The sequence below is a fragment of the Eulemur rufifrons genome, chromosome 29 (genome assembly GCF_041146395.1).
Source record: "Eulemur rufifrons isolate Redbay chromosome 29, OSU_ERuf_1, whole genome shotgun sequence".
In the NCBI taxonomy this organism is placed as follows: domain Eukaryota; kingdom Metazoa; phylum Chordata; class Mammalia; order Primates; family Lemuridae; genus Eulemur; species Eulemur rufifrons.
In genome coordinates, this window is record NC_091011.1 from 94,787,214 (window position 1) to 94,911,786 (window position 124,573).

The 124,573-nt window shown below is 55.5% G+C and overlaps 5 protein-coding genes across 9 annotated transcripts; 4 read left to right on the plus strand and 1 right to left on the minus strand.

Moving 5' to 3' along the window:
- Positions 1–930: 930 nt before the first annotated feature.
- On the plus strand, positions 931–52,523 carry LOC138377192 (SCO-spondin-like). Its single transcript, XM_069461956.1, is given in 104 exon segments — positions 931–980; positions 1,130–1,312; positions 1,721–1,803; positions 1,999–2,182; positions 2,422–2,662; positions 2,752–2,851; positions 3,516–3,674; positions 3,764–3,843; positions 4,239–4,391; positions 4,674–4,845; positions 4,963–5,203; positions 5,449–5,593; positions 6,706–6,823; positions 7,254–7,429; positions 7,513–7,740; positions 7,917–8,082; positions 8,258–8,492; positions 9,124–9,313; positions 9,447–9,541; positions 9,764–10,020; positions 10,369–10,503; positions 11,228–11,424; positions 11,511–11,638; positions 11,725–11,834; positions 12,156–12,305; positions 12,437–12,530; positions 12,621–12,790; positions 13,011–13,246; positions 13,418–13,637; positions 14,116–14,352; positions 14,760–14,813; positions 14,816–14,887; positions 14,988–15,079; positions 15,160–15,391; positions 15,517–15,669; positions 15,782–15,922; positions 16,017–16,199; positions 16,345–16,495; positions 16,966–17,122; positions 17,207–17,261; positions 18,141–18,242; positions 18,507–18,716; positions 18,807–18,934; positions 19,670–19,826; positions 19,909–20,043; positions 20,437–20,536; positions 21,298–21,371; positions 22,689–22,865; positions 24,809–24,979; positions 25,064–25,228; positions 25,958–26,137; positions 26,250–26,372; positions 26,499–26,628; positions 26,716–26,841; positions 27,010–27,101; positions 27,944–28,117; positions 28,449–28,613; positions 29,245–29,497; positions 30,265–30,311; positions 30,480–30,650; positions 31,070–31,201; positions 31,407–31,552; positions 32,798–32,892; positions 33,513–33,565; positions 33,746–33,952; positions 34,096–34,266; positions 34,384–34,463; positions 35,559–35,728; positions 36,255–36,301; positions 36,408–36,599; positions 36,715–36,885; positions 37,149–37,349; positions 37,697–37,793; positions 37,880–38,079; positions 38,385–38,551; positions 39,625–39,785; positions 40,010–40,233; positions 40,811–40,852; positions 40,993–41,148; positions 41,673–41,882; positions 42,099–42,266; positions 43,002–43,130; positions 43,233–43,479; positions 43,734–43,886; positions 43,961–44,010; positions 44,195–44,539; positions 44,865–45,032; positions 45,840–45,970; positions 46,223–46,347; positions 46,567–46,613; positions 46,870–47,148; positions 47,388–47,546; positions 47,710–47,826; positions 48,218–48,356; positions 48,500–48,702; positions 48,856–48,983; positions 49,058–49,200; positions 49,325–49,371; positions 50,072–50,289; positions 50,567–50,662; positions 50,817–50,877; positions 51,152–51,282; positions 52,142–52,292; positions 52,501–52,523. Coding segments are annotated over 104 exon segments (15,483 nt in total).
- A 4,276-nt stretch (positions 52,524–56,799) lies between these two features.
- On the plus strand, positions 56,800–82,050 carry ZNF862 (zinc finger protein 862). Its single transcript, XM_069462052.1, has 8 exons — positions 56,800–56,864; positions 62,915–63,026; positions 64,413–64,517; positions 66,072–66,769; positions 68,219–68,396; positions 74,745–74,849; positions 75,227–77,341; positions 78,924–82,050. The coding sequence occupies exons 1-8, from the start codon at positions 56,841–56,843 to the stop codon at positions 79,097–79,099; spliced, it is 3,513 nt and encodes a 1,170-aa protein (XP_069318153.1). The 5' UTR covers positions 56,800–56,840; the 3' UTR covers positions 79,100–82,050.
- A 1,637-nt stretch (positions 82,051–83,687) lies between these two features.
- ATP6V0E2 (ATPase H+ transporting V0 subunit e2) lies at positions 83,688–89,106 on the plus strand. Its single transcript, XM_069462096.1, has 4 exons — positions 83,688–83,854; positions 85,259–85,306; positions 87,897–88,013; positions 88,447–89,106. The coding sequence occupies exons 1-3, from the start codon at positions 83,751–83,753 to the stop codon at positions 87,988–87,990; spliced, it is 246 nt and encodes an 81-aa protein (XP_069318197.1). The 5' UTR covers positions 83,688–83,750; the 3' UTR covers positions 87,991–88,013; positions 88,447–89,106.
- Positions 89,107–97,106: 8,000 nt separating this feature from the next.
- LRRC61 (leucine rich repeat containing 61) lies at positions 97,107–107,811 on the plus strand. 3 transcript variants are annotated; one of them, XM_069461621.1, is made up of 4 exons: positions 97,107–97,361; positions 99,553–99,723; positions 104,717–104,800; positions 106,364–107,811. In XM_069461621.1, exon 4 carries the CDS (start codon positions 106,531–106,533, stop codon positions 107,308–107,310), a length of 780 nt encoding a protein of 259 aa, XP_069317722.1. In that variant the 5' UTR covers positions 97,107–97,361; positions 99,553–99,723; positions 104,717–104,800; positions 106,364–106,530; the 3' UTR covers positions 107,311–107,811. The 3 variants fall into 3 exon arrangements, with proteins under 3 accessions (XP_069317722.1, XP_069317720.1, XP_069317723.1); XM_069461619.1 differs by lacking the exon at positions 104,717–104,800; XM_069461622.1 differs by lacking the exons at positions 97,107–97,361; positions 99,553–99,723; positions 104,717–104,800 and adding an exon at positions 105,762–105,965.
- Positions 107,812–107,962: 151 nt separating this feature from the next.
- RARRES2 (retinoic acid receptor responder 2) lies at positions 107,963–111,149 on the minus strand. Of its 3 annotated transcripts, none has more exons than XM_069461429.1 (6): positions 111,071–111,149; positions 109,996–110,193; positions 109,687–109,791; positions 108,654–108,749; positions 108,267–108,394; positions 107,963–108,071 (listed from the first exon to the last, which is right to left on the minus strand). In XM_069461429.1, the coding sequence occupies exons 2-5, from the start codon at positions 110,167–110,169 to the stop codon at positions 108,278–108,280; spliced, it is 492 nt and encodes a 163-aa protein (XP_069317530.1). In that variant the 5' UTR covers positions 110,170–110,193; positions 111,071–111,149; the 3' UTR covers positions 107,963–108,071; positions 108,267–108,277. The 3 variants fall into 3 exon arrangements, with proteins under 3 accessions (XP_069317530.1, XP_069317529.1, XP_069317528.1); XM_069461428.1 differs by lacking the exon at positions 111,071–111,149 and adding an exon at positions 110,389–110,493 and having other exon boundaries at positions 108,663–108,749; XM_069461427.1 differs by lacking the exon at positions 111,071–111,149 and adding an exon at positions 110,389–110,472.
- Positions 111,150–124,573: the final 13,424 nt, after the last annotated feature.

The following is a 124,573-nucleotide window of genomic DNA, read 5'->3' on the forward strand; positions in this document are numbered from 1 at the left end:
CCAACCGGACTCTCCATCAGGCTCAGCTCTGCCCCAGAGCTGGGGGAGCTCCCCAAAACCAGGCACTCCTTCCAGAGGCTTCCTCTCATTCTTCAGCCCAGGCTCCCTGGTTCTGGGCCCCGGAGACCCTTATAGAAGAGACAGGGTGTGCCCAACCAGCCACACATAATCACCCCCAGTAACAGGCTGGACCCCACGCTGTGCACCTGTCTCCACACACTCAACTCAGCCACCCTGGAAACCTGGCCTCTGCTCACCAGCCTCTCTCCTGTGCCTGGCGGGAGAGGGGCTGAGGAGGCAGAAGAACCGGGCTGGGAGACCGCACCAGTCGTTTAGCCAAGGAACTCTTAACCTTTTGGTGGGGTCATACTCCCTTGAGACTCTAGTAAAAGTTAAGGAACTGTCCTCAGAAAAATGTGCACACGTACAATTTCAAAGAATTCACAGAGTCCCTGAGTCCCATTTCTGCATCCCTGGGAAGTCCCTGAAGTTTTTACTGGTAAGAACACTGAAGCCCAGAAAGGGAGGGTGGCTTGCTTAGAGTCCCAACTTAATTTGTGGTCGTGCCTGTGTGTTGAAATAACAGAGGCTCAGAATGTCCGGCTGTGGTCCCCCGTTACACACACACACACACACACACACACACACCCCACATGTACACACACTAGGAAGGATGGGAAGAGGACCGTTGCCCAGGAGAGGTGGCCTCCCAGGCAATGGGAGGTCCAATCCGGTTGTGGGCAGCTGGTGCCCCTGGGCATGAGGCTGGGATAAAGCCTCCCCGGCCCCAAGGACTGGCCGCAGGGCTGCGGCAGAGGCAGTGCGGGCTGGGGAGGGCAGCGCTGGCTTCCTTGCCCATCGGCCGCAGCATTGCCTCCCCAAGCCTGAGCCTCACGTTCACCCAAAGGTGCCCTGGGGGTGGAAAGCACCATGCTGCTTCCCGCCCTCCTCTTTGGGGTGGCATGGGCACTGAGTAATGGGTGAGCAGCCCACCCTGGGACCAACCCCACTGAGGTCCCTCTTCTCCTTCCTAACTTCAGTAACCTCACCTGGGAGTGGGGTTCCTGGATGGGGCTACTTGGTGACAGAGGGGATGGTGGCAGCAACCGTGGTTCCCCATTGTGAGCAGGCGGTGGTGTGAGCGGACGGAGACCATCCAAGTGGAAGAGGAAGTAGCCCCTCGTCGGGAGGACCTGGTGCCCTGTGCCAGCCTCTACCATTACAGCCGCCTGGGCTGGCGGCTGGACCTGCCCAGGAGTGGCCGCATGGGGCTCACCAGGTCCCCAGCACCCGGGCTCTGTCCCATCTACAAGTGAGTGAGGGTCAGAGCCTGGGCTGTCTGCCAGGAAGGAAAGGAGGGACAGGCTGGACACCCTCAGAGTCGGGAGGACTGGGAGCAGGCCTGGCAGAAGCAGGCGTTGGGAAGTAGGTCCTGGGTGGGCTCGGAGATTAGGGTGGGTGGTGAGTGGGTGCTACGCTGGGTATGGCAGGGGGAGGCCCAGAGGCTGCTCCCTCTGCCCCCATTCCCTGTCTGCCTTCCCAACACCATTCTCACTTTGCACGTGGGAAAATTAAGGCCAGGAAGAAGAAATTACATGATGAATCCCCTCAGAGAGCGATAGATCAGACCGAATGTTCCAGGCCCTTCCCCGTGATAGGAATGAACTGAGCACTAACATCTTTCCCCCCTCCCCCGCTTCCACCTGCTTGGTGGGTGCAGACCCCCAGAAACCCGGCCTGCCACGTGGAACCGGACAGTGAGGGCCTGCTGCCCAGGCTGGGGCGGCACCCACTGCACCGAGGGTAAGCGCCTGAGTGGGTGTGGGGTAGTGGTGCCTCCTGCCAGCCCTGGGCGGGGCAGGTTAGCCCAGATCTCCATTTGGGGGAGGCAGCAGGCTCCCTGGGGAGGGAACTGGGCCAGGCTGAGAGCTGAGAGCTGCAGGCTGCCCCCATGCCCACTGCCTGGGCCTGCCCCATTCTCTCCTCCACCCACCACAGCCCTCGACGACAACAGTCCTGAAGGCCACTGCTTTGCCACATGGCAGTGCCAGCCAGGGGCAGACTCAGTTAACGCTTCGGCAGGAAGCCTGGAAGACTGCTGTGCCCGGCCCTGGGGACGCAGCTGGTGGGACGGCAGCTCCCAGGCCTGCCTCAGCTGCTCCAGCCCACACCTGCCAGGTGGGTTGGTAGCCCCCAGCCTGCCAAGTGGTCACAGTCCTGGCCAACACCCCTCCCCAGGCACTCCCACAGAGAGTTCCTGAGCTCTGGGCCTTTCTGCAGGGCCCATGCCCGCTCCCGGCCCACCGCAGTGACCATGCCCTGTCCTCCTGCCTCCCGCTCTGCCGGGAGCCCTGTGTCCTCACTCCTGGCCCTCTGTCCATGCTCAGAGGGTCACAGTTGGTGTGTCTCTTGCCTAGTCAGCGCCTCCTCTCCAGCCCTCCTGCAGCCCCTGGCAGGAGCTGTGGGCCAACTCTGGAGCCAGCACCAACGTCCTTCTGCCACCTGCGCCACCTGGTCCGGCTTCCACTACCGCACCTTTGACGGACGCCACTACCACTTCCTGGGCCACTGCACCTACCTGCTGGCGGGCACTGCTGACTCCAGCTGGGCTGTCCACCTCCGGCCTGGGGACCACTGTCCCCAGCCTGGACATTGTCAGCTGGTAAGAGAGGGAGACAGGGACCGCCACAGGAAGGAGGCTGGACACAGGACAGCCGCTGATGCCCTTTCCACTGTGTGTCTCTCCCCAAGGTACGGGTGACAATGGGACCCGAGGAGGTGCTGATTCAGGGTGGAAACGTCTCTGTGAAGGGGCAGCAGGTTCCTGAAGGGGAGCCGCGGCTGCTCCACGGTGAGGACAGTGGGAGCAACAAACTGCCCAGGGCCCCTGTGCCCCTCTGGGAAGTATGCGTGTCCCCAGGGCGGGGGTCAGAAGAGCAGCAGGGGCAGTTTGGGACTGAGCCCACTGCTGCCTCCACACGCCCCCTCCCCCGGTGCTACTGGGAGGCATTTGCAAATGCAGAGCCAACCCAGGAGCCAGGAGGACACAGGCCTGGTCCCTGACCCTCTGCAACCTGCCCCCTCCTACCGCCTCCGGGTATGACCTCAGGCATCTCCCTCTGCTTAACTTTCCTGAGCCTCAGTTTCCCCACCTGCCTCATGGAGGGTGGTGAGGAAGTGCTTTGGTGCTAAGCCATGGGATGCTCTCCTACTGGACCCTTTGTCCCAGCTGGGCTTCCCACGTGCATGTGTGCATGTGTGTATGTGTGTGTGTGCACGTGTGCTGTGTAGTTTTCACTCTCAAGAAAGCGTCCACAGCCTTCGTGAGCATCGCAAAGAGGGCTGTGATGAAAAACAATTGAACTACTTTAAAGTGTATACTTTCGGGATCAAGTGCAGAGCTCTGTAGAATTGAGAATTCCTTCTCTCCTGCACTCCTCCCTGGGCACTTTGAACCCAGCTGTGGCAGTGGAAGTATGGCCACAGGTGGCCAAGTGACCCCCTTCCCCACCCAGGGCTAAGCCTGCAGTGGCTGGGGGACTGGCTGGTGCTGTCGGGCGGCCTGGGGGTCGTGGTGCGGCTGGACAGGGCTGGTTCCATCTCCGTCTCTGTGGACCACGAGCTCTGGGGACAGACTCAAGGCCTCTGTGGGCTCTACAATGGCCGGCCCGAAGGTGAGTAAGGTGTGGCTTGGTTGCTGGTGTAGGAGGGAAGGGGGGACGGGAGCCTCCAGCCCCGGCATCCTCACCTCTGCCTTCCTCAGATGACTTTGTGGAGCCTGGCGGGGGGCTGGCCGTGTTAGCTGCCACCTTTGGGAACTCCTGGAGGCTTCCTGACTCAGAGGTGAGGCTGGTGCCCGGAGTCCCTCCCTCCCCTGCCTGCCCACTCCCGGCTTCTCAGCCCGGCCCCAGCTCCTGCACATCCAAGCCCTTGTCCTGGCTCCATCACCATCCTGCTCCTAGGATGGAGCCTGGCCCTCTCTCAGACCCTCAGGGGCAGAGGGCAAGGCCTCAGGGGCCCTGAGCAGCGTTGGAGAACCAGTTAGTCATCTGGGCCTCAGCTCCTCCGCCTCCCCACCTGGGCTGCCACCCTGCCACTGTCCACAGCCCCAGGGTGTGAGCTGGTAGACATAATTATGAGGCCTTGACGCAGCTGTGAGAGTGGTGGTGATTTTCCTGGTGTCCTGGTTCTTGCCCCTCACCATGTCCCCAACCTGGCCTGACTCTGTTTGTCCCTAGCCTGGGTGTCTGGATGCAGTGGAGGTGGGCCAGGGCTGTGAGGGCCCCCTGGGAAACACAGAGGCGGGCGTGGAACCTGGCCAGCTGCGAGGTGAAGCCCAGGACGTGTGCCATCAGCTGCTGGGCAGTCCATTCCTGCAGTGCCATGCCCAGGTATGGGCGGGGGCGAAGGTGGTGTCCAGCACCCAAGGGGGCTTAGAGGGGTGCTAGAGAGCTGTCACCAGGGGGTCTTGCCCGGCCACTAGGTTGCGTGGGGCCCTAGGTCAAACCATGCCCTCCCTGTGCTTGGCTGTGTCTCTGGGGAACGAGAGGCTGCTCTGCGGCCCTTCCAGACCGCATTCCATGTGGCTGCAAACCAGGGCGTGACGGAAGCAAGGGGCCAGGCGTGCTGGCGAGGAGAGGCTTTGTTGCTGAGGGGCTGTCCTTTCCCGACAGGTTCCCCCTGCCGAGTACCACGAGGCCTGCCTCTTTGCCTACTGCAGGGGGGCCGCGGCGGGCAGCGGGCGAGAGGGGCGGCGGGAGGCCGTGTGTGCCACCTTTGCCAGCTACGCCCAGGCCTGTGCCAGGCGGCGCGTCCACGTGAGCTGGAGGAAGCCTGGCTTCTGCGGTACTGCTTGGGCTCCCACCCTACCAAACTGACTGAGGATGGCCACAGGGCTCCCTGCGGGCTCTTCAGGGTCTGGCGGGAGCCACAGCCACTCATGGGCCACTCCTCTGCCCACAGAGCGCCCGTGCCCCGGCGGCCAGCTCTACTCCGACTGTGCCTCCCCCTGCCCGCCCAGCTGCCAGGCGGTGGGCCCGGGAGAGGAGGGGTCCTGCGGGGAGGAGTGTGTGAGCGGCTGTGAGTGCCCGCGAGGCCTCTTCTGGGACGGTGCCCTCTGTGTGCCTGCCGCCCGCTGCCCCTGCTACCACCGGCGCCAGCGCTATGCCCCGGGCGACACTGTGCGCCAGCTGTGTAACCCATGGTGGGTCCTCACTGGGGTTGGCGGCTGTGTGGTGCCTGCTGCTCTCCTCAGCCTGCCTCCCCCACATCTCCAGCCTGCTCAGGGCCTTCCTCACGCTGGCCTGGGGCCGCTCCTGGCATGACCGATGGCCCTGCTTGAAGACCTTGCCTGCTGACCTCTACCCCTTCCAGTGTGGAGGTGCTGGGGAGGGAAGGAACCAGGGTGTTGAGGGGTCATCTCCAGCTCTGCCCCCCATATGCCCACAGTGTATGCCGGGACGGCCACTGGCACTGCACACAGGCCCCGTGCCCAGCTGAGTGTGCGGTGGGGGGGGACGGGCACTACGTCACCTTCGACGGGCGGAGCTTCTCCTTCCGCGGTGGCCGAGGGTGCCGCTACAGCCTGGTGCAGGTGGGCAGAGGACCAGCTCCCGGAGGGGGCTCTTGCCTGAGCAGAGGCCATTCTAGGGGATGTTGCGGGGGTGGGGGGGCGGTACAAGGAAATCACTAAATAAGTAAGAGAAACACACGGTCCTCCCAGGAAAAGCCCAGAGAACGAACACTGGAGGGGTGGTGCCTGCCGCGGGCCCAAAGCCTCCTCTCTAGGTTCTCACCTCCTCCCAAGTTCCCCTGAAAGTCCTGCTGTTGTGGTCCCCAGCCAGGGCCACACACCCAAACCCATCCTCAGTCCTCTCCGACATAGGGGACCGGCTGGGCTTGTCACAGGCTACTCCATGCAGAACAGCCCCAGGGGAGACAAGAGGCCTTCCTCCCCACCCTCCCTTCCCCGCACAGTTCGGTCGCTTTCCGGGTTCGGGTGCAGCCACGTTCCTTCCCACGCATCTAGGGGCCCTTCCGTGATCCCTCCGTCTCACGACTGGACTGTTTCCACTGGACTGTTTCCACCCCAGAGTAGAAATGGGGTAACAAAATTGGGGGAGTATAGAGTCTTCAGAGAGGCTGAAGGCCTGTCCATCGGGAGGAAGAGGACAGCTGTCTCCCCGCAACACGCACAGCCAAAGACGCACACACACACAGGCCACCCACCAGCACACAGACACACACATGCACCCCTGTTCACACTTACATAGAGACACAAACAGGCATGCACACACGGCATGCACTCATCCGTGCTAAATCTATGTGCACATAGATTTAGCACGGATGTTTACATGAACACATGTAGATGAATGTACATACCCGTGGGGAGGAAGGGGGGCATCATCTCACCTCAACATGCAGACATGCACATGCACACTCAAACATACACAAACACATGCCTTCACATACACACATGCACATATGTGGCCATGCACACATGCACACAGACATCTGCACACGCTAACCCTTGACGAGAGTTAAGCCCCTTACCTCACAGAGAGGCTGGCAGGCTGGAAGGTGGTCGGCTCAGGTGCTGGGTGGAGCTGCCTCCAGGTGTGTGCTGAGGGTGCAGTGCAGAGAAGGTCCCCAGAGACCTCGCAGAGAGCCTGAGGTCCGCCCGCCCCCCACACCCGTGTGCCCCAGGACTATGTGAAGGGGCGGCTGCTGATCCAGCTGGAGCACGGGGCCTGCGACACTGGGAGCTGCCTGCACGCCATCTCTGTCTCCCTGGGGGACACCCACGTCCAGCTCAGGGACTCAGGTAGCCTCAGCTCTGCCTCCTCGGGGCACCCGGCCGGCTTCCTTTCACCACTGCCCCCACACTGCCCTGTGGCGCTGGAGCCCTGGAGTAAACTACAAGTAGTTAGGAGAGTCTGAAAGGCCTCAAGGCATGGCCAGACCAGGCAGGTCCTCTCGGGGACTGTCCCTCCAACTCTCTACCCCGGTCTGCTCCTGGCTGTCTGCCCAGCTCTGTCTGCCTCTGGCCACAATGGGAAAGGAACAGGCAAAAATGTGTGCTGAGGGTGGTCTTTGGGCCTGGGGGAGAGGGCCCAGGCGGGAGAGGTGACCTCTGGGACCCACTCCAGTTGTCCCTGGCTGCCCACCCTGACAGGGGCTCTCCGACCCAAGGTTCTTCCCTTTTTGCGGCCCCCTCCACGTGCTCCCCGTCCCCATCAGGCCCCCCATTCCAGGAGCTGTGTTGGCCAACGGGCAGGACGTGAGCTTGCCCTGGAACGGCCCTGGGGGCCTCAGAGTCTTCCGAGCCTCCTCTACCTTCCTGCTACTGCGCTGGCCTGGGGCCCAGGTCCTCTGGGGAGTGTCGGACCCTGCTGCCTATATCACCCTGGACCCCCGTCATGCCCACCAGGTATGCCAGGGTGGCGGTGAGCGGCTGGGCAAGGCCATGGTGGGACTGGACTGGACCGTCTCACGTGGACTCCTGCTGCCCAGGTGCAGGGTCTGTGTGGCACCTTCACCTGGAACCAGCAGGACGACTTCTTGACACCGGCTGGGGACGTGGAGACCAGCATTGCTGCCTTTGCCAGCAAGTTCCAGGTGGCAGGCGAGGGAAGGTGCCCCGCGGGGGACAGCGCTCTGCTCTCCCCCTGCAGCACCCACTCCCAGCGCCACACTTTCGCAGAGGCAGCCTGTGCCATCCTGCATGGCCCGGCCTTCCAGGTAGCCGGGTGGGCTCCTCCCACATCTGTGAGATGGGCAACACCTGCCCTGCCCTCCGCCTGGGCTCTTAGAAGGTTCAAGGGAGACCAGCCAAACCCAGGGAGGTGGCAGTGGGGACTGGGGGGATGGAAACCCTGTGGAGGAGGAGCTGACCCATTTCCTCCTCTGCTCCCAAGGAGTGCCACGGGCTGGTGGACAGGGAGCCGTTCCAACTGCGCTGCTTGGCAGCTGTGTGTGGCTGTGCCCCTGGCAGGGACTGCCTGTGCCCGGTGCTCTCTGCCTATGCACGCCACTGTGCCCAGGAGGGCGCCCCGCCTACTTGGAGGAACCAGACCCTCTGCCGTGAGGCTCCTCCCCCTTCCAGGAGTGGCTGGGGGCAGGGCTGCACCTCTGACCTTGGCAGATTGCTGGGCTTTTCCCCCTGCAGAGGCCCAGGGGGTGCTGGGGGTGCGATTCAGAGGGGGTGGGCAGAGCTGGCCGTGGCAATGCCCCTGACCTACATGTGTCTGGTGCCCAGCTGTCCTGTGTCCTGGTGGCCAGGAGTACCAGGAGTGTGCCCCAGCGTGCGGTCGACACTGTGGGGAGCTGGAGGACTGTGGGGAGCTGGGCAGCTGTGTGGCTGGTTGTACCTGCCCCCCAGGGCTGCTGTGGGACCCCGAGGGCCAGTGTGTGCCCCCCAGCTTGTGCTTCTGCCAGCTCGGAGCCCGTCGCTATGCCCCAGGCAGTGCCACCATGAAGGACTGCAACCGCTGGTGAGGGCGGCGAGAGGAAGAACGTGGGGGTGAAGATGTAGAGCTCGAGAGAGAATGGGTGGGCTGTGTGGCCTTGTGGGTCGCATGTTGGTATGACAGCGGGCTGGTAACTTCCCTTCAGTCGCAGAGCACTTGAGGGTCTATAAGGCACTTTCACATACACCATCTAATTTAATTTTACTTTCTTATAATGATCTAATAAAGTGAGAAGTGGAAGAATTGTTCCCGTTTTGCAGATGAGGAAACTGAGGCTCAGATAGCCTAAATGGCTTGCAGAGTCATGGGCTTGGCTTGTGAATGAGAAGTAGAAGTGGCTTGGGTCGTGCAGGCAGGGCCAGGATCCAGCACGGGTGATCCTGTGTCCCACCCCGGAGCCTGGAGAACGGTGCCACTGGAGCTGGGGCAGGAAAGGGTGACAGTGTCTATCCCAGGCGTGTCAGGGTGCTGCAGACAGCCCAGCCCCCTGCGCTGGTGACTGGCTGTTGGGAGTCGAGATGCTCAGGTCTCCCAGCGTCAGGGCTGGGTCTTCACACCTGGGCCCCCGGAGTCTGGGCTCCTGAGACTCTCACTAGGTCAGGCCAGGGCCCTGGAGGCCTGAACCTGGCTCTTCCTCCCTCCCAACCTGCTGCAGTGTCTGCCAGGAAAGGGGCCTCTGGAATTGCACGGCCCGCCGCTGTCCCCCACACCGGGCATTCTGCCCCCGGGAGCTTGTCTATGCCCCTGGTGCCTGCCTCCTCACCTGTGACAGCCCCCAGGCCAGCCACTCCTGCCCCACGGGCAGCGCTGATGGCTGTGTCTGTCCACCGGGCACGGTGCTGCTGGTGAGTCCAGGAAGGGGCAGCAGTCTGACCTCCCGTAGGTCAGGGCACTGCCCAGCTCCCCTCACTGTGCACAGTGCGGGTGGGGTCACTGGGCAGCCCTCCACGGTGCGCTTTGTCCCTGCCCTCTGCCCAGGGTGAGCACTGTGTGCCTCCTGATCTGTGTCCCTGCCGTCACAGTGGGCAGTGGTACCCACCCAACGCCACCATCCAGGAAGACTGCAACATCTGGTACGTCCAGCCACTGTGACCTTGTGGGCCCTGGCTCTCCAAACGTCACCCTTCCCTCCGCCAGAAGAGGTTGGGGTGGTAGGTGGGGTGGGGCGTCCAGACTGCCTGGGGATGGTAACCTGCAGGATCCCTCCACAATACCAGCCCGTCTGTAGTTGCCTGGAACCCGGACCAGCTGCGTCCCTGTCCTCAGTGACTCTGTTTCCCCCACCTCACCCACAGCGTGTGCCAGGGCCGGAAGTGGCACTGCACAGGCCAGCAGTGCAGTGGGTGGTGCCAGGTGTCAGGCGCCCCCCACTATGTGACGTTTGATGGACTGGCCTTCACCTTCCCCGGGGCCTGCGAGTATCTGCTGGTGCGAGAGGCCAGCGGCCGGTTCACAGTCTCTGCCCAGAACCTGCCCTGCGGGGCCAGCGGTCTCACCTGCACCAAGGCGCTGGCCGTGCGTCTGGAGAGCACTGCTGTGCACATGCTCAGAGGTGGCTGGGACATTGAAAGGGTGACATTGCCAGGGAGGGGCACACCAGCATGGCATCCCTGCTCCACGGGGTGCCTGGGGCCTGGGGTTCCCATGCCTGCCCATTGCGGGACAGCTCCTCCATGGCTCGGCTGCCCTCAGCGCCCGGGGCTGGCGCCTTTCCTCTTGTTTGGGAATCATAATTCCAGAAGGCTCCAAGAAATTAAGGCCCAGAGTAGTTTAATGACGTGCCCAAGGTCACATGGGTGGAGAGGCAAAGAAAGGATTAGAGGGGAGGCCAGAGAGCCTCTCGGGGGCCTGGGGGGCCCCTTCTTCCGGGCTGGGCTTGAATGCCTCTCTTCCTCTACAGGCCGGGCCGTGACAGTGAACGGGGTGAGTGTGACACCACCCAAGGTCTACACGGGTCCCGGGCTGAGCCTGCACCGTGCCGGCCTCTTCCTGCTGCTCACCACCCGCCTGGGCCTCACCCTGCTCTGGGACGGAGGTCAGCCCTGCCCTCCGCCGTGTGACCCATGCCTCCCTTAGCACAGGGCTGGACTCCCCCAGGCTCTCCTCCCGCTGCCAGACCTTCCCCTGCCACCCCCGCAGGGCACAGTTCCAGTCTGACAGCCAGGCCAGGACCCCGACTCTGACCTCACCCGCTTCCTGCCTCAGCCAGCACACACACCCCTGCCTCCCGGCCCGTGCAAGCGGTCGGAGTTTCCAAATTAGGTTTTCATAATTATGTTTTTCTTCATTATGAAAGCAATACTTCCGCACCAAGGAAACATTCAGAAAATGCCAAGTTTTAGAAACAAGAAATGAAAATAAATCTCCTGACACCCCACCACCCAAACACAAGCAGTTGGCACGTTAGAAATGTAACCGTTACTGAGAAATTGAGGGAAACCAAAGTGACACTCACGTGGACTCGGCTCAGCGCCGCCGGGCTCTGGTGCCGGCAGGTCCCGCAGGCCATCCTGGAGTCTGGCTTCCTGTCCAGAACGTGACCTGCCCCCAGCCTGGCATTAGCAAAATGGACTCCAAGTTCTCCTCCCACTTTGCCCCCCAAATGTAGGTGTCCTCACTTACCACCACCAACCGTCCCCCACAGAAGAGGGTGGTGGTAGCTCACAGCGCGAGAGACAGGCCAGTTGTTCCCTGCCCTTGGTCTTCCCCGGGGCCAGAAGAGGGCCAACGTGGTCATTTGTTCACAATGCTGCTGCCAGGCACGCGGGTCCTGGTGCAGCTGTCCCCCCAGTTCCGCGGCCGTGTGGCTGGGCTGTGTGGAGACTTTGATGGAGACGCCAGTAACGACCTGCGGAGCCGCCAGGGAGTCCTGGAGCCCACGGCTGAGCTGGCCGCCCACTCCTGGCGCCTCAGTCCCCTCTGTCCCGAGCCAGGGGACCTGCCGCACCCCTGCACCGTGAGCATGGGCAGGAAAGGGGGAAGGGCGGTGGGGTTCAGAGGCCAGGGCTGGTCCAAGATGCTGGAGCCGCCCTGTGCCTACAGGTGAACGCCCACCGGGCTGGCTGGGCTCGGGCCCACTGTGGGGTGCTGCTGCAGCCACTCTTTGCCCCGTGCCACGCGGAGGTGCCCCCGCAGCAGCACTACAAGCGGTGTGTGTACGATGCCTGCGGGTAAGCAGCGGCAGGCCTGGGGCGGGTGGGAATGGGGGTGCCACGGGTGGGGCGGGGGTGCTGGGGCTGAACGCTCCCTCCCACAGCTGCGATTCAGGGGGTGACTGTGAGTGCCTCTGCTCAGCCATTGCCACCTATGCAGACGAGTGTGCCCGGCGCGGGCACCATGTGCGCTGGCGCAGCCAGGAGCTCTGCCGTGAGTATGCCCCACTCTCAGCTCCTGTGCCCAGTCCTGCCATGTGCAGGACACTTGTGCTGTACGAAGAGCCAGCCATTTGCTCATTCGAGGGCAACCGTGTACTGCAAGCTTCCTGCTGCCAGACGCTCCTCTAGACGAGCCAGACATGCAAGAATGGCTGCCATGTAGAGCTGACACAGTACAAATGGCCCTGGGTGTGCTCTCGGCAAAAGTCTATGCCAGGCACCCCTCTGCCCTCTTTGGGTGTCACCTGAGCCATCTCGCCTGGTACTGTTGCCCTGGTGCCTCGGTGACCTGATCCTCTCTCCTCTCTCCCAGCCCTGCAGTGTGAAGGGGGACAGGTGTATGAGGCCTGTGGCCCCACGTGTCCCCCCACCTGCCATGACCACCGTCCCGAGCCCAGGTGGCACTGCCAGGCTGTGGCCTGCGTGGAGGGCTGCTTCTGCCCCGAGGGGACTCTGCTGCACGGTGTGTGGAGTCAGAAGGGGCAGAGGGGAGGGGGCAGTGCGATTGGGGAGGGGGCCACGGGTCATGGTGACAGGGCTGGGCCAGTGGCCACCGTGCCCTTTTGCTCTGAGCCCTGGGCTCTGTGACCTCAGGAGGAGCCTGCGTGGAGCCGGCTGCCTGCCCCTGCGAGTGGGAGGGCAGCTTCTTCCCGCCGGGGGCCGTGCTGCAGAAGGACTGCGGGAACTGGTGAGTGGCGGCCTGGCCTTAGGAGGGGCCCGTGGGAGGAGCCCCGGGCCAAGCCCAGCCTGGACTGAGCCCAGCACACCGTGTGCTCAGCACGTGCCAGGAAAGTCAGTGGCACTGTGGGGGTGACGGTGCCCGCTGCGAGGACCTGGTGCCCGGCTGTGCAGAGGGAGAGGCCCCGTGCCATGGGAACAGACACTGTGTACCACTCTCGTGGCTTTGTGACAACCAGGATGACTGTGGTGATGGCTCAGACGAGGACGGTGAGTCTGTGCCTATGCGTGGCAGTGACAGTAATGGGTTAGTCCTTGTACGTGTCACTGAGCTTTCTGGGGCTGAGGTCATTGTCCCCTGGAGTGTCTTCCTTAGCTGCTGCTCCCATTGCCAGCGACTGTGACTTTGGTGAAGGTGGGACGGGTGAGGCATCCGGTCCTCCTGGGACCCTCCGGCAGTACGCTGAGCCTGCCTGCTCCCCCATGCCAGGCTGTGCCGCCCCAGGCTGTGGGGAGGGGCAGGTGTCCTGCAGCTCTGGCCTCTGCCTGGCGCCGGCCCTGCTCTGTGATGGCAAGGACGACTGCGGAGATGGCTCTGATGAGCAGGGCTGCCCGTGCCCCCAGGGCTCGCTGGCCTGTGCCGACGGGAGCTGCCTGCCCCCAGCCCTGCTCTGCGATGGGCACCCTGATTGTCCAGACGCTGCTGACGAGGAGTCCTGCCTGGGTGCGTTGTCCCTGCCCTGGACTCCTGCCCCCAGGCACCCCCTCCCACAAGGCCCCTGTCCTCGTGAGCCCCACTCCTTCGCCAGGTTCCCGCTGTGAAGTCAGCACCTGTGAGCATGTGGGTGGAGTCGGGGGCAGTGCCCTGCGACCAGCTCCTCCTTTCTGGCAGCAGAGCAGGTGAGCTGCATCCCTGGGGAGGCATCCTGCATCGAGGGCACCTGCGTGGGAGCCATCCGGCTGTGTGACGGAGTTTGGGACTGCCCGGATGGAGCTGATGAGGGGCCTGGACACTGCCCCCTCCCCTCTCTGCCCACACCACCTACTGACACCTTGCCTGGCCCCTCCACTGGCTCCCTGGACACTACACCAGGTCACCTGGCCAGCACCAGCCCAGGTGAGTGTCCTGGAGGAAATGGGTGGAGAAAGCTGGTGGGGACGTCCCGGGAGGGGGTGGGGAGGTCCTGGGAGGGGGTGGGGAGAGCGTCTGAGGGAGGCGTGGGCGGTGCTCAGGGTGGGAAGGAGCAGGCATGGGGCAGACAAGGAGAGATGCCCCTGAATGCCAAATGCCGTGGGGGGCGTTTGAGGGCAATTGAAGAGTCCAAACCTTATTTCCTGGCGTTCAAGGCCTCCCTCTGAGCTGAGGGGAGTCTTCTGGAAATTCTCGGTTCAAGAGAGAGCTTTTGGAAAACCAATAGAGCTGCAAAATGCAGGAGGGACTGGACTTGGGGCGGGGCAGAAACGGGGTACAGCCCAGCCCAGGAAAGGACCTGAGGGCCTGGAGATGGGGGGGGAGCCGGTGAGGAGATGGCAGGGCAAAGCCGCCTGGGGGCCCGCTCAGCCCGCCAAGGGTCTAGCGCGGGCGCCCTCCGCAGCGCCGCCCTGCGGCCCCTTGGAGTTTGCGTGCGGCAGCGGCGAGTGCACCCCGCGGGGCTGGCGCTGCGACCAGGAGGAGGACTGCGCCGACGGCAGCGACGAGCGCGGCTGCGGCGGGCCCTGCGCGCCGCCCCGCGCGCCCTGCGCCAGCGGCCCGCACTGCGTGTCCCCCGGACAGCTGTGCGACGGCGTGCCCCAGTGCCCCGACGGCTCGGACGAGGGCCCCGACGCCTGTGGTGAGAGTCCCGCACCCGCACCCGCGCGCCCCGCCGGCCAAACAGACCGGACCCATCTCCCCGCACGCAGCGCCGCACGTCCCGCGCTTGCCCTCTGCGGACCAGCTGTGCGAGCAGCTAGAGTGACTTGGGACCGGGGCCTCAGAGTCTGAGCGACTTTTATGCTCCGGTGATCTTGTCATGAAACTTTTTTGAAAACTTTCTGCCCTCCCACCCAGGCCCAGCGGAGAGAGGAAAGGGGCTTTTGTCTTTGCCCAGAGATTTCTTCGAGCCAGGCATGGTCCCATGTTGGCCCTGCCTCCTACCTGCCTTCCCTCCACTGCCTTTGGCACCCCTGCCAGCCCCTTTGCAGGGAGGGGGTGGGAGGGGACAGGCGCACAGCAGGACACTTCTTTCGGTGGCCATAGGCTCCACCCAGCCACCAGCTTGCCATAGGCTCGCTCCCTGCGGTTTGCTCCCTGGCGGTGCCTGCACCCTGAGTGGCTCTGCGACAGGATCCCCGACTGTCCCCATAGCCAGGATGAGCTGGACAGTGGTGAAATACTTTGTTCCCCTGAGGGAGGCCATGCTAGCGTGGGCCAGGAAGGTGGCTGTCATGCCCTGCTAACTGTGTTTTCTCTCCTCTTCTCCCTCAGAAGGGCTGCCAGCTCCAGGAGGCCCCAACAGGACAGGGGCTCCCTGCCCGGAATACACCTGCCCCAATGGCGTCTGCATTGGCTTCCAGCTGGTGAGAGTGGGAATGGGTGGTGGAGGCAGAGCCACTGTGCACCCAGCACGACAGGAGCCCTGATCCCAGCCCCTCCCCAGGTGTGCAACGGGAAGCCTGACTGCGAAGGGCCGGGGGAGGCCGGGCCCTCCCCTGAAGAGCAGGGCTGTGGGGCCTGGGGCCCCTGGAGCCCGTGGGGGCCGTGCAGCCACACCTGTGGGCCTGGGGTGCAGGCCCGGAGCCGCCGCTGCTCCCCGCCTGGCCTCCTGGTGCTGCAGCACTGCCCGGGCCCTGAGCACCAGTCTCAGGCCTGCTTTAGCGTGGCCTGCCCAGGTGAGGCCTGGGGCTGGGAGGGGCGGAGGGGGGGCAGGGCCTGGAGAAAGGAGGGGAGAGAAGGGCCCTGGGCCTCAGCCCTACCCCACGGTCCCCACCGCCCATCCTGTCCTTCTGCCTCACAGTGGACGGAGAGTGGAGCTCCTGGTCTCCCTGGTCTCCGTGCTCAGAGCCGTGCAGGGGCACCATGATGCGGCAGAGGCAGTGCCACCCACCCCAGAACGGGGGCCGGACCTGCGCCGCACTGCCCGGGGGCCCACACAGCTCCCGCCAGACCAGTGAGTGGAAGGGAGGGGGCCACGGTGGAGGTGGGGGGCCGCCTGGGGAGGCTTGTTTCTGCTGCGATCCACCCTCCCCAACCTCTGGCCTTCGGTCCTGGCTTTCTGTCAGAGCCCTGCCCTCAGGACAGCTGCCCCAACGCCACCTGCTCCGGGGGGCTGGTGTTCTGGTCCTGTGCCCCCTGTCCTCTGACCTGCGATGACATCTCTGGCCAGGTCACGTGCCCACCTGACCGGCCCTGTAGCAGCCCAGGTAAAGGGACTCAGGGCCCAGGGTCCGGCTCTGGGCTGTGGGTTTGTGGAGGCCGAGCTCCCTGCATGGAAGCCTCACCCTGGGCCTGCCCTAGGCTGCTGGTGCCCAGAAGGGCAGGTGCTTGGCATGGAGGGGAGGTGTGTGTGGCCCCGGCAGTGCCCCTGCCTGGTGGACGGTGCCCGCTACTGGCCTGGGCAGCACATCAAGGCTGACTGCCAGCTCTGCACCTGCCAAGACGGGCGGCCCCGGCGCTGCCGGCCCAACCCAGACTGCGCTGGTGAGGCCCCACCCTAGGCCCTTCCCTCGGGGGCCCCGGTCCCTTCCCCAGATCACTAGCCAGGCACCCACCCCCTCTTCCTGGCCCCAGCTCTAGGCAGACCCCACCTGAGGACCCCAGCCCCTGACTCTTGGCCCTCCCTCAGTGGACTGTGGCTGGTCCTCCTGGGCCCCCTGGGCCGAGTGCCTGGGCCCCTGTGGGAGCCAGAGCATCCAGTGGTCCTTCCGGAGCCCCAACAACCCCCGGCCCTCTGGCCGAGGTCGCCAGTGCCGTGGCATCCACCGCAAGGCCCGCAGGTATTTTGCACCCACCCCGGGGCCCTCGCCCCAGCCCCCACTCAGGAGGCTTCCTGTGTGTCCCTTCCTATGATAGGGGGACCTCAAATTAGGAACCCTGCCCCAGTCTAAACCCCAGGACTTGGCCTTCTCCTACTTCGGTTTCATGCCTTCTAGGTCCAGAGTGGGTAGGCAGAGCCCACAGATGCAGCTTGACAAATCCAGGGGCAGGAATGGGTCCTCTGATTTGGCCCCTTGTGCCTCTGGAGGTCCCTGGGGTGGAGCTCACCAGCGGAGGTATCTGCCTGCCCGGTCCCCCGGGCTGCGGTGCTGGCACAAGTTGCTTCCCTGCCCCTCTTCCGGGCCAGGTACAATTTCTCAGCTGCAAGGTGGGGTGTGGCGACCAAACATCCCAGTTTGCCCAGACTTCCCCAGTTTTCCAGGCAAACCAGGAGGGCTGGTCACCCTGGGTGAGTCCCCTTCCTCCCCAGGTGCCTGACGGAGCCCTGTGAGGGCTGTGAGCACCAGGGCAGGGTCCACCGCATCGGGGAGCGCTGGCGCGGGGGCCCCTGCAGGGTGTGCCAGTGTCTGCACAACCGCACCACCGCACACTGTTCCCCCTACTGCCCGCTGGGCCGCTGCCCCCAGGTGAGAGCCTGGAGGGGGCGCTGTGAGGAGGCTGACGGGGTGGGTCGGAGGTAGGCAGGTGGCCTGACCTTTGGGTCCCCACAGGGTTGGGTCCTGGTGGAGGGAACAGGAGAATCGTGTTGCCGCTGTGTCCTGCCTGGTGAGTGGGCCGGGGGATGGCAGAGGAGCCACGAGGGGAGGAGGATCGGTGGGGACCCTGAGGGGAGCCAGGCAGCTGGATACCCCAGCCTCAGGGCAGTGGGCAGCCGGAGTCCTGGATGCGGGGAAGGCAGGGGCGCTGTGGTGGGAGCGCTTGTCTCTGCCCTCCCTCTCTGCCGGCCTCCCCTGTCCTTTTGAGGCTCCCTGCCTCCCCCGCCCCTCGCCTCGCCCCCCACCTGTGCTATCCTTGAGGGCGCTCTCCTTCCTGCTGGGCCAGATCTGGTTGCTCTCCTGTCCCCCTGTGTTCCTGAAAAAGTTGGACGTTTTCAAGAGCATCTTTACCTTAAAATGAATTACAAATGAAACAGGAAAATCCATAGGCTTATAAACTGATGCATTTATGGGTCCAGCTTTCTTATCCTAAAAGTGCATCCACAGGTTACTGAGGTTAAGACAGAGCCAGCATATACAGTAGTACATGTTGCTCACTGCACAAGTTGGCTGGTGAGTGGGGGCTAGACACCAGCCCATAGGGCTGCTCCTATCCGGAGGCAGCCCCTTTTTAATGTCCACAAAGGTGCCCTATTAGTGATAGCATCCCTGGGTTAGGAACTGCAGCTGCTCGGTGCTGGGCCTAAAGCAGCTTTGGACTGGCGGTTTTATTCTATGTTCGCTAAAGTCAGCGGAAGTGAAAGCCCCCAATATACACCAAGGGAAGGAGGAGGGACCTTTCTCAGCTGGGGGGTTTTCCTGTGGTTCCTGGGAAGTCATGGAGAGAAAGTGCTCCAAGAAGTGGGGAGAGGCCTGAGAGCGGGGCCAACTACTCTTGTGAGCCTCTCTCAGTGTCACCTTCCTGACCTGGAGTCTCCCCTCCCAGGAGAGGACCAGACAGTCCACCCCATGGCCACTCCCGCCCCAGCTCCAGCCCCCAGTTCCCAGGTCGGACCCCCTCTGGTCAGCTACATTCTGCCTCCGCCGGGAGGTAAGGGCCACGTGCTGTCGCAGTGCTGAGGGGCTGCACCCTGCCCAGGGGTGGCCAGACCTGGGGAAAACGGGACCTCGGGGAGCTACCCCCTGCTTCGCACACAGAGGATCGTTATCCCGAGGATCTCCCGGACCAGCCTTCTGCCCCATTGTCCTATCTTTGGACACCTGTGTGAGCCCTTCAAATCCCCCAGCTCCCCTTGTGGCTCCTGCCACCCTCTGTCCTCCCCCAATCCAGCTCCTCTCTCTCGTCTGCACACAGACCCCTGCTATTCTCCCGTGGGGCTGGCCCGACTGCCACAGGGGAGCCTGCGAGCATCGTCCCAGCAGCTGCAGCACCCCACCTGGGCTGCCCTCCCGGGGGCCCCCACCGAGGGGCCAGGCCCTCAGGGGTGGAGCCCTGGAGAGGGTGCTTACGCCGAGTGGCAGCCCTACCTGCAGCTGGACCTGCTGCGGCCCCAGAACCTCACCGGTCAGTGCAGAGGCTGGGGGAGGGCAGAGACAGGGGGAGGGGAGTAGCCCTTCAGCTCTGACCTCTGCTCTTGCCCTGGCCCCGCCCCAGGCATCATAGTGCAGGCGGCTGGTTCCTCCAACGCTTTTGTCACCAGCTTCTTGCTCCGGCTCAGTAGTGATGGTGTCCACTGGCATGACTACCACGACATCTTTCCTGGCATCTTGTCCCTGCCCAAGGTACCACCCTCCCAAGGCCCTGGGCCAGTGACCCACCTTACCCCTTTGTGGGCCCCAGAGTCTTTGTCGCCAAGGGCCTTTCAGCCTCTCTGAGGGACACTGCCTGCATTAGATGCTTGTTGAACACCTGAGAAGTAGCAGGGACTGTGCTCTGTGGAGCAGAGGCTTGGGTGCCACTGTCAAGTGGACGCTGGAAGCCATCCGAGTGGCTCAGACTCAGGGCAGGTAGTGGAGCCCTCCAGCAGCCTGGGGGTGGGGGAAGTGGGGGGGAGACAGCAAGTTCAGTGAGGGCCTCGGGGAGCCCAGGCCCACGCAGGGCCGTGTGCAGAGCAGCCTGGGCACAGCCCTCCCCTCTTGGGGTTTGCATCACCCCGGGGAGACGGGCCCCAGGAAGCAGCAGGAGTCAGCCCACACCACGTGTTCACTCTTAACCGCGTAAGGAGCACGCACTATGTGCCAGGTGCTGTGCCAGGCCCTGGAGACACAGTGGTGAGCATGACCTGGCCCCTGCCCCCAGGGCACTGCCAGCTCAGGAGGAGGAGCTTAGGCCAGGACCAGACCCACAGCCTTGAGAGGCCCAGATGGCCACTGCTGGGGGGCCTGCGCTCTGGAGGAGGCAGGGTCCATGCCGAGAAGGTGGGGGTGAGGGAGGGATGATGAAGGGCACTGGAAGGTCACATGGCGGGGAGCCTGAGCAGGAGGTGGGGCTCCGTCAGCAGCACCCTCTGCCGGCAGCTTTTCCTCGACACCTGGGGCGACCCGGCCCCCGGGGTATGGACATTCGGCCAGATGGTGCAGGCAAGGTACATTAGAGTGTGGCCCCGAGATGTCCACCGCGGAGAGGGTGGCCACAGCGTCTTCTTGCGGGTGGAGCTGCTGGGCTGTGAGCCAGGTACATATGGCTGGGCAGGAGTGGGCGGGGCGGGTGAGGGGGCATGACACGTCAGCAGCCCTGAGCCATGTGCCTCCCACAGTGCCCCCGTCCATGCCACCGTGCCCTGGGGCCGGGCACCGCTGTGCCAGTGGTGAGTGTGCCCTGAGAGGGGGCCCGTGCGACGGCGCTGCAGACTGCAGGGACGGCTCAGATGAGGAGGGCTGCGTGCCCAGGTGCAGTGGGGCCTCCTGCCCAGCTCTTAGAGGGGCAGCCACAGAGGAGGGACCCTGCACTGCCTTCACACCCACCCCCCGGTGCCCACAGACCCTGTGTGCTGAGGAGCTCCTGCTGGGCGCCTTCAGAGCCCTTTCGGCCCGGGATTCTAGGGTGCTGTGCCTTTTTCATAGCGTCTGGCTCAGGGGTTCTCGCAGTGTAGCCCCTCGACCTGCAGCAGCAGCAGCACCTGGACCTTGTTTGAAATGCGGATTCTTGGGCCCTCCCCCGACTTTGGGGGGGGGGGACATCACTTCTGCCAGCCTCAGCAGGCAGCGTCCTTCCCAAGTGCCCCACCAGACAAGCCCCCAGGCCCTGACCCCTGCCTGGATGCAGGGCTCTCAAGCTGGGGGAGCCCCTGGAACCCCTGTGCCTATTTTTCTTTCCAGAGTCCATTCTACAGCCCAAACCCCAGTCTTCTTCTCCACCCAGCCCAGGGAGGTGAGTGGGCAGCTGTGGGCTCAGAGGGTGGGGACAGGGAGCCCCTGCTCCTGTGCCTGCGTCTCCCCGCTGTGCATGTTCAGCCGCGTTTCCCCGACGTGTGTTCCCTGGTGCTGCCTCAGTCAGGCCTGCAGCTCGGGGGCCTTCTGGGGGCAGACGGAGGTGGACAGAAGCACAGGGCAGAGCGCTGGCCTGGAGGAGTGTGGGGACCAGAGAGGCCCTTGCCCCTGGCAGGGAGGTGATGCCCACAGGGCAGCTGCCAGAGCATCCATGCTCAGAGCCAGAAGAGCACTGTGCCCGGGTTCCCAGGGGCTCCCTGGACGAGGCTAGAAGGATGGGGGTTGGGTGTCTATCACGAGGAAGAGAGGGCAGGCCACTGCCCCCCGGGAACAGCTTGGTCAGGAGCCCAGAGGGTGTGCATGTGTGTGCCCGTGTGTGCCCGCGTGTGCATGTGTGCACGTGTGTGCTCATGTTGGGGCAGAGACAGGGGAGTTTGGGGGGCAAGAGCCGAAGTGAGTGGCCCGGGTGGGCCAGTGAGAGCAGGGTCCCTGAGCCCCTTGAGGGCGGTGGGCAGGCACCTGGGGGTGGCAGCCCACCGCACATGCAGAGGAGGCAGCACCATCCTCAGCTCTGCCCTGGGCTGTGGGGGAGGCAGAGGGAAGGTGAGTGGGGGGCAGTGGGACTGTGGGCGCCCCAGCTGAACCCTCAATGGGAATGGGAGGCTGGTGCCTGGACAGGAGCTGCCCTCAGAGCCAGGGCTGCGCGGGGTGCTGAGCCCTCTCCCTCCGCAGGCTCTGGTGGGGACTGAACACGGGCACCCCGTGCAGGAGTCACCCGCACCCCCCACAGGTATGTGCACAAGCTCCAGGCCCCTCCCTGAAGCCCCATCCCCGCCTGCCGTTCCAGAGCAAGCGGCAGTTGCATCTCGGAGGTTCCCACCCCCTGCCCCCTGACTTCCCCCAAGTGAGAGAGCTGCGGGGTTGGTGCAGGGAGGAGACCTGGTCACCCTGGACACGGCCAGGTCCTGCCCTTGCCCTCCCTGTGGGATTCCAGGGTTTGAGGGCCACAGGTTGGTGGGGTAGGTGGCTCCAGGCCCGCTCCCAAGGCTGAGCCTGTGCCCTACAGTGTGGCTGCCTCCCCGTGGGGGTGGGAGGCCGCCCGGCCCGGCCTGCGTTCCCTCTGCTCCCCGCCGTGCAGCACGCCGCCTTGCGGAAGTGTCTGCTGGCAGCTGATCTCTCTACGTGGACACCGGGGCGGAGGGAGTCACCAAGGTAGCACGTTGTAAACAAGACAAGGAGGGTGCTCCCTGCCCAGTTATGATCAGCCTTCTGGGGCCACCTGATCATTCACCTGCACTTCAGCCAGAGGGGAGCTGTCTTCACAGAGGGGCAGCCAGGAAGGAGGGGAGGCGACGGCCATCAGGGTGGTGGCTTTGTCCAGGCTCTCTCCTCCCCGGAAGACCTTGGGCACACCACACCACCTGTCTGGGCCTCAGTTTTCCCAGCTGTGAGAAAAGGAGGTCTTATAGACAACCTCCATGGCCCCTCCCTGTAAGTTCTGATGGAAGTTCAGAAGCCTGGCCAAACTGTGTTTCTGAGCAAATGAAGCAACTTATATTATCCTTCAGGTGTATGACATGTAGCCCCATGGGATGAAGTCTAATCTCATTCTAAGTCTGGCTCTACAAAAATGGCTGTTTTTGAAGATGAATCTCTTCCCAGAAAATGAGACTCTTAACACCCTTTTCACTATAGCTGCTGGGAAGCTCAAAACTAGTTTTTTGTACAGCAGTCAAAAAATGGGCTCATCCTGAGACTCTGCTAGCTGTGTTTAAATAACCTCAGTCCTTTCTCTCCCTAAATATGTTATTTTATGGTGAATTGGAACTCGGAAGTTGTCATGTGTCTTCTTGAAAATAGAGTACAAATCTTAGATCAAAACTAAGTCATCTATATTCAGTTAGAACCCTTCTTGTGCCCCTTGGACTACCGAGTGCCATTTCTTTTTTGATCTGAGACCCCTCAGAAGGTGGCGTGTGGTCTGTGGTACCTGCGATTACCCTGCACCACCCGGAAGCCTGGGATCAGCTCTTGAGGGCCCATGCTGTGTCCCCTTGTGGGAGGGGGAGCTGGGCAGGCCTTGCCTCTCTCCCTCCTCCAGCCACAGAGAGCAGGCCCGTGAGTCCTGCGCCAGCCTCCAGGGCTCTTCACCTGAGTTCTAGGGAATCCATGCAGACAGTGCCCACCACCCCCACACCCCAGACGGACGCTGGGACCCCGCAGCCAGGGATGGCCGCTGTGACCATGCTCCACCCGCACCCAGCAACTCTGGTGACCCCTGCTGGTAAGGCTCCAAACCCTCTGTCAGTGCAAAGCCTGTGTGAGCCCAGCTTCCCTGTCCTGGGAAGTTGACTGCTTTGTTCCAAGTCACACAGCTCAAGGTGGTGTGCCCAACATTTCCCAGGGGAGGAGACAGTCAGAACAAACCCACTGCCCCGATGGCCCACGCCGCCCCTCAAGGTCATTTTGGGGAGGACCAGGCCTAGGACCCAAGCCTGCGGACCCAGTTCACTCCTTTTCCATTATCCCAAGACAGGCAGAAAGTGGGGCACACCGGGTGCCAAGAGGGGGACTGCTGGGAGGTGACCACGGAGGGAGGACAGGGCAGGCCAAGTGACTGATCAGCTGGTGCGGTGGTGCCCACAGGCCACAGTGTCGCCCCGAGGCCCTTCCCACCCGTGCAGTGCAGCCCTGGCCAGGTGCCCTGTGAGGTGCTGGGCTGCGTGGAGCAGGCACAGCTGTGTGACGGCAGGGAGGACTGCCTCGACGGCTCTGACGAGAGGCGCTGTGGTGAGCTCCTGGAGGGTCTGCTTGTCCCGTGGTGGTGGGAGGGTGGCAAGACGTGTGAGGAAGACCCTGCTCCCATTTCTAGCTCATATGGGAAGGACGTGGGAGAGGCTTGGGCAGCAGAGATTGGAGAGAACCTGAATGGGTAAAAACACTGGCAATGTGTGTCTTTGGGGATGGTGAAGAGGGGGAATAGGATAGGTCTTGGGTCCCAGCTTGTTTTATGAAACCTGTCTGACCCTTGAGGAGGCTTATCTACTCATCCATCTATCCACCCACTCATCCCCCATCCATCCACCCAACCATCCACCCACCCATCCACCCATCCATCCATCCATCCATCCACCCAACCATCCACCCACCCATCCATCCATCCATCCATCCACCCATCCATCCACCCACCCATCCATCCATCCATCCACCCATCCATCCATCCATCCATCCATCCACCCACCCATCCATCCATCCATCCACCCACCCATCCACCCACCCATCCATCCATCCACCCACCCATCCATCCACCCACCCATCCATCCATCCATCCACCCATCCATCCACCCACCCATCCATCCACCCATCCACCCATCCATCCACCCACCCATCCATCCATCCATCCACCCACCCATCCATCTACCCATCCACCCACCCATCCACCCATCCATCCACCCACCCATCCACCCATCCATCCACCCACCCATCCATCCATCCATCCATCCACCCACCCACCCATCCATCCATCCATCTGTCCACCCACCCACCTACCCATCTATCCATCCATCCACCCATCCATCCATCCATCCATCCATCCACACTTCCTTCCATCCATCCATCCACCCACCCATCCACCCATCCATCCACCCACCCATCCATCCATCCGTCTATCCACCCACCCACCTACCCATCTACCCATCCATCCATCCACCCATCCATCCATCCATCCACACTTCCTTCCATCCATCCATCCACCCACCCATCCATCCATCCATCCACCCACCCATCCACCCATCCATCTATCCACCCACCCATCCATCCATCAAAAGTAGATCAAAGTGATCAAAGCCTAGTTTTCCAATCAGGAGAAGAGAAGTCAAGTGTTAACCAATTGCAGGGAGGGAGACCCCAGGGAGTATGCATTCAGGAAGAGGGTACCCAAGGGAATGAACTGCCCTTCTAGATGCACTGACTTCTGGACACTCCAAGGGGCTTTGACAATCAGAGAGGCTGTGTGAGAGCCTGTGCAGACCAAAGGCCCTGTGCTCTCGCCCACATGCGGTGGAAGGAAGCCTGCTCTGGGCCTGGCTGCAGGAGGCAGGGGGAGGAAGGGGAGCCGAGGGCCTCCAGTCAGCACGCTGTGTGTGCTCTTGGCCTGGGCTGAAGGGACTCAGGGTGTCGTCCAGCCCATAATCACTTATGTGGCTCCTCTTCCCACCCCATGGGCAGCGAGCCCTGTGCCCTTTGCGGTGCCCACCACAGCCCTGCCGGGGTTGCCGGCCTCCAGGGCCCTCTGCTCTCGGAGCCAGCTGAGCTGTGGCAGTGGCGAGTGCCTGCCCGCTGAGCGGCACTGCGACCTGCGGCCCGACTGCCAGGACGGCTCAGATGAGGACGGCTGTGGTAAGTGCTGGGAGTGGGGGCAGCCGTGAGGGCCCCACTCCTGCGTGAACCCCACCGAGCCCTGGCCCGCCTGTCCCCCTGCAGTGGACTGTGTGCTGGCGGCCTGGTCTGGCTGGAGCAGCTGCAGCCGCAGCTGTGGCCTGGGCCTTGCCTTCCAGCGCCGAGAGCTTCTGCGGCCTCCCCTCCCTGGGGGCAGCTGCCCCCGCGACCGGCAGCGCAGCCAGTCCTGCTTCGTGCAGGCCTGTCCAGGTAAGCCTGCAGCCTGGCCTCCCCAGGAGAGCCCCTGCACCCACAGGGAAGGGGGGCCACTCCCCACCCCCACTACCTGCTCAGGTGCCTTCAGATGGGAAACCTGGGGTGGGGCGGCTCCCATCCCAGACCCTTGCCAGGGAAGTGTCCTGCTTTCCTTTGGGGACCCCAGCGTCCAGCTTTTGTCTCTGGGACTCTCGGGGGACAGTGCCTTCCTGAGCTCTCAGCCTTGACCCCCCAAAGGGCTCATCAGGAACCCTGCTCCCCGGCCTGCCCCTCCTTTCCTGCCCGAGTCTCAGGTTCCTCATGAGCAAATGTGTGACAGTCACTCCTGCTTCTGGAGGCGCCATGAGGATGAAGGGAGAGGCCTGTGGGGGTGTTTGGAGCCCGACCGCCTATGCCACTTGCCCCTGGGCTCCGTGCCAAAGGCCTTGCTGCCCTTTTGCTCTGTGAATCCGAGGGAGTGGTCCCCCACCCGTCTCTGTGCGTTCCACAGGGGGCGCCCCACACCGGTAGTCTCCCCAGCCCCACCTCTGGTTCCCACCGTGGCTTTGGTGGTCCTACTTCTCCTGCTGCCCCAGAGGCACCCGCTCCAGGGTTCCCGCTGTCCCAGCCCCTACCCTGGCCGAGAGGGGCAGACGCCCGGCTCCCCCCGGCCCTGCTCTCTGTAACACAGCCTGTGTCTCATGGGCTCCTCCCTGTGGACCTGCGTTCTTCCCTCCCCCACAGTGGCTGGGGCGTGGGCCACGTGGGAGGCCTGGGGACCCTGCAGCGTCTCCTGTGGGGGTGGCCATCAGAGTCGCCGGAGGAGATGTGTGGACCCTCCGCCCAAGAACGGTGGTACCCCCTGCCCTGGGGCCTCCCAAGAGAGGGCACCCTGCGGCTTGCAGCCCTGCACAGGTGGCACAGGTAGGGGGAGCCGGGCTGGGGGCACCCCGGGAGGGAGTCCATGGGTATGGGGTGGTTGGGGCAGGTCTCGGCCTCCCGGTGCCCACACCCACTGGTGCCCACCTCCCACCAGACTGCGGGCTGGGCCTTGTGCACGTGAGTGCCGATCTGTGCCAGAAGGGGCTGGTGCCCCCGTGCCCACCCTCCTGCTTGGATCCCGAGGCCCACGGAAGCTGCAGCGGACGCTGCGTGGAGGGTGAGCAGAGCCACACGTGGGGGAGCATGGGCACCCCCAGGCCACCAGTCCCCACCCTCCAGCTGCCCTCCCTGCCGCCTGCCTTGGGGCTGAGTGCTCTCCCTCCAACCCCCCACTCCGCCCCAGGCTGCCGCTGTCCCCCGGGGCGGCTCCTCCATGACACTCGCTGCCTGCCCCTCTCCGAGTGTCCCTGCCTCGTGGGCGAAGAGCTGAAGCAGCCGGGGGTGTCCTTCCTCCTGGACAACTGCAGCCGATGGTGAGGGCAGCTGCACCGGGGAGGGCGCCGGGCCTGGGCCCCCCACCCTGGTCCTGATGGGCTGCTCGGCCTCTCCCGGCCCCGCAGCATGTGTGAGAAGGGGGTGCTGCTGTGTGAACCAGGAGGCTGCCCCCTGCCCTGCGGCTGGTCAGCCTGGTCCTCCTGGGCTCCCTGTGACCGCTCCTGTGGCTCTGGAGTGAGGGCCAGGTTCAGGTGTGTGAGGCGGAAGGAAGTGGGAGAAGGAGGGTGGAAAGCAGGCGGGAGGCTCAGGACCAGGCCAGCCCCGGGGGGAGGGCGGTGGAGGGAGAACAGGGGACAAAGAGGGCAGAGTGAAGGGCAGGGAGAGAGGAGAGCAGGTGCCCAGGGCTGCTCTCTCCCCAGGTCTCCCTCCAACCCTCCGGCAGCTTCTGGGGGTGCCCCATGTGAAGGCGACAGGCAGGAGGTGCAGGCCTGCTACACGGAGTGTGGGACAGGTACAGCCAGGGCCTCACCTTCCTCCTCCCAATTCCATGTCCTGGGATGTGACCCGAGAGGCAGCCCTTGAACTGGCCCTGGCCAGCGGGGCTTGAGGGGGACAGGCAGAGGCTCCCACCCGGATGTTCCAGGCCCACGAGCAGGCTGGCCTGGATGGCGCCGGCGTCTGCAAAGCCAGGCGAGGGAAGTGAGGCTGGCTGGGCTGGGGGAGGTGGGCAGGAGCACGCAGAGGCCAGATGAAAGGGCCAGACTGTTCCCTCTTTGCACGGACTGGGTGCCCCTCAGACAGTGCTGGTGCCAGCAGAGGGGCCTGCAGAGCAGGGAGAGCCTCACGGGTGTGCAGGGAGAGCTGGGCCGGGCTGAGGAGGTCGTCCAGGAGGTCGTCCAGGGGGTCTGGGCCAGGCTCTAGCAGCAGGAGGGAAGGAGGAGCTGGTGGAGAGTGGCTGGTAGGACAGTGACAGGTGTCCACAGGGACTCCACAAGGACTCTGAGGTTTCCAGCACGGAAGGATCAGGAAGAGTTGGTCCCGGGAGATAGGAGATGGGTGGTGTCCTGTGGAGGTGCCAGCCAGGCCCAGGACAGAGGTGTGGGGTGTGGCTGGGCCCAGGCTCAGTGGGAGGCTCCGCTCCTGGCTCCCGAGCGTGAGAAGTGGGCTGGAGAGTGGGGGCCCCAGGGAGCTGCGGGGCAGAAGCAGCACCCTGAGCCCAGAGCAGCACTCCCTGTCCTCATGAGTCCCTCCCTGCCCACTGTCCCCCAGTTTCCCAGACCTGACCCAGCCTTCCAACCCCACCCAGCCCTGCCAGGGACCCTGTGCAATTGGCCTGTCCCGTTTCCCCCCCAGAGGCGCTGGGCTGGACGCCCTGGACGTCCTGGTCCTCCTGCTCCCAGAGCTGCCTTGCCCCTGGTGGGGGCCCTGGCTGGCGCAGGCGCTCCCGGCTCTGCCCCAGCCCCGGAGACACATCCTGCCCAGGAGAGGGCACCCAGGAGGAGCCCTGCAGCCCCCCTGTGTGCCCAGGTATGTCCCAGGCACAGGGGTGGGATGAGGATTATAGGAAGACCCTTTGAGCCGGTTCTAAACACCTGGGGGGGGTGAGGGTGGGAGCACACCTGGCCGTTGTGCTTAAGCCTCTTCCCACCCCTGCCATCACCCGCGGAAGCCGGCACACAGTTAACTTAGTGGGCTGCCTGATGCAGTGTTTGGGACACCCTCGAGGGGTGGACGTTGGTGGGAGCTGGAGGCTGCAGTTAAGACCCTGCAGGCTCCTCAGCCCCAACCCTCCCACACTCCATCCTGGGCCCACATCTTTGCCTGTGTCTGTGACCCTGGGCTCGGCTCTTCCCGACAGAGCCCAGCGTCTGGGGTCTGTGGACTGCCTGGTCCCCCTGCTCGGCCCCCTGTGACGGAGGCATCCAGACCCGTGGGCGCAGCTGCTCTGGCTCGGCTCCCGGGGACCCCGCCTGCCAGGGGCCCCACGGTCAGACCAGAGACTGCAACACACAGCCTTGCACAGGTGCCAGGTCCCACCCGTTCGCCAGCCGGCCTCCTGCCCAGCTCCTGGGGGGTGGGCCTCTTCCCCACCCTCACCTTCACATATCACTGCCCCCTGACCCCAGGACAGGCGATGCCTTGAGCTAAGGGAGACTTGGGGGGATTTCCTGTGTCTCCTCTGCTGTCAGCCTCTCCTGCCTGCTAGGGACCAGGCACGGAGGCTCAGGCTCGTAGCTCTTCCCTTTGCTGGGGCAAGCCCCCCTCCCGGGAGAACAGGCTCCTCCGAGGAAGTCAGGCTGGTCTTCCCTCAGCCAGAGCCCACTCTCAGCCAGAACTGCGGGGAGCAGAGCCAGCCCTTAGAAGCCCCAGCCGCCTTCCTCACTCTCCCCTGTCCTTTGAGCCCTTTGCCATCCCAGACGACTGGAGTCTTCTTGTTCTGTTCTCAAGAACATTTGCACTAAAGTGGAGCAAAGCCCTTTACTGGTGACATTCCAGACACTGGAGTCAGCCTGAGAGGGTGGGCGGGCAGAAGGGGGCTTCCTCGGGCTCCGTCCTGCCTGACAGGCTGCTGCCCAGTCACCCGCATGCATGTTCCTTTCCACCCCTCCCTTCCCTCCTGCCCCTGTCGAGACCTGCTCCGTCTTCCCCTCCAGCCCAGTGCCCAGGGAACATGGTGTTCCGCTCAGCAGATCAGTGTCGCCAGGAGGGGGGTCCGTGCCCTCGGCTGTGCCTGGCACAGGACCCTGGGGTGGAGTGCACAGGCTTCTGCGTCCCTGGCTGCGCCTGCCCGCCTGGCCTCTTCCTGCACAACGCCAGCTGCCTGCCCCGCAACCAGTGCCCCTGCCAGCTGCACGGGCAGCTCTACGCGCCAGGAGCAGTGGCTCTCCTGGACTCCTGCAACAACTGGTAGGCCACAGCCTGGGGGCTGGGGGCAGGGAGGGGCCGGGGGGCTCCAGAGGTGGGCAGGCATGGGCTCGCTCTCTCTCTCTTTCTCACACACACACCCCGGGGAGTCGTCATGGCCCGATTCCCCAGGCATATCAGAGCAGCCATGGGTGCCAGGCATGGGCCCTGGGAATAAGCTAATGAGGTCCTGCCTGGCCCTGCTGCGTCTGGCGGGGATGCTCTTCCCTGTTTGACTTATGGGGAGACTAGGTCTCAGATCGATGCAGCAACTTGATGGAACTAGAGATTGGAGAGGGGCTTCTCGTCCTTCCCAGCTTCCTCTGTTCCTCTTTCCTGAGCATACCTCCCTGCCTGGGATCCACCTGCTTTCTGCTCAGAAACCTTGAAGCACCCGGTACCCAAAGCTGACACCATGATCTGCCAGCAGAGGGCGCACTAACCCACTTCCCTCTTTTCTTTTTCATTTCCTCTCATTTTCTTCTGAAAAGGTGGCTACTGAGGAAGCCAGGGGACAAAGGGACAGCACAGTGCCTGGGGCATCGGGGAGCTCACTGGGGGTGGCATGGGGGCCCTGAGTGAGGATCCTGGTCACACCACGAACTTCCCACGGGACATGGGCAACTCGCTTCACTTCCCAGACCCTCGGGTTTCTCTTACGTGGAGGCCGTGGTGGTCCCGGGGCTTCCCCAGGGCAGGCACACAGTGCTCCCAGGACGGGGGCTGACTGTGGCCGTGACGGGCCGGGCCTCACGGGCTTCTCTCTGCAGCACCTGTATCTCTGGCGAGATGGTGTGCACCTCGGAACTCTGCCCAGGTACCCGCGCGTGGGGCCCAGGCCAGGCAGTGGTGGGCCCTCAGGGACCGCAGGGGACTGGGGACCCTCCAGAGATAAATTCTTGGGAGTGTTGGTGCCCAGGGAAGTTAGGGTGCTGGATGCCTGCTTTCACACATTCTGCCCTCCCCCACCCACGCACCGTGCCAGTGGCCTGTGGCTGGAGTCCCTGGACCCCCTGGAGTCTCTGCAGCCGCAGCTGCAACGTGGGCATTCGGAGGCGCTTCCGGGCAGGCACTGCGCCCCCAGCTGCCTTTGGGGGTGCTGAGTGCCAGGGCCCCAACATGGAGGCTGAATTCTGCAGCCTGCAGCCATGTCGAGGTAAGAGCTGGGATGAGGTCCTGAGACCTCCTTGAAGAACCTTCTAGAGAGAAGCCAAGAATATTCCCATCACCAGGACCCTCTGAGAGGTGCAAGAGACTTCTCTAAGAGATGCCACTAAGAAATGGTCTCCAGAGACCCCTGAGAGTCCATTCCCTAAGAGACCCTCCTTAGAGTGGCCCCAAAGCCTCCCCAGAGGCCAGCCCAATTCCGGGCTGAATCCTGGAGCCTCCAGTCACCCGCATGCGTGTTCCCTTCCACCCTTCCCTTCCCTTCCCACCCAAGGTGTGAGGTCCCCTGAGATGGGTTATGATGCTGCAGGTGAGGTGGTCAGAAGGCCCCAGGGTGCCTGGGTGGGAGGAGGAGGAGGTGAGCTGGGCATGGGAAACAGGCCCTGCAGTGACCGGTGCCGCCCCCAGGTCCCAGTGGGGAGTGGGGCCCCTGGTCTCCGTGCTCTGTGCCCTGTGGCGGTGGCTACAGGAACCGCACCCGAGGCAGGGGTCTGCACAGCCCCATGGAGTTCTCCACCTGTGGCCTGCAGCCCTGTGCAGGTGAGGGCTGCCCCGTGGACCCGCCCATTCTCATCCCCATGAACCCGTGGCACTGTCAACCCCGTCCCTGCCACCCCAGCACAGCCCTGTCCCTCAGCCCTCGTGCAGCCCCCACAGCAGCCCTGGCCATGCCCAGAGCGGATGCCTCTCCCAGGTTGGGAGCTCAGGGGAGAGCTGAGAGGGCTGTCAATTTCTGTGTCCCTAGGGCCAGTGCCTGGCGTGTGTCCCAGGGGCAAGCTGTGGCTGGACTGTGCCCAGGGCCCTGCCTCCTGTGCAGAGCTCAGCGCCCCAAGAGGGACTAACCAGACCTGCCACCCTGGCTGCTACTGCCCACCTGGGATGCTCTTGCTGGTGCGTCTGCCTGGCCACCGCTGGGACCTCCTTGGGGCCTAGGGACCCTACGGTGGCAGGGAAGGGACAGGTGGGACCTGGGCAGAGGCAGGGAGACCCTGCAGAGCTGAGGAAAGGGCACTGCACTCAGGGGTCATGGCCCAGCTCCAGCAGGAAGAGCAGGTGGCCCTGGGCAAGCCTCAGTCATCTCTCCCTGGACTTCCGTTTTCTCCTTCGTAAAATGGCGATCGGTCTAGAAGGTCCTATGAGTCATCCTTGCTCAAGGGTTCTGTCCTCTGTGTTATCACTGGTTATTTACTGAGCACCTACTGTATGCTCAGTTTTAGGCTGGGCTACACTGGGGCGAAAAGCAATCTCTCCCCTCCAGAAGCACCCAGTCTGGGAGCCAGCCCCAGAGCCCCCGGATAAGGACAGCACCACCAAAGGGCAGGAAGTGGGCTCTGCACGTGTGAAGTGGGCCGCGCCAGTCCTGAGGGCTTCCTGTGGTCCTGACTTGACCATCAGAGACTGGAGAGTGTGGAGAGCAGGGAGGTGGCTGGGACGTGCCGGCTGCCTGGTGGAGTTTGAACAAAGGGTCACAGAGCCGCTGCGAAGCCATGAGCCATGGTTAAGGGACAGGTTCTAGCTGGATCTGTGTCCAAATCAGGCTCTTCCCAGTAGTAGCTCTGTGAGCTTTGACTGAGTAGTCTCATGCCTCAGTTTCTTCCTTTGTAAAATTGGGGTAAATTTGTGCTAGTCACAGGAGTCAGCAAGATGGTGCAGGTACAGCGCTCCCCAGGGCTGCCCATAAACTTCACTACCTTTGACCTTGAATCATGTGCCACAAGATGGTTGTTTCTTTTAAATTTGGATAACTTCTGTCCACACTTCCAATGCACAGTGTCTTTGTTATTTTGTCGGTGAAAAATGTGGGCTTTTTCTACTGTTGTTGTACGAATTGAATTCTACGTTTCCTATGTTCGTAGCTGATTTCACGGGCATTTGACAGTTAAGTCTCATGTCCTGCAATTAGAGATGGTATTTTTCTCCCATAAGTTGGAAGGTCCATGCCCCCACAGCCCCCGAGGCTAGTGGTCTGCGTTTGCCTGCCCAGAGGGAGCGGGGGGAGCTGTGTGTTTATAGGAAGGTGGGTGGTGTTTGAGGGGAGCCCCAGTTGAGGAATTGGGTGCTGGCTCTGACTGGGGAGGGGGCAGGCCAGGCCAGGCCCACCTGGAAGCCAGAAGGTGATGGAGGGTTTTATTCCAGAACAACGTGTGTGTGCCCGCCCAGGACTGCCCCTGTGCCCACGGGGGGCGTCTCCATGCCCCGGGCAGCGCTGTGCTCCGTCCATGTGAGAACTGGTGAGACACCACCCCCACCCCGCAATGGCCCTGGGACCTCTGAGGACCCGGCCATCCAGCCGTCCCTCCTCAGCAGCAGGGACGGTGGCTCCAGTCGGCCACAGAGAGGCGCGCCCCACCCCGAGGCTGCACCTGTGGACCCTCCGCCCACCTGTGGCAGTTTCCTGTGCCTGCTGCCACAGAGCACCACACACGGGGTGGCGGGGGAGCTTGAACCACAGGCGAGGGGCTCACAGTTCTGGAGGCGGGAAGCCCAGGATCAGGGTGTTGGCAGGGCCGGCTCCTTCCGGGCCGTGAGGGAGGCTCTGCCCAGGCCTCTCCCTTCTGGTGGTTTGCCGGAGACCTTCGGCCCTCCTTGGCTTGTATGTAGATGGTGTCCTCTGTCTGTCCATGTCGTCTTCCCGCTGTGCACGTGGCGCGCACATTTCCTCTTCCACGCACACGCGTTCCCCTGGATTAGGGCCCATCCCAGCAAGCTCGCTTTAACTGCATCACCTCTGTGAAGATCCTGTCCCCAAATAAAGTCCCATGCACAGGTGCCGGGGCCAGGGCTTGAACATACGGATCTGGGGGGCACAGTGAAGCCCCCAGACTCCCTGACCCTCCACTGCCCCTCCCAGCTCCTGCGTCTCTGGGCTCATCACCAACTGCAGCTCCTCTCCGTGTGAGGAAGGTGAGAGGGTCCCCACTCCTGACTCGCACGGTGCTCCCCGTCGGTGGCAGCAGGGCCTGGGCTGAGGCTGGGGGAGGATGGCCGGGGGCGGGCAGGGGCCTGTGCTTCCTGGGGCATCACATCTGCTCAGCCTCTCCAGCCGGGGCTTGCTCCCTGCACGCCCCCATGCATCCCCCACAGGTCAGCCCACGTGGTCACCCTGGACCCCCTGGAGCGAATGCTCTGCCTCCTGTGGCCCTGCCCGACGCCACCGGCACCGCTTCTGTGCCAGGCCGCCCAGCACAGCGCCATCCAGCATGGCTCCTCGGCCCCCGCCAGCCACACCCGTGCCTCCCTGCCCAGGCCCCGAGGCCGAGGAGGAGCCGTGCCTCCTGCCAGAATGTGACCGTGAGTGCCTGCCGCCAGCCCCTCCCTTGGAGCCCAGGGTGGCACCCACTGTCCCACCTTGCCCTGTGTATGCCGCCGCCTTGCACCAGCTGCCCCAGGCCTGGCCATGCCCCTCCCCACTCATTCCTCTGCTGTCCCCCCAGGAGCTGGGGGCTGGGGTCCGTGGGGGCCCTGGTCCCGCTGTAGCCGGAGCTGTGGGGGAGGCCTGAGGAGCCGGAGCAGAGCCTGTGACCAGCCCCCACCCCAAGGCCTGGGGGATTACTGCGAGGGGCCTCGCGCCCAGGGGGAGGCCTGCGAGGCGCTGCCGTGCCCAGGTACTGCCATGGATGGCGGGGGTCTGGGAGCGGAGGAGGAGACGCTGGAGGGAGCGTCGCAGGGAGCCGGACCCGGGTAGGCACCCACACAGCTCCCGGCCCTTCCTGTTCCCCCAGTGACCAACTGCACCGCCATTGAAGGGGCCAAGTACAGCCCCTGTGGCCCTCCCTGTCCTCGCTCTTGTGATGACCTAGTGGTGAGTCCCACCTGACCTCTGACCCGAGGATCACTTTGCGGAAGGGCAGGGTGTGGCTTTGGGCTCATGCCTCTTTTGCCCAGCACTGGAGGGGACATGTGGGGGTCCTGGGCTTTGGCTCACAGCGCACACCAGGCCGGCCCCCTTGGCCCAGAGAGAACCAGCCCCACCCGGTGGCCGTTGTCTTCAAAACATCAAACATTCCTCAAATTAAAACTGTTATTACAAAAATAGCATAGACACGTAGGAAGGGGGAAATCATCCCATATATCCTCTGAAACTCCACGAGCACCTGGGTGTGCAGACCTCGCCTCTGTGTGCGTGCTCACTGAGCGCCCCAGGCTCACGGACAGACAGGGCCCGGTCCCCATGGAGCCTGGTCCCAGGGTGAGGGAGACTGATGCACCGCAAAGAACAGACCACGTGACAAGAGCTGCGAAGCATAAACTGGTGCTTTGAGGCCTAGGTGGGAGCTGTCAAACGGAGGTCCCAAGGCTCCCAGCCTCAGAGAAGGAGGAGGAGGGGGAGGAGGAGGGGGAGGAGGGGGAGGAGGAGGGGGAGGAGGGGGAGGAGGGGGAGGAGGAGGGGGAGGAGGGGGAGAAGGAGTGGCCGAGAAAGTCACTACAGGCAGTGCCGGCTCCCAACCGCCCCAGGGCTCCCAGCCCCCTCCCAAACCGCCCCCCTGGCCCAGCCGGCTCCAGGGACATTTGCAGGTCGCTGGTCTGGTCACCCACTGAACCTCGACCCTGAGGATTGGGGCTTCACATTTGGGGAACACCCGGTCCCAGATCCGCTCCCCAGCAGAGCTGAAGAGACCCTCTTTACAGGCTGCTCCTCAGGAGGGGGCCGGCTCAGAGTCCCCATGGAAACTCAGAGGCTGGCCCCTTCCCTGCCTGCCCTTCCTAAAGCCTCAGGGCGTACAGTGTCACTCACCAAGCCTCTCCTTTCTCCTCCTCTGTCCCCCTCCTCCTCGTCCCCAGCCTCCTTGTTGGGTCACCTTCCCTCCAGAGTGGTCTGTGACTCCCCAAGACACCCAGTCCCACCCCTCAGGCTCTTTTTCTGCTGACTGGAGCCCTACTTTGCTGTCCCCCCCAGCACTGTGTGTGGCGCTGCCAGCCCGGCTGCTACTGCCCGCCGGGCCAGGTGCTGAGTGCCGACGGGGCTGTCTGTGTGCAGCCGGGTCACTGCAGCTGCCTGGACCTGCTGACCGGACAGAGGCACCATCCGGGTGCTCAGCTAGCCAGGCCCGACGGCTGCAACCACTGGTGAGGGGGCGCGCATGGCAGGAGGGGTGCCAGCTGGAGTAGTCCCACCTCGCCTCTGTGCTCCTGAGCTCTCCGGAGTCTCAGTGGATGGTCACATTAGCCCCCCGCAGTCCCCAAGAGGGTGCAGGGCAGGTACTGTGACCCGTCTGATAGGCAGGAGACCAGTCAGCCGACTGGGTGTGTCTGCTGGAGGTGGGCGAGTGCTGGGGGTGGGGGCAGGACGGGCAGCAGATGTGGCATTTGCTCCCTGTCTGGCCATGCAGTCGGTGGCAGGGTGCCTGCGATCCCTCCCCAGCAGAATGCACCAGCAGTGACACCCAAGAAGCCCAGTTCAGTGGGACAGGGAGCCCGCTCTGGAGGGGCTGGAGAGCAGGGAGAGGGGCACAGACCCTAAATCTTGGAAGGAACTAAGGGGTGTAGGGGTGAGGGGAGGGGAAAGGCAGCCAGGAGGGTGCAGGGGGTGGGGCACGGGCCAGACTGAGCTGCTGCCTCTTCCGCCCTCCCCGTGTCCACTTCCCTTGCCTAGCACCTGCCTGGAGGGGAGGCTGAACTGCACGGAACTGCCTTGCCCAGGTACGCACCCAGCTTGGGGGGAGGAGAGAAGTGGCCCCGGTCACAGAGGGGGCCTGGCCCCGGGGGAGGGCTGGGCTGCACCCAGTGCCTGCTGCTCTCCTTGCAGTGCCCGGCACCTGGTGCCCATGGTCGGAGTGGACCGCGTGCTCCCAGCCCTGCAGGGGCCAGACGAGGACCCGATCCAGGGCCTGCGCCTGCCCCGCTCCTCAGCATGGGGCTGCCCGGTGCCCCGGGGAGGCCGGGGAGGCAGGGGCCCAGCGTGAGAAGGAGGCCTGCCCCAGCCCCACCACCTGCCCAGGTGTGATGCCCCCACGAGACCTGTGCCCCCACAAAGGCCCCCAACCTCTGCTCCAACCCCAATAACCTGGGGCCTCCTGGGCCTCCTAAAGTGGATGCATCTCTCCCTGGCACAGTGGACGGAGCCTGGAGCCCCTGGGGACCGTGGTCTCCCTGCGACGCATGCCTGGGGCAGTCACAACGCAGCCGGGAGTGCAGTCAGCCCCCCACCCCTGAGGGAGGGAGGCCTTGCCCTGGGGCCCACACACAGAGTCGCCCTTGTCGGGACAATTCCACACGATGCACAGGTGAGGGCTTTGGAGAGGACCGGGAGGGCCCTTCTGAGTCTAGGGAGATGCCGACTTCGACCTCTGACCCTCCCAACACACACACACACACACACACACACACACACCACTCTCTTCAAAGGACAGTGCTCCTGTCTCTCACCCATGGACCTGGGCAAGGTGGCAGGTCTGAGCAGGGGGTGGCTGAGGCAGGTGGGCTGGTCACCTGAGTGCCCTCAGGGTGGCCCCTTAACACCTACCGTCTCTCCTTCCCTCCTGCATAGACTGTGGGGGTGGCCAGAGCCTCCTCCCCTGTGGGCAGCCCTGTCCCCGCTCCTGCCAGGACCTGTCCCCCGGGAGTGTGTGCCAGCCAGGCCCGACTGGCTGCCAGCCCAGCTGTGGGTGTCCCCCCGGCCAGCTCTCCCAGGATGGGCTCTGTGTGCCCCCGGCCCGCTGCCGCTGCCAGTATCAGCCTGGAGCCAGGGGTCAGTGCCTGCCTCACCCCACCCACCCACCAGCCCCCAGCATGGCAGCCCACCCTGCCCGGCCCGGCGCCACTGCCCATGGGGGCCAACCTAGGCTGCAGGATGGGAAGGGGCAGCTGCCTCTCCAGCTCTCCAGGCCTTAGTGTCTGTTCCTGTGTGCCCCGTCGTCCCCCAGCATCCCCTGGAGTCCCCCCGAGTCCCAGGGCTGGTCCAGGCTGGAGCTTCCACCTCCCTTAGGAGGACATGGGGTGGAAGCTGATAGGGAGGGCAGTAGAGGGGTAGGAGGAGGGGCCGATGGGGCTTGCTGAGCTGTCTGGAGTCCTCACCCCAACTCCTGTACCCCTCAGGGATCCCCGAGAACCAGAGCCGGTTGGCAGGGTCTGGACTCAGCTCCTGGGAGAGCCTGGAACCAGGAGAGGTGGTGACTGGGCCGTGTGACAACTGGTAAACCAAGAGGGGGTGGGTTTTGGAGCCCGGTGGCACGGGGGTGGGCTGGGCCCTGCCTCTGAAGCCCTGTTCCTTGTCCCCAGCACCTGTGTGGCAGGTATGCTGCAATGCCAGGAGGTGCCCAGCTGTCCCGGCCCTGGGATGTGGGGCAACTGGGGCCCCTGGGAGGACTGCAGCGTTTCGTGTGGGGGAGGGGAGCAGCTGCGCCCAAGGCGCTGTGCGCGGCCCCCCTGCCCGGGGCCTGCCCGCCAGAGCCGCGTGTGCAACACCCAGGTCTGCAGAGGTGAGCCCCAGCCAGCCTGGGCCCCCAGCACTCCCGCTGGCCTTTCATTCCCGCCCCAGCCTCGACCCTGGTTCACAGGTGCCTGCTGGGCTCCCCCTCCCCGCCCCTGCCCCGTCCCTCCCCACCCCTGCCCCGTCCCTCCCCAGCCAGTGATGGGTAAGGGGCAGCGGAAGCAGCCAGGTGTGGGGGGCCTGTGGGAGCCAGGGCAGGGGCCGGGCACTGCCCCGGGGCACGGAAAAGGTGGGCTGGGAGGTGGGCAGCGAGGGTGTGGGGGGAGCTGGGCACCGACACGGCTGTTGCCTCAGAGGCAGGCTGCCCGGCCGGCCGCCTGTACCGTGAGTGCCAGCCTGGCGAGGGCTGCCCCTTCTCCTGCGCCCACGTCACACGGCAGGTGGACTGCTTCTCCGATGGCTGCGAGGAGGGCTGCCACTGCCCTGAGGGCACCTTCCAGCACCGTCTGGCCTGTGTCCAGGTCAGAACCCAGCCAGCCAGGAGCCTGGAGCCCTGTCCACCCCTCACCTGTCACCCTGTTACCTCTGTGGACCCTGTGGCCTCTGGACTGGTCACCCCTCCCTCCCATGACCCTAGACAGCACATGGGCTCAAGAGGCTGTCAGGGCCTCTGCTGCCAGCGCCAGAGTCCCCAGGGGGGAGGAGGGCGACGCAGCCTCCCAGGGTCCGTGACTCCCAGGGAATGGGGACCACCCGCCACCTGTGGACATTGCCTGGGCCTCTGCTCTCCTCTGGGACATCTTGGCTCCGAGCTGCCCGCAGGGGCTCTGACGCTGCCCCAACCGAGTGTTGCCATGTGTCCTGGCTCTCCTGGCAGCGGGTTCCTGCCAGGCCCCCATGGCTCCCCTCCCCAGCCTCACCTCCCTCGTCCTCCACCACAGGGACTTGGGTTTTCACTGTCCCTCTTTTCCCTGTCGCACCCCTGTGGGAAAGCACCCCTCACCTTCGCTTTACCTGGCCCAGACTCCTCCGTCTCCCACTGTGGGTCCGGACGACAGGCAGGTGCCAATTCTGCTCTGCTGAGCCCGACGGGCGCATAGGGATTCCTTTCCTAGTCCCAAAGCTGGCATCCCAGTGGCCTCCCCCAGCCAGAGCTCCAGAATGCCATGGCCAGAGGCATGGCAGAGCAGCCACCTGGTCCCACCTCCTCCACTTAGAGATGACAGTGAGCCCCAGAGAGGGGAAGGGACACACCAAGGTCCTGCAGACAGTTAGCGGCAGAGGTAGTCCCAAACTCAGACGTCTAGATTCCTGGTTGAGGCTCCTTCCACCTCCTGCCAAGTCGTGTCCTATGGGGCCTCTGACACCTGCTTGTGTCCTGCTAAGCGCTCCGTGCAGGGAAGGGGGCTGGCCATCTTGGGGCAAGCCTGTGGCCCACGCACCTCTCGTGGTGCATCCAGCTGAACAGCCCCATTGCTCCCAGAAATGCTTTCCTGGGGCCAGAGCCCTCCTCCAGGTCCCCACCCCGTCCTCCCCCACCCATCCCCAAGGCTCCCTGTGCCAGTGCGCTGTCTTCCCTGCCCCTCCCACCCAGGAGTGCCCCTGCGTGCTGACAGCCTCGCTGCTGCGGGAGCTGGGAGCCGCCGTCGGCAACCCTGGGGCGCAGCACCCCTTTCTGGCAGACGGGGGTCAGCCCCTTGGGCCTGGAGATGAGCTGGGCTCAGGCCAGACACTTCGTACAGACTGCAGCAACTGGTGAGGGGGACAAGGGTGGCGGCTGGGCTGGGAAGGGTGGGGGAGACTTTTGGTTGAGGGAAAGGACAGCAGGCAGGGTTGGGGGCTGCCCTGGTCTGCCCCTGCCCCCCACCTGGCCTGGGCCAACCCCGGCTCCACCTCCTCACCCTTCGGGACCAAGACCCTTGCCCACACCGTTGGCCCAGTCCATCCTGCCTGCGCCTCACCTGATGCCCTCTCCCCAGCTCCTGTGTGCACGGGAAGCTGTCCTGCTCTCTGGAGGACTGCTCCAGGGCCCACGGCGGTTTCGGTCCCTGGGGCCTCTGGGGCCCGTGCTCTCGCTCCTGTGGCGGGCTGGGCACCCGCACCCGCAGCCGCCAGTGTGTGTTCCCCATGTCCACTCCCGGTGGCCAGGGCTGCCATGGGCCCCGCCAGGACCTCGAGTACTGCCCCAGCCCAGACTGCCCTGGTAAGGACAGCAGGAGGGCGTCGGCTGGCCCTTTGTCTTTTCCTGTCTGTCCTTCTCTGTTGCTGTCTCTGGATCTTTCTTCTTCTCACCTCCTAGCTCTAGACTTCTCTTCTGTTCAGGTACATTCAGCCAACATTTCTGGAGCTCTTGCCAAATGCACCATACTGGGTGCTTGGGGGGGGTGAGGCCCCTGACCTTGGGATCCAGGGACTCAGACAATCCATTTCAGCATATGGTGAGCCATGTAGGAAAGCACATGTGCTGTGGAAAATCAAGGAGGGAGAGAATTCTCCTAGAGGGACAGTCTAGGAGGACATCCTGGAGGAGGCAGTATCTGAGGAGTGTCAAGGGATGGGGATTTGTCAAGACTGGAAGAGAAAGAGTGCCAGGTAGCAGGAATGGCTTGGGCAAAGGCCCGGCCCCTGCGAGGAAGTGTGTGCGTGGGGGCTGGAGTGTCCACAGGAGCTCCAGCTGAGGGAAGGCTGGGCCAGACAGGAGTGCCAGCCACAAGCCTGGGCATGGTCCTGGGGCACCAAGGGCTTGGAAACGTTTCTGAGCAGGGTTTTCTTTGGCGCAGGGGCTGAAGGGTCCACCGTGGAGCCAGTGACAGGCCTTCCAGGTAGCCCCAGAACCCCTGCACCTCTCCACCCGCCTCCCTCGGGGAAGAGCAAGCCCAGGGCCTCCTCCCGCAACCCTGCTTCCTACGGAGGCCGAGCCCAGGGCTGACTCATCAGCAGGTGCCCCTTCCTCACCCCACAGGCGGCTGGGGCCCCTGGTCCCCGTGGTCCCCCTGCTCCCGAAGCTGCACAGACCCTGCTCTCCCTGCTTGGCGCAGCCGCACCCGCCTCTGCCTGGCCAACTGCACCGCGGGGACCTCCTTGCAGGAGCGCCCCTGCAACCTGCCCTTGTGCACAGGTGCACCTTCCTGCCTCAACCTCTAACCTCAGCTGCCAGCCTCAAACGACTCCTTCTGACCCCACACCGGTGTCCAATCCCAGCCCCAACATCTGATACCCCTCAAGCAATTCCTGATTTCTGACGCTGACGTCTGGTCTCAAGTCCGCGGCTGGTTCCAGGCACTGGGCTTTCTTTGCCAACCCAGCAGCGGGGGGAGCCCCGCCAGCTTCCCACAAATCCCTCGCGTGCGCGTGTGTGTGTGTGTGTGTGTGCGCGCACACGCGTGTGCTGAGTGCTCTCACAGGTCCTCCCCAAATCCCCTGGCAGCTCTGTGCATCTGGGATTACTGTCCCCATGAGAAACAGGGGACACTGAGGCCTAGATGCCAAAGTCACACAACAGTATCACGTGCAGAGTGCGGGCCTCTGGGTGAGGTCACAGCTGGCCGGGTAGAGAGGTCGCACTTGAGCTGGAGCAGGTGGAGAGGCTGGGCAGGTCCCACGCGGCTCGGGCGGGTGAGAGAGAATCCTCTTTGTCTGCAGGGGTGCCCCTGTGCCCCGGCCCTGGCTGTGGGGCCGGGAACTGTTCCTGGACCTCCTGGGCCCCGTGGGAACCTTGCTCCCGCAGCTGCGGGGTGGGCCAGCAGCGCCGCCTGCGGGCGTACCGCCCCCCTGGGCCTGGCGGGCACTGGTGCCCCGACATCCTTACTGCCTACCAGGAGCGCCGCTTCTGCAACCTGCGTGCCTGCCCAGGTGAGGTGGGCTGGGGAGGACCAGGGCGTGCCCCAGGCCTTTCCCTGGCCCTGCCCCATGGGAGGTCCCTGGCATCAGTGCCCCCTCCCAGGCACCCGCCTGCCAGATCATGTCACTTCCATCTCTTGCCCTGGACCCTGGCCCAGGCTCGTGGGACCTGTGGGGACCACCCTGCCTGAGCCAACACCTCATGGAGCCATTTTCTGTCCCACACAGTGCCTGGGGGCTGGTCGCGCTGGAGCCCCTGGTCCTGGTGTGACAGGAGCTGTGGAGGGGGCCGGTCCCTGAGGAGCCGCAGATGCTCGAGCCCCCCACCCAAGAACGGGGGTGCCCCCTGTGTTGGGGAGAGGCACCACGTCCGGCTCTGCAATCCCACGCCCTGTGGTATGACAATGGTGACAGCCACATTTCATCCCTCCTGGGCTGCAAAGCTCTCTCCACCCGCCCCTAACTTTGTCCCCACAAAGCCATGTGATAGAGAGGGAGACAGGCTGCTACCTCCTTGGCCAGTTGAGAAAACTGGCCCCGTAGATGTAGATGGCTGGGCCTGGTGTTGGGCAAGGACTCCCTGTGTGTGCCATCTGTGCCAAGGCCCAGGCGCCCACCGCCTGCCCACCCCACCCCGGGGGGAGCTCCTCTCAGCTTCCCCACCCTGCAGTTCCTGAAGAGCCACCGGCCATGTCAAGATTTTCAGGGGACTTGACAGCGTCAGTCAGGCACGTACCTGGTGCTGTGGGTTCCGGACTGGGCCAGGCAGGCCATAGCGAGCCCTGCGCCCCAGTCCCCATCTCCCCTAAACCTCAGCATCTTCATAATTGGTCCTCCTGAGCTCACCAACCCCAGGGGCCCAGGTTACCCCACCCACCCCGGACACGCCCCACCCGAGGGGCTCTGGGGGAGATTGTTGGCTTTTGAGAAGCACGGATTCAGTCCCGCTCGGCACTGACTGGGTGCCAGGCTAGGTGCTGAGAAGTCGCAGGTAGGAGAGAGGAGCTCACTGCTTAGTATGGCGCAATCCCAGGGTCTCACCAATGTAACGGGTCCCCCACAGGGCGCAGGGAGGGTTTTTGAACCCTGGGGCTCAGGGCCCTCCTGACTCTGGCCTCCCCATCCGCTCAGAGGCAGGCTGCCCAGCAGGCATGGAGGTGGTCGCCTGTGCCAACCGCTGTCCCCGCCGCTGCTCAGACCTCCAGGAGGGAATCGTGTGTCAGGACCAGGCCTGCCAGCAGGGCTGCCGCTGCTCCGAGGGTAGGTGCCGCCTGGCCCTCAGGCACGTCAGCACAGCTCAGTGGGAAGGCGGCTGGGGCCCACACGTGCCAGTGCCATCCCTCGAGGGCCGTCTCCCCACAGGATCCCTGGAGCAGGACGGTGGCTGCGTGCCGATTGGGCACTGCGAGTGCACAGATGCCCAGGGTCGCAGCTGGGCCCCAGGGAGCCAGCACCAGGACGCCTGCAACAACTGCTCGTGCCAGGCCGGGCAGCTCTCCTGCACGGCTGTGCCCTGCCCACCTCCTGCCCACTGCGCCTGGAGCCGCTGGTCAGCTTGGAGTCCCTGCAGCCACTCGTGTGGTCCCGGAGGGCAGCAGAGCCGCTTCCGGTATGGGGCTGGGCGAGGCTAGATAGCCCCTCTGCCTGGCTCGGCCTCCCTCTGGCTTAGAGTGCCTGGGTCCTGCCCTCACCAGTCACTTTGCATCGCCCTGTGCCCCGACCCAGCTCTGTCCCTGGTTACCCCGGCCTTTCCTTAGAAAGGCCCTCCATGCCCACCCTGGGGTTTGCCGGTGGGGTGTCTCACCCGGAGGCAGGGGAGTGAGGGAGGCCTTCTCTCACCTCTTCTGCTCCGGCCCCGCCCAGGTCCTCCACGTCAGGCTCGTGGGCCCCGGAGTGCCGGGAGGAGCAGTCCCAGAGCCGGCCCTGCCCTCAGCCCCCGTGCCCGCCCCTGTGCCTGCAGGGTGCTCGCCCCCATGCCCTGGGGGACAGCTGGCTGCAGGGCAAATGCGGGCAGTGGTAAGTGCAGGCCGGGGAGGGTGGCCGGGACCATCCTGCTAGAGAGCAAGGTCCTGAGTCCGGGCTCCCCCCAGCTCCTGCACCCCGGAGGGCGTGATCTGCGAGGACACCGTGGAGTGCACAGGTCTGGGAGTCATAGCAGGTCGCCTCCAACCCTCTTAGCCATGTGCCTTGCCTGCTATCTGCTCTGTCCCATGTTCCCCCCTCTCCCCCCAGCCCACTGTCAGCCTCTGGGCCATGAAGGACCCCCCAGCCCTCTGGCCTTTGCTCCCTCTGCCTCCTCTAGCCTCACCTCTGCCCTCCCACAGTGCCTGGGGCCTGGACGCTCTGGTCCCCCTGGTCCAACTGCCCTGTCTCCTGTGGAGGTGGAAACCGGGTCCGCACCCGGGCCTGTGTGGCCCCGACCCCTGGCTATGTGGCCCCAGCCTGCCCGGGCCCCGACACCCAGACCCAGCGCTGTGGGGAGCAGCCTTGCCGGCGGCTGCTGGAGGCCTGCTCCTGGGGCCCATGGGGGCCCTGCTCCCGCAGCTGCGGCCCGGGCCTGGCCTCCCGCCCTGGGTCCTGCCCCTGCCTGCTGGCCGAGGCAGACCCCACCTGCAACGGCACCTTTCTCCACCTGGATACCCGGGCCTGCTACCCAGGGCCCTGCCTGGGTGAGTGTGCACAGGAAGTGAAGCCCCTTCCCCTGTTTTGCTATGTTGGGAAATTCAAGGAATAATATATATTTTCCCAGCTCCCAGGAGATCCCCCCAAAATGTTCCTATATCTCTTAACCTGTGCCCCCTTTAGCATTTTGCTGTTTCCTTTCCTCGTCCATTTCTTCCTTTGGAGCCCTTGGTGGGTGGGAGGGAATCCAGCCAGCTGGGCCTTGCTGGGTCCCTCGCGCCCATCTGCTGTGCAGGGTCTTGGCAGGGCTGGGCTGAGCGAGGAGGGCAGGCAGTGGGGAGGCCCCAGCTGATGCGCCCCTCCTGTCCCTAGAGGAGTGTGTGTGGAGCAGCTGGAGCAGCTGGACGCGCTGCTCCTGCCAGGTGCCGGTGCAGCAGCGCTACCGACACCAGGGCCCAGTGCCCGGCGGGGCCGGGGCAGGCGCCCCCTGCACACGGCTGGACGGCCACTTCCGGCCTTGCCTCACCGGGAACTGCTCTGGTGAGGCGCCAGGAGCATGAAGCCAGGGTGCTGAGCAGGGCGGCAGCTGCCAAGGGTCCCCTGGGACTCCCTGCTCCTCTCACAGCCAATGTAGTGCCCCCGGGACCTCAGAGCAGTTGCCTGCACCTGCACTGAGCTCTGCCCTGGCCCCCAGCCCCTCCCCTGACCCCCAGCCCCTCCCCTGGCCCCCAGCCCCTCCCCTGGCCCTCAGCCCCTGCCCTGGCCCCCAGCCCCTGCCCTGACCCCCAGCCCCTGCCCTGGCCCCCAGCCCCTGCCCTGGCCCCCAGCCCCTCCCCTGACCCCCAGCCCCTGCCCTGGCCCCCAGCCCCTTCCCTGGCCCCCAGCCCCTCCCCTGACCCCCAGCTACTCTCTAGTCACACCTGCCCCCTTCCCTCCGCCATGATTTTCCCACTGCAGCTGCCGGCCCACCTGTGGCTTTGGCCCTTTAGCTGCCCTCTTGGACGTGTGTCCTGTCCACCTCCTGGTGCAGCCACTCCCCTCTCTGCCCCTCTGTCTCCCAGCTGCCAGTCTCTGGAACAGTGCCAGGCCCCTCACTCCCACAGCCCCCTCCTCCAGGCAGCTTCCTGGCTTTCCAAGGCCCAACACATCCTGATCCTTCCCTGGCGGCACCCACAGGGGCTGAGTGGGTGCCAGGTGGAAGGCACCCGTCTGTCCTGACATGCGGCAGGGGGGCAGTCCTGTATTCTCTCCCTAAGGGGCCTCGATGAGACCATGTAGTATGTGCTCTGGGCCTCAGGTGGGGCATGTCTCTGGGCCATTCCCCCACCTGCCTGCCTTCCCCCCTAGAGGACAGCTGCACGCCTCCCTTTGAGTTCCAGGCCTGTGGCTCCCCCTGCGCCAGGCTCTGTGCCACACACCTGAGCCGTGAGCTCTGCCAGGACCTGCTGCCCTGCCAGCCCGGCTGCTACTGCCCTGAGGTGAGGGCTGGGGACTGGGGTGACTCCCAAGAGGAAGGGTCCACTGTCCACACTCCCACTCCCCCTGCCCTGCACGATGCCATGGTGACGCCACCCCGTCACCTTGGGGTTCAGTGCCTCTTCCCAGCCCAAGTTCATTTGCCCATCCATCCACTCAGCACTGTGCACACATACCAGCTACAGGCTGGCAGGGGCTGGGCGTTGGGCGACAGAGTGATCACCTACTGCCTGCCTGCCTCTCCGTCCACGCAGGGGCTGCTGGAGCAGGGTGGGGGCTGCATTCCCCCAGAGCAGTGTAACTGCTGGCACACCTCGGGAGAGGGAGCCAGGGTGACCCTGGGCCCCGGGGACCGCCTGCGGCTGGGCTGTAAGGAGTGGTGAGTGCTGGGAAACGGGAGACAGAGGCTGGGCCAGGGAATGGGGCAGGGTCCCCAGGGCCCAGCTCGGCCTCTGGGCAGAGGGCCCCAAGATGCCAGACCTTGTAGCCCCCTCATCTGCCCCAAATGGGCCCAGAGCTCAGGTTGCCCCCATACAACCCCCCAAGCCCTGGGCTGGGTCCTCCCTCCCAAAGCCCACCGTGACTGTCCCCTCCACAGTGAATGCTGGCATGGGGAGCTGCAGTGCACCAGCCAGGGCTGTCAAGGTAACCCTGACCTGGGGAGACAGTGGTCCCCACGTGCCTGGACTGGGGGGTTTCTGGGACTCAAAACTTTCAGTGCTAAGCCCAGGACAGTCCCAAGCAAACCAAGATGGCGGGTCACCCTTCTCTGCCCCCTCACCGCCCGCAGCCCTTCCTGTTTCTGATCCTTCCTGGTCATGACCCTGAGCCCCTCCTGCCTGTCCACTGGGCCTCTGGGTTGGGGGTCACTGGGAAGGACACCTACATGCTGTCCTTTTAGGTCTTCTGCCTCTGAGCGGCTGGTCCGAGTGGTCGCCCTGCGGGCCCTGCCTGCCCCCCAGCGCCCTGGCCCCTGCCTCCAGGACTGCCCTAGAGGGACGCTGGCCCTGGGGCCCAGCCAGCCTCTCCCCCACCTCGGCGCCCCTGCTGGCTTCAGAGCAGCACCGCCACCGCCTCTGCCTGGACCCTGAGACAGGGAGGCCCTGGGCCGGGGACCCCCAACTCTGCACTGCGCCCCTCAGCCAGCAACGCCTCTGCCCGGACCCTGCAGCCTGCCCTGGTAATGGGAAGGGACAGAGCCCACAGGACGGCAGGGGCTGCAGTATGGGGGGGATGCTGCAGGGTTCATTGCACTTGCCAGCCCCTGCTTGCCTGGGGGCCCATGGGATTTGAAGCTGGGGAGGGGTCCAAGCAGCTAGAAAATAGAAGGGCAGCCTGAGTGTTTGCAGGGCAGAGCCCAAGGCTTGCGGTGGAGGCAGGAGGTGGGGCCTCGGTACTGACTCTATTTTATCTCCCCAGACGCATGCCAGTGGAGTCCTTGGGGGCCCTGGAGCCCCTGCCAGGTTCCCTGCAGTGGGGGGTACCGGCTGCGCTGGAGAGAGGCAGGGGGCCCCCCTGGAGGAGGCTGCCGGGGGCCGTGGGCTCAGACCGAGAGCTGCAACATGGGGTCCTGCCCAGGTAACTCCCATCCCTGCATCCAGAGGGGACTGGGACTGGAACATCTGGAGATGGCACCTGAGGGGGGCTGTGGCCTCTGTCCCAGGGGTGTACAGTGGAAGGAAGGGGCTGTCCTGGAGGCCCAAGAGTGTCCCCAATGCAGACTCCTCCTTCTGGTCCCCAGGGGAGAGCTGCGAGGCCCGAGACACTGTGCCCGCCCTTGAGTGTGCCAACCAGTGCCCTCGCAGCTGTGCCGACCTCTGGGACCGTGTTCAGTGTCTGCAGGGACCCTGCCGCCCAGGTAGCCAGCTGTCCCCACTGCCTGGCTTGGGAGTTCTGGGGAAGCCCCCTGCTCCCAGAGAGTGTGATTTCAGGCAGGGGTGGGGGGAAGGGAGGTTCAGACTGCTGGGTCACGCACCATAGGGCAGGAGAGTGGCTCCCTGGGTCATGTTCATTAACCAGCTCCGAGTCCTGTATAGAGTGCAGCTAAGTCAAGACTGCTGTGTCCAGGAGGGTGCTCTCAGGTGGCCATAAGGGTCACTAAGGGCTGGGGCAGGGGACACACACTTCCTGTGCAGGGCAGTGGGAGACAGAATGGAGACCAGGCCTTGGACTTGATCTGGTTGCCAGAGATCCATCATGTGATCCTTGCCCAAGCGCCGAACTTATTTGTCCTCCCTACCCCCACCCAGGGTGCCGCTGTCCCCCTGGCCAGCTGGTGCAGGATGGGCGCTGTGTGCCCATCTCCTCTTGCCGCTGTGGCCTCCCCAGTGCCAATGCCTCGTGGGAGCTGGCCCCCGCACAGGTGGTGCTGCTGGACTGCAAAAGCTGGTATGGCCGCCAGTGGTGGCCCAGCAGGGTGGAGCTTCGGGAGGAGGTGGGGGTAGGTCAGGGTCTGTGGCATCGCTGGGGAGTGACGGCTCTGTTCACCCTGCCTCGGGGCTGGAGCCCTTTCTGCATATCCCTGTCCACAGCACCTGTGTCAATGGGTCCCTGGTGTGCCCACACCGAGAGTGTCCAGTCCTTGGACCTTGGTCAGCGTGGAGCAGTTGCTCAGCTACCTGTGGTGGGGGCACCATGAAGCGACATCGGAGCTGCAAGGGAGGTCCTGGCGGGGCGCCATGCCAGGCCCAGGACGCAGAGCAGCAGCAGGAGTGTAACCTGCAGCCCTGCCCTGGTGAGCACCTTGGGTGGTGGGTGCCTGCCTTCCCTCCTGTCCCAGGCAGGTGGAGGAGGAGGTGGGGGGAGGAGGCAGACCCGAGGCAGCCCCTTTCCCTGGGACTGAAGATGCCAGGTCCCTTCCCCCTCACGATCTGTGTGCTGTCCACAGAGTGCCCCCCTGGCCAGGTGCTCAGCGCCTGTCCCACCTTGTGTCCGCGCCTCTGCTTGCATCTGCAGCCTGGCACCGTCTGTGCACAGGAACCCTGCCAGCCTGGCTGCGGCTGCCCTGAAGGGCAGGTGGGTACAGGGAGCAGGCTGGTGGGGAGGGAAGAGACGGTAGTCCAAGTGTCACTGAACCTGCCCCATCTCAGCTGCTGCACAATGGCACATGCGTGCCCCCCGCTGCCTGCCCCTGCACCCAGCACTCTCTGCCCTGGGCCCTGACCCTGAGCCTGGGAGAGCTGGCCGGAGAACTGCCCCCAGGGACAGTGCTCACCTGGAACTGCACCCGCTGGTGAGGGCGGTGAGGGCCTGCAGGGTGGGGCGTGGGCATGGAGGAGGAGGATGGAGGAGAGGGCTGCTGAGAGGTGGGGTTGGGGGGCCTGGGAGGCAGCTGAGCAGCGCTTCTGTCTTCCCAGTGTCTGCCAAAGTGGAGCCTTCAACTGCTCCCTCCAGGACTGTCAGGGTGAGATGTGGCCGTCCATGCCCTGCTGCCCTCCACTTCCGAGGAGGGGAGGAAGGCCCTGTGCACACCCTGGGCAAAGCTGCCTCCTTCAGGAAGCCCCTTCCCTGTCTGTCCACACTGACCTCTCCGTAATCTGAGACCCGACCCCCCTGCCCAGGCCTCCCTGGGGACTCCGCACTGTCCCCTGCTCATGGGGGCATCCATCAAATGTGCTGAGTGCTCCCTGAGCCAGGGCTGCGAGTGATGCCCAGAAGTGAAAGGTTCTTTCCCTGCCGAGGAGGAAACTGAGGTCCAGAGGGGTGAGCGGGAGCGAGGAGCCGGCCTGGCAGTCCCCAGGCTGGTGCTCTGCTGCCTCCGTCTGATCAGGGCCAAGGACCCACATGCCGTGTGCCCGGCTCTGCCATGCTGGGCTCTGTGCATTCAGACTCACGGGGCCTGGCTGGTGAGGGCAGACCACCCAACAGACAGGTAGAGCCGAGGCACAGTCTCTGGATCTCTGACAAGCAGGTAGCCCCCGCAGGCTGGGGCTTCGCCCAGCTAGTGTTTGGGAGGGTGGGTAAGAGCAAGACATGTGGCTGGAGGCCGCTGCAGCCCGGGAGGCCACATGTGGGAAGGGGAGGAGGGGCAAGAGGGGTGCCCAGCTTGGGAGGGGGAGATCAGGGCCAACAGGAAAGGTGGGATGGATGGTCTTCCCTGGCAGAGTGCCCCCCTGGGGAAATGTGGCAGGAGGTGGCCCCCGGGGAGCTGGGGCCCTGCGAGCAGACGTGCCGAGAGATGAACACCACAGAGACTCGGAGCAACTGCAGTGCCACTCAGGCCTCGGGCTGCGTGTGCCAGCCTGGGCACTTCCGCAGCCAGGCAGGCCCCTGTGTCCCCACAGACCACTGTGAGTGCTGGCACCTCGGGCGTCCCCACCTGGTGAGACACTGTGCCCCTCTGCTGCCACCCACCCCTTCCTACCCCCAGGCCTCGCCATTGGCTGAATTTGTACTGTGGCGGCTCGGCCGTCTCACTGGGGTGGTCTCCGGCCCCAATTGCCCATGTCCCTCCTGTGTCTCTTGCCGCCTGACTCCAGTCTAAGCCCATTGCCCCGGCTAGGCGCTCCCAGCCTGGGTTTGGGAATCCGGGACCTTCTTGTAGAAAAGCCTACAAGTGGGAGAGACCAAGAGGAGGCTCCCCCCCCCACTCTCCCCAGCCTGGATCCGAATGGCAGGAGGCCTGTGGGAGCTGCCGCTGCCTCGGTGGGAGGACTGTCTGCAGCCAGCACTGCCCACTCCTCACCTGTGCTCAGGTACCCCCTGTAGCCCTGCTGCCCTCTCGGGGTGGCTCCGCGGGCTCCTCCTGCCGTCGTCTGAGGCTGGGCTTAGGGCCTCTGGGCAGGCAATGCTGGGCTTGGGATGTCAAGGCCATCCTGCTAAGTGGGCCAGGGCTCACTCCCTCTGCAGGATGAGGTGACGGTGCAGGAGCCAGGGAGCTGTTGTCCCACTTGCCACCGGGAATCTCCAGGTACAGAGGGACCCTGGGCACCTCCTGCCGAGCCTCTCCCTAGTCTGGACCCTTCTCCCCAACTGCCCCAGCTCCGATCTTTTCAGCCCTGCACGTGCCTGCCTTCTCCAGGCCTGCCTGCCACTGGGGTCAGAGGAGTGAAGACCCCCAGTGCTGTATCGTAGCACCTGGCCACCATCACCCCACTATGCTCCCCTCAGACCCAGGCTCTGCCCCCCAGAGTCCCCCTCAGTCACGGCCTCCTCCTCTGCCCTGCCCCCACTCTGGCCCACAGAGGAGCAGTCAGCCTCCTGCCGGCACCTCACCGAGCTGCGCAACCTCTCCAAGGGCCCCTGCTCCCTGGACCAGGTAGCAGTGAGCTACTGCAGTGGGCACTGCCCATCCAGCACCAACGTCATGCTGGAGGTGAGGAAGGGGGCTGCGGCACGGCCCCTCAACTCTGTGGCCATCCCTCCCACCTCAGCCCACCTGGGTTCACTGGGCCTGGAAGACAAAGACACCTTCCTACCTGGCCCCCAAAGATGCTGCGCTCAACCCTCAGCCACTCACCAGCGCCCCGGGCGCTCCCTGCACCTCCTAGGACAGCTTTCCCATATCACTTTTGGAACTTTTTAAACATACAATAAGGAAAGAAGGAAAGTAATTGAGAGATTTTTTTCTGAGGAGGGAAACTGAGTGATAGTGGGAAAGAAATTGGAGGGAGATTTTTTCGCTGAATAAACTTTTGTAGTTTTTGAACTTGGTATTGTGTGAAGGTACTGCCTATCTCAAAGTAAAATCATAAATATAATTACACACGAAATTAGATCAACTGCTGAGTGGGCCTTCTGTAGAGGTCCTGTGTTATCACAGGGCAAGTGCAGTGTGCTGAGAAGTGAGAACCCGCTTTGCACTGGGGATCAGAGCTGAGCAGTTAGGGCTTCATTCACTGCAGTTCCATATACAATTAGTCTCTCTAGCTAGACTGGGGCGCTTCCTGGGGTGGAAGCTGTCTTTCCCCTGCAGCCAGGATGCAGTGAGGGGCACGTTAAAAGCATTCCTTTAGCCTGCAGATTGTTGGATGTCAGACGGGTGGGCGCTGGAGTGAGGGAGGGGGGTTCTTGCCACAAGGGGGCTTGGTGGTCACACTTCCCTCCAGGCTCCAGCTACCTGCTTGCCAAGGAGGGTTGGGATCTGCCCCTCCTCCCTCTGCCCCACCCCCTTTGGATGGGAAAGGTCAAGGGAAACTCCGTTTGCCCCAGTTGAGCCACTTCCTCTCGCGCAGGAGCCGTACCTTCAGAGCCAGTGTGACTGCTGCAGCTACCGCCTGGACCCCGACGACCCGGTGCGGGTCCTGAACCTGCGCTGTCCGGGTGGCCACACGGAGCCGGTGGTGCTGCCCGTCATCCACAGCTGCCAGTGCAGCGCCTGCCAGGGTGGGTGTGGGCGGGGCTGTGGGCGGGGCTCCGGCGGGGCGGGGCGGGGCCGGCGGCTCGGGGGAGGACCCGGTGGAAGGATGCCGCGCCGCCAAGATGGAGCGCACCGGGACAAGCTCTGGGCTTCCTCCTGGCAGCTCTTCCTTCCCGCTTCCACTGCCCTCCCCGCCTCTCTTGCTAGCCCGTCTCCTCCTCGCTTGTCCTCTAGGAGGTGATTTCTCAAAGCGCTGACAGACTCTGCTGGAAGCGTCCACTGCTGCCCCTCTTGTGACCGTTGGGCTCAGCAGCACTGACCACCTCCCCACATGCTCACCCACCCGCCCCTGACTGGGGGTCCAGGCCCTGGCATTCGCATGTCCCGAATAAAGTGACGTTGCCAGCAAGTTCGTGTGTAGAGTCTCCATCCTGGGGCCCAGAGGGGAAAGGGAGGAAGGGATGGGCCTGAGCCCTGACCTGGAACGGTACAAGGACTTTGTCTCCTGGGGACCTCTGTGCGCCTGCCACGGATTCACTACGGCATTCACCATGGCTAGTGAACTTGGACAAGCCACTTTCCATACCTAAGCCTGTTTCCTCCTCTGTAGCAGGACTATGTTGAATACAGACTCTGAAGACCCCTCGTATTAGACATGTCTAGTGCCCCAGGCTCTATTTTTTGACCAGTGTGATTTCAGCTGCAGCGGTGGTGGAGAGACCAGGCCTATGGGCTGATGTCTGCTCCTCCTCCTCCTGCTTTTTACAACAGCTTTATTGAGGTATAATTTACATACAATGAAATCCACCCATTTTAAGTTTACAATTCAATGACTTTTATAGAAAATAAAGTTGCACAAACATCACCACGACCCACTTCTAGAACATTTCCATCATATCATGCCCATTTGCAATCAATCCCTCCCACTTTCAGCCTCAGGCAACCTCTAAACTGCTATCTCAACAGATTTGCCTTTTCTGGACATTTCATGTAAATGTCTGGCTTTTTCAATTAGCGTGATGATTTTGAGATTCACCCAAATAGAGACATGTATCAGTAGCTTGTTCCCTTTTATTGCTAAATAGTCTTCTATTGTATGGCTACACCACACTGTCTATCCATTTACCAGTTGACGAACATTGAGATTGCTTCATTTTTTAGTATATTATGAGTAAAGCTGTAACAAATATTCTTGTACAAGTCTTTGTGTGGACACATGTCTTCATTTCTCTTGGGTATGTTGTAGCTAGGAGTGGAATTGCTAGATCATATAGTAAGTTGATGTTTAACTTTTTAAGAAAATGCCAACCTGTTTCCAAAGTGGCTACACCATTTTATATTCCCACCAGTGATATACAAGGGTTACAGTTTCTCCATGTCCTCTCCAACACTTGTTATTATCTTTTTTCCATAGCCATTCAGTAGGTGCAAATTGCTATCTCATTAAGATTTTGATTTGCATTTCCTTAGTAACTAATGACATTGAGCATTTTTTTGCATATGCTTATTTGCCATTGTATACCTTCTTCTCAAGCTTCTTTTGCTTTCTGCCCCAGGGCTTTTCTGACACAGAGAGTCCACTTGGCCTTTACACAAGCACATGCAGAAGTACAAGTGTAGGGTTAGGATGTAGTTAATGCCGCTGGGGATAACCCTCAACTACCAGGGATGGCAGCTGCAGATAAATGTGCCCTGTTTTTCTTGGAAAAACGGAAAACCTTTTATGGAAAAACTTGTCAAAAGAATTACCTACCCTAGATGTCCTCCAATTTTTTTTACCCAAAAAAAGAGAATTTGTTATAAAGATACTGGGATAACTGTGGGCAGAAATAAAGCTCCCCAAGATAGTGATACAGCTGAGCTGGAGATTGGAAACCACTTGGAATCCACAGAGTCTTTATTCTCTCTGCCTTCTTCTCCACAGTTCTTGTGTCTGTCTCATTCTTCTTTCTCAGTGACACAGACTCCCCTACACTGAGTGCACCTGGCAGAGGGTGCTGCTCAAAATGTGTGTCCAGAAGATCAAATATAACAGTTCTATCCATAAGGAAGGATGGAATCTCTCCTGCATTTCTAGAAAAGGTATTCTTACTAACCCTGCTGAGTTTAGCTCTATTCAACCTTGGCCAGGAGAGCAGTTATATAATGGAAAATGGTTATTTGGGACCTATACAGAAGTAATAATCAAAATATTTAACAATCAGTTTGGCAATATATATTAATAAAATTTTAAAATTTAATCCATATTTGTTTTATTTAAAACTTTGAATTGCAACTTAAAACAGACATATATAAAAGTACATAAAACCAAGTATATGATTTAGTGAATAATTGTAAAGCAAACATCTGGGTAACCAACATTTAGGTCTAGAAATAGAACACTTCTCACTCCAGAAGCCTTCCATGTGTCCATTTCCAACAGGACCCGCTTCCCTCTCTCCTAAAGTTAATTTTATTAAGACCTTTATAATAACCAGTTCCTTACTTTCTACAATTTTACCTCTATATACACATACTGGGATAGCCACAAGGGAGCTTTCTGAAGTGCTAGAAGTTGTCTATATCTGACCTGAATGGTGGCTATATGATACATATATAAACACATTGGGTTGTACACTTAAGATTTGTGCATTTTACTGTATATTATTTGTGCTGTTATAATATTTTCTTTTTTCTTGTATCACCTTGTCTTTGTCAGGCAAGCACTATTGTTATAGATATTACATCTATACATTACAAACTAAACAATATATTCTTATAATTATTACTTTATATAATTTTATGCCTTTTAAAGAAGATGAGAGAAGAAAAGAGAGCAAGTACATGTTTATATCTGGTCTTTTTTTTTTTTTTTTTTTTTGAGACAGAGTCTTGCTCTGTCGCCCTGGCCAGAGTGCCGTGGCGTCCGCCTAGCTCACAGCAACCTCAAACTCCTAGGCTTAAGCGATCCTTCTGCCTCAGCCTCCCCAGTAGCTGGGACTACAGGCATGCGCCACCATGCTCGGCTAATTTTTTCTATATATATTTTTTTAGTTGTCCAGATAATTTCTTTCTATTTTTAGTAGAGATGGGGGTCTCACTCTTGCTCAGGCTGGTCTCGAACTCCTGACCTCAAGTGATCCTCCCGCCTTGGCCTCCCAGAGTGCTAGGATTGCAGGCGTGAGCCACCGTGCCCAGCCTGGTCTTTTTCTTACTCTGTTCATCCTGCTATAACAAAATACCTGAAACTAGATAATTTATAAATTATAGAAATTTATTTATCACTGTTTTGGAGGCTAGGAAATCCAAAATCAAAGTGCCAGCAGGTTCTGTGTCTGGTGAGGGCCTGGTCTCTGCTTCCAGGACGGCACCTTGGTGCCGCATCCTCACATGGCAGAAGGGCAAAAGGGCAGAGTGAGTTTCCTTGGTCCTTGCATAAGGCCACTAATTCCTTCATGAGGGTGGAGCCCTGATGGCCTGATTACCTCCTAAAGGCCTCTCCTCTTAATGCTATTGCATCTGGGATTAAGTTTCAACACAGAAACTTTGGAGGGACACATACATTCAAACCATAGCATTCTGCCCTGGTTCCCCCCAAATTCTTACAAGGACACTAATCCCATTGTGAGAGCCTCACCTTCATGAACTCATCTAAACCTAATTACCTCCCAAAGACTCCATCTCCAAATACCATCACATTGGGGTACAATATATAAATTGAGAAGGGGGAGACACATTTCAGTCCATAGCATCTCCTTTACCTGGCTAACTCTTACCTCTTGTTTTAATTCAGCTCAGGTACCACTTCCTCAGGAAATCCTGGACTAGCCACCCCAATATCCTCCCATGATTTCATTCTAAGGTGCCAAAGCGTGCTTCAATTAGTGTCTTGTGCTTACTTCTTTCATTATATTTGTCCATCTTGTAATTATCTATTTCTGGCCTGTTTCCCTAATAGGCTATGAGTTCCTTGAAGGCAAGGGCTCTGTCTCATTCAATCGTATACTCCCAAAACCTAGAACAGTGCCTGACCCATGGTAGGCAACCAATGATGCTTTTTGAATGAATGTAAGAAAAACTATTGCCCTCTTTGATTAGATAAAACCTGGAACCTTCAAGGTTAACATTGGCCCTATGAATTCGAGGGAGCAGAATCCCATAGCCCAATTAGGGCGCTTTGCCCTAACTGCAGAGTGCGGGAGAACGCCTGGTGACGTCACCTAGTAACCATCGTCGGCCAGACAGCTAGCGACCCGGCGTCCAAGCAGGACCTCGCGTTCTGGGAGCCAATAGAAGCTTGGCGAGCCGCTTGCAGAGGCCGGACCACGCTTCCCGTCGTGCTCCGCCGCCTCGGGCCAGGCGGCTGCCGTAAAGCTGTTCGTTGGTTACGACGCTAGTCCCAGCTCAGCGCTACCGTCCCCCGACGTGGTAGAGCGAAGTTCTTGGGCCGCGCTCTCTTCCCGCCAGGGCGCCCTCCCCCTTCGGGAGCCTGGGTCCCCAAGGCGGCCGCGGTGGCTGGACCTCTGGCCAGGCCGCGGGGGGAGGGGGCGGCCTGGAGGCAGTGGCGGGGTCAGCCGGGCCACTAAAGCGGGGCCATGGAGCCCAGGGAGTCGGGGAAGGTAGGACTGGAAGGGCCCTGGGGCCGCCCACTCCCCTCCCGTGGATCCCTGATCCGGGCTCTGGCGAGGCGGGGCGGTTCGGGCGGAGGCCCCGCAGAGGAGCCCGCGTTGCGGGGAAGGACCCGCCCGCCCGCTCCCTCTTTCTTCGCACTTCGGCGGCAGCCCCTGGGCGGGCGGCAAGGAGGAGCGAACGCACCTCTCCGCGTCTCGCGCATCCTCCCGGCTCCCCTCCCTCCCCGGGGCTGGCCGGCGCCTCTGCCCAGGGGCCGCTCTGTGGATGCCAGGTTGGGTAGCTCGCAAAGTGGAGTGAGGCGAAAGTGCTTCCGTTTCCCTTCCCCACCGTCGGCGTCGTGAAGAGGCCAGCTTGTTTTAAGGCTTTGAGACTGGATAGGACTCTGGCGGGAGCCAAAGGGGAGTAGGCATGGAGAGGCGGGGTGAGGGCTTGGCAGTGCCAGCAAAGACCAGTGTGGTTGTAGGCGCACTGGCGTGGAGGCAGGGTCAGCCTCTTGGGAATAACATCTTTCTGAGTGTTCTTTGCTGCCAATTCTTGAAGATTGTTTCTTCTTTGGAGCAGAGAGAATTCTCTCGACAAATGTTTTTGAGTGCTTATTGAGTCCCTTCTTTTAAAGAAAAGTCAATTTAATAAACGTTTGCAATCTGATTTGCATTGAGTGAGATGCAGGGTGTACAAGGATAAATAGGAAAGGGCCGCTTTCCTCAAGAAGCTCTCATTCAGCTTTCACTTCAATAACTTGGACAAGCCTGGAAGGGTTGTCCGACACCAAAGAGAGAAAGAATAATGAGGTAATTTTGATGCTGTACTTTTTCCAGGGAAGACTAGGAAAGACTCTGAATTACAAAAGAAATTATTTATTGCTCGAGCATCTCTTCCATCCTCCTTTCCCTCCACAAGCTACAGTGAGTGATGCATTTTCCAGACACAGCAACCTACAGAGTACACAGTCCAAGACAATAAAGCTCGACACAACCTAAAGAAAGATTAAAGGTGAACTGTGTGCCAGCCTTATGATAAGTACTATGGGGAATACAAAAACGTAAAGGAAGTGGCCCCTTGCCCTTTGGTAATATCCCCAGATTAGTTACATTGAACGTGAATTTGGGTGAGGAGGAGCAAAATGTAGGGGGAATAAGGGTTATAAAATACTGGAATTGAGATTGGAATTAGTGATTTGAGGTTGATTTCCAAGATATTCTATTCAGTTGTAGGCTTTCTTAGCTTTTAATGGGAGAAGAGAGATACAGTCATGCGCCACATAACTTCAGTTGACAATGGATTGCATATATTACTATAACGACAGTGGTCACATAAGATTATAATGAAGCTGAAAAATTCCTTTTGCCTAGTGATGTCTTCATGATCCTGACCATGTATAGGCCTAGGCTGATGTGTGTGTTTATGTCTTACTTTTAAACAAAGTTTAAAAACAATTTTTTTTAAATAGAAAAAGCTTAATAAGAATGTAAAGAAAAAATTTTGTACAGCTGTACAATGTGTTTGTGTTTTAAACTAAGTGTTATTACAAGAGTCAAAAAGTTTTAAAAATTAAAAGTTTATAAAGTAAAAAAGTTATAGCACATTAAGGTTAATTTACTATTGAAGAAAGAAAACTATTTTTTTAATAAATTTAGTGTAGCCTCTACTGTGCTGCCCATTTCCCCTCACCACTATTGGCGTCGTGAAGAATCCAGCTCGTTTTAAGGCTTTGAGACTGGAAAAGACGCCAGTGGGAGCCAAGGGGTAGGAATGGGGAGGCGCCGTGTGCAGTGTTATGTTGTTGGTACAGTCTACAGCAGTGTCTTAGGCCTTCGCACGCACTGACTCACGCAGAGCAACTTCCAATCCCGGAAGTTCCATTCGTGGTAAGTGCCCGATACAAGTGTACCATTTTTTGGTACTGTATTTTTACTCTACCTTTTCTATATCGAGTTGCATAAATACTTACCATTGTGTTACAGTGGCCTACAGTATCCAGTATAGTAACATGCTGTTCAGGTTTGTAGCCTGGGAGCCATAGGCTATACCACCTCAATGTGTGTAAGTTTATGATGTTCACACAGTGATGAAATTGCCTCAAGACGCATTTCTCAGAAGGTATTCCTGTTAAGTGACGCATGACTGTACAAACATTGTGGGAGGTGGAGGAGAAATTTGATGTCCTTTTCAGGTCTAACCACTCACTGAAACCTCTAGGGACTGGAAATTTCACGTTTGTTTGTAATCTTGATTGCAGGGTGTCTCAAAAAGGTGCTCATCCTTCTCAAGTATATCTGTTTTCTAACCTAGGAAATGAGAAAGTTACCCAAAATTAAAGTGATTGCAGAACCAACTGGCAGTATAAGATGCATTGTGAACAAGTGATAGTGATGAAGGCCTGGGTGAAATAGCTGTGCTATTCTACAGCTCTGTTCTGAGCATGTGGTGTTTTGTGTTTTGTTTTTTGTTGTTGTTGTTGTGGTTTTTTTTTTTTTTTTTGGCTCAAAACTGGGAGACTAGGGGTCCTCTTGAGGTAGTGGCTTGGCCTATTACTAGAATCTTCCTTTGGCACTATTTTGTGATCTTTATTAACTAAAAGGCAACCTTGGGCCATTAGATTGAGTGTAGGATATCTTGCCTGTCATTAGCAGAATAATGGATAGAGGTCAGACTTTTCCCCATCACACTTTGTCCCATTATGCTCTTTTATTTTCTTTATAGCCCTTATCACTATAAGAATTCTCACATTTATTTATTTACTTATTTATTTGCATATTTGTCGACTTTACTCTCTGTTATATCCCCAGCTAGAACAGTGCAGCAGTCCCTGGCATGTAATAGGTTACATACACCAGGGAAGAATGGCTCATAAAATGCCATTGCTACAGGAACTCTTGCTGCAAGGTGTGGGTGCTTTGAAGAACACTGCAGCTGATACCCCACGTGCCTTCCTAGGAGACTGGGTGGTTTATGTTTCAAATATGAGTCTGTACTTGTTTCTGCATGTATTTACTGCCTCAACATTTCTGTTTCCTAGTGCTCTCTGCCTTTCCCGTGGAAGTGATCACTGCCTTCCCATTTTTGTTTGAACACAACCCTATTACTGCACTTATATCACAGTTGTGGGTTACTTCCAGATAGATTTTACTGTCTTGATTTTAATCTCCCTTTATATCTTTAGAGCACCATGTACCAAGCACTTAGAAGAAACGCTTAAATAATAAATATATGTTGAATTAAAAAATGAATGAAGTGCTTCTGAAATACTTTCCATATAGTATGTTGATGGGGAGAGGGGTGGTGGTGGTGGAGGGGGTTATAATATAAGCCAATCAGAATAGGTTTCCTGAAGGCCAGGCTCTGGCGGGATAGAAAGCCTTCCCTGCTCAAGGGAATGAGAAATGCTTGGGTGATGATTAGGAAATCCCTCCTGAAAGAGATGGAATGCACATGGGCACTTGATGGGTGGGTGGACTCTAGGTAGAGGGAAGTGGGCAGTCAGGAGATGTAAAGATCAGATGTGTAGAGAGAGGAAAGGTGCAAGATCTGTTTGATTGCAATGCTGCTGATCTGGCAGGAGGAGAGATTCCAGGTAGGGTGATACATAGAGCTGAGGTCAGGAAGGTGGGTTAGATTCTGACTGGGGGGACTTCTTGAGGCTGAGAAATCAGAGCTTTACCTTGTAAACAGTGGGGACAGCTAAAATAGAACATCTGGAGATATTCTTTGCATTATGCACAGAGAAGGAATTCCTCTTATTCAGGCAGATTTGTGTTTTCTTTACGTTGCAGTCACCTGGAATCAGAAAGCTCTTGCCATAATGCTTAAGAGAGGTACCAGGTGTTAGTGTAATCAGTCTTGCTGGGAAGACACTTTGTTATCCAAACGTTCAGTCCCAGCTGTACTCCTCACCGTGGAGCTAAAGTGATGGGTCCCCTGGCCTTCGTTATGCCCACCTGTACGTGCTAGGGGAAGGGTGGGTGTGAACAGGGAGCCCTACGTGTCCTTAGTCACAGCGTTTTAACCTGCCTCAATCTGAACAGGTTGCCCTCTAGTCCTGGTATACAACTATCATCCTGCATCTGCCTTCAGCATAATCTCGGGTTCCCTTCCCCACTTCCCCACTTCCCCACACTGGGTCTCCTTAGGCTCTATCTGTGTAGACCCCTTTCCTGTTTGGCTGCTTTAGGTGAAGCCCCTCTTCCAATAGGTTTTGGAAATATTAATATAATCACATTTTGCTTTGGAAGACACTCTAGAGCAAATACTTTTTTAAAACATACACATTTGGCCATACAATTTCATTTTTGTTTTTAAAACTGTACATTCATACATATTCATAGACAAAAGACTAGAAGGTTATACACCAAATGTAACAGTAATTCTTTTTCAATGAGGGGAATGTGGGTGATCTTAAAACATTTTTTCCTGTTTATTTCTATTGTCTGAATTTTCTTTTTTCCCCATACTTTTTCAACCAGTGCTTTTTCAAACAGCACTGATCTATTGTCTAAATTTTCTACAGTGAACATAAGAAAAATACTCAAATTATTTTTCAAATTTATGATCATGGACTGATAAGAATTATCTATATAGGTTTTCTTAAGAAGCACCTCCTATTAAAGTTAAAATAGTTATTTCACCTATTTTATTTTTATCTTTTTTCTTAAAAGATGTGTTAGTATATTTCACCTGTTTTAAATGGCATGCAGCCATTTCCAAATATGTTATTTTTCTTTGGGGTGGGAAATTTGTTTTATTGATAATTTTATTTATTATTTCTTTGACTAGGTGATAAGTTTTCATGGTATAAAATTTAAAAAGATAAACTTATTTCTGACTATATTTCATTTTCTGATTTTTTCTTTTGTAACTCTGTTTCATGGCTGCAATGTCTTACCTCTCTGACGGTATTTTTTTTTTAAGTTTTCTTCTCTATGCTTCTCTATTTCCTTGGCACCACCCCCACCCCCTCGCCACAATCTATTTTGCTTTCTATAGTCCCTGTTAGAGCCTTTCCTCAAACGTCTGGTGATCTAGTGTGCTGACATTTAGCAGTGGAAGACCAGAAAGCTGGGAGGCTGACAGCTGTGAGCACATGGAACCGGGAGGGCTTATCAGCTGAGAGCCTCTGCTAGGGGAGCCTGGAGAGGTGTTTGTTGGGAACAGCTTTCCCCCAATTCTTACTATTTCAGCCTGTCTGCCTTCACTCCCTAGCCACAGGTTTCCCTTGTTGCCAGATCCTGAGCCTTTTGAGGATTTAGTGGTGTAAATTGGGTTGTTTCTCAGCTTTGCCCACTGCCGGGTGAGGTTTCAATTTTCTCGGTCTGCTCAGTTACTACTTTTTCATCTGCTTTTCGGTTTCCACAATTGTATTGCTGCTGTCTACTTGTTGCGCTCCCGATTGTAGTAGGTATTTTATTTGTGTGTGGGGGGGGTGTCTTCTTTTAAATACTCAGGGAATAAGCAACATTAAATGGTACATGTTTAATCTGCCATCTTGATCCAGAACCCGCCAAAACACTTTCTGAACTCCCGTACCCAACAGGGCTTCTTCGTAAGCCACGTGGGATGTAGGTCTCAGCCCCAAAGCTTTGCCTGTCTTGGTCATTGACTTTATCCATAGACACAGTTCTAAATTACTTTCAGCTGTTTCTGGAAACCACATATCTTCCTGAGTGAAGATTTTCCATGTTCAACATTGTATAAAAGAATGTGCCAGAAATTGTTGGTGAGCCTCGGCAGTGAAGTAATAGGTGTGTGGGAGGCATGTGAAGAACACGCAGGGAGAGGCTGTGACATTCCTGAGTTAGCCTTCTTCAAGGCTCGGGCTGGTTCTAGTGCGTGGCACTTGCTAGAAGAATGAGTCTCAATCTCAGCGACCTGCACCCAGGTGGTGAGAAAGAGACGGGGTGTGGATCATGGATGTAAACTGACAACCCCCCCCATCTGGTATATTCCCAGAGTAGGGCTGCCCTCAGGTAGCCAAGAACACTGATGTGGAAGACAAATCTGCGCAAAAAGTTCCTACTTAGCTGTCATTTTTCCTTTTCAGGCTCCTGTGACCTTTGATGACATCACAGTATACTTGCTCCAGGAGGAATGGATGCTGCTGAGTCAGCAGCAGAAGGAGATCTGTGGTTCTGACAAGCTGGTGGCACCTCTGGGTATGGATTCCTGTCCACGTCCCCACCACCATCAGTCTAGACCACGCCCAACCTTATCCGGGCCAGGACATACTGGAGAATTTTCTGGAATCCTGTCATTTCTCTAGGCATCCTTGTGCCACTATTTACTCAATCCCACATTTAACTTAATTGCATGCAGATTCACATAACACTCTATCTTTTTTCCTTTTAAATTGGTCAAGAGAAGTGGGACAGTCTGGCACAAGTCTGGTTAGACCTTGAGGTTTGTCTCCTGGGTGCCTCAGGATACCCCAGGGTGCCAGATGGGAAATGGCCCGTAGATTTGTGGACCGTAGAACACTGGAGGTAGGAAGTGGTGGTGGAAAGAACCTCAGGTTTGCAGTGTGGAAATCTGGCCCAATCCCAGCTCTACCACTGGATACTTGAGTGCCCTTGGCCTTTTTAAGCCTTGATTTCCTTCTTGTTAGGGTCGTTTTAGAAATTTAGTGAGATAAAAGAGTTTAAAACTTTGCATAAATATAGGTATTTTTTATCTTTTCTATTTCCTGAATGTTCTTTTCTCTGCTTCTTTGGGTAGACTTTCTGCACCAAGGACAACGGTGGTTGTATTTCAACATGTGTGTGCACACATATGTTCTGTTTGCTGATTTCAATTTGATAACTGTCTACCATGCTTTCCTTATTTCACCTTGATCCCTACCTAAGGCATGGTAGGAGCAACAGTCTCGGCTTTTTGTGGGTGGAAGAATTGGAGCTGGCTTGAGTCATCTTCCTGTGCCTGCTAAGAAAGGTTTGGAAACCACTGTTTCTTCTAAACCAGAAGTTGCAAAGTAGCAGCTCATGGGCCAGATTTGGCTCACAGATTAGAGTTTTGTTTTGTTTTGCTTTTTTGGCTTCCACTACTTCTGTTTGGCTTCTTAAAAATATTTAAATGGGTTGCCGATATTTAACCATTGGGAGTTTTCACACAGAAATATGAATTTCTGGCTTCTCTTGACAAATGGGGCGATGTGGCAGCCTCTGGAGTTGAGTAGAGCCTGTCCCCTTAGGCAGGACTAAGTCCTCTAGGTTGTTGCAGCCCCCCAGGTCCAGCCTGCTTTCCTTAGTTATATTATTGGGCTGGCCCCTCCCACCATTTGGGTTTGTGAGCCTCTCTCTTAACCAGTCATTTTCTTGCCTTTTTAGCTTTGCTTGTACCCTTGTTCATTTCACCTAGTCCCCCATTCTTTTAGGAGTCCCACGGATATCCAAGTTTCTAAACCATAGCACTAAACTATCGAGATTCCTACTTTCTTCCTTGACCTGTTATCTTACCGCGCCGAGAGGATGCCACAAACAGATGTCTCCTTAATGTTGGGACGTGGAGCCAGGCCCTCATAGTGCTTTTCTCTGTTCCTGACTCAGGACCAACTGTTGCTAACCCTGAGCTGTTCTATAAGTTTGGGCAAGGGCCAGAGCCATGGCTTGGCAACGTCCAGGACCAGAGGAGTCTCCTGGACCAACACCCAGGTGAGTGTGGACCTGCAGCGGAGGTGGGTGCTCAGCTGGAGAGGGAGCAGGTGCGAGGGCTCCAGTCTCATCCTCTGTCCTCCCTATTCTCCACCGACACACAAAACGAATGCAGCCAGTTGTCACCTCATCTAAATATACACGCCTCTCCCAACATCCTTCTCCAACCTGTTGTCTCCCTTTATTTTATTTCTACCTGAGAGTTATGTTTGTTTGTATACATTCTATTAAGACATGACGTCGTCTTATTTACCACCGTATTCCCAGAGCCCAGAACAATGCCTGGCACACCGCAGTTGCACAGTAGGTAATCAGTGAATGAATGAACAGCTGTCTGCTGAGCTCTAGGGATTTCCCTTTTTTTTCCTACTTTAATAAGCCTCTCCTGTTCAGGGGCTGGCTTAGCTAGAGCCATGGCAGGTGGCATCTTGTCATTATCTAAGATGACTGGGTTAACCCCACCCCAACTAATGGAGAAGAGGGAAGTGGGGAACAAGATCCCGTATGAATTGAATCACGAAAGTTTGCTCTCCCTGGGGATTTTGCTCAGATGGAACACGAGGAGCTCTAGACTGCTTTGTGACTCTGAAGTATCATAGAGACTAATTTGTTTTGTTTCATTTCTCCTTGCTTGGCTCTTAATTTTAAGCCGACTGACTATTAACAGCTTTGTGCTCTTAGGGTATTACAATGTTGTGTCTACACAGTAGACCAGTGTTGGTCTATTAGCCTGGTTCACAAAATGTTGAGTTCTTGGCCACCGGGCATCTGCACTGACGTTGGTGCATAGGAAATGGTTCCAGGGGACTTAGAGTCGTCTGAGTTGCATTTCATCGTAGGAGTAAGTAAAGAAACTTCTAGTTCAGCTTGAAGAAGAATCTTAACGAGGTCGTAAAAATTCTCACTTCTTTGAAGGGTTGTGATGTATAAGAGGAATTAGACTTGAGTTTCTCTTGAGGGCTGGATCAGCTTCCAGTACTTTATAGGTAGAAATGCTCAAAGAAAGATTGCAGCTGAAGGAAAACTGTCTAGGGACCAAAACTGTCTGCCCAGGAGTTAGGTAGCTGTCAAAATGCAGATGCCTCTCTGTCAGGCCTACTACCTGACTGGGATTCCTGCTGAGCAAGGAGTTGTGTTATGTGACTTTAATGACCTTTTTAAACCCTGTGTTCTATTAAGTCAATGTTCTTATCCATAACTAAGTTTTGGCCCCCGAAAATAGCCACTATCTTACATTTCATAGATGAAATTGCAAAAATCTCCTTCTGGCCAGGTGTATCTGTTCTTTAAATTTAAAAAAAAAAAAAACAAAAAAAATAACGGGAGGAGGATTTGCTTGAAGCCCATCCCTTTGACTTTCTTCTGGGTTAGGTGAGGCACAGCCTGTGGAGTTGGAGGGACTGGAATCCAAGAATCCAAGTGGAGGCTGTGTCACTTTTGTCTGAGTGTGCACTTCTCACCTTTCATGTTTGAAGTATCTGACAGCCCCATGAGTTGCGGTGGCTCTAACCATAGGATTTTGAAGCAAATTCCATTTGTCTCTTTTCTCCAAAGGAAAAAACCAGATGGGCTACTTGGAAGAAATGGATGTGCCAGTTCCTGCCAGGGAGAGTAGACGATACTTCCCGCCTCAGAAGAAAGCCTGTCTTTCCCACTGCAGTACGGACAATGGCAACATCAAGGGAGACTGGACAGGAAGAAGCAAGAAACTCCTAAAGCCCCGGTCTATCCAGAAGTCGTGGTTTGCACAATTTCCTTGGTTGATCATGAACGAGGAACAGACGGCTCTGTTTTGCTCTGCTTGCCGGGAATACCCATCTGTCAGAGACAAACGGTCAAGATTAATAGAAGGTTATACAGGACCATTCAAGGTGGAGACTCTCAAATACCATGCCAAGAGCAAAGCACACCTGTTCTGTGTCAGTGCCTTGGCAGCAAGGGACCCCGTTTGGGCAGCCCGTTTCCAGAGCGTCAGAGATCCACCTGGAGATGGCCTGGCCAGCCCAGAGCACCTCTTCACTGCAGATTATCCCGTGTTCTACGCCCCAGGGTCTCTGGGAGATTTTGGTAGCATGGCTGAGCTCCTGCCAACCTCAAGAGCTGAACTAGAGGACCCTGGGGGGAATGGAACGATTCCTGCCTTGTATCTAGACTGCGTTTCAGATCTGAGACAAAAAGAAATCATCGATGACATCAACAACTCTTCAAACATTAATGTTTTATGTAATGATGCTGTTGAATCCTGCAGTCAGGTAATACATTTATAATGATTGCTATATCTTACAGAGAAGGATTATGTACTGAGAATAACATATATTGCACAACGGTGCTGAAAAAAAGAACAATAGCAATACTCACTGCTATCATAATGTTCTCCTAAGCTAATATGCTTTTAATGTACTAGGCATTGTGTTAAGTGCTTTACATGTATTGTCTCATTTAATTCAGACAACATCTCTTATTACCATCTCCTTTTTGCAAATAACAAAACAATTGGTGCAACAAATTATTCTAACTTCTGATATAAAGGGAACAATAATCTTCATTCAGAATCCAAAATAAACAGAACTCTAAGAAATAATCTAAAGCCACAAAAAGACAGAACTCTTAAATCAGTATTTTTAAAATTTTAACTTTAACTTTGGAATCATGTAGGACTTTTAAACATTGCAAGTTTTTTTCACACATGTTGTTTAATGTAATGTTTCTCACGTTGCCGTGAGGCTGAGAGAGCAAGTGTTATTAAACTCATCTTTTTGGGAGAAAACTGAGACCTGAGGAGGTGACATGTCCAGTGTCCAAGAGCTGTTTTGGTAAATGCCAGACCCTGCCAGAGCCCTTGACTGCCAGCGGGTGCTGTCCCTCCACTGCTCATAGCATTGCCGGACCTGGGTGACTCTTGTGCTCTCCCTAGGTTTATTTTGTAATTATCGAATTCTTTGCAAAGTTGGCCTCTAAGGAAACTTTAATTGGAATCTGTGAGTAACTAGAACCCTCCCCATTTCTTACCTATTGCATACAAGTAGGATTTTACCATAAGTCATTCTTAATACCCGCTCCAGGGGTCCAGTGGGAATGGCTCAGATGTTCCTCATAGCTGACAGTGTAAGGAATCTGGCTCAAGTTAGTAAGCTGAAGTTTTTCCAAAATGCAGGAAAACAATGAAGCTCATTTTTCTTCATCTTCATGTTCCTGATATTTTGTAGTATTAGAAGCTAATAAACAGGTCTAACCTTTTATAATTGGAATTCCTTTAGCAGTGAGGCATGTGTAAACTGACTATGAGCATCTTTAGTTCTTTTTGACCACTTCTTCCATCCCATCCCACTGGGAAGTCTTAGCAGGTACTCCTAGAGGCAGACGGTCACCTTTGTGGTCATGGATGAGCAGAAGGCACTGCTCTTAGGACTCTAAAGACAAGGTGCAGTCACAGGCTCTGCTGAGATGCCTGTTTTTTCCATAGGTTTTTATTTCCTCCTGGGAGATCTTAGGCTCTGACTTAGGCTTGTTTGGTTTTTACCTGCTAATTCTGGGCCTCATGAATTTGATTCTGTGATGTTCATTGGATAAACTAATTCCTCAGAGTGCACCTGGGCTGCTTGGTGAGCTTCCCAGGAGGAATAGGTCTTAAGAAGGCCCCCGGAGGTGTCACGCAGGCATCAGACTGAGGCGTGCCGAGTGACTGCTGCTCTCTGTTGCAGGACCTTTCTGAAGAGGGGCTGTTGAAGGAGGTCCCTGTGGTGTTGGAGGAGCTCCCGGCGGTGTTTGAGGATGTGGCGGTGTATTTCACCCGGGAGGAGTGGGGCATGCTAGACAAGCGGCAGAAGGAGCTATACAGAGACGTGATGCGCATGAATTATGAGCTCTTGGCATCCCTGGGTAAAGACTCCTGGAGACTTTTATTCGCCATTATCATTTGACTTGGGAAACCCACCAGGGCAGCTGTGGCTAGTGGTCATCTTCCCGCTTCTGCCTTCTCCCTGTACATAGGCAGGGAGGGGTAGTATCTTCTGTCCCTCAGAACTCTCCCTGCTTTGGGTTCCTGTATTTTATCACCTCTTCATCCATCCACTTGTCCATACATCCGTCCATCCTCCACCAAATATTTATTGAGTACCTACTCTGTACCAGATAAACATGAATGAGCCGAGGTCTCTGCTTTCTAGGGGCCAGCAGATTTGTGGGAGAGGCAGACATTGTAATAAGAAACTATGAAGTAATACAATCTCCCATAAAAGAGCTTCTGGAAGAGCTACCTGGGGGTACCGAAGAGGAGGGTATTGGCCGGAGGGAGCAGGAAGGCTTTCTAGAGTAGGAAATGCTTCAACTGAGTTTGAAACCAGAAGAGGAAGGGCACGAAGACGTGGCAGAGGGAGGGGACAGTGTGAACACAGCTGTGGAGGCTAAAGGGCTCACAGGTGGCTCCGCCCTTCTGTCTGTGCAGCTCAGGGCTAAGGGTCCTTCGTCCTGCCCAGGTGCCTGCGAGGGGTGGCAGCCTTCAACGCCGGGGTCACTGGGTTTGGACTTAGGAGGACTGTGAAGTTAGTAGTGGTTACTGCTTTTTCAGATAGTGTTCTCATCTCCTGCATCTATTTCTTTTTCTTGCCTTTGCCTCCTCCTGGCAGATACCAAGGTTCTTATATATTAGTAGCATTAAGCTGAAAAGACAACTTTTCATCTTATAAAGCTTCTATTTATTTCTTCACTAACATACATTGTAACAGAAACCTTGCAGAACAGGCTGCTATACATAACTTAGGAGTTCCAGGAGCAACCTGTGTCATGACTTCTGCAAAACAAGAAGTAAGAATATTTATGATTTAATTGATGTCATATTCCCTTGTTTACACTGCCCTTTTGGGTGCAGCTAAGATCTGGATTATTTTCCAAACATTCTTGACCTGGATAGGTGTTTTTATCATTGTGCATAATTTTTAAAAACCTCCCCAAACATTCAGAAATGACTTAAATAATTATTTTGTAGTGCCGGAGGTTTTGTAATCATGCCCTAGGTCCAGAATGTCCCTTCGAAGAGCATCACTGTCCCTACTGTGCTGAAAAGCAACGAGAATGGGGGGCAATTCATTTGTAAAAAATGCACACCTACTTAGAAAATGTTGGTTTTTCCTTTCAAGTAACCAGCAGTAGCGACACACGCGCTCTGGAGCCCGCAGACAGCTGAGAGTAGCGGCAGTCAGCGTTGACAGCACGCTTCTCCCGCAGTGCACTTGTTCCTTCAGGTTCTGTGTTTTGACAGAGCATAATCTAAGCATTGTGTCATTTTCTTTTTAATTTAAATAAGTTAGGAAGTAGGGAAGTCTTAGCTAACTAGGTACCGTTCAGTCTTGGTTAAGTCTTACTTGAATGCATAAAAAATATAATCAGAGGAGGGGGACTAATTTTGCTTGCTGGTCAGAGGCAGGAATCAGGAAGGCTTTATAGGGGGTGGGCGTGGCCTCTTTAGTCATCTGTGTGATTAAAATGGCTACAGGAGTCTAGAAAATGAATTGTGTGTATGTGATCTTTTATCCCCCAGCTATTATCCTTTAACTATCCCCCAATTTAAACAATTTTTCATGTTTGAGATATAAAAGCATTTTAAAGCGCCTGCAGACTGTAACCATGACCTAGCGTAAATGGTCTGTATGCTTAAAAGTGACCTTTTAGAAGGCATCAAGCCAAGAATTGGGATATAAAATAGTGTTGAAACACAGTGGAGAGTCTCCAGTTATTATTTTTGCTTTGGCTGATTTTTTATTTTATCTCCCACCCTCCTCCGCCTTGACAAATGCTTCAAGAGTTGAAAACTTAATATTTTGCATTATCTTTTAATTATTTTTTACAAATAGAACTTCTCCTTGGAGTGAACTCAATTTTTGAAAAAGAAAACCTCAGTCTTAATTTTTATGGTAAAGAAAAGTCCTTTTTAAAAATCTCCCGTGTATTTCTCGATGTTTTTTTGTGTTTTGTCTTGAAACACTGTGATCACCTTGTACTGGGTGTTATAGGAATCCTCTGTGTTTTTCTTGTGGTAGTTTTTTTTTATTCTTATGTCTAGAAACAATCAGTGGTGCTTGCTGTTGTTGGCAGAATCCAGTTCCTTGTGGTTGTAGGGCTGAGGTCCCCGTGTCCGGCTGCCTGTCAACCAGGGAGCGCGGGGCCCCAGAAGCTGCTCCCAGGTCCTTCCCCGGGGCCTCCTCCACCCTCAGGCTGCCACAGTGTGTGGAACCATCTTGTGCTTGGAAGCTCTCACCTCGCACGCAGTCCCTGCCAGCCTGACAACACTCCCCGTTTTTAAAGGGCTCCTGTGAATAGGTCAGGTCCACTGGCTGACGTCCCTTTGCCATGCAGCCCAACGTGGTGACCGGCCACCTCTCATCGTCAGCCTTTCTGATACATCGTCGGTGGGGGCGGCATGGTGGGTGGGCGGGTAGAGAGCTGCAAGAGGGGTTTTGCCTGGCTTGTAATCTGATACCAGCTACTTGGAACTGTGATAGTTTAACGCTGATTCTTCAAGTGTGTTTGTGGGTTCTGCAGACCCCTCAGCCCCTGGGACCTCTCACTCGTAGTCGCCTTGACATGGGTAAATGTCTTCTCTGGCAGTCTGTCCCATATAGGCTCCGTCATGGGAACATCACACCAACAGACGGCCGTCTTGGGCACAGTCCCTCTAAGATGACTCCAGGCCTCTTCTCTTTCCCTGCATGGCCCTGTCTGGACCAGGGAAAACACCGATCTTTGCTCTGACAAACCCTGGGAACGTAGGCCATTCCCAACTTGGCCTTCTCAGGTGCTATCAGTCAGCGTCTGCCGCGTTTAGTCTTTTCCAGGCCTGGATACAGCTCCAGGGACAGGTCAGGTTAGGGAAAGAGCTTCCTACTCCTCCTGGTCACCGAGAGGAGCTCACAATACACTTGGCAGCTCTTTCCAGAAACATCCCCAATACCCAACTTCCTGACCTCTTCCATTTCAGCTCTCGACTTCCTCTCGGTGGGTGAGGGCTGAGCTCATGGCAGTGGTTTTTCAGCCGTCCTCGTTCCAAGTCACGCTTTGGTGGTCTAGCTTTGGAATGTGGGATGGTTGGCTCCAACTTTTTTGTGCTAAAACAGGCAGATGGAATCACACTTTAATAATCCTGTTGCATATGTTTATTAGTATTCCTGATTTATTGATTTTAGATACTATCTATTGATTCCTACTGTGGAAGATGGAGATACGGCCCTCCTACGTCATCTGGGCCATTTCTCTTCCCTCCATCCTCTCAGAACAGGTATATCACACTTTTCTGGTTAAATCAATGGAAATTATTTGCTGCTAAGCAAGTATGTTATGATGATAGTTCCTTCATTGTAGGACTTTTTTTCCCTGGAATTGGAATTTTTTCTTTTGCTAATTTTCTTTACTCTCACCAGTTCTTCGCAGACTCTCCAGAGGAATTATAAAGTCCTCTAAGGAGTCTTTTACACATGGTCAAACATCCTGTGATCGCTCAGTTTCATTCTTTTCCTGGAGACATCCCTCGGTGGGCCTTCCCATCCCCTGCTCTGTGTAACCGGTCGCTCCTTAGGCTGGCTGCACACCTGTGGCTTTAGTCTCGCTCCCATTTCCTGGGTCTGTCTCTTCTTCTTTTATGGTTTATATCTTCATTTTGTTGGAGCACATTTTTTAATAGTTTCCTAAGAGAGCGTGCAGGGGTGGACATCTTTTTTTAGACTCTGTGTATCTGAACATATACCCTCGTGATTGATAACTTAGTTGGGCATAGAATTCTAGGTTGGAAATAATTTTCCTCAGCATTTTGAAAGCATTGCTTTTTTAGGTTTTCTGGTGCCATTGAGAAGTTTAATGCCTTTTTATGCCTGAATCTTTGAACTCGACTTATTTTTTCCACTCCAAAAAGTTTTTTTTTTTTTGTTTTTTTTTTTTGAGACATGGTTTCACTCTATTGCCCCAGCTAGAGTGCAGTGGCATCATCATAGCTCACAGCAACCTCAAACTCCTGGGCTCAAGCGATCCTCCCGCCTCAGCCTCCTGAGTAGCTGGGACCACAGGTGCATGCCACCACACCCAGCTAATTTTTCTATTTTTTGTAGAGATGGGGGTCTCACCCTTGCCCAGGCCGGCCACTCCAAAAGCTTTTAAAATCAATTCCAGTGTTCTAAAATTTTTAATGATATGCCTTGATATGGGTGTTTTTTTTTTTTTATCCTTTGTTCTGGGTATCTGGTGCTTCCCTTCCATGTGGAAACTCGTATTTTTCAGTTTAGGGAAATGTTCTTGTATTATTTCTTCTGTGGTCTCTTCCTATCTATTTTCTCTTTTCTTTCTTCCATAAATTCCTATTAGTTAGATATTGGACTTCCTGGATTGAGCCCATAGTTTTCTGTGTGTTTATTTGCTTCTTTCTTTTTCTCCTATTTTCTGCTTCTGTCTTCTATACAAGTAGTATCTTGTACTACTTTCTTAGAGATTTCCTCGATTTTATTTTCCAACAATGCTGTTTATTTATTTTTCATTCTATTTTTTTTTTTTTTAGTTTCTTAGCACTCTTATTGCTTCTTTCTTGGGTGGCTGTCGTGATTTTTCTCTCTGGTAATATTAATTCTCACTGTTTTGAAGTTTTGTTTTGCTCCCTGCAATATTCTAGTTCCTATAATCCTCTTTCCCAGTTGTTTTGGTCTCCCTTTTTCATGTCAGAGGCTTTTCTTAAATAATTCTCTCTAGATTCATTCCTCTGTAACATTAAAGCCTTTAAAAAAAAACAATTGGAAGCTCTGTGCATGTCTGGGACACATTAAGTCATCAGTTTCGTTTTTGGTTGATCAGCAGCAAATCTGGGTGTCTCGCTGAGGAGCCTGAAAAAGTCAGTATCCACAGGTCTTGGAGGGGAGAGGGAGGGACAACTCCATTTCTCCAAAGAATACTCTCCCGTCTCCTGCTTGGAGGGTGTAATAGCCCAGTCAGCATCCTTGGAACTGAGTGGTGCGCCCCTCAGTCCGTAGGTACCACACTCTCCTTCATCTTCCACTATACCCAGCATGTGGGCTCTGGAGCCTTCCTGGTAAGTGTTTTTGTAGACCAAGTCTCTGTTCTCCTCCCGGGTGAGGTGGTGGTGCTTCCTGGTTTCCTGGAATAGGCAAGAGGAGCTGGGCTCGAGCAGGTCTTTGTGCAGACTCTGAGTCCCCTGCTCCCCCCTATTCCTCACCTACCACCAACTCCCACAGCTGCTACTGCCAGTTTCTGAATCTTTCTGGGATTCCGTGGTACAAACCAACTTGCTTCTCCATGTTCCCCCAGCAGGCATTCGGTGTTCAGCTCTGTTAGTTCTTCTCGTTTACCTCCTTTTCTTCTTCATTATTATCCTTCCTTTGCTCTCATTTTAGAGATGTTTTAAGAAGGATGTATGTTCAGTCTACCACACTTGAACAATTTACTTATTTATATTTTTATTAGTAATAAGTATACAGATACATACATATACGTATGTATATAGTCAATATGTTCAAGGGATCCAAAAGATGAATAGTGAAAAATGATCTCCCTTTGACTTTGTCCTTCAGTTCCTTCCCAGAAGCACCGACAGTTTGCTTGCGTGTCCTTCCAAAGCCAGTTTACACACACATTCACATAGACACATACAAAGCATGTAAGTAGATAGTAATGGGTTGTATCTTAAATAAAGGAAGCAATTTCTTTGCACATGCCTGGACAATATCCAAAGACACAAGTCTCTTTTTTGTCAGAGTTCAGGTTCCATTGCAGGTGGTAGATATTTTCAAGAGGCATTGCAAGTGCCCCGTCATGTAACCCACGTGGTTGGCTGCCTGCTGTGGGGGTTTGGGGGGGCCAGCCGTGGGTGGCACATTCCGCTTCCCATGTGGCTTTTTCATCCCTGCCTTCTCTCTCCTTGTGCTTTATCCCCTGTGTTTCTTCCTGTTTCCACCCTTCCCTACCCCTGGATGCATCTTGCAACCTCGTGGCCCCCATGGCTGGCCCCAGGGCTGAGGAAGCTATCCGTCCTTGCTGAGGGGCACACCCTCACCTGGCCTCCTCTTTGGCACTGTGCTCAGGTGTGCTCTCAGCCTGCCCTGGCTGACTAGCCTTTATCAAGGACAGAACCCAGAGCCATCCCTGTGTATTTCAGGGGCCAGGTCTAGCTTGAGGTGGGCTACTTGACTTGATGGTGTATGGCAGTGATATCAGCAAGACTCCTCATCCCCACAACAGGGCCTGTGGCTGCCAAACCAGACTTGATCTCCAAACTGGAACGGAGAGCTGCACCCTGGATCAAGGACCCCAACGGGCCAAAGTGGGGGAAAGGTCATCCTCCAGGTGAGTCTAGGCCTACTGAGTTCTGGGAGCACGTGCAGGGCCCCAGGTAGCTATGGCAAGTCATACAACATTAGTTCAGCTGTGCTCATCCCATACCTGTTGTGCATCTGGTGTCACACGATCCCAGGGTAGCAGTGTGGACAGAGAGCGGGAGAAGAAACCCATAAGAATTAGCAGCAACTGCTGGGGAGCCAGCCTGACTTTCACTGATAATGGGGAGGGATTTAAATAGGAGCCACTAATGATCTGTAGAAAGGTGGGTCCTAGTCATCTTTGCTTTACATAAGGGTACTTAATGAATTTGGGGGTATCTTAGCTGATAGAAGACTGCAGAGTTCTGGGCAGCAGAACCAAGCACAGTTTCATTTTCTCCAAAGGGAAAAAGAAGACGGTGGCTGTCGGAGAGGCAGACACACAGGCCCCGGCTATAGTCTCTGCACTGCTTCCAGCTCCTTCTGTGGAGACGTGTACCTCCTACTGTGGCTCCAGCATCTGTGAAGTAGAAGTGGACAGGCCTAGGAAAATCAAGAGGACTTACAGACCCCGTTCGATTCAGAGGTCATGGTTTGGGCAGTTCCCATGGTTAGTAATTGACCCAAAAGAGACCAAGCTCTTCTGCTCAGCCTGCAAAGAAAGACCTAATCTCCATGACAAATCATCTCGTTTAGTCAGAGGTTACACTGGGCCTTTTAAAGTGGAGACTTTGAAATATCATGAAGTCAGCAAAGCACACAGGCTCTGTGTCAACACTGTTGAAATCAAAGAAGACAACCCCCAGACTGCCCTCGTCCCAGAGATCTCCAGCGACCTCATGGCAAACATGGAACATTTTTTCAATGCTGCCTACTCCATCGCGTACCACTCAAGGCCCCTGAATGACTTTGAGAAAATCCTGCAGCTCCTCCAAAGCACCGGGACCGTGATTTTAGGCAAGTACCGAAACCGCACCGCCTGCACTCAGTTCATCAAGTACATCTCCGAGACTCTGAAGAAGCAGATCCTCGACGATGTCCGGAACTCCCCCTGTGTGAGCATCCTGTTGGACAGCTCCACTGACGCCTCTGACCAGGCCTGCGTGGGGATTTATATCCGCTACTTTAAGCAGATGGAGGTGAAGGAGTCATACATCACCCTGGCCCCGCTCTACAGCGAGACAGCGGATGGGTACTTTGAGACCATTGTTTCTGCCCTGGATGAGCTGGACATCCCTTTCCGGAAGCCTGGCTGGGTGGTGGGCCTGGGAACAGATGGCTCAGCCGCGCTGAGCTGCAGAGGCGGCCTTGTGGACAAGTTCCAGGAGGTTATCCCCCAGCTGCTGCCGGTCCACTGTGTGGCCCACCGGCTGCCCCTGGCCGTGGTGGATGCATGTGGGAACATCGATCTGGTGAGGAAATGTGACCGGCACATCCGCACCGTCTTCAAGTTCTATCAGTCCTCAAACAAGAGGCTGAACGAGCTGCACGAAGGTGCAGCTCCACTGGAGCAGGAAATCACCCACCTGAAGGACTTGAACGCTGTCAGGTGGGTGGCCAGTAAGAGGCGCACGCTAAACGCACTCCTCGTGAGCTGGCCGGCCCTCACTCGGCACCTCCAGAGTGTGGTAGAGGCCGGGGGCCAGGTTGGGCACAGGGCCAAGGGCATGCTGAAGCTGATGAAGGCCTTCCACTTCATCAAGTTCTGCCACTTCCTTTTGGACTTCCTGAGCATCTACAGGCCTCTGTCTGAGGTGTGCCAGAAGGAGATCGTGCTGATTACAGAGGTCAATGCCACACTGGGCCGGGCCTACGTAGCACTGAAGACCCTCCATCACCAGGCAGGGCCCAAAGAGGAAGAGTTCAACGCCAGCTTCAAGGATGGGCGGCTCCATGGCATCTTCTTGGACAGACTGGAGCTGGCAGAACAGCGGTTCCAGGCAGACAGGGAGAGAACAGTCCTGACCGGGATGGAGTACCTCCAGCAGAGGTTTGACGCCGACCGTCCCCCACAACTCAAGAACATGGAGGTGTTTGACACCATGACCTGGCCAAGTGGGACTGAACTTGCCGCTTTTGGGAACGATGATATTCTCGCCCTTGCCAGGTATTTTGAGCTCTCTCTCCCTGCAGGCTACAGTGAGGAAGCTCTGCTGGAGGAGTGGCTGGGCCTGAAAGCCATCTCCCAGAACCTCCCGTTCTCCATGCTGTGTAAAAATGCCCTGGCCCAGCACTACCGCTTCCCCCTGTTGAGCAAGCTCATGGCGGTGGTGGTCTGTGTGCCCGTCTCCACCTCCTGCTGTGAGCGGGGGTTTAAGGCCATGAACCGTATCAGGACCGACGAGAGGACCAAGCTCTCCAATGAGGTGCTCAACATGCTCATGATGACAGCTGTGAATGGCGTGGCAGTCACAGAGTACGACCCCCAGCCCGCCATCCAGCACTGGTACCTGACCTCCTCAGGTCGACGTTTCAGCCACGTCTACGCCTGTGCCCAGGTGCCAGCCCTCTCCCATGAGAGTAAGTACACATGGCAGAGTTCCTAGATGTGTGAAAACAAAGCAAGACAATCTTATCTTCCTGGTCCCGTGCTGAGCCGGAGACCTCATCAAGTCAGCCAGCAAGATAGGCTTGGTCTGCACTGTTCGTGGAGGTCCTATAGTGTGCCCAGCTGTTTGCTCGGCCAGTGCGACCTTGGTACCTGCCCTCCAGGAGCCTGTGACCCAGCTAGAGAGAAAAGACACACGCTCCAGGCAACAGGGCATAGTACAAAGAGTGCAGACTTCTGGAGCTTGTCTGCCCAGGTTCAATGCTGGCTCTGCCCCTAACTCGCTGTGTGGCCTTGGGCAAGTCAGTCTCTTTGTGCTTTGGGTTTTCATCTGTCAGTGACTTAATATACGTAAAGCGCTGGAACAGTGTCTGGCAGGTAGAGCAAACAGCACTAGTTAAAGGTTAGGACCACCACTGGCAATAACCAGAAGGCAGGCCAGGCTGCGGCAGCGTCATCACATTCTAAGTGGGGCGGTGGGGACTCTGGGCCATGCAGGGATTTTCGAGAGAAAGGTCAGTGCAGGTCAGCATGGCTGTGGAGGAGGTCGCCGCGCAGGAGAGGGCAGGGCGTTCAGGCAAGAGTCGCAGAGCAGGGCAGAGCAGAAACAGCCCGGCCGGGTGGGGTCAGGGACTCACTTGAGGAGAAGTTATATCAGAAGGGAGGGCAAGTTGCCGAAAGCCAGAAACAAGTTTTCTCTCTAAGTAGTCACTGAAAACCAAAGAACACACACGAGGCCTGGGGTTTTCCAGGCCGTTCTTGTTCACTTGATGGGCAGAGCAGTGGTTTCTCTCTTTTGGCATCTTCTTCTGGCTGGTCTCCTTCCTGCTGCTTCCACGCCCATCTCTTCCCTCCAGTCCTGCAGTCGTCAGCAGTGGGGCTGGGTCTCGGGCTGACAGAGGCTCCGTAGGAAGCAGTGTGGCCCTGCAGCCACAGCCGGGCTGGTGCGGTGAGGAACGGAGACAGGCAGGGCCACGAGGGAGGGTGCGGTGACTCTATCACCTGCGCCCTTGTTAAGCGCGTTGTTCCCGGTGTCCAGCCCTGTGGGGAGAAGAAGATGATGGCAGCTACACCCTTGTGCAGGGTGTTCTTTGCATAGGGACAGTGGGACTTCTACAAACACTTTATATGATAACGCCCCCCCCCTTCCCAGGCAGGGGCTCTCAGCTGGGTGGTTTCTTGGTCGGGGTCCTCCTGGGCATCGTAGGAACTTTAGCAGCATCTATGGCCTCTACCCTTTAGATACCTGCTGGATACCAATAGCCCCTCCCCCTTTGTGACAATCAAAAACATCTCCAGACATTACCTCCAGAGCAGACATATGGCCCTGGGGGGCAAAGTCTCCCCGGTTGAGATCTGCTGTCCTAGGGTGAAAGAACAGCAGAGCAGGAACACGTGGGGGCTTGAAGAGCAATCCCAGCCCCATCTTCAGTCGGTTCTGCCACGTTGTCTTCACAGAGCAGCCCTTGGGGTGAAGCTGGACGTGGAAAGAGCCATCATGGAAGGGGCCATCGTGTGGTCGGTCTAATTGCCATTCTCGTTCTTCCCTCACAGGTGCGGGGCTCAGAAAGGAGGAGCTGGGCGCCCTCTATGTAGAGGGGTCCGGGAACCAGGAGCCGCCCATGCTGCCCTCCAGGGAGGCGGTGGAGGTTCGGAAGGACTGCGTCACAGAGCCTTCCAGGAGACTCCTGTACCCCAGCACCAGCCAGGGGGCCCCCGGCATGTCCTGAGGGAGAGGGATCCGTGCCTTGGAGATGCCCCTGTGGTCGTGGGGACAGCTGTCTGCAGATGCTGGGCTGCCCTAGAGTCTTCCTTTTGTGGGGACGCTCTGTAAGCACCAGAAAGTGGGCAGTGACAAGGTAGTCAAAGGTCACATCCCAGAGAGGCAAGGGAGGGGCACAGCCCGTTTCCCAAGGCCCCTCCAAGCACAGCAGTGCCTCACAGCACGTAAATGTGCTCAACCGTTCTTATCTCAAGTTCATTTTTAAGGTGCTCCAGGAAATAATCCCATCATGAAAGATTTCGCCCCCTGTTCTGGTGGCAAGAGGACTTTTCTGAAGTGGGAGAGACTATTGAGGTAGGGGCTCACAGCAGCAGCCCGCCCTCTGGACAGCCCCGGGGAACATTCCGGGGAGTCTTCCCACAGCCTTAGTGGCAAGGGGGAAAGGCCACTTTGTTAGAGGTGGAGGACAACCCCGTTCTAGGGACAGCGGGCCTGGCTGCAAGAGCTCCTAGGAGTCACTGTTCTGAGGCCTCTCACCCTGGCTCCTGCAGCTCAGGTGGGGAACTTGCATCAGAGAATTCCTCTACCTCCTCCCAGGGCTTCCTTTAGGACAAAACAAACACAAACCCTTTGCAGAGAGCACTCGGGAGAGCTTCAGTTCCCACAGCTCCTGGACGGGGCAGCCGGTACCCTCCGTGTGGAGCCAGGTGCTTCCCACGCTGGAGCACGGTCTGACCCGCAGCACTCGAACCCGTGTTCCTCAGGAGCGGACGGGCCCACGTTGGAGTTGGGAGGCTTGGGTTGCAGCCCCAGTTCTGCTGCAGGCAGTTGGTTGACTGTGATTAATCCCTTCCTCTTTTCTGTGCCTCAGTTTCCCTCTCCATGGAGTGGCAGCAGAGAATCCAAGTGCCTGCTGACTCCTCGTCTGCCATAGGATTAGTGAATGAGAGCCTCGAGCTCCTTGAAAGAAAGACTCCGGCCTGCACAGTGTGGACTTAGCTGCCCTCAGCCCCTGTCCTCGTCCTTAGTGGACAGGTATGAATTTGCCTCCAAAGCCCTTATTGTGGTAAGAGGCGCTCTCCAGATGTACCATCTGTGTGACAGTCTAGTCCACTCCTCTCCAAGTGGCGCCGGGGCCTCTGCATTGGAGTCGCTAGGGCTCCACCCAGACGCGCTGAATCAGATCCCGGCGCTGGGGGTTTCTAACAAGCTCCCCAGGAGCCGCGGGCACACTCCAGCCTAACAACCAGTGCCCTCGGCACGGAAGGGTGTCTGGTACTGCTACGTTCGCAGTCGCCCCCTCTTCCCAGTCAGCCTAAAGTGAAGCACTTTTCCTTCCAGGGGTCGCTCAGGAACCTGCTTCCTGGGATGCTGATGATTTTGTCTGGGTTCCTCCACCCTAAACCATGGGTGGGAAATAGTTATATGAGAGGGAAGGGCTTCTCTGCCCCTGCCTCGCACGCATTTTAAATAAGCAGCAAGGAGCCATGCCGACCTACCTGGCTGCTGGTCTCCAGGCGGGTCCCTGCCCTGCGCTGCAAGCCCATGCCATCAGGCCCCTTAAGCAGCAGTCTTCTGCTTCCCATTCCCAGAAGGTGCTGGAAGCCCCTGGGATGCTGGCATCCAAGGACGTCCCCATTGTCGAAGATGCCCTGGTTCCCGACATCCCCTTCCCATCCCCCTTGCTACTTAGCCTTAGCGCCATTGCCCTCCTGTTTTTCTCAGCTCTAGTCGGGCATTCCTTTCTCACTTCCTGCCTTTCACCTGTCGAAATGTCTCCCAGCTGGAGGGGTCTGGGGGTCGGAAGGGCACCACATCCTGTGGAGCTGGAGCTCTGGGGGGTGTTACTGTCTGCGTGGCCGCAATGGGCACAGGCCCCCTCCCGGTCATGGCCTCTGTGGGCACTCGGGAATTCGCCCCAGGTCAGGTGTCATGGGTGTGGATGGGTAGAATGGGATAGAGAAAGGCCTTTTAAAGTGGGGGTATAGCCTCCTCCTCCCAGAGGGATTCCAAATTGAGGCTGTGTTCCAGCAAGCACCCTTCCCTTGGTGTGGCCTCTTTGTCCTTTGAGAACCCTCGGAGCAGGAGGCCAGTGCTGTGGGCCACCTGGTTGCTCCCTGTGGGAGCAGTTCTGGAGCTGAGGTAGGAGCCGGGGACGTGCCCTCCCGGTTCCACGTCAGCATGCTCAGAGGACCCGTCCCCTGCCTTCCTCGGGTTGTGGAAAAGTGGGTCCCCTTGGAGCAGGGTACCTGAAAATGCTGTTTATTATAGGTATTTGCACTACCCAGTTTCTCAAGGGGCATGGGCCTGCTCCAGTTCCCCTTTGTCAGCTAAAGGCAAAGAAGGAAGACAACTGACCCCAGGGTGGAAACATGGTGAGCCCCTTTACCAGAGCCCTGCTGCCCAGGCTGGCCTGTGCTTTCTTTAGATAGAGGCTGGCTGTGCTTTAGACCTTTGCTGGGGAGGTTTCTTGGTTTTTCCCCACGAGAAGACAAGCCACAGGGCACTGGAAGTAGAAGGGGCAAGCACCCTCCCCTGGCCAGAGTCCCGGCCATCATACCCCTGCCTGTAGTCTTGCTGGCATCGCCATGTGCACGTCCTGGCATCACTCCTGCCCTTTCCCCGATGACTGATGCCCACTGGGTCTGACATTCCAAGTAACCAGCATATAACTGATAGTTTGATTCCAATAGCCATAGAGACTCTGGGTGGGAGTGCAGGGTCTCAGCCGCCTGTCCTGGCCAGGTACCTTAGAGAGTGTGACCACGCTCTAGACCTTTGCTTCTTTCTCCTGCAAAGGGGGAGTTCCTAGGGTGCTAAGTACTTGCCAGCACAGTGTGGTGGGGGCCGGTTCCCTCATATAGGTGTCTGCTTAGCCAAGAACACTAAGGGTGACTGGCCCAGGGACGTCCTTCCTCCTCTGGTTTCAAAGATGTGCAAACGAGGTTTAAAAAACCATGTTTGATTCCTAACCTTTTGCTATCTGAATAAAGCTGAGTTTATTTCAACAAATGTGTCTGTCCTGTACGTCCCTAAGCGAGACCCAGGAGATTAGAGCTGATCAAAGCTAACTAGATCTTCCCTTTTTCAAGGGGAGACAAGGCCAAGAACAGGGATGGGCAGAGGAAGTATGCATGTTTCCCCTTTGTTTTTGTCTTTTGGTTTCTTTCCTCTGTGGCCCTTGAAAATGAGCTAAATTTGTTTTGCCAGTCAGAGTTAGGAGAAGGTAAAATCCCTTGGTGAGAGTTGTAATTAACTACTTGGCTGCCTTATTTTGTTGTTGTTGTTGTTTTGAGACAGGGTCTTGCTCTGTCACCCAGGCTGGAGTGCAGTGGTGTGATCATAGCTTGCTACAACCTTGAACTCCTGGGCTCAAGCAGTCCTCCTGTGTCAGCTTCCTGAATAGCTAGGACTATAGATGCATGCCACCATGCTCAGCTAATTTTTTAAATTTTCTGTAGAGACGGGTCTCTCTATGTTGCCCAGGCTGTTCTCAAACTCCTGGCCTCAAGCAATCCTCCTGCCTTGGCCTCCCAAAGTGCTGGGATTCCAGGCGTTGGCCACCGCACCTGGCCCTTACTTTTATTTAGCACTTCACAGTTTACAAAATGCCTTCAGTTAACATTGTCTCATTTGGTTTACTGAGAATAAGAAAGCCAGACTTTCAAGGAGAAAAGCCCAAGGGGCCAGCACGGTGGCTCATGCCTGTAATCCCAGCATTTTGGGAGGCTGAGGTGGGAGGATCACTTGAAGCCAGTGGGTGTAGGGTGCAGCCCAAAAGCTGGGTTTGAACAATCTCTTCAAGTAACCCTGATGCCCAGGCAAGTGCAGACGGCCCTGAGCTGGCCCAACTCAGTCCTTGCACAGGTGAGAGAGCTGCGGCCCATGGGTGTTACACAGGTCACACGAACACGGCAGAGCCAGAAGCAGAGCCCGGAGTTCCTGACTTCTGGGCCCTGCTTTCTTTACCATTCCACGATGGCTCCACTGCTGTGTTTTATACATTCAGCCTTTCAAGAGGTGTTTGCTACCAGGACAGAGGGAAGAGCAGGCTAGGGTAAGAAGGAAGAAGGGAGGAGAAAAGAACTGGCTGATTTTGAGCTGGGAGGATGGGGAGGAGCCCAGGAATTGAAGCTGCAGTGAGCTGTGATCCTGCCACTTGCACTCCAGCCTGGGTGACAGAGTGAGACCGACTCTTTAAAAAAAATAAAAAAAATAAAAAAAGCCCAAGGAAGAAAACAGGCTCCGAGGTCTCTTCCAGCCCTGATGGAAGAAACTATCCAGCTTTATTATGCTAGCTGCTTTCTACGTGCTTATTTCACTTAATCCTGCAGCAACCTTGTAAGAATTGCCCTGTGCATTTTATAGTTCAGCAGACTGCAGCTATTTACGCAAGGTGTCAGGGATCTAATCCCAAAGCCCCTGTGGATGTGCTGTAGATTGATGCCTGGGGTGGGGGCGGACCTTCCTAGGGGCCCGTGAGTGACAGCGCGGCAGCCTGTTCAGGAGATGCGCATGCGCGGATCGCCCCAGGCGAGCGCTTCGGCGTCGCGCGTCCTGTTGCGCATGCTCGGAGCCCACTGCCTGGCCCGGGATCAGCGCACCTGGTGTGGCTGCAGCTCGGCCCTGCATCTCACCCGGGCATCCCGCGCCCGGCCATGACAGCGCATTCCTTCGCCCTCCCGGTCATCATCTTCACCACGTTCTGGGGCCTCATCGGCATCGCCGGGCCCTGGTTCGTGCCGAAGGGACCCAACCGCGGGTAAGGAAAGTGCGCAGGCCCTGCCGACCCCTCCTCGGCCCCCTGGTCGGGCTCGCCCCTCCACCCAGGGGCGGCGGCTTCCTGCCCTGCAGCGAGCGCCCGCACTGGGGACGCCAGGCGCCTGGACGCCTGCTCCGGGGTCTCTGCACCTGGGCGGTGATTAGCCAGGGAACAGGCAGGAGGTTGGGGTGAAAGAGCAGATACAGAGCTGAAGGGTAAAGTGACATTGGAGATGGTTAAGTGTCACCCGTCCCACAGCCTTGGTAAAGGGCACGGATGGGCACTGATGCGGTCTCTCCACTCCTTGCTAGCCGCGTGACTGGAGCAAATGTCAACCTCAGTTTCTTCTTCTGTAGAATGGGGATGATGACGATCCTGCCTTAGAAGGCTGCTGTGAGGATTACCCAAAGTAGTGCATTTAAAACACTTACCAATGCATGGCACTTTGTATGTATTGGGTAATTTTAGCTGGTATTATTTTTGGAAGGTTCCCTAGCAAATGTCTGCATGTTCACCAGTTTCTGCTGCGTATTGTCTTTAGTTGTAAAGACTCTCTTCCCTTGACTACAAGTTCCTGGAGGTCGGAGATTGGCTTATTCTCCACGGTCTACCCAGTGCCCACCCAAGCTGCTTAGTGATGTTGAGAGAGGGATCAAGTGCTACTTTCTGCAGCACCAACTTGAAGTGCTTTAGACGAGAGGTCATAGACCCTGGTTTGGAGTAGGTTTGGCTTTGCCTGGAGGCTGCTTGGACGTATGGGTGTTGTGTTGTTCTTTAAAGATATGTAGGGCTAAGGATCTCACAGCCTCACTTTGTAAACCATGTTAGTGTCTCACCTCTCCTGCAAATCTTGGTGAGTTCTTTCTTCAGTCTAACTGAAATCTCTCCTGCTGCATTTTAAGCTTCTGTCTCCAGTCTTCTTTGAGTGGACACAAAGTAGCTAGTCCCTTCTCTCTTTATAACAACTTGCTCAGCCTGAGAAATGGCTTATGGTCTCCTTGCTTCTTGCCCTGTCTTCTGGTCTATTGTTTTCCTTCCCCTTGCCTGATGAAGTTTGAATTCCACAGACCACTCCCCGGTGGGTTGCCAAAAATGCAGCTCTGTGCAGTTTCCTTCCCCACCATGTCTGCATTAAGATGGAGAAATACTGGGTGATGGAGAAGGGAGATGAAGGGAAGAATTTGTAACATAACTTGGATGTGGTCAAGGTTGGCCTCTCCATAAGGTGACACTTTAAGTTTTTATTTTCCATACCCTAAGCAGACTTCAGCCTCCTGGGTCCAGGTGGCATCAGGAAGGCCAGTGGGAAAAGAGCTGACACCAGGAGCCCTTTCTCTGGCCCTGGCAAGGCCTCCTGATGGTGCTGGTTCCACCGGTCCTGACCTGTGTCCTCTTCTGTTGCAGAGTGATCATCACCATGCTGGTGGCCACCGCCGTCTGCTGTTACCTCTTGTAAGTACCACTCTCCCCAGCTCAAAATCAGCCAGTTCTTTTCTCCTCCCTTCTTCCTTCTTCCCCTAGCCTGCTCTTCCCTCTGTCCTGGTAGCAAACACCTCTTGAAAGGCTGAATGTATAAAACACAGCAGTGGAGCCATCGTGGAATGGTAAAGAAAGCAGGGCCCAGAAGTCAGGAACTCCGGGCTCTGCTTCTGGCTCTGCCGTGTTCATGTGCCCTGTGTAACACCCATGGGCCGCAGCTCTCTCACCTGTGCAGGGACTGAGTTGGGCCAGCTCAGGGCCGTCTGCACTTGCCTGGGCATCAGGGTTACTTGAAGAGGTTGTTCAAACTCAGCTTTTGGGCTGCACCCAACACCCACTGAATCACAACTCTGGAAGTCTGCACTTGGGAATTTGTGTTTTTAATGAGTGCCCCAGGTGACTGGAATACAGTCTTTCCCGCTAGGGGAGAACAGTAGTCTTCAAACTTGGGAAAGGTACCCAAGGGATATAGAAAAACATTCCAAGGGATTCAAGTACTTGGATAGTGTGAGGGAATCAATTTCCAGGTCCTCAGTGACCATATAGTCTCTTTCTAAAACTGCCATTCACAATAGCCATTCCCTTTTTACCAACCACCCCCCCCCCCAATCCATCCCAATCCTGCTGGGTTACAAGGCTCATGTTTAGATCATCTTGGCTGCCAACGAAGGGATACGTTCAAGTTCTAGTTTCGGGGCAGGCCTCTCTCATGGTTAATCAAGCCACATTAGTATGTTACTGAGTGTTCAGAATCCAGAACAATCAAAACAGGACAAGTAAAGTGATGAGATGCTGATTCTTTAAAAGGTAACAGATTCTGCTGGGTGCAGGGGCACATGCCTACAGTCCCAGCAATGTGGGAGGATCACTTGAGCCCCGGAGTTCAAATCTAGCCTGGGCAACATAGCTAGACACTGTCTCTTAAAAAAAAAAAGTAACAGATTCTTTTAAAGTTAACTGGAATATTTCCCAGGACTGCCACATTTTTCAAAATGTAAAGGTTGAAACTACCTTTTTTTCTTTTGAAATAGGGTCTCACTCTGTCATCCTAGCTAGACGGACTTGGCTACCTTACTTTTTTTTTTTTTTTTTTTGAGACAGGGTCTCACTCTGTCGCCCAGGCTGGAGTGCAGTGGTGTGATCATAGCTCACTGCAACCTCCAACTCCTGGGCTCAAGCAATCCTACTGCCTCAGCCTCCTGAGTAGCTGGGACTACAGGCATCTGCCACCACCCTGGCTAATTATTTTTTGTAGAGACAGGGGCCTCACTGTGGTGCCCAGGGTGGTCTTGAGCTCCTAGCCTCAAACAAAGTGCTGGGATTACAGGTGTGAGTCATCACACCCGGCCTACTTTATATAATATTTAATATTTCCTACTTCCTACTAACAAAAAATAAATCTTGTTAAAAATAATAATTAGGTGTTAACTTAAATACATGGGGACATGTGATTTTTCAGAATTCTCCCTGGACAGAACATCTCTAAGGCCTATTCTATTCTCTAAAGCTGTTTCTCAGTCCTTCAGGGCTTGACAGAATGTCCTCATCTGCCCCAGGTAGGGCCTCGGAAGGGCTTGGATCTGATGGCTCAGAGACCAGGACATAAAGGATGGGGGCTGGGAGGGTTGGGGGGGCGGGGCCTATACAAGATGTGGGATAATTACAAATACAGGATCAACACGTGGGAGACCGAAAACAGGCTGCAAATTCTATGCATACAGGTGGGAAGGTAGGGCCATTTGAAGCAAATGTGCCTAGAAATTATATTTACAAAACATGAACTCAGAGACAACGCTGATGTAAAGCAGGTAAGGATTCCTGACGGCTTCCCGGCATCAGGCCCCCAGCTGGCTGCTGTGGGGGAGGCAGAGGGGAAAGAGACGGATCCTCCCTGCAAAAACAGACAAAGCAGTGGTGTTCTGGTCACATGACGTGCCCCAAGTGAGGCACTTTTCAGTCTTTGGGGACCTACTCCTGTGCCAAATGAGGTTGGAAGGTTTGTCATGGATGACAGGGCCAGACAGCCACCCAGATGTCCAGTAGCTGATGCCAGGTACCAGTCAGGTCCCCAGGAAGCTGCTTGAAGGACAGGGGTGGGCAGGAGGCCCCCTGCTCCTCAGCTCTCCCAACCTGGGCTAATTCCTTCCCCCGGCTCCTAGAAGGAGGTGATTCTGATGTGCCTCCGTCAGGCCTGCCCTGTTCTGCCCCTGGAGCATGGTGACTAGGGAGCCTGGACTAGAGATGTCTAAAGGGACAGCTGGGAGCCACTCTTCTTCCCTAATCTCAGGATCCAGCCCCAACTCAGGGATCTTACAAATATTTTGAAAATCAGATCAAACCAGAACCAAAATCCGCGAGCGCCGGACTGAGCCCTCGTGCCTGCTGGAGTGTAGGTGGTTCCACGTGACCCTTCTTCACTCCCAGGAGCACAAACCCTGCCATCTGCTGGGTCGGTCACATCCACCTTGGGAGAGAAGAAAAGAGTGTGACCCAGGCCTCCCCCTGGGCCTGGGGCAGGGTCCCTTCTGTGCCCAGGCTCAGCCTTTCTTTGTGTCCCTGGCAGTTGGCTCATTGCCATCCTGGCTCAGCTGAACCCCCTGTTCGGGCCCCAGCTGAAGAATGAAACCATCTGGTACGTGCGCTTCCTGTGGGAATGACGCGCCGCGGCCTCTGGCCCCAGGTACTGGGAGGGCAGGGGGTGTGGTGCCTGGGCCCTGTGGGTGGGGAGGAAGGGAGAGGCAGGGCCATGGTTAGAGGTCTCATTTGGATTCAGGTGTGTGTTTATTTAGCAAAAATAAAAGCAGGGGTCTGAGCACTGACTCCCTTCCTGCCTGGCACTGTGCTGGTCACAGGGATGAGATGGGGACCACAGCCCCACCTCATCCTCGCGGTGCTTCCTCCCAAGGCACGTCTGGGCATGGCCTCTTGTGGGATTGCGAGGCCACAGAGGGGACGGCAGGTGACGCAGGATCTGTTCTGAGTGGACAGAGGGAGGTGAGGGTAAGCTGAGTGACCAGGGCAGGGGCAGGGACGAGGAGGCTGTCCGGGACAGGGTGGTGGGGACGGAGTCTCCACAGCAAGGCAGTAACCCTTTAATGTGATGTGCTTTTCAGGTGCCCCAGCTCTCTGGATGACCCTGGCCCGACTGTCCCTGATGGCCCCTCCATCCCACCCTCCCCCCACAGCTGTGTCCAGTCCTCCTCCCCCAGCTCCCTCCTGCTGGCACCCTGGACCCGCACTTCCAGGGGCTGCCTGCTCTACGGACCCCCTTCACCGCCAGTCCCGGCCCTCGGGAGAGCCCTGAGTGCAGAGTTGGGCCAGGGCGGGGGGTATCCGCGTACATCCCCACTGCTCTCTGGAGTTTTCCCTTCCTCCTAAGTAGATCCTGGCTGAGCAGCTGATGCAGGTGAGATCTTTCTGTTACAAATGGGGCAGAGGCCAGGACTCAGGCCAGCCCAAGGGAGGACACATGTCCTTGTAGAGAAGGGGCATCCAGCCCAGGGTGCTCGGGCCGGGCGGGGAGTTGGGTGCCCGGGCTACCAGCTCTGCCACCACCCTGCTGTGAGGAGGAGGAGGAGCTCTGTCCTGTCATGTCCAAGGCCTTTTCGAGCTCTGGCATGGAATGGAATTATTCTTTAATTTTCTGACATATCTAAATGTGAAATTTCTGAAAATATTGAAGTAAAAGAGAAACATTCACATTTGAAAAATCAGCATCATTATTTGCGTCAAGATTGAAAGCTCGATGTTTAGCATCCTTTGTAGTTATAAAGTCACTTAAATTGGCTTGCTGGGAAAGTTGTGTCTCAGAGTATTCTGTTCACCGTCCCTCCCTGCCCCAACCTGGGCCTCCCCCTGTAGGTAGTGCCCCCCGCTCCCAGCCTGAGCATCTGCACCCAGTGGCTGTCCGGGGAGGCCTGGGTTCTTCCTCGCTGGGCTGGGGTAGGGGCAGCTTTCGGTTTTGGAACCTGTCACAACGGCGTCTGAGTGCTAGAGCTGGGGTGGGGGAGGCGCCATGTGAATGGCACTGTGTGCTCAGGCCTCTGCCCCGAGTGCACCTGGCTCTGTGCCGGGGACGGTGGGGCACACAGGAGCACAGCCCGGCAAGGCTGGGCAGTGGGACAGACCCTCGGGAGCCGCCCGCCTTGCCCTCAGTCCTCGAGGAGAGAAAGCTCAGACATCAGACACTGGCCGAGCTCCCAGCATAGCCGGTCAGCGCTCACCCACCTTGTCTGGCCGCCAGCCGGTGGCCTGTCCTCACTGCCTCTAAGGGAAGAGAAGCCAGCCTCGCTTATTTGTTGACTGCTTATCTGGCCTGCATTCCCATTCAGTGGGCAGTGTTTGGGCACAGCAGTGGCATGTGACGTGTCCTGCCCAGATGTCTTGGTTCTGGGCCTGCTGCTCAGGGCTCAGGCTGGGCCTGATGACCCCCTTCACGCTTGCTTCCCCTCCCGACCTTGGGGCCTTCCCGTGGAATGAGCATGTCACGTGTGACTTGTTCTGAGCACCTGATTTGTGTCTAATAAATGACAGTGGTGGAGAGCGCACCGTATGGTGGCAAACCCTGGCCTCGCCGGTTTGCTTGCTGTCCCCGCCCAGACCTGATTCCCGCTTCTTCCTTGGGGGGATTTGGGGAGAAGGAAGGGTGCTGGCAGCTGCTGCTCTTGGAGCTGCAGTTCCGGGACACAGACACTGAGGACTGCATTTCCCTGAGACCTGGAGGAAGGTACAGGCCCTGCTGACTGCTCGGACTCAGCCCACCCGGGCCCGGCAGGGGAGGAGGAAGATGGAGGCCTGTTCAAGTGGCGCTTTGCCCACCTCTCATCTGGGCCCCACGGGGCCGCATGCCGGCTCCGGGGCTGTGCAGCAGAGCAGGGGCCGGCGTGTCTTCATCATCCAAGGGCCGGATCTGCCTGCTCAGCGTCCTGCGTGGGGTGGTGGGGAGTGGGCCGGGGGAACCCCAGGGGGAACCAGGCATCCCAACAGCAGCACTAGCTCTAGGAAAGAGCTGAAAGAGGTTCCCTGGGGGCAGGAGGGTGGGGTGGGATGGGAGATGCCCAGGGGCGAAACAGACCCCTGAGAGCCCAAATTGGTTGAAGAGCTTGGATCGATCCCTAGGGCAATAGGAGCCTCCAAAGGGTTTTAAAGGGAGGGTGTGACCTGAGCCGATTTGATTTCTAGAACTGTCTCTGCAGGCTGCACAAGGGACAGGAGACTGGGGGCAGGCTGTTGTTAGGGACCCAGGAGGAGGCGTGTTGCCTGGGGGAGAAGGGGGGAGCCTGGGCTGGAGCTGCAGGCCCGGACCAGCTCGGTGGCCAGGGCACAGCAGGAGCCTGGGGAGAGGCTGTGGCCAGCTGAGGTTTTCCTTTGTCCCTGCTCAGTTGGGCATGTCCTGGGCTTCCCTGTGGACATGTCCAGTGAGTGGTTAGATGGGTGGGTGCCCAAGTGGGAGCTACAGCATAAGATAACTGAGATATGAGGGGTGGGCTGCTGGGGGCGTTCAGAGTGAGTAAAGCCCAGAATAGGACCCTGAGGAGTCCCAGCGTTTATGGGGTGGACAGATGGAGTTGGGCCCATGGAAGCTGCGAGGAAGTGTCAGGAGGCAGGAGAACCAGGTGAGTATAAGTCCAGAGGAAGAGTGGTTCAAGGGGAGGGAATGGCCCAGGGTATCACAGACCCCCATTGCCCTCCACCCCCAAGAAGTCAAGGTCAGCTGGCAGCTTTGGTGACAGCTGGTGAAGTCGGACTGCAGTGGGCTAAGAGTGAAACAGTGACAGCAGGTGGGGTGGGAGAGGACCCCATGGCCCTCTGAAGCCAGACCTAGAGACAAGAAAGAGCTAAACAAGGAGGGACTGTCTGGGAGCATTCACCCAGGTCCCTGTGGGTCAGCCCTGGGCCTGGGGACCGTTCCTCCAGCTCCTGCCACTGTAATTCTGAAGCCAGGCCTAGCCTGCTGCATACCCGCCACTGGGGCCTCAGGTCTGGATGCCAAAGATCCCTGTTGGCCCATGGTTGGGGTCAGGGGTCAGGGGGTAGGGTGGGTGTATCACAAAGGGTTGCCTTCCCCACTTGGTCTCTGTTCTCTGGGTTCTTGGCCTCCACAATGTTGGATTGTTGGTGTCTTTAGACACTCTCCCGGATGTGTGTCTGTCACTGAGTTGCCACTGAGCCGCCGGGCAGCAGCCTCTGTCCTGGGAGGTGGAGTATGGGGGAGCTGCTTCCTGCTCTCTGGGCAGCCTCCGGACCGCACAGGGCTGGCGGCTCCCTCCCAAGCAGGTGCCTTTCCCGCCTTGCCCTTTCCTCCTGTGCAGTGTTCAGCCAAGAGTCCAGGTCACCCCACCCTTCGCAGGGGCTGGTCTCCCGCCCACCCGGTGAGGACTGTGTCCCTATCAGAGGCGGGAACCTGCAGGGTGAGCAGGATTTGTCAAAGGTAAACAAAGCTGGATAATAGTTAAAGCTGCGAAAACAGATTTTATTCAATAAGTAGTGAGAGTAGGGGGAAGAGCTGAATTCCACTCGGATGTGTTGGGAGGGGACTGGAGTCGGGGGTTGGGGAGGGGGAATCGGGGGCCCAGGTTGGGTCAGGGAAGTGAGGAATCGCAAGGGGCTGGTCAGTGTTGATGTGAGCAGGCCAGCTGTTCCGCTGGCTGGCGGGGATGGAACTTAAGGTTCTTCTCCCCGACAGACTAGGAGACAGAGACCTCATCCTTCTGATGATGATTTTCCAAAGGACTGGCCTTCGGGCTCTTGAGAAAAGCACTCCTGAGTTGTAGGAGAGACTTACATATGTATCTCAAAGGGACAAAGGGTCTAAAATTCTAAGACTTTTCTAGTAAATGCTCTAAGAAAGGGAGGGAGGTGGTCAGAGGCTTATTGTCAGGTGTTGGTGAAAACAGTAAATTTTTTTGACAGCCTTGAACTTTTTCAGACAGGAACTCGAAGGGGGGCCAGGTGGTCCCAGGGATGCGACCCTGGGCTGCCAGAAGACATGCTGGGGTTGGTCCAGTCTCTTGGTGCAGGGATTTGGACGTTGTAATATAGCGAGACTTCTTTTATAGTTCCCAGTTTCAAGCAAGACCCCCCTACCGCAATGTGGGAGGCACATCAGTAAGTGTCAGCCTCTGACACAGGGGCTCAGAGAACCTACACAAAGCATAAGATACCTACACAAAGCATAAGATACCTCCCAGTGCCTGGGAGCAGGGTACTCCCGAACCTTACCAAGTGGCAGAGTGGGAACGTGGCCTTGGAGACCACCCTGGGACAGAACGCAAAGCCCATTGAGAGAAGCAAAGGTAGCCAAGGAAGCTGCACACGGAGTGTGGCCAACAGAGGGCAGAGTCTGCATGCAGGATCGAAGCCTCCAGAGAGCCCAGGTCCGATTTAAGCAACACCAATGGGAATGTACAGTGCCAATGTTAGAGATAGTGGCCTTAGGGCGATAGCTTTGAGCAAGGAGGAGCGATAATTCTCCTGACAAAATCATTGCCTGGATGAAACGTCCTTCAAGGATATTTAATAGTGTCAATGGCTAACGTTTATTGAGCAGTTACTAGGTGCCAGGCACTGCTTGGGAAACCAAGTGACAAAGTGAAGGTAACCTGCCAACTTTGCACTACTCTGATCCCAGGCTTCCCAAACAATCTTCTATGACTTTTTCCTACCTCGATATCCCTGAGAGATCTGGCACATTCCAATCTATAACAGGGACTCCCGTCATCCCCGATTCTCAGTGGGCAGAGGCGAGAGGGAGGTGCTATTCCTGCTGGCCACAGGGCCACTTCTCCCTGCTGCAGCCCCCGAAGCATAGTCCTTGGTTAATTCTGGTTGCTTTGAACAGAAACAGGATCACTGATAATTCTGGAAATGTGAGGAGCCTAATAATCTCCGTACCTGAGGGCCTGAAGTGACCTGTTTATAAACCGTGGGGTTTCCGGGAATGAAACCAGCTGGCAGCCACCGCAGTTTTGCTTGATTTGTAACACCAGAAAAGTGAGGACAGATGACCAAAGTCCTGTGTGAATTCGGGCCACACTCTGGGCTTACCAAGGTAAAAGAATTTCTCACTGGGGAGATGTTGGTTAAAGGATACAAAATTTCAGTTAGATAAGAGGAACAAGTTCATCCATCTAGTATATAATAGGCGACTTAGTTAATGACAATGTGTAATGTATACTTGAAGTGAATGAGAGTACACTTTAAGTGTTCTCACCACAAAAAAGGAAGTGTGTCAGGTAATACGGATGTTAATGAGCTGGATTTAGCCATTCCACCATGTGTACATATTTCAAAACATCTCGTGTATACCATAAATACATACAATATTTATTTGTCAATTTAAAAAATAAATTAACTTTTAAAGAAAGAATCCCTCAAAACAAAACAACCCTTCGAATACTGGGACCAAAGCCAGGTCGTTACAACAGAGTCTCCCGAGTGGAGCCAGGTTGGACGTGGGGCGAGCTTTCCCTCGGGGCTCCGGCAGGCAGCCCGCGCAGGCCCGGAGGCCAGGGCTCTAGAATCACGCTGCAGACCCGGTCTGCAGAGCTGTTCCTCGGTGTGGGTGTGGAACAACCACCTGGAATGCTTGAACGTGCAGCTTCCAGGGCCCACACCACACCCTACTGGGTTAGGATCTCACAGATGGGACTCTAGACTTCACATCTGAAACCAGCTCCCAAGGGTTCTCGTGCTAACTGAGGCCCTCTAGGACAGGGTTTCCAGCCTTGGCACTGCTGACAGGGCGAGAGAAATCTCTGGTATTTTTGAGGTGGTGGGGGGTGGGGAGCGCACCGCCCCGTGCATTGTAGGGTGTTTAGCAGCAGTCCTGCCCTCTCCCCAGATGCTCGCAGAAGCCCTCTCTCTGCTCCTTGCTGGCCCAGCCATAAATATCTCCAGCCATTTTGAAATGTTCCTGGGGGCCCCCACCTTTGGGAACCGCTACTCTAGCGCCTCAGCCCCTCAGGGGATTTGCAAACAGTTGTCAGTGCAGAGCCCCTGCGAAAGGGGGCTGAGAGGCGCTGAGGGCTGGGGGTCCTGCGCGCCTGTGAGCCTTTCGTCTGTGTTCCCAGCAGGACCTGGAGCTTCTGACCCTGAGACGGCGCCCAGCAGGTTTCTGGGACTGTGGGATATCTGGGCGGTCAGCCAGTGGGCTGGTGTTCTCCAAAGGCCGGCACTGTCCCAAGCCCAGCAGAACCGGAGCTCACGCGGCTGGCATCTGCCTGAAGGGGGTGGTAGGTCTGGTTGGGATATTCTCAGAAACCCTCAGGACCCCACCTTGGCTCCCTGACTGCAGGATTAAGGGCCATTACGGCAGCCAGGTCTTCCTCCCTGCTGAAAGGTCAGCGTTCGTCCCCTGACAGAGGCCTGGGACATATGGGGCAGTGACTGTTCATCTTCTCATTCTTCTTCTCACACAGCAGGAGCCCTGGACTCTGAATTACTGCGGATTCTGCAGCCTCAGTTGGCTGTGATGCCTGCGGCAACGGCCTTGCCCCTGAGCCGCAGCAATCAATTCGGCAAAACATATTTCTCGCTTTTCCCCTCTACCCAGCCTCCCAGGAGCAGTTCACCTTCACTTGGCAGCTCAGCTCAACTTTGAGGTTGAGAGTGCAGAGTCTAGAACTGCATTGCCAGGGCTCAAATTCCAGCTCCACTGATCATTGGTGGAGTGAAAGTTACTTACTTAAAGTAAGACCACAGTGAGATACCACCCATTTTGGATGTTTAATGGCTAAAATGAAAGAGACTGATGATACAAAGAGTTGGCAAGGATTTGGAACAACTGGAAGATTGCTGGTAGGAATATAAAATGGCACAAACATTTTGGAAAATAGTTTAGAAGTTTCTTAAAAAGTTAAACATACCTTACTGTACAACCCAGCATGCCCACTTCTATCTTATTTATGTAAAATAAATGAAAACATACGAAAACACTTATATGTTCATAGCAGCTTTATTTATGATAGCCAAAAATTGGAAACAACCCAAATTATCAATAGGGTAAATGGGTAAATACATTGTGTTGTATTTATATAATGGACTTCTACTCAGCAATAAAAAAGAATGAGTTACTGATTCACATATCAACATGGATGAATCTCATAAACATTGTGCTAATCAAAAGAAATCAGACATACAAGAGTACATACTTGTCTTAGTCCATTTGGGCTGCTATAACAAAATACTATGGACTGGGTGGCTTATAAACAACAGAAATTTATTTCTCACAGTTCTGGAGGCTGGGAAGCCTGCTTGATCCTGGGCCCACAGTATTTTGGTATAGCAGCCCACATGGAGCAGCGGTTGGGAACAGGCTGCCTGCTGCTCACCTCCTGCTGGGGACTCCCCAGCAGTCCCCCCACTTCCTAAGTTTCATGGAAGACAATGGGGGAACCGCAGTTCTAGATAATTCTTATCTAGAAGGTGAGAAGAATGGAACAAGGCTAAACTATGGTCAGTGAAAAGCAATAGTCATTCATATCAGTCAGGACAAGGAGAGAGAGCTCCTTTTTGTGGTTTGAATAATGTTCTTGTTTTGTCTGTGTTCAGACATGATTATGGAGCTCTCTTGTCTCTGCCAAAAAAGCCAGGGACTGCTAGGAGCACCAGAAGCACCAGAAGCTAACAAAAAAACCGGAACGGATTCTTCCCTGGAGGCTGCAGAAAGAGCACAGCCTTGCCAACACTTCTGATTTCAGACTTCTACTCTCCAGAACCAGGAAACAATACATTTCTGTTGTTTTAAGCTACCTGGTTTGTGGTACTTTGTTATGGTAACTCTGAGAAACTGATACAGATGTCAATTTTAAAATGTATAGTTTTTCAAGATCATTTTTGGGGGCATGTGAGCCAAACAGTTTGCTTTTAGATCAGAGTTTTTCGAGTGTCTGTGCACTACGAGATTCTGATGCATTTCACTCTCTTGGGGGCTTAGTTATTTCCCGGGATACTTCCAGACCCACAGAACGGGTGTGGGCCCTGTATTCTGCATTTTAAACAAGTTCCCAGGTTCTTCTGCATCTTAATCCACTGCTGAAGTAGGAAGATTTCTGGGCTGCAGACAAAGATGTCCCCACGGGATTTAATCCTTACCTGGGCCGCTCCTTAAATTCCCAAATTCCCTATGCCTCAGCTTCATTTGTCACTTAGGAATAATAATACTTCTTTGTCCTACTTCACATAATTATTGTAAGCAAAAATTGTTAAGCTCTTTCTTAAAGTATAGTAGTTTTTATACTTGTGAAAATGTATTATTGTTTCACCTTTTGAACAAAGACATTTCCAGGGATAGAACTTCCAATACCAGAAGATGGAGGAAAGAAATCTAGCTAATATAAGAGTTAAAGCGTACACACTAGTGGGGAAAACCCTGGCTCCAGTTCAAGCCACAACTCTGACATGTATTCACTGCGCAGCATTTATAAAATTGGGGCTGCGAATAGACTTCTAAGAATCTGTCCAGCTCTGACACTCCACAGGGCTGCAAAATACTCCAAGAGTTGGAGTGGAATAGCATAGTCACATAGATGCCTTTGCTTTGGAGACAGGGCAAGGCAAAGCACCTTATCCATCCAGTTACTTTACATGTTAAAACATTGTTTAGGCCAACCCAGCACCCACTTCTAAACCAGCCCTAAGGAGCCCAGCTCTGGAGCAGGGAGAGCCCCGCCCCCGGCGAGGAGACCCCCCCGCAGTCCCGCCCCTTCCGGCCACGAGGCCCGCGCCTGCGCACTCGGGCCCGCTGCTGGCTAGAGGAATGTACCAACTGCTGGCCGTGCACCTGTGAGCGCCCGGCACACGAAGTATCCCTGCCTCTCCTCTTGCCAACCGCTTGGCGCGCTGCAGCTTCGGCCTGCGGCGCGGGGCGGCGGCGGTGGCGGGTGGCGGGCGCGGGACCGCTGGGCTCCTCACCCGCCGGGGGGCGGGGGAGCGACGGCGGCTGCGGTGCAGAGCTGTGCCCGGCTTCGCGGCTTGGCCAGCACGGTCTCCACGGGCGGCCGGCCCCACCCCTGGAACCTGGCATGAGGTAAGCCGGGGAGGGGGCGTTGCCGTCCCCTCTCCACAGACCTGGCAGCCCAGGTGGCCCCCTCCTAGATCAGCCTCCTTTCCCCAGTTCCCCCGCTCCTAAAACACTCCGCGTGAGCCCAGCATCCTTCGGAACAGCCGGCTGTCATCCGCCATTCCTTGTGTGCCAAGAACTGCTCTGAAATACCTTGACTCATTTAACCCGCACCAGTCCCGTGAGGTGGGTGCTGTCCTTGTCCCCGTCGTATAGACGAGGAAACCGGGGCGTGTGGCAGCACGGTCACAGCCGGTGGGCAGCAGAGCTAGGATGTAAAGCTGCGGAGACTGGCTGTGGGTGGCATGTTCTTACTCCATTGTGAACCCTAACCCTGACCTCCTAGAAAAGAGCAAAGGGTTCTGCTGGTGTATCGTTTTAAACATATCTCATTTTAGGTCACTTTGGTGCAGTGTGAAATTTAATGATGAATGATTATTTGAAACATCTTTCATAGGTTTCCTAAGTAGCCAAATGTGCACGTGGTACAAAACCCACAAATACACAGTGGCTTACTCTACTCTCTTCCTTCCACATGTTCCTGTCTTCCCATCCTCTTCCTCGCCACCTTTCAGTCTTCTCACAGGTGGGGATGGGGCCCAGCAAGAGCTCACAGTCCTCTGCTGGGTGGGGTGGAACAGACACTCCCTCCCCCAGTGCAGGGGGATAGAGGAGGGGGCTGGTGGGCCTAGGCCCAGTGTGGACTGAGGAAGGCCTGGCATAATTATGGAATGTCTGGGGTGCAGTGAGGCAGGCGCAGGACAGAGAGGAGTGGCCCCTTTCCTTCTGGGCATGCATGTGGGGAAAGGATTGGTAAGAGCAGTGAGAAGGAGGCCTCTGATTGATTGAGCCAGTACCTTAGTGCTCAGGTGTCTCCACCCCGGGCTAAGCTGGGTCATCCAGCCAGCAGGAACCAGTAGGCTCTTAGGCGGAAACTCCTCAGCATGAGCCTAAGATGGACAACTCCTTGCAAGACAAAATCTAAGTTCTTCAATGTAATAGACTGTGTTTATCGCTAGGTCAGCCTGAGCGCCCCCACCCAAAAGTCCTCCCTGCCTCATGGCACCATACCCCACTTCCCCTTGCTCTACTATAACGAGCCCATTTCTAAGTTGTCTTCTGTACTGAGCCATGAGTGGCAACCGGGCACAGTGCTTGAGGGCACAGTGCTGGTTCCTAGTAGACGTTTGATGAATTTTTGTTAGTTGATTGAATGGACCAAGAGCTCGCCTGCCACCATACCCATCCTGCTTCCTTCCCGTCTCTGAGGCTAATCCCATCTACCACCTGTGCCCTGGATCCCTTTCCCTGGGAAGCTCCTGTTGTGGATTCCGCCTCTTTCCTGTATTGTTAGCTCCATCCTCTTCCTGTTGCACCTTCTCTCTATTTAGAGACACAGCCAAGCCTTTTCCCTCCCACTCTACTTCCAGCATTCTAAGTTCCTGCTTCTCCCACACTCTTGCTGCACTGCCCACTGAAGTGACTTTTGACCTTGTTGCCCACTCTTCCCTCGAAAGTCTCTTCCCATGCTTTCCATACCCTCACTTCCCTTTGGGTTTTCGTTGTGTCTCCCCTCTGCCCCTGAGTCACCTTTGAGACCTCATCTTCTACCCTCCCCATATTGTTGGCGTTACCTGGCAGCTACCCTCCACTCTCTTCTCCTTTTGGTGTTTTCCCTCAGCTTCTGTGGACACTTGCCTGAGGATTTGTTCCAAAAGAACCTCAAACTCAGCATATCCCAGACTACCTGTGTGAGTAAACAGGCTCACTAGGGGGTCACTCTCTAGCCCTTCCTCCTCTTTTCCATTGGGACTCCAGCATAATCTACCTCCTGCACAGTCCTCCACACTGTCTGTCCCCTCCACCCCTCTGTCACTACCCTGCCCCAGCCCTCCTTACCTCTGACTTCCCAGTGCTGTGCTGGCCTCCCGTATGGCCCTGCTGTATGCCTTCCAGACCACTGTCCACGTGGTCTGCCCATGGCAGGCGTGCCTTAGCTTGGAGCCCTTCGAGTCTCATCTTGCTGTGGTGAGACTCCACCACATTGTGGTCCTCCAGTGTTTGTTGGTCACCTGTGGTGACATGTATCACAAGTAGCTTCTTACTAATAAAGTACTGGAGTTTGTGGATGACTTTCTTTTTAAAATTTACATTTTAGATCCATGTGGATTCAGGGTTGACTGTCAACAATGTCAGCCTAGCTATCATCCTGATGTGCCCCAGTGGAAGAGAACGTGGTGGTGTTTCTGTCGTACCGGTCACTGCGGGAGATCCTGGATCCACCCAGTGGCTCTATCAGGAGTTAAAGATCCAGAAGCAATAGCTTAAGGTAAATAACCCCTTATAAGAAAAACTGTAAGCTCTTCAAAATAACAGACTGTTATTGGTAGCTCAGCCCGAGCCCCACCCCCCTCCGTCTCCCCCCGCCCCTGCCCCGTCTCATAGCACTGTACCCCACTTTCCCTTGCTCTAGTGTGACGAGCCCATTTCCAAGTTGTTGCCTTATCCTGAGCCATGAGTGCCAACCAGGCAGTTACTTGTGTCTTGAGGGTACAAGTGCTAGTTTGTAGTAGATATTTGATGAATTTTTATTAAATGATTGAATGGATCAAGAATATCTGTGGAAGTGTATCATTTCTGATGGGACAGGCTAATTGGGAAACAGAACAGGATTGATGCCCTGGAGTAAACTGGTAGGTCTGCCGATGAGGGTTTGGGGCTGTGACCCAGGCTGCAGTGCTGAGAGACAGGTCTGTCCCTTTTCTGTCCCATTGTCAGGAGGGGGCTGGTTTTATGCCCTATTCTGTGTCCTCATCCGTAGCGACAGAGCTACAAACTGCTTCTAGAGGCCTGGATGTTAACAGTCTGGGTTGCAGTTTCCTTAGTCATGAAACAAGAGCTGAGGCAAGTCCCCTCCAGTTCTCAGTTCTGATCTCCGAGAGTGTCATTTGCACCTTTATCCAGCCCCTCCACAAGTGTCACCTCACTTGGGCCTTCATTTGTTGGATTTATGGTGGCTGACTAAGTTCTTGCAAGGTGGGCTTGAAGCTCTTGCCTCCTGCCCTTTCTGAGACTCTCCTGGCTGGAAGGAGCTCCTCTCTGGCCAGAGTGTCACTTGAGGCAGCCCTGCCATCTCTGCTGATCCTCCCTATCACTCAGTGTCAGAATAGACAAGTTTTCAATCTTTTTTTTTCTCTCGATAGTTTCAGTGCCAGTAAGTCTACTTATTTGTTGTATTTCCCTGGGAAAGGAGAAGGGAATGGAAAAGAGTCAGCATGTATGTTACACAATGACTAGAAAATGGGAAAGGAAGTATTTGGTACAGCAAAGTCAACCATCCAGTAGACTCACCCCGTCACTGAGGTATCTCCTGCAGTTCAGGAATGAGCTGCAGGGATCAGGGAAAGAGCAGACAGGTACAGGCTTTCCTACCCTCCCTCCCTGCCGGTAAATTCAAGATTTCTCACAAAGCTTTGGTTGCTAGCAGTAAACATAGAGATATGTTTGTCTGTCTCCTATTAATCTTATGTCCACTTTGACCTAAGTCTCTTGCACCTGCATGAAAGTTCCTGAGTAACTTGAATATACATTCACTTTCCCCCGCTTGGCCTCCTGACCTTTTTTTCTACATGGAAGGCCTCCAGTTGCTTCTTTCTACTTTAGGATTACAAATTAAGTAGGTTTGATCCATCGAAATACAGTAGTGTCTTAAGTGTTTGGCATGAACCACATTGAGCAATTGGTCTTGACTCAGAAGTTGAGAACAAGGAGGGTTCTTCAGGATTTTTGCATAAGTTATTTAAGACTTGTGGAAGACAACCTAAGAATTAAATGTGTGTCTATGTGGGTGTGTAGGTTTTCTTTTCAGGTGAAGAAGCGAATGGAGAAGAGGAGTGCTAGGATTACAGGTGTGAGCCACTGCGCCCGGCCAGTTTCTCAATTCTTGACTGATTGCCATATTTTTTTCTGAGAGATGTCATTTTCCATCTTCCCATTGCTTCATTTATATCTAGCATCATGTGCATAGAAAAGGCTTACTGTGCTCAGAAATGGCTATGAGTTGTACCCTATGGCTTTATTCACTGTAATTCCCTATTGAGATTTTAGTGGGTATTCAGGACCTTGCATACACCCTGTCCATATGGACAAAGGTATACGTGCCCTTAAGAGGCTTGCTTTCTCAAAAAGTGGCCAGGGTCAAGAGGAGGCATGTACTAGCAGGTGGGATATGTCCTCAGCCACCGAGAGCCTAGGTGGCTGGAGCACTTTCTGAGGCTGCTTGCACTGTAGGAAGAAACCCCAAGGCGGAGTAGCCAGAGAAGAAAGTGCACATATACCCCGCACGCACCAGTCTTGCGTGTGTGCATTGTAGAGTGCCCAGAGAGCCCCTGATTGTTGGAACTGACCAGCTAGCCAATCCTCAAAATGTCATTCTTGCCAGTAGTTTGTTTTCAGACTACTGGAAACCTTGGGGTTTCTTTCTTTCAACAGTGGAAAGAGCCTCAGTCGCTTTCCCAGGCCCCCTGTGGCTCCTTATACATCCCACCTGCCAACACCCTCAGCCCCCTCACCCCCAATCCCTGGCTGCTTTTAAAGGGCAAATCCCTTATTTGGAAGAGAGAAAGGACATGTACAGAGCCCATGCAGTAGAGTGCTGAGTGTTCCTTTAGGACAGTGCAGGACCAGAGGGCTCGGGATCCAGGAAGGAGTGGGCTTGGATTGGGCGGGAGAAGAAAGAAAGGGAGAGGCCGGGAGTGTTGGGGCAAGCCTGTCACTCCCACAAGACTTGTGTCCAGGTGGCCTGAGGGTGGCTGGTCAGTGGGAAAGGTGGCTGCGAAGATGAAGGTAGGAGGAGTAGGGGAGTCCTCGAGGCCATGGGGGTGAAGGGACAGACTGCTTACTGGACTGGCAGCCCTGGAAGCCCATTCCCGTGCCTTTGCTGGGTGACTGATTCCTTATGACTTTTGGGTGTCACCGAAAATGAAGGAAGCAGGAGAAGTTAACCATGTCCTTTCACTCAGAGGTAGCCTGTCAATACTTTGACATATTTCCTCTTTTTACACTGAGATCATACCCTGTGAACTATTTAGTATCTAGTATTTTCATTTTCACAGTATAATAGCATCTTTCAAATAAAGGTTTGTAAAACATCATTTTTAATGGCTTGAGTAGCATGATTTGAATTAAAGTCTGGCCTCCAAATTGCTTAGATCACCTCTCTCCCCACAGCAGCTAGGAGTGGGGAGTGGGGTGGGCAGGGGCATGTTCACAAGGTCCCCAGTGATAGCAGGTGAGGGCTGTGACGGGGCCTCCTTAATGTACCCTGCTCTGAATCAAGTGCATTTGGATAGTGGGGACAAGGCTTGTCCTGGACCCAGCTCTGGGACCCTCGTTCCCAGTATTTCTGATTGGGGGTGGGGGCGGGGGAGGAGTGTGATGCTTCCTACAGTTGCCTTGGGGACAGCATCCTGTTCTGTGCTGCCAGCTCGTGAGCTGTCCGAGCTGTTCTCGGAGAGGAGGCATCGTGCCTTTGCTGTACGGCGTCACTGAACAGGCTCTGCAGCTTCTCACAGAGGGGCAGGCCTGGGATGGAGAGGCGGCCCCAGTTGGGGGAAGAATGTGAGGAGATGGAGGGTGAGAGGAAGAGGATGAAAAAGCTTGATGGTCTCAAGCTGTGGGCCTGGGCTCTAGAGCCCTGGTTCTCAACCGAGGGCAATTTTGTTTCCTCAGGTGACATTTTTGGTTGTTAGGAGTAGGGGAAGAGGAGTGGTTCTGTTGGTGTCTAGTGGCAAGAGGCCAGAGACACAGCTCAACATTCTGCAGTGCACAAAACAGCCCCCACAACGGAGACTTCCCCTGCCTGGATGCCAGGGTTGGGAAGCACTCTTAAAGTGTTGGGGGAGGGGAAGGAACGGGGGAGGGGAAGGGCCCCAGTTCACCTGAGGCTGCTCTGGGTTGAACCAGTGCTCCCCAGACTTAGCTCTGCCCTGCCTCTGCTGGCTCCAGGACACATTTCCCAGGTAGATGAGGCTCTGCAAGGCTTGTCTTCCCTGGAGACCCGAGGCCATCCCTGTCACCAAGTCCTCTTTCCAGATTCACTTCATTTCTACAGGACAAGGGTGACTCCCCTTTTCCACAGCAGAGAGCTGAAGCAGGTGGATGTGTGGGAAGCCATTCTCAGTCATGTCTGCTGGCAGCCTGACGTTAGTTGGGTCTGTACCAGGCGGTGGGCCTCCAGGGATCTCAGGCTACGACGTGGTTGCAATGTACAGACATGAGGGACGATCTGGGAGTGGGAGCAGGGCAGAGGTCATTGGTCCCCAAGAGAATCAGGGTTTTGCACGACTTACCGCCAAGACCCAGGCAGCTTGCATTGCAGTGATGGCAGGACAGGGCCAAGCTGGTGCAGGGCAGTGTGCTGGAGGGCGGCATCTTGTCTGAGTCCAGTGAGGAATCTTACCAGTGTTGGTCCTTGAAAGCCTCACATGTTCTCCCTGCAGCTGCTTGACAGTCTCCTTTGCAGACTCAGCCATTCAAACTCGTAAGTGGTGGTGTGTGCACAGGAGTCCTAACCATGTTCACCACCAAAATAGTGTGTGGGGAGGGGTGCACATGCCTGGAGTGAAGCCCATAGGTACTTCAAGGAGCTGTGTCCCCAAAGCAGGTGATCAGGTGCACCACACGCTCTCCTTGACTCCAGATTCTGGTGCTGTACCACCATTCAAGCTCAGTGCTGCAGAGCTGGATGTCTTCTTGTCCCCAGCCTGTCCTGCCTGCATTCCACATGTTTGAGGAGGGAGGCCCTTGCATGCCATCACCTAGCCAGATCCTCAGCTGTTACAGGCTCTTTTTCCTCCTCCCGATGCCCTCCTGGGGTCTGTATCTCTTGCTCATGTTTTTATAACAAGTTTCTAGTGCCTGGTGCTCCTGCACCCCCACCCTAGGGGCCAAATGCAAAGGTGATCGCTTCACTCCTACTTATAAATCCCAGCAGATCATGTTCACGTTGAGGGAGTCCAATCCGTAGATGCTTCCTGTCCCTTTTGGAAAGAAATGAGATATAAATAAAAAGGGCGCTGGGTAAGGAAATGGGGATCGTGAGGACGAGGATCCCTGCTTCTCAGATGAGGCTAGGGAGCAGCCTCCCCAGCCCCTAGTGGGAGTGCTGTGGATGTCCTTGTTGGGGCATGGGAGGAGCTAAATGGATCAGGTTCTGGGCCTGGTCTCCTTGGAGAGGGGGAAATAAGAAGTGTTGATTATGTAAACTCAGACTTGGGGATCACCAATACCCTGCATCCCCAGATCTGCAATCCCCTTGGCAGGCATCGCCCCTGGGCCTGGATTAGACTCCGGAAGCTGGGCCTGGCCAAAGTCAGCAAGGTTGGGAAGCTGCACTTAGAACCAAGGTCTGTTCTTGTTTTCTTCTCTGCTTAAACCTTGACTCACTCTTCTTTCTCTCTTTCTTTCTTTCTTTCTTTTGTTTTTTGAGACAGACTCTCACTCTGTTGCCTGGGCTAGACTGCCATGGCGTCAGCCTAGCTCACAGCAACCTCAAACTCCTGGGCTCAAGCAGTCCTTCTGCCTCAGCCTATTGAATAGCTGGGACTACAGGCATGTGCCACCATGCCCAGCCAATTTTTTCCATATTTTTTTTAGTTGTCTAGCTAATTTCTTTTTCTATTTTTTTAGTAGAGACAGTGTCTTGCTCTTGCTCTTGCTCAGGGCTGGTCTTGAATTCCTGAGCTCAAATGATCCGCCCGCCTCAGCCTCCCAGAGTGCTAGGATTACAGGCGTGAGCCACCGCGCCCGGGCTAAACCTTGACCCTTCTGTGGGCAGCATTGCCATGGTCTCTCTCCCAGGCTGCCTGTCCCTTGCCAGTCTGCAGCACAGTCTTGTACTAGGGGATGAGCTCACGCTGTCCCACAGCCACTGGTGACTTGACGTGCCCCTTTCTCTCTACTCTGGAGCCAGTTTAGGTGCCACTCTGCCCCTCCCTCCAAGACAGCTTCCTTGACTATCTGGCCTCCCCCAGCTTGCCCTTTTGGGAAGTTATGTCATAGTTACAGCTGTCATCATGCTGTCTTGCACAGAATGATCAATGCTGTGCTGTTGATCTCTGACCAGTTGATGCCAGAGCAAAAGAGCTAGTTTGCCGGCAGAGGCCGGGGGAGGAATGGCATGGGAACTGGCCAGGCCACTTACCTGGCCTTCCCTGTCCCGTCCCTCCTTTAACCTCAGTTTCCTCATCTAGGACTAAAGGCCTTACAGCTCCAACCAGAGGGCACAAGTTGGCCCACATTATTTGGAAACTGTTTTGAATTCATTGCTAATGTTGGAAACAACTGAGATGTTTCTGAGTGAATAAAACACAGTACAGCCTGCTCTCATTTGTGTTTGCCGGTACATGGGCTATCCCAGGGAGGAAACAAATCAGCGATAGATGTTACCTACTGTCTATTCAAAAATAAAGCCGGGCCAGTCCCAGCAACTTGGGAGGCTGAGGAGAGGATCACTTGAGCCCAGGAGTTTGTGACCAACCTGGACAACATAGCAAGACCACATCTCAAAAAGTAATAATAAATAAATTTAACTTTTTAAAAGAGAAACACCTCAAAATTAATAAGAAGGGTGGTTACTGAAAAATAATGGCATTTTACCCTCAGTCGAGATTTGACAAATGAAAAGAACTGGTAACATTGGGCCGGAATCCTGTCCAGCATGGCCCTAACCAGCCAGGGCTAACCTGGACCGCTCCCCTTGGGTTGGGGCCTGCACCCTCTCCCTGTCACTCAGGTGGGCTTTGTGGCCTGTGTCTCAGATCTTGGTCTTCAGGTCTTGTCTGGCCATAGAGATTGTTGGCTCTGGTAGTAAAGGCAGGGTCAGACTTCATGCCATCACCCGCTGCCCAGGACGCAGGAAGTGCTTGGGAGAGGCCCGCCTGCTTGACTGTTTAATTGTCTCTCCTTAGGGACTTGTTGGCCTTGAGCAGGGTATCGGAAACAGGCCTCCCAGCACTGGCCAGAGGAGAGTTGAAGGTGTCTGTTTTGGGAAGAGCAGCTGGCTGACCCCCAGTAGCACCGACATTCCTGTGACAGCACTGCCAGGATCCAGGCCATCTGAACAGACATCTGTCTCATGGAGCCTCTGGGGGAGAAGCCAGGAGAGGCAAGCAGGCTGCGCATCACGCCCCAGCTGCTGAAGTCACGGACGGGCGAGTTCGCCCTGGAGTCCATCCTGCTGCTGAAGCTGCGAGGCTTAGGGCTGGCCGACCTGGGCTGCCTGGGAGAGTGCCTAGGCCTTGAGTGGCTGGACCTGTCGGGCAACGAGCTCACCCAGCTGGGCCCACTGGCCTCCTTGCGCCAGCTGGCTGTGCTCAATGTCTCCAACAATCGGCTGACGGGACTGGAGCCACTGGCAGCCTGTGAGAACCTGCAGAGTCTCAATGCTGCGGGCAACCTGCTGGCCACTCCCAGCCAGCTGCAGTGTCTAGCTGGGCTGCGGTGCCTCGAGCACCTGCGGCTCCGAGACCCTTTGGCCAGGCTAAGCAACCCACTCTGCACCAGCCCTTCCTACTGGGCTGCGGTCCGGGAGCTGCTGCCCGGCCTGAAAGTCATCGACGGTGAGCGTGTGACTGGGCGCGGCAGTGAGCTCTACCAGCTGTGCCGAGACCTGGACAGCTCCTTGCACCCCAGCTCCAGCCCTGGCCCCAGAGCCACTGAGGCCAAGCCCTGGGTGGAGCCAGGGTACTGGGAGTCTTGGCCCACCCGGAGCAGCTCCATCCTGGAGGAGGCCTGCCGGCAGTTCGAGGACACCCTGCAGGAGTGCCGGGACCTGGACCGCCAGGCCAGCGACAGCCTGGCCCAGGCTGAGCAGGCACTTAGGCCCGTGGGCACCACCTCTTCCTTTGTCTTTTGAATGTGTCCTATGGCCCAGGACAGCCTGGCAGGTGGCCTCGCTGCCTGCATCTTCCCTCCTTGCCTTTGAACTTGTCTTCAGTGTTTTCCCACGCTGGTCACTGGCCCTGCACACTGGGCTACTCAATATCCCTGTCCTGAGACCAGCCCCTTCCCCTCCCCCCTCAAGGACATTTCTCCACCCTCCCTCCACATACTGCAAGGACGCACCCCCAAGTGACCTCTAGCAGGTGTAAGGGCCCACAGCTGCGGCCATTCCTGCTGCTCCAGCCTGAGACTTGGTGGAGGTAATTACTTCCTCCGAAGGCTACAGGTGAGAAAGGTGGGATGGGCCAGCCTCCTGTCCCAGCGACCTAGGATAGTATGGGCAGGGCCCAGTGGCCAGAACATTCCTTATCACCCACCTTCCAGATTGGCCTGTCCAGATGACCCATCCTGTGCTGTCCTGGAGCCTTCCCTGCCTGTGCTCACCCAGGCCTGTTCATTAAACAGCTCTGCTTTCGTTGCATCGCTGGTCTCCCTGGTCTCTCTCACAAGGGGCTCTGCCCACCCTGCCCACGGCCGAGGACGGGCGCCACACCCTGCCTTCCCTCCAGCAGATGGCCGCCTCTAGGTTGAGCTGAGGAGGCAGTGCAAGAAGCCAAAAGAACACGGCTGGGAGAGCAGTTTTATTAGCTTGGGATATAATGGGATCCTCTCCCTGGGAGGGTGGGTCTTCTGATGGTTACTGCCTGCAGCGGTCCAGGAAGCAGGATGAAAATTCTAGAGGAAAGGGAAAAACAGATTTGGGTGTGAAGGAAGCTGTTTTGGTCCCAGTCCCAGCTTTCTTCCCAGGCTCCTAATCTGTCCCCTCCCTGCCTCCCACAGCCCAACACCAGCCGACTGGATGTTCCAAGGGCTGTCCCTGTCCAGGGTTTGTGCTCCCTACCCCCGCCTCCCCTGCCCCTGGCCACCTACCCGTCCAGGGCTCAGCCCTGGGGCAGGGCCTTGGAGAAGGCGTACTGTCCAGGGAAGTAGTAGCTGTGGGGGTCCTCGCCGGCCCTCTCCACCCTGCTGCACTGGGCTTCCTGGTGCTCCTCCGGCTCCTGCCAGCACCAGCAGCTGTTCAGGCAATGTCGGGAGGGCAGACAGTGCCCGGGGGAGGGGGGTGGGCAGCAACCACCTCCACATCCCCCAGGGAATGTCTGTACCAGGCACAGTGCCCCTTCTCACCCTCCCGTCCTCCTCTCCCCGCCTCCCGCCCCTCCACCCTCCACCGAGGCTTCTCGACCTCTCCCACAGGCCCATCTTCCACCCACCTTTCCAGCCTCTGCCCGTCCCCTCTGTATCTTTGCCCCTTCTTACCCGCCGAACCTGGGTTTGTATGGGGCAGTGGACCATCCGGCCCAGAACTTTATCCTCAGAGTCCAGTTTGATGCAGGCCAAGCATTTCCGCTTCCTCTGGGGTGGGGAGCATGGGGCGAGGGGAGGAAGGGCACGAGTGAGGCATGGGCACCAACAAGGGTGGGAGCCGGGGCTGCCCGAGATGGGGACCGGCTCCCAGGCAGGCCTCTGGCCCCAGGCGAGGGGTCGTGCACGCCAGATGGTGGCAGGCACAGCCCCCAGGACTTGGAAATCTCAAACGGTCCTACAGTTTTCACACTGAGACTTCAGTGTGTGTGTAAGCAGGGATCCTTCCCAGATGGGGTGGGGGAGGGCAGCACATGTGAACAAGCATGTGTGTAATAATATGTGAGGAGCATGGGTGTGTGCATGTTTGCATGCATGTGCATACATGTGCTCGTGTGAAAGCAAGAATCCTCCACAGATGGGTTCTTCCCACCTGACTTCCACCAGAACCACTCCACTGTTATTTATTTATATTTTCTTGTAAGATTTGATTTGAATGAAAGGGTCCCAGAACAAGAGGTCTGAAGGTCCGTGCTATATGCCAGGGCCCTCCTGTAGCAGAGGGAGGGGACCAGGCCTTCACAGAACCTATGAAGCCCAGGATGGTGCCCACAGTGGGAACCAGAACCCAGGTCACTGCACTCCCAGTCCAGGCATCGCCCCCATAGCAGCGGTTTGCCCCTGGGGGGCTCACCAGAGTGGAGCCCTGCCATGAATCAGCCCACGCAGGGGCCTGGGGTAGGCGCCAGACAAACCCCACACCCTGGGCTTCTTCCACCATGACCTGAAGCCTGAGAGAGCTCACACAGGTGAGCCCTGCCCTGAAGAAGGTAAGTCCTGGGTAACCCAGCCCTGGGTCTCCCTGCCTACCAGGTCCCCAGCCCACTGCCCACCCTCACAACTGTGGGCTCAGGCTGAGCCTTCCCGGGTCTAGGGGGCTCCCCTACACCCAACACGTGACCCCTCACTCACATGGCCCTTTGCTCACCCCATTGGGCTTGACTTTGCACTCAGGTTTCTTCCAGTCCTTCTTCCGGCAGCTTGTCTGCTGGAGCCTAAATTCCAGCCTCACAAATGTCCCAGCTGGGAAGGGCTGTGGATAGACAGGCAGACCACCAGCAGCCAACTGAGCAGGCAAAGCAATTCCTGGCTGTGACCCGCCCCTCCCCCACGGTGAAACAGCACCCGAGGAGGTGGCTGGAGTGGGGCCCAAGCACCCCTCTGTACCCGCTTCCTGGGAATGTGCTGGTCTCCCGCGGCGCAGCCCTCCCCCTTCCCGCGGGGCCAAGCCGCTAACCGTGTCCATGGCGCTGTCCACGCCAGTCTCCTGGAAGGCCCATTGCACGGGCGGGTGCTTGTGGAACTCCTCCAGGGCCACCTGCAGGCCCCGCCGCTGCGTCCCTGTGAGCTCGGCCCCGCCCGCGCCCACAGCGCCCAGCCACAGCGCCAGCGGGATCAGCAGCCGCCGCATGGCTTCAGCTCTGCCACCCCAGCCCTGCAAAGGGGGTGTGTGCGTCCTCAGCTCTCCGTGCCAGCCGGGGACCGCCGCCTCCGCTGCCCTGTCCCTGGGGGGCATGCCCGGCAGAACGCTGGGCAGAGGTGGAGGGACGCGGAAATGCCCCTTTCTCCAGATAGCCCTTGGTGTCCGTCTGGTCGTTTCCACTCCCTCCCACCCTGCCCGCACCGTTACCTGGGGCCAGCAAAGTTTTAGCAAAGTTCCCTGCCAGCGCCCGGGAAGCCCGGCTGCCCACCCCCAGCGCCTCTCGGACCCATTCGCTCTCCCCGCTGGGTCTCCGAGCCCCTCTCCTCCCGTGTCCGGAATCTGCCGGCTCCCGCGGGGTCCCGCCCGCACCGCCCCTCGCCCCCGGCCCACGCGCACAGCGGGGGAGGGGCAGGGCCCGGGGCGCGCAGGAGGGACCCGCTGGAGGCCGAATATTTTTGGGAGGACGTAAACACCCGGGAGGGGCCCCGAGCGGGTGGGAACTGCAGGGCGCTTAACCCTACTCGCGCCAGAGCTGCCCGCGGCCATCAGCCCTACTTCCTTCTCCAGAAATGGGGTCTCGCCCCCGCCCCCCCCTCGGCGAGCCCGCTTCAGGCAAGGTCCCCACTCCCTGCCCTTTTTTCTAGGGCCTGCCCTATCACCCCTCTTCCAGCCCTTGTGATCCGTCCCCTAATCCATGACTGGGGTCACCTGAGGGGGTGACTCCCCCGGAGAACCCTGCCTGTACTGGTGGTCTTGGGACCAGGAAGCCACAGATGTGGAAACTGAGGCCCCCACGGCAATTGCCTTAAAGCCAGGGCTTCGCACATTTCACCCCTAAACTGCTCCCTCCGCCCGCCCACTATCCCCCAGCCCGCTTGTCCCTCCTCACCTCCTTCCCTGCGTCTCGGGGTCGCCCCTAACCGTCCGGCGGCTGAAATCCTGGCCTCGGCTGCCGCCTCTTCCCGCTCTTCCCCGCCCCCCTTTCCTCCCGCCCCCACCTCGGCCCCTCCAGCCAGTCCGCTGCGCCCCACGGCGCTAGGACCGGCCTCCCGGGCGCGGTGCCCTCCCCGCGCCCTCCCATCCCAGCCCACCCACCGTCCCCCACCCCTTCCGCCTCCTGACCCTGACCCCGCCGCGGGGCGGGCGGCTCGCTGGGCTGCGCCGGGCCGCAGAGCCGGACTTGAGGCTGGGCCGCCCTCGGTCCCACCTCCTGCTGGCTGAGGAGCGACGCCTTCAGTTCTCGGGGGCCGCCCGGGGCCCCTTCTCCGCGGGATGTGGGACTGCTGTGCTCCCCGAAGGGCCTCTGTGTCCCCTCCTGCCCAGGTAGGGCTGCCCTTTCTTAGGTCCTTCCCGGGTGACCAGTCCCCAGCGTCCCCGAGACACTCATTTCAGGAAATCCTCAGAAATACAGACACCTTCGAACCAAAGGAGACTTTGAGGAGTCCTTGGTCCTTCTCTCTGCTTCCCGCACCCTAAGGCCGCACTGGAAAGGAAGGTTTCTCCTTTAGGGATGACTCCGGTGTCTGACAACGCTTGTCGCCAGCAGAGACGTCCAGTCTGGATCCTACATGCTGCTTTTCCTGACCTTTTCCTCATGCCCACCCTGATGGGGACAGACTCCAGGTCTCATGCGGGGTGCTGGGAAGCCTCTGGTGGGGCTGGAATGTGTAAGGCAAGCGGAGGAACATAGGGGCCAATATGGGCTCAACTCCGGGTGAGAACAAGCTCGGGGACTGGCACGTCAGTCAACACCGCCACTATTTGTCCGGTTCTAAGCCTATGCTAATCACCTGAAATAGAGGATCTCATTTAACTCCCCAAATCTCTCTCTGAACCTCAGTTCTTTATTTGTAAAATGGGGATCATAAACTCTATTTGAGTTGTTTTGAGGATGAAAGGAGGAAACATGAAGTGACTGGTGCCCGGTGTTAGGCACAAGGTTCCCATCCCCTCCCTACGCACCCTCTGCCAGGACTCTCCACACACAGCCAGAGCTTCCTTTACTGTGTGCTCCGGGGGCACCAGAAAGACCCTGGGCTATTAGCCAGTTACTGGGTCCTGAAATCCCACCACTGGCATTTCATCCCCAGCTGTGAGTTACGCAACTATCATTAAGCGCTAAGAGATGGGGTCTTTGTTTTTTTTGCAAGAGCTTTAAAGGGGGTAGAGAGACCAGATGCACACACAGATGTTTCCCAGCCTGAGGCCCTGAAGGAAACCAAAATATTTCACCCCAAAATATACTTCTTTGACACATTTCAGGATGCCTACTCAGAAGGGCTGGAAATATAAGAATAGCGGAAACGCTGTCTTTTGTGGGGGAGATGCACCTCTGTGATCAGCCAGGCTTCCTCTGAGGCCCCCTCTAATCTGGATCTGGGAAAGATGAGCTGAGAGTCTGACACCTTTAAAGGTCGGAAGGAAACATTTTCGTTTCTATTCTCTCTGAGGGCTGCCACCTGTGAGGTTCATTTACATAACAAGACCACCTTTGCTAGCCAGGCCTCCTCTTCTCCCTCTTCCATAACCTGTTTTGCCACTCTCATTTGCCCCATTCTTTCTTTAACCTCAAGATGGTAATACAGGCTTCTGTACCCATTGCGGGGTTGGGGTAACCACTCAGTGGTTCTCCCCTGTGCCTGTTGTAAAAGAAAATAGAAATCTTAGAACCCCCCTCCCAAATCCTTATGCAAAACCCCACAGATCATTCATTAAGCAGATTTCCCTGCTGGCCCCCCATAAGCAAGGACATGCAGATGGTAACTTCAAGTCTGCAGGCTAGTGTAGCTCCTAAAACTAAAGTCTGTTTGATGCCACGCTAATAATGATTACAAGTTTATCCTCCCTAGTGCAGAACAGAGATGAGACGGAATCAGACATTCTTCCACCTACCCAGGGACGTCTATATAATTGATGCCTCCTTCACTCCCTTTTTCTCTTCTAGCATTTGCTTTATCTCATAAAAATGTACATTTTCCTGGGTCTCACATTTTGTCTCATTATGCCCCTGTCCTGTTTTGTTCCCTTCTGTATGCCCTACTCCCCTTTAAATACTGAAACTTCCAAATTCCCCTTCAGAAAAACAGCCACAGTCTTGCCATCTGTGGTTTGTGTTTTTCTGGGGTGCGTCCTCAACTTTGGCTTAATAAACCTCCATTGATTGAGATCTTTACCTCAGTCACTTATTTTGGGCTGACAATGTTGTCAACTGAAAAATAATGAGGTTCAAAAATTTGGAAAGGAGAGCCTTATTGAATGACTGAATAAATATAAATTACTATAAAATAAAAATGTGTAAAGTGTATGATAATCATTCAAATGCACAACAGTAAACCATGTGGTAGGAAGCGCTCAGCAAGCCCCCATTTCTGTGACTGTTTGAACTGTGTGGCGGTAGGAGGTGCTCCTTACAGTGTTTGCTCTGCAAACATTTACTCCTTGATTTAACCCCCACCGCTACCACTCACTGATTCACCAAAAGTTGGGTAATTATCTTGCTTGTTTTTATTAATCTTTGTTAATATGTTTAAGAAATGTATACATGCATTTCTTAAATGTATTTATAGCTCAGTTATTTCAATGTTTAATATTAAAAGTGTTTTGGATCTTTATTTAGACGTTTCGTGATGTTTTTTGACCAGAAATATGCCATAGGAACTTAACTCTTGTGTATGTCAATTATCCTGTGGTAGAATTGGTTTTGTCTCATGTCACTTCACTTAAAGTTGCAGTTTCCAAGAACCTATCAGCAATATTAAGTGAGGACTCACTGTTATGTTTTTATTTTAGAAAATATATGTTGCACCTATTAATACATCCAAGTTCTTTGTTATACAGTATAGTATGATCTATAGTAGACATTTCATAACTATTTAATAGAAGTGTATCATTTTGCCTCCTTTAAGAACATCTGTTTCAGTATATCTTCCTAAATGTTTTTATTTTTATTTTTGTATTTTTTATTTTTTTTGAGACAGAGTCTCACTCTGTTACCCCGCTAGAGTGCCGTGGTGTCATCATAGCTCACTGCAACCTCAAACTCCTGGGCTCAAGTGATCCTCCTACCTCAGCCTCTTGAGTAGCTGGGACTACAGTCAGGGTACCACCATGCCTGGCTAATTTTTCTATTTTTTGTAGAGATGGGGGTCTTACTCTTGCTCAGGCTGGTCTTGAACTCCTAGCCTCAAGCAACTGCTCCCCCATCAGCCTCCCAGGGTGCTAGGATTACAGTCAGGAGCCACCTCACCTGGCCTAACATTGTCCTCTAATATTTGCCACCCCATTGAGAACACTAGCTTATCTTTTTTAGAAGTGATTTGTCTTTGAAGCAAAAGCACATCAGTTTCAAAACCACACCTGTCCAAGTTAAGTAAATTTGCTAACTCTTGTGTCAATTCATTATAATTAACATAAATTCAAAATGATATTGCATGAATTCAAAAGCAACTCTAAATTTACCAATATCAACAAAGTATTCTTCAAATTTTTCTTGTAATTTTTGTAGCTGATTTACATAATGTTGTCTACTGTAATTAAACTCTCTGCATATTAATTCATGTGGGAAAAATGTGGGAAATAGTAATTATTGATCACTATCATGAAAATAATTTGAAATTTTTATATTTGGCTAGGTCACAAATGAGGTTTCCTTTCCTTGCAGTTCAAATTTAGCTCAGTTATATGTAGTGTGATATCAGTGAGAAAACTTACACTGACATTTTTGGTCTTTAATTATTGAATATTTGTTAAGCATTCAATAAATGGTGTCAGGATATATGGCTAGCCTTGTGGAGGAAAAAATAATAATGTTGGTTCCAGCCTCACTTCTTACCCTATAATAAATTCCAGATGAATTCAATTAAATGTACCAGATGACAACATGAGGATTTTGTTTTCCTAATAACTTCTTACTGGGGAAAAACAACACAAAACCCAACCTCCATAAGAGAAAAGATTGATGAATTTGACTACATGACTATCAAGTGTTTCTCCATGATAAAAAAAAAAAAATCAGGCTGGATGCGGTGGCTCACGGCTGTAATCCCAGCACTCTGGGAGGCTGAGGTGGGAGGATCGCTCAAGGCCAGGAGGAGACCAGCCTGAGCAAGAGTGAGACTCCATTTCTACAAAAAATAGAAAAATTAGCTGGGTGTGGTGGTGGCTCATGCCTGTAGTCCCAACTACTCTACTCGGGAGGCTGAGGCAGGAGGATCACTTGAGCCCAGGAGTTTGAGATTGCAGTGAGCTATGATGATGCCACTGCACTCCAGTCCTGTAACCGTGGAGATAGATAGAGCGAGACCCTGTCTCCAAAAAAAAAAAAAAAGCCATCCTGTAAATACAGGATTTCTTTTTCTTTTTTAAAAGTTCCATTCTGCTCTGTATTTCACTGTGTGGCCGTGGTTTTGGTCTGTCACGTTGGAGGCATTCCTCAAATGCCTGACTGAATAAAGCTTCATAGGTAGGTGGGGCCTTGCCAACCAACTGGTGGGCTGTGATGGAGTGAGTAGTAATGCTGACTTTCTTTGAATGATCCCAAACATCAGTATTATCTATATGTCTTATGTCCTTTCTTTGGGCCTGTACAGTTTTTCCAAGAAAGTGTTCCCTGAGCTTTTGCCACAGCCAGGCTGTTTGTGTCCTGGGTGCCAAGTGGGGCAGGAGGCAGGAGCCGTTGACTTTACCTCCCATGTTCACCCAGGCCCTCTGCCCTCCCCTGGTTCCCTCTCGACAGAGTAAACTCTGGTCTCCTGCAGTGGTGGAGGGGCGTGTCATCCGATGTCCCCAGCTTCACTTCTGTGTCTCCTGCACCTGGTGCTCTGGTCCAGGGCTTTGCAGGGCTCAGAGGATTGAATCCTCTTGCTCCTTAGAGACACCCCTGCCCCGCCCCATTGCAGGACCGCTGCTCTGCTCAGCCCTTACACTGTTCCCGCCCCACCAGCTTTCTCCTTGTGACTGTGTACATTGTTATTCCTTTACTGTCATTTTAAGAGTTTTGGGAGGGAGTAGGGATAAACATATGTGTGTAACCTGCTATGTTTAACCAGAGTCTATGAGTTACTTAAAAAAACAAATTGCTACATTGAAATATATATATATATATATGTATGAATTTGGGGGGACACATTTAGCTCTTAACTATCCCTTTCAAATTCATATGTTTAAGCTCTGCTATGGTCCGTGTCCCCCCAGATTCACATGTTGGAAGTTTAATCCCTAATGCAACTGTGTTGGGAGGTGGGGCCTAATGGGAAGGGTTCAGGCCATGAGGACTCCGCTCTCCTGAATGGATTAATGCCACTATATAAAGGGCTTGTGGGAGTGGGTTTGCCCTCTTCTGCCAGGTGGGGACACAGCAAGAAGGTCCTCCCCACATGCCAGTGCCTTGATCTTGGACTCCCCAGCCTCCAGAACTGTGAGAAAGTAAGTTCCTGTTCTTTATAAATTACCTAGTCTTAGGTATTTTGTTATAGCAGCACAAATGGATCCAGACAGGCGCTAACCCACAGGACCTCAGAATACGACTATATTTGGAGATAGGGGCTTTAAAGGGGTAATTAAGGTTAAATCAGATCATCGGGGTGGGCCTAATCCAATACGACTGGTGTCCTTGTAAGAAGAGGAGATTAGGACACGGACACACACAGAGGGAAGACACAGGGAGAAGACAGCCATCTGCAGCCAAGGAGAGAGGACTCAGAAGGAGCCAGCCCTGCCGACAGACACCCTGATCGTGGACTTCTACCTCCAGAACTGTGAGAAAATAAATTTCTAACGTACTTTGTTATGGCAGCCTGACCAAACTCTCTCTCTCTCACACACACACACAGACATAGAGAAAATCCTTTCCTGAGACTAGGTGCCATGAATTCAACCTGATCATTTGCAAAGTCAAATGTTTGTGTGACACAACAATCAGAGGTGTTTTGTGAGCAGAGAAACAAGATCAGGATGGCTAACACTGAACTGAAAAAAATAAAAATTATTTTGTTGAGAATAATCATCAGGATCCTGTCATTTATCCAAAAAAGCCAATCAGGATGCCATTTTTAATGTTTGAATGTGGCAGGAAATGAAATTTATGTTTGAGTACGTGGATGTACCATGACATTAACATAATACAACATAAACAGTAACATTTTAAAACTCACATAATTGCTCTTTCAAGGAAAATCAACATTGTAATAAAAGGAAATTGTACCTTTATAATAAATATAATTACATAATAAATGTCAGTTTCATGAGTAAAAAATATTTTTCTAAATCAAAGTGGTCAGAATGCAGGTACCAAGCTTAAAGTCAAACAGATCCTATTAGGAGCCCATTTCATCCAAGGATCTACCACTAGATGGAGACGCTGAGCACAAACTGTGTTCATTGCTCCTTAAATTTAGCTAGTTGTATAGCTTTTCAAACAGCAGGGCTGTGGGATGATTTTTCTTATGTACTTAACATTATCACTTGATTTGTGGCTTAACCCTAAGAATTTCTCCTAACTCCATTCTGACCAAAAAATCATGCCAGTTTGTTGTATATGTTTTGTGTACCATACACATATTTGTTAGAACTCTAAACAAGCACAGGGCCCAGATAATGAGTGGTATTGCAGCCAGTGGAAGGCACTTAGGGTGGGTTAGATGCTGTGAAATTCAGTGCTTTTCAAGTGCTCTTTTAAAATTAATTTTTAGTACATTATTAAATATACTATATAATATATTGTATAGTATATTTATATAAAATTTAGTATATTAAAATTTAATTTTTTAGGACATTAGTTGTTGAGTATAGTCATTTAATAGAATGTTACTATGTAGGAAACATGTCCTATTGTTGTAATTTCTAATAACATCCAAAAAAATAAGGTTTCTTAAATCCTGTTGAGGATATTTATGAAGGAAAACTAGTTATGAGGACATCTGAGATTTCCCTGGCCAAGTCTGAAAGCACCAAGTTCAACTGTGACCCAGATTTGGTCTTGGAAGCCGATCAGAGAGTACAAGTCGAAGCCAGGTTTACACTCTGATTCCTGCAAGTTACCCAAGTGGTTTCATGTGAAAGGCGTCTGGCCAGGAATGAGCTACGGTTCGAGGTGTATTCTAGCTATTTGGTGAATGTGTGCAGGTGGTGGTCACAAACAGCAGCAGCACAGGCCGCCCACAGGAAACAAAACACTTGACAGTACACCTGCTTCTGCTACATCGCAAAGACTTAGCAGAGATTCTGTTTGGAATTTCTGTGTGTTTCCAAATTAAGCTTGGTTTTTAGTAGGTAGTAAACCAAGAGCTGGCCCTAAATCCATCTTCTGAATTAAGCTGAAGATAGACCCAGATCCCAGTTTGGTGTAGAGACATGGTAGTGTAATAATAGATGAGATTTGACCTTGAAAGAGTAACAAAGTAGATTTCTAATTAAAGTGAAGCCCGTTCTCTTTTGACTGAGGCACCAAGAGGATTTGTCACAGATTTTTCCTGGCCATGTATGGTCCTAAGACCAAATCACCAAGAGGTGTGGTGGTAAACATGGTCACCAGGGGCAGAACACCCTCCTTCCACCAGCTGGTTACTCTGGCCAGGTGAGGTTCCCCTCGCAGGTAGAGGTTCCCTAAAGGTTCTTGCATTCCAGTTATCCTAACGAGAATAATGTTCCAGATAAAAGAGTATGTTTAAGGCTCTGCTACCTACAGTCAGAGTCCTGTAAGGAAGCCAGTTATAGACCTGTCTTCCAAGTTCCTGTTGTTGGCTATGCTTATATACTAAAACTTACATCTTTCTCTAAGAAAAGGTATTTCCTCTCACTGCAAGTTCTACCAGACTCTCATCACCTGCTTAACAAGCAGTAGCCAAAGGGAAACAGCTTGAAGTTTATTGCTAAAAATTGGCTCACTATGCTGCAAAGGCAATTCAGTGTGGGCTGATCGAATGAGCTTAACGGTGGGATGGGGCTTACATTTACTCATTCACTTGGTCCACAGCAGTTACTGAGTACTCTGTGGGCCGGACTTCTTTCCCGGGGCCGGCTATGCTGGGGTGAAAAAGGCAGGCCAAATCCTTGCCTTTGCATGGCTTCTATTGCGGTGCGGGAACAAGACAAAAACCATCTAAATGAATAACTATGCCACTAATTTCAGGGAGGTGATAAGTGCTATGAAGATTAATAAAGCTCAGGAACGGCTAGAAGGTGATGGGGTAGGAACAGTGTGGTAGGCTGAACAAAAGCCCCCAAACATAACCAGGTCCTAATCCCTTGAACCCATGAATGTCATCTTACATGGCAAAAGGAGCTTTGTCGATGTGATTGGGCTAAAAATTTTGAGTTCGGAAGATTATGTCGGGGAAATGTAATTAAAACCAAAATCTCCTGCTAACCCAGAAAACCTCTCCACAGAGGTAGGAGAGAAAGAAAACAGTTTTACTATTGAACACACATTAAACCAGAACGAGATGCACATCACAGGAAATCTGCTAAGAGATTGCAAAGACAAAAAGAAACTTTATCCTTTTATATAGGCAAGCATATGCACCCAATTGCACATATAAAGATAAATGACTAGTCCTCAGTAAGAGGACTGGACAGTGCCATTTGTCACACATATACACCATCCTAAATTCACCTGGAAATTGGGGTTGCCACCTATGTTTGGCAATTGCCTTTATCTGAGCCCAGGTGAGACAGACTGGCGGTCAGGTGGCAGCAGGCCTGGTGAGCGTGGGAAGCGGGCCTCACGGCTGACGGGCGCCCATACGAACCAGTTTCCTCTGCAGGAAATCTGAGACATCTGCCTCGGATCCTTTTTACCAGTTGTATTCTTTCTCTTTTAGCAGACTCCGGGAACTAGATATGCAACAGAAAATTGTCCTGCCCCTCAGGGTTTTGAGGATTGACATTTGATCTCAGCCTAGGGTTTCTCTTACAGCATTTGTCCTTGTCATGCATTATCCATGTTTTCATGCACTTAAAGATATTTTTAGAACTGCAGAAGTAGAGCACTTTGATCTTTTCCTGAAGAATTTCCATGTGACCTAGATGCTAAATCTTGGAAAGTTAGGGGGCCTTCCTCAGTGTGTGCCTAGGCTGCTGTAGGAGTTTTTCCTCCACCCCCGTAGGTTCGCAGTTGGAACCCTGTTTCAAAAGGCAGATGAACAAGAGAAAAACCAACAGAAGTTTATTAATGTGTGTATTTCTCATGTACATGAGAGACACCCAGGGAAAGAGTAGTTGTCAAAGAGGTGGCTTTAATTCCAGCTTATATAGCAGATTCAACAAAGAATAGTGAATTTTTAGAGAAGTGACAAGACAGAGGAAAAGAAGTCTCTAGGGGTGGGACCGTGTGGACAGGGAAATAACTGGCAGCTAAAGGCAAGTTAGGAAATCTTGTTCCTGTGGATTCCTCCGGTACTATCTCCAGACCCATAAGGGTCTAAAGTTGTCTTCAGTGGTTAACCTTTGCTCCCCCTGGTAGAGAGGGGAAGTGGGGTACCTTTTATCTTTGTAACGCTCGCTATGCCCTACTTTTAGGTAGATAAAGGGCAGAGAGCTTTCTTGCATTTACTTCTTCATTGCCTTCGGCTCAACAGTCCTTCCTATTTGGGGCAGCCTACTCTGGCCTTCCCTGCTGCTTTCTCTCAGTGCCCTCCAGCCGCAACGGCGCAAAGGCTGGAGGGGGCACAGCATGTCCCTGTGATTACTGCCAGTGCGAGGCACACCCAGCGGATTTGTCCTTCATCAAGGTCAGTGCGGATGTGCTCTCTGCCTCCTCCACAAACCGTCTGCAGCCACCTGGAAAGAGCTACACGAGGGTCTTGCAAACTGCCTTAGGGATGCTGTCTGAAGCCGGAGGAAACAGTAATAGTTAAAGTAAGTTCCGTTTTTCTCTCTTCCCATTTGATCCCTGGTCTCTTCCAGCTTTTCACCAGTCATCCATTCAGAAATTATAAGTGAGCATTTGGTTTTATTTTGTATTAAGCACCAAACCAAGAGATAGTTCCATGGTTTAATGAGAGGTAAAGGTCCTCTCAACATCCTTTCGCATGTGGAAACACTGCATGGACCATTTCTGCCTGGTTCGCACGGGGGCTTGGCAGCTGGCACAGTGGCAGACGGTGGGCACTGATGGAATATTTGCTGGATGTATGGGTCTTGTGGGGGGAGTGGGACCGTGTATCTGCAAGAGGGAGGGCGCAGCTTCCCTCTTGCAGATACTAGGCTGTTTCTAAACACTTGGGTGTCTTCACAGAGGATTTCTGGAGATGTCGTTCCCTCATCCCCTAAAATGCTCACCTACTTTGCCATCTAATGCAACCGTGGGAACCAGGCACTGCTGGAGGGGAAGATGGATCCTCTTGGGGGGCCCTGTGCAGCCCTATCTTTCTCCAACTAGCATGTCAAAAGCTGAGACAATTTCCACTGGGCCAGGCCATTTGACCATTTGGCTTGTTGGTCTCTAAAGCATTTTGAAGGTCGGAGTCCAGATACCAAGGCTTTAAATTTCCAGCTGGCACAAAGGCTCAGGAATCACCCCACGACTCTTTTGCTCCTCGTTTTCTTCCTGCAGAGCTAAGGCACAGTCATACTTAGCTTCCTTTGGCTGCGCCCAAAGGGGAAGTTACAACATGTGGCCAACTCCTGACTGCGAGGCGGCATTTCTTCTAGTGGGGGCTGGGGAGCGAGGGAGTAGGTTAGGGTCTCGTTTAAGTGAAGACCCTTTCCGCTAAGAGAGGCTGATTACAGACAAGATGAAGACACTCTGTGAGTCTATGAAGGAATTCTCCTTTGAGGGGTCTCGCAGGACGGTGGGAATCAAACACAATTGTAGTAACTGAGAAGCTTTAGATGGCTGCACTCGCTCAGTAGCCCACTTACTCTGCAGCAGGCCCAGCACTTGGTGCTTGCTTCACACACGCAACTTCAGTGGTTGAGACAGAGGCGCTGCTTGGCTTCAAATCGGCCTCTATCCAGCTGTGTGGCCTTGGGTAAGTTTCTGAACAGCTCAGAGTCTCAGTTGGTTTCATTCGTACGATGAGGATCAGAAGAGTTTGTTTCATAGGTTGTTGACAGGATCAAATGAGGTAGGTATGTGAAGAGTTTATCACCATCCCTGAGACAAAATAAATACTCCCTAAATGGTATCTGTTATTACTAAGTATTTAGGTAAAAACTGGAGTATCTTCTTATTGCACTGTCAGTAGAAAAATTCATTCTTCTATAACCACCAAACTTGACATATATTCTACAATATGCTATGACCACATTTTTTGAACCCCCAAACTATATGATCTGACAAATTTTTTTTTCATTTTTGTGGATTTCATGAAGAATATAAAAGTCAAATATTTAATGTACAAATAGACAGCTTGACTTTGATAGGTAAAATAAGACCTGAATAAATGGAGAGACAGGAATCTTAAATCTCTCTAAATGCCAACTGAGTTTTTAAAATGTTGACAAGAAATTCTAAAGTTCATTTGGAAGAATGGCCAGGAAGTTTTGAAGAACAACAACAACAAAAATGGAGTGTGTGTGTAAGGAAAGTACTTAAACTACAATACTAGGTATTAAAACTTATGTTCTGTGATAAAACTACAAACATTAAATGTTATTAGGGGGTGGATGTGGCCGCTCTAAACATACCTTTGAAGGCAGAAACCATAAAAAAAAGCTGATAGGCTTTGGCACATAAAAAACCTTTCTCGCATCAAAAATTAAAAAGTTAAAATGCAAATGGAGAAAACACATTTGCAACATACATGACACATAGTTAATACCTTCACTTTGTGCCCCCAACAATAAAACCAACTTCTCAACTTTTAAAATGGGCAAATAGGAAAGTGGGCAAAGGGACATAAATTCACAAAAGAGAAAATACAAACTGGCAATAAAGAACCATGTGAATAAACAGTCCAGCCTTAGTAATCTAAAAAATGCAAACCAAAACAATGAGAAATTACCATTTTAAATTAAATTTGAAAAAAAAAGGCCTGTGTTGTCAAGGATATGGAAAAATGGGTACTTCTCAGGGAGAACTAATAAATCTTTCTGGAAGATAATTTAGAAGACATTTTAAAAATACACTTTGCCTTTGACCCATCAGTTCCTAACCTCTAGAATTTTAAAATCAGATATGCGCAATAAAAGATAAATTTGTAAGTATATAGAAAATCTATCAACAATCTACTTGTACATTTATGCAGCCATGAAGAATCATGTTATAAAGGAATATCTAATAAAATGGGACGAAATTCACAACACTGTGTTAAGTGAAGAAGGCAGAATACATCTTTGCAAAGCATTATGCCAAACGTGGAATGGATATGTACTGGGAAAGAGCACCAGAGGATACATACCAAAATATTAAATGTAATCGACTCTAGGAGGTAAAGCATGAGAGGTTTTTATGTTCCCCTATTTCCTATTTATACAACAGATTTAAAAGTGCTACCAAACCTAACTTAGGTCCTCTCACCCTGTGCAGCAAAGCCAAACGCCGACTGTAGGATTTGCAGGGAGAGAAAGAATTGTGTTTATCGTAGGGTGCCTAATAAGGAGAACAGGCAGCTAATGCTTAAAACCAGAACTCCTTGATGGCTTACAGGCAAGGGTTTTAAAAGCAAGGGTGGGGGGCCTCAAAAGTGAGTTAAGGGCTGGGGACTTTCTGGAACTTTCTTATTCATTTTCTGGTTCCAGTCTGTCTGAGGTCTACATGATAGCATTTGGCATTTTGCATCTGGTAGGGGTCCTGATTTCTGAAAAACAACTCAGGGACATATATCAAGATGTTAATTTTAGTTCTATAGGGAACCAGTTATCTTGACTGACTTACTTCAGTGACTATTGTTTAAGTTATTATTATCTTCTTGCTTAGCGGGTTATTCATTCACTTCCCTAATTGCTGGTTGCAGGGCTAGCTAGGTGTCTGGAATTTCCCTTGAAAGAACTCAAATTTTTATTTCCATGCTTGGGGAGAGGGGGAGCCCAGCAGGCCCTTAAGAAGGGTACCTGCTCCCTCTCAAAGTGTTTTAAACTAATGGTACAATTCAAAAATTGCTTTTGTTGAAAAGCATTAAAGTACGTGAAATTGTACTAGCCTGGAAACCCTAGGGAAGTGTTTCGTTTGGAAAGCCAAGGCCACCTGCTAGTGGGTGAGTCATGGGCACAGGCTCGCACCTGCCACCGCAGACGCCACACTGGCTGCTGCGCTTCCAAGCGAAATGCTCCACGTGCGCCAACGGCCACCCTGGCCTTAGCCCCGCGCCTTCCCCGTTGCCACAGGAAGCCCGGCAACGCCTGCTCTTTCTCAATTTCTGGAATAGAGGAATAGGAACTTTTCAAAGTTCACATGGTCGGGCCTTTTCATTCCCCACTTTGGAACAAATCAGAAGCTGCGGACTTCCAGGGC

Coding starts and splice junctions, on each gene's coding strand:
- RARRES2 (XM_069461429.1), bottom strand. CDS start 110,169: ATGCGGCGGCTGCTGATCCCGCTGGCGCTGTGGCTGGGCGCTGTGGGC. Junction 109,792..109,995: donor TGGACAGCGCCATGGACACG/GTTAGCGGCTTG, acceptor GTCTATCCACAG/CCCTTCCCAGCTGGGACATT. Junction 108,750..109,686: donor GCAAAGTCAAGCCCAATGGG/GTGAGCAAAGGG, acceptor TCCCCACCCCAG/AGGAAGCGGAAATGCTTGGC.
- LRRC61 (XM_069461621.1), top strand. CDS start 106,531: ATGGAGCCTCTGGGGGAGAAGCCAGGAGAGGCAAGCAGGCTGCGCATC.
- ZNF862 (XM_069462052.1), top strand. CDS start 56,841: ATGGAGCCCAGGGAGTCGGGGAAG. Junction 56,865..62,914: donor AGCCCAGGGAGTCGGGGAAG/GTAGGACTGGAA, acceptor TTTCCTTTTCAG/GCTCCTGTGACCTTTGATGA. Junction 74,850..75,226: donor GGGGAAAGGTCATCCTCCAG/GTGAGTCTAGGC, acceptor TTTTCTCCAAAG/GGAAAAAGAAGACGGTGGCT.
- ATP6V0E2 (XM_069462096.1), top strand. CDS start 83,751: ATGACAGCGCATTCCTTCGCCCTCCCGGTCATCATCTTCACCACGTTC. Junction 83,855..85,258: donor CCGAAGGGACCCAACCGCGG/GTAAGGAAAGTG, acceptor CTTCTGTTGCAG/AGTGATCATCACCATGCTGG. Junction 85,307..87,896: donor GCCGTCTGCTGTTACCTCTT/GTAAGTACCACT, acceptor TGTCCCTGGCAG/TTGGCTCATTGCCATCCTGG.